Source organism: Pteronotus mesoamericanus, unplaced genomic scaffold (assembly GCF_021234165.1).
Source record: "Pteronotus mesoamericanus isolate MK-2021 breed Mesoamerican mustached bat unplaced genomic scaffold, CSHL_Meso_final contig_202, whole genome shotgun sequence".
In the NCBI taxonomy this organism is placed as follows: Eukaryota; Metazoa; Chordata; class Mammalia; order Chiroptera; family Mormoopidae; genus Pteronotus; species Pteronotus mesoamericanus.
This window is the reverse complement of record NW_026555086.1, coordinates 5023657-5167835: the sequence shown is the minus strand read 5'-3', so window position 1 is coordinate 5167835 and position 144179 is coordinate 5023657. Positions and strand designations below refer to the sequence as shown.

General features: G+C 45.0%; 1 protein-coding gene across 3 annotated transcripts; it reads left to right on the top strand.

Annotated features, from left to right (window-relative positions):
- The first annotated feature begins 29225 nt into the window (after window positions 1-29225).
- TOX3 (TOX high mobility group box family member 3) lies at window positions 29226-128173 on the top strand. 3 transcript variants are annotated; one of them, XM_054570328.1, is made up of 7 exons: window positions 29226-29326; window positions 98184-98249; window positions 102200-102451; window positions 115937-116206; window positions 120798-121025; window positions 122615-122695; window positions 126310-128173. In XM_054570328.1, the coding sequence occupies exons 1-7, from the start codon at window positions 29240-29242 to the stop codon at window positions 127009-127011; spliced, it is 1686 nt and encodes a 561-aa protein (XP_054426303.1). In that variant the 5' UTR covers window positions 29226-29239; the 3' UTR covers window positions 127012-128173. The 3 variants fall into 3 exon arrangements, with proteins under 3 accessions (XP_054426303.1, XP_054426302.1, XP_054426304.1); XM_054570327.1 differs by having other exon boundaries at window positions 102197-102451; XM_054570329.1 differs by lacking the exon at window positions 115937-116206 and having other exon boundaries at window positions 102197-102451.
- Window positions 128174-144179: the final 16006 nt, after the last annotated feature.

Here is a 144179-nt window from a genome sequence, read left to right as displayed (position 1 = left end):
CGGCTCCGAGAGCCTCGCTTGTTTCCTTTCTCTTTCTATATGTTTTTATTCTTCATAGAAAAGTAAACTAGAACTTGACGTATTCACTACCAGCCCAGAAGCGGCACCCCTGAGTTTTACTTTTTATCCCGTTTCCTCCTCGCTTGTTTGAGTAGTGTCTTTTTGTTTTGTTGTTATAACAGACTTCTCTTGGCTGGGTTTACTGTCCTAATTATTATTGTTAGTAACATTTTTTTTTTTACCAGAAAAGGGCATAGAGACTCGTGTTTTTAAACTTTACCTCTGTTTTTTTAAAAAAGGAGCACAACCCTTACCCTGTGGCTCAGTGGGTTGGGCGTCATCCTGCGAAGCAAAAGGTCCCCGACTCCATCCCCTTTCAGGGCGTGTGCCTGGGTTGCCGGCCTGGTCCCCGGTCAGGGCACGTGGTAGAGGCAACTGATTGATGTTTCTCTCACACACTGCTGTCTCTTTCCCTGGATGGGTTTGCTTCCTCTTGTCCAGAGACACTGCATTTAAGCTGAGAAGCCCACAGCAGGTATGTGGTCCCAGCTTAGAGACACCATCCTGGCCTCTTGCATCAGCCCGCCCATGGCTCCCTGCTTCTCGGGATCTTGCTTCAAAAGCCTGTTCCCAAACAGGGATGGAGGGTGGGTGCAGGGGGCGCAGGCGCCTGGCTTTCAGGCGGACAGCAGCTTCCCACCAAGGGGAGCCATGGCCAAGGGCCTATCCTGGCCCTGGGTCCCCGCCATGGGCTCTGGTGCTTGCTGGCTGTACAAACATCATAGCACTTTGGGATGCTCAGCTTGGCACCTCAGTTTGTATCTCTTATAATTTGGTTCCTAAGACAAGCATTCAAGTGCGAGTACCGTATTTTACAGTGTATAATATCCAGCTGCGTTTTTGGCCCAAATTTTCAGGAGAAAAAAAATCGTTCATATTAATTTTTTCATTCAATTGTTTATTTACTTATATTTAGAGGTAAAACCAATTGTCATATTCCAGGGTATTATTTTGCATATGGATATGGTTATCGCTGTCTAGAGTTACACTTTTAACACATAAGCATAAATTAGAGAATTAAAACCATTTCTATAGATATGGAATAAGTACTTCTGTAAAATGCACATCCTTAATTTTCCCTCAAAAATTTGGGCAAAAAAAGTGTGCATTGTACACGGCAAAAATACAGGTAACTTTTCTGGAGGTGAATCCAGTGAACACCAGAGGGGAACGCGGGATTGGGACAAGGCAGAAAGTCAGCCCATAAGGCAGTGCTCACAGGGACTCGGTGGGTCACGTAAGGGACCTCTGCGTCAGCCGTGCCTCTCGGAGTTAACTCGCCAAGGCAGGAGGGAGCTGGGGTGCTTACACAGCAGTCCCCGTCTGTCATCGACCCTCTGGCATTTCCGCCCTGCTGAGCACGCGGGCAGAGCCGGCTCTGGACACCGGAGAGGGGTCCCAGGAGAGAGCACAGGCTGGCAAGGCCCACAAGCCAGAAGCCTGAGCTCGCGAGGAGGCGGGTGGGCCCCAGAGTGCCTGCTACCGCTTCTCTCCGGAAAGCTTCCTGTGTGTCTGTTCTGTCTGAGGTCGTCAGCTTCGTGAGACAAGGGCGCAGCTCACAGCCAGTGCGTGCTGCGGAGTGCTTGCCCGGATCGGAATATTCACCCTGCTGTCAGCTCTCATGGTTTGTTCCAGCCACCCTCCCAGGAGCCCCACGAGGCGGGTGCCGTGAAGAGTCTCCACACTGCAGGTGAGGACAGGGAAGTCGGTAGCCTGCCTAAGCAGCTATCCAGACTCAGGCGGCCTGGTCCTGCGGGGCACTGTGCTGGGCAACCTCTCACAGCTTTTTGCTTAGACTCTGAGCCCAGAAGCGCTAGGGCCCCGGCTCCCCCAGCCATAGCTCCGCTGGGCGACTGCTTCGCATGTGCCTTGGCCTGCAGCAAATGCTTTACAGTCCTGGTCTTGTCTGAGCTTACTCATCAAGGCCCAGGGTGTGCACTGTTACCCCCATTTGAGAGGTGAGGACAGCAGAGTTCAGAGAGGTTAAGTCACATGGCCGGTGAGTGGAGGGGGTCAGCGTTTGGACAGAGGTACCCACCAGACATCAAAGCCATGACCTCAAGATGCTGCGCTTTCTACCTGGTCCTCCTCTGCAGGGAGCGGCCAAGTGGTGAAGGACATCAGGAAAGACAGATGCACCCCCTGGCGCGTTCCGGAGAAAGCGGCTGAGTCAAGAGTCAGGCAAGAAGTGCGGGTCACCGGGGCTCCCACACGCTGCCCTCCCTGCACTCGGCTTCCTGGCAGGATGGGGCATAATCAGAGGAGGTGGTCGCTGGTTTTCAATAACCTCTGATAAGACCCGCCTTACGATCTACTTCCCCTTCCCCTGGCGCAGCGGCAGGGCTCCCCGACGTTGCAGGCCTCGGAGGCCACTCCTCCCTCTGAAAACGCCTCCTCAGTGCTGCAGACCAGCGGCACAGCCCCACAGAGCCCTGCGGCTGGAGCCTGGGGGCTGCATGCATCCTAATCCAAGCATGGGGGGGGGGGACAGGCAAGCCCTGTGCAGGCGCGCCGTCGTTGTGGGGCCCTGGAGCAGGTGAGGAAGAGGGATCTGCCCTTGTGGCTCCCTGAGGCATGCAGGGCACTCCCTGCGAGGTACGGGTCAGGGACCTCCCTCTCTCTTCTCTTTCCATCGCTAGCTCCTTCTCCGTTGGCTTGTTTGTCTCTTGCCTCTTCCGTTTCCTTTCTAGAACAGGAAGGCCAGTGCGCTAGCGCGAGCTCTGCCCAGGAAGTGGGGGGGGCCCGGCTGCGCCAGCCGAGGGTGATGGAGGCTCCATTCATGCCAGGCAGCCCCACTCGGGGCGTCAGCTGCTGACGGGCTTCTGCTCCGTGACACGGGCACATGCCCCCGATGATGGTTCCCAGCCCTTTTGAAAAGACAGTAGATTTTTTTCTTATGCCATTTACAGTTATATGTGTGGCTGTATGGTCGGTTTTACATTTAAAAAATTTTAAGATCATTAGCATTGTTTGAAAAGCCAGAAATGGCCACAATGGACCGACCCTCCCCGCCATGCCAGCTGTCATTTGGCACCGAGTTCTGCTGTCCCTGTGGGTGGGGTGTGCGCCCCCCCACCCCCGCACCCCACACTCACTGACTCTGTCTCCCACCCACCCTGCTTCGGGGTTTGTAAGAGGCTGGGAAAGATACTACCCCAAAGAGACCTCAGATGCTCCTAAAAATGCGTACGGATAAAGAATCTACATGTCTGTGTTTTACTGTGTGAGAAAGACTTTGCTTGTTTAAGCAAAGAGGTAGCCATCACCTGGGAGTGACCTGAGACAGTGGCAGAAATGATACGTCCTATGCACACAATTCTCAAGGGGCCGTCACCCATGGGAGCTCACGGGTCCTCCAACCGGAGAGCCAGGGTCTGTTGAGCTCAGGGCGAGAAGAGGAACCTGTGGCGCCGAAAGGCCTCGTGACTTGCACAACGTCACGGAGCTGCTGCTGGTCGGCGCCAAATTCAAACCAGCTCTGCTCCCGCCTGGTCCAGCGCTGCCTCCCTTCTACCCGGAAGGCTCTCCACCTCAGCGTTTCCCCAGCACCTCAGCCGCTGGGCTCCTCCAACTGCTGGGCAGGTGCGCGAGGCAGCTGTTACTAAACACGCCTCAGCAGGTGAGGGAGCCGAGGGCAACCGGCGGAGAAGCAGAGGGAGGGGGGCACCTCGTCCTCTCTCTCTCTGACAAGCTCACACACCCCTCCCTTTTTAAGAGGAAAAACACGACACAGGGAAAAGAGAGATCCAAGAGCGCCAAACATTAATCTTGTTCACATTGCAAATTTGGAAACATCGGTCCCGAATTCTTCGTTTTCTTCTCCCTCAACATCCTTTCTTTCCACTGTGAAAACAAGAACACTTCAAGTTTTCAGAGAACCCCGTGAACTTCTCAGTTACTCTTCCCAAAACGCAGACAAGGCAGAGTGGGACGAGGAGCCCTGCTTCCAAGGAGGGCCCTGAGTCAGCAGTGGGGCCAGCAAGCCCACCTTCACCCAGGGGCTTGGAACCGCAGCCGAGAGTGGACCCGCGTCGCTCGGGATTCCGGTGCGAGCCACGCTGTGTCTCCCCGAAGAATTGTTGCTTCTGCTTTGGGAGCATCCACAGTGTGCCAGGTACCCCCGGGTCCTTTTGATGCAAAATCTCATAAACCCACAAAATGGTCCTAGGAGGGCATATTGTCATCCGCATTTCACCGCCGAGGAAGCCGATGCGGGTTCAGAGCGCCCAGGAGGCCGCCCCAGGCTGTCCCCCGGCCCGCGCTGACTCCAGGCCCACCTTCCCTCCGGCAGATGGATCCTGCCACAGAAGAAAACGTGCACTGTGCTCCCCCGAGCACCCCTAATCCTGTAAGTGAGGACCGTCTCTTGATCTGTTTATCCTCCTGGGTGTTGGGGGTATCCTGCAGGTCCCCTGGGTTTGTCTGAAAGTTAGATAAAGTTTAGGCCGTTTTTCCATCAAAGAAGATTCGACAGTATAAAAGGAAAGATATCATTCTACACAGAAGCCAGTCATGTGCTGGGGGCAGCTCTTGGTTCTCCACTTGGCTTACGGTTGTCACTGTTAACGTCCCTTTGAAAGGGACTAAACCTGGTTTTAAACAGAGTAACGAACATTGAGGAAGCAGAAAGCCCACGCCGCACCCTTGACATGGTGTCCTGGGGGAGGGAGTGAACATTAACCAGAAGGCAAACAAGGAAACATCGGAGGGGGGCTGGGCGGGGGGACGGGCCCATAGGCTTGGAGATCCGCCAAAGTCGGGGTTCAAATCCCTTCTCTCATGCGTACTAGCTGCGTGTTATTAGGCAAATTACCTAACTGCTTTTAGCCTTAATTTTCTCTGTAAATCTGGGGGGATAATAATATATTTCTGGGTCGTGTTCTATAGATTAAATAATATGTATAGAACATGTTAGGAGAGTGCAGGGCATTATTATGGGCTCAATCAATGATAGCTCTTATTATATACAATTAACCTGCAATGAACCTATTTTCAGGCTCTCTTCTCTCAGATTTCTTTGCTATGCTTCTATTTCAAGAACAAGGTCACAAAGGGGTTTTTATTATGGTATTCTTTTAAATTTCCAGTTCTGTGGCCACTACAGATTCAGGCTACTGCCCCTGCAATGGGACACTGTCATCCCTCGCAGTAAGAATGGCTCCTTTATGATGAACAAGGGACACTGTGGAAGCACCAAAGAGAGAGGCTGGTGTGTTCCCTGGTCTCCACATGTGGAGGGAAGAAGGTAGCCAGGACTCCAACAGGAGTATATTTAGAAATATTTGTCAGATATAGTATTTTTAGAAATATACGCAGAATGGACTTTGGGGAGAACTCCGACCATCCGTCTCCCCCAAATCCCAGTCCTGGGTAGGGACTTCCTGGTCAACTGATGTCGTGCAGAACTGGAAACTGGCAGAGATCAGAAAACAACAGCCACAAAACTGAGAGAAAACAAGCCCCTGGTTCCTAAGAGGCGGCGTGAAAGCGGACACCAGTCCTTCCTGAAGAGAGAAAACGAGAGTGTCCGAGAGAACGGTGTGTCTTTATCTGCCGTGGACGCGGCGACTCGAGCCGGGCACAAAGGTCTACTGTGCCATGTTGGGGACCTTATTATGGAAAGGAGACAGTGCCGTTAGTGACGCTGGGCGATGGCGGGGGAGGGGGAACGTGAGGCCAGGCCGGTGTTCCCCGGGGAAGGGGGGTGTGCGGGGAGGGGTTCTGGGAGAGACAGAGCGTTCTTCCGAAGCAGAACAGAATAAACTCTGAAAAGGCTTTTGGAGTTCATGGGTCTTTCTTGCCTCCTGTCGGCTCCCCCCCCCCGCAACCCAGATGAGGCAGGGAAATGCAAAAGAACTGTATGTTAACAAGGGCATTTCATGTGTGAGCATTAAAAAAAAAAATACTAAACATATACCTGGGAACCAAACAGAGAAAAGAGAACAAAGCATTCCAGAATTAAGGCAATTATTCTGATGATTCTGGAAACACGTCAAATAATAACTGGAGAAAAGGGAAAAAAGAAGCCCAAGGAATGTGGAGTAAGTGATAGGCTTCGGAAATGGCTTTGAAGTCAACCGCCTGGGTTCAACCCTCAACCGTTAACTGTGTGGCTTTGAGCAGGTCCCTAACTTCTCTGAGCTTCAGGAACAAGGCAAGCCCCTATCTTATTGTGTTTTTGTGAAGATTAAAAATAACAATGCATGTTAAAGAGCTAGAATAGGGCCAGCCATGGCATGGGCGCTCATGAAGAGATAGTTACCATCATTGCGGTTACGACCAGCGCTGGCCTCCCCAACACTGCAGGACGATGGTTCATGTTTTACATGTGGGGAGACCAAGGCTCTGAGATGGTCACTCTTTTTCCCAAGGCCACACAGGCAGGAAATGTTGGAGCTTGTGTTTGAACCCTGGTTTGTCTGACACACTTACTCCCCATTCTGCCTCCTGGCAGGTGATAAAAAGCAAGACAAAATCCGGTGTGCTCGCTATGTGTCATCCATGTTTCCTTCAAAGCTACACTTCTCCAGGAACCTAAACAGGTAGCGCATACATGTATGATTTCTACATGTGGGAGGGCTTTGCGGCCCTCAGTAGAACCCTGACTTCTCTTTGGAAACCCCGGGAAGATGAACATGCTCAGAAGTCAAAATAAGTGGGGCACGCGGACTGCATGTATCGCAATCGGGTAAAAGTGGCGCTCAAGGCGGTGGCTTGGAGAAAGGGGGTTCAGTTTTTAGCAAGTGACAGGGAGCAACCTGAAGATTCACAGGCCTTTGTGGGCCTGGATGTGGCCCTGCCTCAGTGAGCTTCCTGTCTCCTGGGGGCATCTGTGCATACAAACTGCTCTTCCTACTCCCCGCGCCCCCTTCTTTCTTGCTTAGAGTTCAGCGTCTGGATTTTGTTCAGGATTTTCATCCAGTCGAGCCCCAAGTGGATCATGTTTGGCCTAACGCAATCTGGACCACCCATTCTCCTTGGCCAGTAATAGGTCAGGGATGGATGTGTGGCCCAGTTCTAGCCAATGAGATGTAAGTAAATGTCTGCAAGAAACTTCAGGCTTCTCTTTCTCTCAAGAGAGATATGCGAGAAGAAAACATTCCCCGTGCCTGCTTTGTTCCTGCTTAGTACGCTGGGGTGAGGATGTGATGCTTGGAACCATAGCAGCTATTTTGCAGCCATGAGGGGAGACATTGCTGCCACATTAAGAGCGGCAGATGGGGAGAGAGAAGGGGTCTCAGTTTTTGGCTGACAATCCTGGAATAACTGACTACCATATACCTTGCTGTGTCAGGTAACGAGATGTTTTTATAGCTTAAACCACTCTCCTTGGTTTCTGTGTCCAGATAGGGCCTGAGTATGTACTGTATGTTTTAAATATTTCCCAAATCACCTTAGTAGGGTTAGGACTGAGAACCATTTTTCTACCCCACAAAAATCTTAAGCATTGTTAGGAGTATTAGAGCTATTTTCAGAAGAGGAAGAGCAGCCATATCTCAGAGAAGGTAGCATTCGCTTTTCCCTGGGTAGAATGGGTGGGATCTGGGGTGGTGAGGTTAAGAGATAATGGGATTCAAGTGAGCAAAGCCCTGAGAAACAGAGACCCCGCACAGGCAAGAACAAGTGGTTCTATTGGGCTGGACCGCAGGTGTGAAAAGTGGGAGATGAGGTTGGAAAAATGGTTTAGGGGCCAGAAAGGGTGTCGGGTCCTGATTTAATGACATGTTAAGGACTTGGTGCCCGGCCCTGAACTAGTGGTCACAGAGGATGAAAGAGGAGGTTAAGCCCCAGCCTGTAGCACCGGGAAGATTCCAAAGCAATGGTGAAGACAAGGAACCCTCAGGGAAGCAAATAAGCTCCATACAGTGAAGCCTCCCGCGGGGTGGGCAGCTCGGGAAAGGGCCGCAGGGTGTGGAGTCAGGAGAGGAAGGCGTGGGGTGGAACCGCATCCTGGGATTATCCGGTGTTAGAAGTGGGAAGATACCAGCTGGCTCTGTGTCTGACTTTCTCAGTGATACTGAAACTTCGTTTATGATGTTCTTGGGAAATGAGTCCCTGTACTCTGTCTAACCTCTTCCAGGACAAGGCTATCACGAGTTCGCCCCTATCATTGGACAGTTTTAATGATCACTTCATTTGTTACGACATTATCCCGAATCGGTTTTCTTGTCACTTTAGCCCATGGGCCCTAGCGTTGCCCTAGTAGTCTGGGTGGGGTCCCTTGATGGTTCTGCTACTCTCCAGCACTGCCGCATCCGGGTCCCTCCCCGACAGCGGGCGGAGTGCGCTTCCCTGCCCCCTGACTCTGGGGTGGCTTGATCTGGGCCATGTGGGTGTTGGTGGCTGTGAGGCTGGCTGAGGTTATGTGTGCGCCCCTTTGGGAAAGTCCTATTGTGCTTCCTCCGCCCCTATGAGAAAAATACTCCCTGGGGCACCTACTGATTCCCAAAGGAAAAAGAAACATTGGGAGCCCTGGCCTGGCGGCTCAGTTCGTTGGAACATCGTCCCCTACACCAAAAATCTTATGGGTTCGATTCCGGGCAGGGCGCCTACCTCGGCTGCGGGTCCCATCCCCTGTCTGGTTGCTTATGGAAGGCAACGGATCCATGTTTCTCTCACATTGATGTTTCTCTCTCTTTCACTCTCTCTCTCTCAAAACAATATACATATCCTTGGGTGAGGACTTGAAGAAAAAGAAAGAAAAGAAAGAAACATAGGGAACAAAACAGAGCCTAGACAACAACCTGGAGCCAAGCCCAGCCAAGCCTACATCAGCTCAGCCAACTCCAGTTCACCTGCAGATACGTAAGAGGTAAGGACATGTGGTTATAAGCCAACACAGCATTAATGTGGCAATTGCTGACTAAAAGGTATAGCAACAAAGAATAGATTTACTCCCTTTTCCACCCGAATGCTCTTCAAATAGATGGCGGTCACCATTATTTCCTGAAAATATTATCATTTTGTTCTCATTTACCTCCAATGCTGATAACCATTCTTGTGTGGCATGAATTCCAAATCCCTTCCGTGCATAATTGCTCACCCTTTCACCCAGAACTGAGCACACAATACTCCTCACAGAACCTCAGATTATCACCGCCCTTGCACTGAAAAGAATACTTATTACTGTGGCTTAAAATTGCTTTAAATAAATAAAAAAAAAAAGCAGCTCCATTGTTGGATCATATGGAGCTTTGGGTCAATGAAAACTCTCTGATCTTTCCTGACTCAGTTGCCACAAGTCCAGCTCCTGCCCCCGCACTTACATAGCTGACGTTTCTGATGTTAAAAACAGGTACTATCACTCTGAAATTGTATGTGGTTGGCTTGGGCCTACGAACCTGGGCCGTCAATTCCAACTGAATCGTTGTTCTGCCACCAAACACAGCAACGATTCCTTCTCTATTTATGCCCCCCATAAATCTGGTGAGTACACTTGCTGTGTCTTCATTGAAATCACCAAAGAGAGACTAGTGTACAAGACAAGGGTAATGCTAGGAGCTTACAGCTTAGCTCTAGAGACTTCCGGGGGCCGGGGGGTGAGCATGGTTGGTTGAAATTGGCAACAAATCCCTTTTGAATTGGCAGTCACCCTCTCTGTGTTCTGGTGTGTTGTCCACAGGAACGTGAGGAGCAGCATGGCTAGAGGCCTTGCTTAGATCGATGTTGACCAGTGAGGGAACCTAATAAAAAAAGGAAAATTTGTTGCTTCCATAGGATCTGCTCTTGGAGAACTCATATTGGGCCTTAGTCATTACCTCTTTCTTTTCTAAATCTTTCCTCTCTTCTTGTATACTCTTTCTGAGTAAGATTTAATGAAAGACCTAAATCAGCAAGGTTGATGTAAAAGTGTATGACCTAGTGTTGCAGCTCGTTATTGGCAACCTTATGTTAGCAGAGCTCGCTTTTTTGTTTTGTTTTTGTCAAAGTGTTATTTCTATGATTTGAATAGTTAATAAATGGGAACATTGTAAAATTATATGTACAAAAGGATAGGTAGTGAAAGTAGGACCCCCATCACAAGTCTGTCATTCTGTTACTAGTTTTTTAAGTATCTTTCCAGAAATAGTCTATGTTCTACGCATTTACAGTCACGCACACAAACACATGCTATCTTCCTACAGCACAGGTAGAACCCTGTACTCTACACACTGTTCTGAAAATTGCTTTCACGCATGGCAGTAAATCTCAGTGACCATTTACATCAGCAAACCTCGACGTGCTTTATTCTTGTAATAGCTGTGCAGTTCTTCACTGTGTGGATCAATTTTGCGTCGATGGCTATTTAGGTAATATCACTTCTTTAACTGAATGTAAACTCTAACATAATCTAGCACCTGGAACGACCACTGTTTTCCTCTGTTCACAATTCTGCCACCTGAATGGGGTCTGACCGAGTGATTTTGCTAGCCTTGCCTGTAGTCGTTCTCACAGATGAATGATTTCCAACCGATGTGCTGCAACAATTTTTAAAACATGCACTACCTGGCTATGTAGTCAGGGGCACGGACCTCTTTTCCCTTAGACCGTTAAATTAAAAAATGGCAAGAGCTAATACAACAATAACCATCCGGTATGAATGAAAATCAAAATTGTACCTATTTTCTTTGTCAGATTGGCAAAAAATATAACATAGTTTTTGGTGTGCTGCAGAATTTTAGTAATTGCTTTATGTGTTAAAAGGGTTAAGAATCGCTGCTGTGGAAGCACTGAGCTGGCAGGTTGATTTGGGGCGGGGCTCAGCTGTCACGCTGGGGTGGCTGGGTCTTGGCTCTCACTTCATGTAGTCTCAGGGCTTCTATCTTTCCTCAGGAGCCCACCGCGGTCTCTGTGTGGCCCCCACCCCACCCACAGCCGGCTAGCTGGACTCCCTGAGCAGCAGCTCAGAACGCTGGAAGTGCCTGGACCTCCGCAGAGCCAAGGCCTTTACCTCGGCTCTAGTCTATTGGTTGGCCCAGGTCCAGGCTCAGCCCAGATTCACATGACTCCCCATGGGCATGGCTATAGGAAGATGTGGGGACTTCAGGGGACACTAACCAGCTAAGGGATCAGGGCTGCCAGTGGATGTCCATCTCTTTCACCATATTTGAGATATTTTGCTTGAAAAGATAATTATATTTTTTATTGGCTGAAAATCACTAAATTACATCGTGGAGTTAAGAGATCTTCCAACTCTTCCCCTTCACTTGACTGATGGAGACCTGAAGCCAGGAAGGCTAATGGTCAGAGGAAGGACCACGTCCCCCTGGCTCATGGTTCCAGGGCCAACGCCCAACTTTACACCCCTTTCCTGCTTCCCACTGAGTCCCATCCGTGGGCTCCAACCCGTTCAGTTGCTGGTTTACCAAGCCCTCACTGAGCGCCTGCTCTGTTCCAGGTGCTGTTCCGGTAGGTGGTCATTGCAGTGACGCAGTGGCTCTGGCCTCACGTTGGGGAAAGGTGTGCCGGAGCTAGCTGGGGACACCTCACGAGTGCGCCTCCAGCTCCACGCTCGGTGACCTCACGCCAGCAACTTGAAGTCGGCCACGGTGCGAGTGTTTACAGCACAGAAATTGAAAACATTAACAATTAAGATTGTTACTTTTTTTTAATCTCCCGAAAAGCTGGTTGTGAAACATTTACCAGCGCACAGTGGACTTAAGACGTAAGTCACATTCTCTTTCAGGCCGAGAGTGGTCCTAGGATCACGTTCCACGCTGCCTAGAGGCCTGTGCATTTCCATCCATTGATTCCCTCATTCAGTAAATATTTATTGATAGACTACCATGTTACGGGCTCTGTCTAAAGGAGGCAGTTCCTGCTCCTTACCATACAACTATTTTCAGGCAGGATGTGGGCCTCGTGTTGCTAGCTCTGATTTTTTGAAGCTGGTGATCCAGATTTTTGTGTGGAATTGCCTGATTTTTTATTTTTTAATTTTTTAACATTTAAAAAAAGATTGTATTTATTTATTGTCAGAGAGGGGAAGGGAGGGAGAAAGAAAGGGAGAGAAACATCAATGTGTGGGTGCCTTTCATGTGCCCCCCACTGGGGTTCTGGCCTGCAACCCAGGCCCGTGCCCTCCCTGGGAATTGAACTGGCAAGTCTGTGGTTTGCAGGCTTGTACTCAACCTACTGAGCCACACCAGCCAGGGAATTGCCCAATTTTTTAATGTGAAGAACAAATTCAAAAACATGTTAAACTACTGTCTGGGCCAATATAAACGCACCTTTAAGTAATGCTTGTCACGGGAGCCACCAGTCCATGACCTCTGTTTAATCCTAACAAGAGCCTGTGATGTCTAGCCCCTGGCCTCTCTGCTCTGTTCCCAGCTGTCTTGCTGCAGTTAAATGACCTGGGAATCCAGAAGCCCACATGGGACCACACCCTGTACCCCATGCCTGTCGTGGTAAGGTTTGGATGTGCGTCTTTTGCTGAGAGGCCTTTTGGGGCTCCCTGGAAGGCCCACCCCCCTGCCTCACATTCCCCTCTCCACGGAGCTGCATGGGCCTCCTGGCGGTTTCTCAAACAGCCTGCGCGGCTGTCTGCCACAGGCCTTGTGTCCGCGCTGCTCCCTCACCCTGCACACGGCGTTAGCTCCACACAAAGGCCGTTTGCTCAGGACGCCTCCACTCTCCTAGACCAGATCAAGTTCTCCTTGTTGATCCTCTGTTGGCCCTGTATCTGGCTCCTTTGTAATATTGCGGTGGCCACAAAAATGCACTTCCTAGCTGTCATACTGAGCAGAGCGTTGCTGACTGTCCTGTGAAGCCGCTGCCACCTCCCTTCTGTGGCCACACCTCCCGTAGCTGGGCGCAGGGGGACCGCTGCGGCAGGCCCACTCTTGAGATCGTGAGGCTCCTCTGTTGGGCAGCTTCGGTAGAACCTCCTGGTCCTGCCCTGCAACTTGTGACCAGCCATCTCTCTCCTTCCCAGAACTGCTCCGCTGTCGGATGTCTCTCCCAGGCTTCTCCCGCCCCCTCCCGATTTTCACTCACAAACAAACCTCTTGCATGCTTCGTCTTGTCTTAGCGTCTGCTTCTTAGAGGACCTGAACAAAAACAAGCACCCATTAGGGTACTAAATTTGTATTTACGTGTGCAATTATTTGACAAACACTTACCTCTCAGACTAGACGCTGAAGGGGGGATCAGTTCAGGGATAGGTTTATCTTTGGCCCACCGTTCGGTCCCCACATCGCCCACAAGGCCTCGCGCACAGTAGGCACTCAGGAAACACCTGCTGATCTGACAGATGAATGGAACAATGGAAAATCAAATGCATTATGAAAATGGAAATGAAGGCGCTGGGTATGCTTGTTCCAACTACAGGCACTGCTCATTTTGAAGTGGAACACAGAGACTGGGGAGTGTCCCCTGGAAAACAGGTAAAGAAACATAAGACAAATTCAGCCAGTCCAAGTGGGCCATGTTGTGATCTGGGGACTTAGGGCTGGATTACATTCCCGTGTACCTGAGGGACCACTGGTTCCTCCTTCCCTCAGCGGCGGTAGTTTGGGAAAGGAGAACATGTCGAATAGTCGATTCAGATACTGCAGTGGGCAATGCAAGCAGCTGACAAAGGAGTTTTGAGACCTGACTTAGCTTGAAGTCTGTGATGACCCAGCACAGCATCTTGGGTGAGTCACTTCCTCTTTTCAGATTTTGATGTTTCTCCGTCTGCACCATGAGGGGGGTGGCCTGGGGACTCCGAGGTACATCTAGCGAGGACAACCCTGGATTCTATAAGGGGTGGACAGGGGTCAAGGGAGGAACGCCATTCTTTCTGTTCCTTCCTGTATTCCCAGCCTCTGCCACAGTGCTGGGGACGCAAGAGGCCCTCCCCAAGTCTTGCCAGAGTGAATTAACAAAAACGTGCATGGGGGATACCCCCTCTTTCCCCTGGGTGCACAGTGTTTCAGGGCCCTAATCTGTGCTGGTAGGGAAACCAGGAAGCAGCTGTTTACCTTCGAGGGAGCGGCTGTGTGATGGGCCTGTGTCAACAACCATTTGCCCAGGTGTCCAGAGGAGCCATTGAGAGAGAGCACACATTGATTCCTTTCCTCGTGGTAATGATCCAGAAATCCCAGTCTGTCTCTCTGCGTTTCTCCAGGCACTGCTGGAGTGGGCACCTGGTTTGGTTTGGTTTTTTTCTTCCTGACCTGCCTGGACAGATATATAGTAAGGGCAGTAGATCAGCTACTTAAAAAGCTAATATGAAGGTTAAAGGAGAAAAGTAGCCAAATCAACTCTAACTCCAGCAAGTAGTTAAGGGAAACACAAAATGAAAAGATCTAAGATATGACGTCAAAAAAACATGAAGCGTGGGAGAGGGGAAGTAAAAATGTAGCACTCTAAGAATGTGTTAGAACTCAAACGCTTACCAGCTTAAAATAGACTGCTATATATATTGATATACATAAACCTCATGATGACCACAAACCAAAAACCTACAAAACGTATACAAAAAAATAAAGAGAAAGGAGCCCAAACATAATTGTAAAGGAAACCAGCAAACCACAAAGGAAGAGACGAAGAGAAGAAGACAGGAACAGAGAAGAACTACAAAATAACCCAAAAGTAATTAACAATATGGCAACACGTATATACTTATTGATAATTACTTTAAATGTAAATGGATTAAATGCTCCAATCAAAAGACATAAGCTGGCCCTGACTGGGTTGCTCAGTTGGTTAGAGCATTGTCCTGATACACCAAGGTTGGGGGCTCAATCCCCAGCCAAGGCACATACAAGAATCAACCAATGAATGCATGAATGAGTGGAACAGCAAATAGATGTTCCACTCACTCTCCCTCTAGAATCAATCAATAAAAATATTTTAAAAAGACCTAGGGTGGCTAAATGGGTAAAAAGCATGACCCATCTCTATAGTGTCTAAAGAAGACTCATTTCAGGTTGAAAGACACACACAGACTAAAAGTGAATGGATGGAAAAAATATTCCATGCAAATAGAAATGAAAAAAAAAAGCTGCAGTAGCAATACTCACATCAGACAAATAGACTCGAAAACAAGAGACAAAGAAGGTTATTACATAATAAGAAAGGAGTCAATTCAAGAAGAAAATATAGTATTTGTTCAATACAGGACCACATATGTATATAAAGCAAATATTAACAGACATAAAGGGAAAATTTGACAGTAACACAATAATAGTAGAAGATTTTAATACCCTACTTACATCAATGAAGAGATCATCCGGATAGGAAATTATTTAGGAAATACTGGCCTAAACTGACAACTTATATCACATGAACTTAGTGGATACATACAGAACATTTAATCTCCAAACTGCAGAATATGCCTTCTTTTCAAGTGCACAAGGGGGAGTCTCCAGAACAGATCACATGTTAGGCCACAAAACAAACCTCAATAAATTCAACGAGGCTGAGATCATATCAAGCATATTTTCCAACAAAAATGATATGAAACTAGAAATCAATTACAAGAAGAAAACTGGACAAAAAATGCAAATGTGTTAGACTAGAAAACATGCTACTAAACAACCAATTTCTTTTAACAAAGAAACCAAAAGGGAAATTTAAAAAATTCTGAGGCAAATGAAAATAGAAATACAACTTCCCAAAATCTGTGGGAGCAGCAGAAGCATTTCCAAGAGGGAGATTCAAGGTAATACACACCTATCTGAAAAAACAAGAGAAGTCCCGGATAAATAATTTAACTTTATACAGAAAGAAACTAGAAAAATGAGCGAACAAAATCCAAAGTAAACAAAATAATAAAGATCAGAGAGAAAGTAAATGGAATAGAGACTAAAAAAAAAAAAAAAAAAAATAGAAAAGATTAATGAAACTAAGAGCTGTTTTTTTTAAAAAAAAGATAAAGTTAATAAACTTTTAGCGAGACTTCAAATCCACCTGACTACAGTGTAAATTTGTCCACATCTCCCACATTCCTGTAGAACTGCTAGGTATTTTGTTCCCATTCAGATCTTTTCCTTGCTGAACTAACTTAGGAACAGACCCTAAGGGCCAGCTCCTAGGTGCCTGACCACATTAGATTGGGCCAAGGATGCAGAAACTGGGCCAACTGAATTTTCTATCTCAAGAATTTAGTAAAGAGTTACTATGAGAGCAGGTCTTAAAATTCCTCATCACAAGAGAAAACATTGTAACTGTGTGAGGTGATGCATGTTAATTACATTTACTGTGGAAATCCTTTTGTGATATATGCATATGTCAAATCATTGCGTTGTACACCTAACACTTAGGCAGTGTTATATGTTAATTATATCTCAATAAATCTGGAAACAAAACAAAAATAGGCACAGAGCCTGAGCCTGTCAGCTGTAGGCAGCCCAAAAGAGGGTTCCATGACTTAGGGGCTGTGACCTTTGTTGTGGGGCCCCCAAGGGGGACCTTGTACGGCGGAAGAACGGGGGCTGATCTGTCGGGAGAAAGACAGACCCGAAGCGCACACGCAGAGAGAAACAGAAAGTGGAGACAGAAAGAGAGGGAAAGATGAAGAGCACGGCTGCCGGTTGGCAGCCTGCTTCCCATGAGGTCTAACTTTGTACCCTGCCCATTGATTTTGTGAGTTTGTCTGTAGTTTTAAAATAAACTCTTTTTGTTTTTTGGCTTGAGCAGCTGTTATAGGCTGAACCTTGTTTCCTGCAAAATTTCTGTGTTGAAACCCTAACCCTCAGAATGTGACGGGATTTGGAGGTAGGGCCTTTAACGAGGTGATTGTTACTGGGTGCCACCCCTTCCTTCTCCCCCTCCCCCAACCAGACTGGTGTCCTTAGGAGAAGGGGAAGCTCAGGGCACACAGAGACACTGAGAGTGTGTGAGCCCGCAGAGAAGGCCATGAGAAGAGGCAGTAAGAAGGTGGCCATGTGCCAGCCAACGAGAGAGGTCTCGGGAGAAACCCTCTGTGCCGGAACCTTGATCCTGGGCTTCCAGCCTCCGAAACTCTGAGAAAATAGATTTCTGTTGTTTAAGCCCCAACCAGCTTGTGGTATTTTGTATGGCGACCTTGGCAAACTAATGTAGCAAATTTAAATGGCTTCAGTGAATGTAGCAGAAAACTTAGACTTAATTGTATGAAAAGATAAGAATATATGTTATTCACATGTTGAAAAATCAGGAGGGACAGAGCTCCAGGGGTGGTTCATTCAATGACTCATGACAATGTCAAGGGTCTATTTCCCCGTGTTTCTGCCCCACTATTCCCATCCCGGTATGTCAGCTTTGACTTCAGGCTAGATCCTTTCATGCGGACAAGGCCGGGCAACAGTTCCAGCGATGACGTCGTCCAGAAGATGACATTATTATTTATTCTTGAGAGTTTATTTTCAAGAACAAGGAAACCCTTCAAGGCCCCCTGCCCTCTTTTGCACATGTCTCAGCAACCAGAGAAACGCATCCCAGGCAAAGAGTCAACTAATCACTGGCCATGGGAATGGGGCCATTGTGATAGGATCTAACCTGCAGAAACGTGGCCCCGTGGAAGGGGGCAGGTGAGGTCCACACAGAGGGAAGATGGCTAAGCAACAGAAGGAGGAATGAGCTCACAGACGGTAACCAACGAACCCTTTTACCGGCGCCTCCTAGACAGCAATCCCAGGGTAAATTTCATAGCAAGTTTATCACGGAAAGTTTTGGCAGGTGGGTTCCTGAAACAGAGAGAGCTTCTTTAATATCATGCCTCTCATCTATGGATCAATGAACATATATGAACACAAGCAAATACTAAATGAGTTTGGATTTTCATAATCCTACCTAATTCACAAGTTTTGTAGGCATTCTGTCCTTTGCTATAGGTAACAATTTTACACACACGAGGAACTGTGGCTCAGAGACTTGAAATGATTTGTTCAAGAGCACAGAGTATTTACTCCTGGATCAGTGGAAAAAGGACTGGAAGGTACATGTCAGTGAGTAGTGGTTGCTTAGATTCGTACTGTAAGGCAGTCACATCAGGAATCTAGGTCAGACTATGAGGACCCTGAATGTCAGAGGGAGGAGTTTGAAACTGAGAAGATGTATAGTAAAGTCTTAATCTGAAGAGTGATATGATGCAATGATATTTTAGGAAGGTTGGTCAACCACTGGTTTCCAAAAACAGTTAGGAGCTGGCTTAATTAAGTAGCATATCGAAACTAGACTCAATTTGGGATTCATCTGTTTTCTTTCACCAATGTATATGGAACATAAAGCCTGTGGGAGGCCCTATATTCAGCAGTGGGGTCCTGGGAATGAGCAGGACAGACAGGGTGCCTACCCTGCGTCAGTTGAAGTCAGGGGATCTAAATGATTAGGCCAAGCTCTACTGCAGTAACAAATAAGTGCTGGTGTCTCAAGGCTCGACATCATAAACATGTTATTGCTCATGTAAATTCCGAGGCACGAGTGGCCCTCCTCCATCTTCTATATGTTATCGGAACACCTGGCTTCCAAGGACACCATAGTAGGGCAAGATATACATATATAAACACACACTCGTATATAGAAAGAGGATGCATACCAGCTCTCAATTGTCTTAGACTGGAAGTGATGCATATCTGCTCACAGTCCATTGGCCAGAACTGGTCACATGACCCCCTCACCGAATGGCAAGAAAGGTTGGGAAACACGTGGTAGAGGGTGGGGCAGCACATGAACATTTGATAGACAGTCACTGTCTCTGCCACAGGATTTTATAATAAATGACCTGAGATAAAGATGTGTTTCTTCTTTATTCACTTATAAAGCTCTACTATGCAAGGATTGGTTCTATCAGCATCATTTTAATGACAACTTCCTCCATAAGGAGAAAAAGTATCATATTAACCTTGCTTTCAGACTGCTGGTATAAAGAGACAATGGAGAATAACTAGTCAATACTAAAGAAAGGTGACATTTTTATTTCTTTGCCTTGCAGTGATGCAGTTGAAGGAAGAGATCTCAATTTACTTCATGGCTCTTTTCTGTGCCGCTTTTGTGTCCTTAAGCAAGTTCTTTAACCTCTGAGAGCCCACTGCTTCAACTTAGGAAAAGGAATACTGTCTACTTCAGACAGGTGTCATGAGGATTGAAATAAAAAATATATATATGCAAACGTTTATATTGCATCGCAACTGGGGCACAGCATAAACTCATTAAATGTTAGATGAGTCTGCTGTGTATGAATCAAAGCACATTTGCGATCCTAACACCCAGCCATGTGCCCCGTGCCATCCTCCACGTCGCCTCTCGCAGCAAATCGAATGCAGCTGCCTGGCCTTCAAAACTCCACTGTGCTTTTCTTCTCACCTGTCTCCTCCCTCCCCCAATCCGAGCTTCTCACCCCACCAGGTTTATCTCTTCAACACTCACTCTCCAGCTCAACACTAGTACCTGCTCTCAGGAATTTTGAAAAGTCTCTAAATTTTGATACGTCTTCCCATGTCCCTGATCTCATTGTTTCAAAATATTGGACTCCCCGCCTTCCCCACCAGACCATTTCCGGCAGACAAATCATCCTTTCTGGCCCATTGACCTCAGGCTTGGCCCTCAGACTTGCTTTGATCAATGAAAAGCGAGCAGAAGTGATATGAGCAGAAGCTTTGAGACCCCTAGCTTGTTGCCTCTCTCTTCTTCCTTTCCCGCAAGGCCAGATGAAAGCTTCTCTTTCAGCTCTGGTCCTGACATGAAAACATGGAATGGAGCAGTACCTGGCTGGAGGCAGACAGGAATGTGCAGGAGAAATAGTCCATTGGAGTGGGAACCCACTAAGATAATCGGGATTATTTGTTACTACAGCATAATCTACCTAAGAGATGGCTGATACAACCCCACATTCCCACACATATGACCTCTTTTTTTAAAATCCTCACCCAAGGATGTGTTTATATTTTACAAAGAGAGCGTGTGTGTGTGTGTGTGTGTGTGTGTGTGTGTGTGTGTGAGAGAGAGAGAGAGAGAGAGAGAGGCAAGAAACATCAATCAGTTGTTTCTTGTACGTGCCCTAATAAGGGATCAAACTCGCAGAGTTTTGGTGTAGGGGATGATGCTCCAACCAACTGAGCCACCTGGCTAGGCCTATGACCTCTTCCCTTTAACAACTGTGCAAAACCTTTATCCCCTAGGACATTTTTTATCCCTCTCACTTCCCCCCCAATGCTTTCTACTTTCAAATGCCTTCTCCATGAACCTTCCTCCGATTATCCTGATCATAAATAACCTCTGCCTTCTCTAAGCAACACACGACATATCTGTAATAATATCCGTAAATCAATGCTTGCTGACTACACTAGGGAGGGCAAGCTTCTCCTATGGCACCGGTTACAATATTTCACTATTATAATACTTTCTCCATGTCTTATAATGTCTAGTGTGGACATGGATCATTTTTTCCCATTTCTGGAACCTTAGCACCACATTCCTAGAAAGACATAGTAAAAATTTGTTGGGCAATAAATCAGTTATCAGTTCTGGATAAGATGGAATAACCATCTTCTACGCTCTCTCTCCCACTGAACGCAGCTATACACTTGGTACTTCAAGCACACAGTGGGGACTCACTTGGAGATATTTCTTGATTAAGAGAGCTCCGTCTTTCAGTAAAACAATAGCTGGTGTGTGTCTTTGGGCTGCAGAATGGGTTTCTTTAAGTCAGTTAAATATAAAAACTTCTGAAGCTCCTCTTGCTGGGCCTGAGAATTGGCCAGGCCCACAGATGTTAACCAGAAAGTTGGACCTTCACGGCTGTCATCTTGGTGTTGCCGTTGGCACCATCAGTGTGTGTCCGACGAGGGTTTGCAGAGCTCCCTGCAGGTGCAGGGCCGGAGCATCCCCAGCGAATGGTGGGGAGAGGAGAGAAACAGACTCACAGATACAGCGGACAGGCTCACAGCTGTCAAGGGGAGGGCGTGCAGGGCTGGGTAACAAAGGTGAAGGGCTTAAGCAAACAAACAAACAAGCAAACAAAAAACCAAAGACAAGAAAACCTCATGGACACAGACAACGGCATGGGACTACCAGAGGGAAAGCGGGGTGGGAGGAGGGAGCAGAGGGCAAAGAGGGATAAACGGTGGTGGAAGGAGACTTGACCTTGGACGGTGAACATGCAATACAGTGTACAGACGATGTGTTGTAGAATCGTACACTTGAAGCCTATATAATTTTATTGACCGCTGTCACCCCAATAAATTCAATGAAAATTCAAAAGAGGGAAATATAAACAAAAAAGTTGAGGAGAGGCACCCGAGGAAGACCCAGGGGTCAGAGGGAAGCGCGGAGGCAGGACGCCCGCCATTCCTGGTGGAGTGCGCGCACGCCGTGGGCGCACCTGGGGAAACGGGCCTCCTTTCACAGTGAGAAAGATACTTTGAGAAACAGTAGAGGGTCCTTCTTTAAAAAACAAGTCAAAACAAAAACAGCTACTTACTCCCGGGGAAAAATAAAAACAGTTCAAGACATAGTAGCACTGCACAGACAGGACAATCCCTGAGTGACCTGAGGGGGGAATCAAATTTGGGCGCTGAGGCCTGTGGACACTCGCGGCCTGGGCTGTGGGCGAACAGCGGAGGGGCCGGAAAGCGGGGAAAGGACGCAGCAGGCGGGGGCCGGGGCCCGCTGTAGGACCTGCGACCCACGTTAGGAGGGTGTCACTTTTTACTAGGTTCCACCTCGTTCCAAGCGGGTGCCGTTCTGAAGAGCCTTCTGCCAAGGCGGCCTTTGTTTCCTGCCCGCTCGGGGCGTACGGGGCGTGTGGGTAGGGTAAGCGGAGGAGGGTAATGGCAGTGCTATTTCACTGCACAACTCTAGGGGGCACTGCCCAGGCTGCATTTACGTAACGGGAGTTGTGTTCTCCTTTCCTACCAGTAGCTGTGACAAAGAGGGAAGGCGGTTTCAGCGAACTACTTAGCAAGACCACCTATCTGATTTCTATGATCTATTCAACCACTCTTCAATTCCCAGAACCCTAGTGCAAAATTTATTTTTATTTATTGATTTTTAGAGAGAGAGGGAGGAAGGAAGAGAAAGAGAGACATCAACCCACCATGTTACCCATTTACACACTCATGTGCCTGACTGAGGACTGGCGTATTGTGGGGGACGTTCTAACCAACTGAGCTACCCAGCCAGGGCTCAACATTTTTAATATTCTTTTCCTCATTGTGGGGTCGACAAAGGACACACTGCACAGATAAAACTAAAGGATTTTACCTGCTGGCCTTAAAAAAGAAAAGCCCTTTTGCTAACCAGCCTCACTTTCTTTTCAGAAAAGCACAAATCCTCTAATCTAACTGGTAAAACATTTAATATTTTGAATATGTGGCTTTCATGACCATCCAAAAGTCAGGCCGCCTGGACAATGGGAACTGCCAGACTATTGTTCATTGGCCACAAAGCCATGAGGTGGCTCTTTCTCTTGGGTCAAGAGGTCAAGCCCCACAGCATTAATTTTGCTGAGTTTCTTTGTTATAAATAACAAACAAGGTCATTTATTTTCATTTTTGTGTTTCTAATTGCACGCATCCACTCCCGAGGAGGATGAACTCCGTAAACAGGTGGCTGGAATGCTAGGGAGAAAGCTTGAAACGGTTCCAGAAAACAGGGCATGTCCCACTCTGGCAAAACAGTTTGATGAGTTAGAGATTTTGTCACCGCAGGATGCGCACCTGGACAATTACCCGAAAAGCAAACACTCATCTGTTTGGCAAGCGCAGATCTATGTAAATTAGGGGAGATTATTTTGCTGCTAGTCCTTGGCTGTTCTGTGATCAAACGCAATTGTTTCCCCTTTCTTAAGAAACGCGATCTTTATTGCACTCCGTTCTTTTTTCTGTTATTTATATGATTTTATTATCCTACGGTTATTAAAAATAGCATGCCGTATAAATTAAGCCTAGAAACACGGGTGCTTCTCAGAGAAAGGACTTCATCAGAGGCTCGTAGGAGAGATGTTCATGTGCAAGGGTACACAGATCTGTCACGGAAGGGTTTAATTAATACCTTCCTAATGATATTCTCTTCTTAATGCCCCTCTAGCTGTCCCTTGGTGAAGCATAAGGAATGAGCGGAGCCCCCCCAGCCTAAGCGAGCCCAGGATCCTCAGCTGTTATGGTTCGGCCAGTGGTCTTTGTGGGCAACCCCGAGGGCCCCGCTTACTAGAAACCCTCTGGGCTTCCTGACTTTCCCTCCAATACAAACTCCTCCCCCATCACTACCTTTGTCTCTTTTTTGGGGAAAAAAATCTTTTCCACTTTAGCCGAATAAAAACTCCCCAGTATTTGTTTCTGGACTGTAATTATAAACTTCATTGTACATTTTTTCCTGGCTTGGATGCTTATCTCGAAGAGTTCAGTGAAAATAAATTGTTTTTATGAAAGCAGAGAAACCATTTGATAAACACGCTGTCTCTGAAAATTGTTCCTGCAAAGAGGTCATTCTTTCCCTGTAAAAGAAATAGAATATATTTCAGAAAACAGGCAGGACCACAGTTGAGGATTTCTGTGAATACAGGATTTTTTTTTTTTAAGGCAAGGTGTAAACACGCTGAAAATTGCACACCTCCTGACAGCGTTGAGTGTATTGGTTTTTAAAACAGCTTTATTCCAGAGTTACTTAGGTCACAAGCGAATACTTGCTGCTTTTCATATCTTTGGGAATTAATTCTCAGCTCAGTACTTTCTTGCGACTATGATTTTGGGGGTTACCGTTCCACAATTACTATATATCTGTCAAAACCGATGGGCGGGACTATTCTTCATAAAAGTCATAGTCAACTGGGAAAATGATTCACTTTTCTAGAGCTTTACCTGTGCTGGTTGCAGAGATCGATATGGCCAACATGAGTAGTACTAATATGCTACATAAGTGAATATATATTTATTATCATGTATGGAAAGTTTGCTTATTTTTTTTTCCCCACTTGCTCCTGTTTTTGCATTTTCTCACCTAAGTAAAGATATCAGGATAGTCCCCATTTCCAGACCAGAAAAGTTTGCATCCATTGAAATGAAAACTAGCAATGACAATGCTTGGGGACCACTGCCCCCCCCCCCCCCCCCGCCAAGCGCCCCCCCCCGCCCCCCACCCCCCCCCCGCCCCCGGCGTAATCGCTGTGTGGAACTCTCTTCTGGTGATTAGTTTTCAAGCCCGCGCAGGAGACTTGTAATGGGGGCCCCAGGTCGGGACGCTTCCTCCATAGCATGTGTATAGTCACTGTTGTGAGAGGCTCCGTAGGTCCTGACTTGATGTTATCTGCCTGCGATTTAGACTCTGAATGTGAAGAGGTGATCCTCTGGCAGGAAACTCTCTAAGTTTCACAGAGATGAGTCGGGCAGATACTAAGAAGCCCCGCTGGAGAGAAGCGCTAGGCTTTATGACATGAAGCCAAAGTCAGATGGAAAACCAAACATAAGACGTTTTACCAACATAATGCATTAGCTGTTACTATGGGAATCGATGAGAAGAAACTTGAGTAGCTCTGGCCTTGTTAATTTCCATTTGGAGTTGCTGTTAATTTGGCTACATTACACATTGCAAACAAGGATCATAATATTTGGATAGGACTTTTCATCACCAAAACTCAAGAAAATTAAACCGTATCTAATGCTTAATAGTATCCTCTCCTCATCCGGGAAAGCAGGGCGCAGAGGAGTTCAATAGACCCCTAGAAGCCCGGGTCCCAGGAAGGCCTTTGGTGATGACTCAGCAGTTTTACTGCAGTTCTCATGGGGACTTTCGTGTTTAATTTGGAGCCAGATAAAGTACAGAAATAAAGTTTTCAGAGTTTTGTCAAAATGTGATATAGTTTCCCCATTACAGTTTGTGTATTTTATTTCTCATTTTTAAGAGATTCTTGGATGACACTGGCTATTCAATGAGAAACACCAAGCTAGTAAGACAGAGTTTTGACCCAAATCATATAAAAACCCTCCAGGGGTTTTCTTATGCCCAGAAGTTGTACTTCGGTGGCAGGACTGATTCTTGTGTGTTCTTCGAAAGCAGTAACTGGTAGCACTGTTCAGCATCAACTATCGGCATGTTCCAGATATGTCCCTGGAGAAGTTTCTTCAAGTTGAAGGCTAGCCTAGTACAAAGGAAACCTCTGTTCATGGCATTTCAGAAACAAAATTACTGATGGACTGAAAAAAGGTGACACCCTTAAGATGACAGATAGCATGACAGTTACAATTGCATTACATTTTTTAAGGCATCATTCTAAAGTTTTTAATGGGTGGTTTTCCAATCCACTGGAACTCTCAAAACGAGATGGCATTCCGAATGCAGTGGGGGGTTTCATCAGATCAGTTCTAAATGAAGCAACACTGGAGTGTGAATGCGAACACAGGACCTAAACCAGCAGACTGCAAAAGGCTCCCCGCACCGCCCCCGCCCCCCCGCCCCATTTTGTTTGTGCACATCCGAATCAGAGGTCCTGGGCTCGCCCTTGTGGGACCTTACCTTAACCAGTTTCCCTGGGAAAGATATTCCACTGTGAAAACACTGTTTCTCCCCTCTCCGTTTCCCTTTCTGCCTTCTCATCTTTCCTTTCTTAAATGAATATTTATTTATTGCAAACCACTTAAGTACCAAACATGGTCCAAGTCTCTTGGGATACAGTGGTGACCTGGGTGGGCTCCGGGACAACGCGTGCTGCCCACCTCCCTGGGGCCTTCCTTCACAAACACCAGGGAGGCATAGAGCCCAGCTTCCTGACCTCTACGGGGATGTGGCTTCGTTGGGATTGTTTCTCTCCCTAGTATGGCTGAGTGAGGACAGGATCTCTGGGTGAGTGTGTGGGACGAGGCACGTGTACGTGTGTGTGTGTGGAGTGTCCAATTCTTAGTCTCCGTTGAGGGTTTTCCTTGTGTATCCTTTCTCCTTCCCAAGTGCCTCAAGCACTGTCTGGCACAGTCACCCCAAAACAGCTGCCGAGTGCCTGGAGACCCACAGGGTGCAAAACCAGGCAGTCGGTGGCCTTCCCAAATGCCCTGCCTCTGTCCTACTAATTTCTGCATTCTAAGGCCCTCAGCATACGTATCTTAAGACGACACGGTTTCTTTCCCCCCCTCTCCTTATTCAAGATCTACAACCTGATTTTTCCTAAATGGTCATCGTCATAAAATATTCACTGATGGAACCGGTTTCTTCCCAAAGGCATTTATTTGCATCTGAACAGGGCAGGGGGATTTGAGGGGTAAGGCTTTCCCCAAACAGTGGCCAAGAGGTGGTATCAGATAGGATCCCCTGGAGTTTCCTGGGGCTCTTGCTCGGGTTTCTAGGCTCCACACAGAGTGTTCAGGGCAACACGTGAGCCTACGCGCAATTCCGGTCTTGCAGCCGGCGGGGTTTCCACTGCACATATTTGTATTACTCATCCTCCAGGCCTGATGACAGCGACAGGTTTAGTCTCTCTGTGACTCTGATTAGCCTTTCCTTCTTCCTCTGTAATCAAGCTCAGATTGCTCCCAACGCAGGACAGGTGGAGCAGGTGAGGAATGTAAGTGTGCCTGGAAAATTCTGCTCCCTAGTCTTTTGGGCTCCTTTTAATAACTCTCTGGGGGGAAAAAAATTCTTTTTTGGTATCTCAGAGCAGCAGGCTGCTCCTCTCCTGTGGCCAGATGCTGCACTCCACACCATTGTTAAATAGTAATAGTGAAACTTAAAAGATGTTCTCTTGCGAGACAACAGGTGGCCACTGCAACCTCCGGCTCTGATTGGTGGAAAGGCCACAGGCGCGCCCAGCGGCCCAGAGAAAGGGCCTCCACTTCTGCGTTTCAAGAACCTGCTCAATGGGGTGTTGTCCTGATAATATCTCAGCTCACTGCCAATTTGTGCAACCTGCTGGGCCATTAGGGAGCGCCGCTGGGTTGTCAGCGTTAAATGGAGGCTTGGGAGGGGAGACCAAAGCTTTTTTGGGGGTGGGGAGGGTCGGTGTCAACCCAGAGACAATGTGAGCAGTTGTTCCGTCCCTGAATACACACTGCTCTCTCCTGCAGTCTCCAGGCACACATTTCTGCTAAGAGAAGAGCAAATACACACACTTTCACCTAACTGAAGTTTATTTTCCTTGCTTGGTTCCAGAAAGATAATATTGGGCCAAGGTACATACACAGGTGACACGGAGCCCCAGTGCCTACTCTGGAGAAAAGAAGCAACAAAAAACCCATGGGACGTCTGTCTGACAAAGTTCAGGCCCTGGGCCAGCGAAGTGCGATCCTGGGGGAAAGTGGTAGCGAGTGTCAGCAAAAGTATTTTGTAAATGTCACCCTTCAGGTACAGGTACCTCCTAAATGACCAAATTGGGGAGGGGTTGTCTGGGCAACCTTCACCCCTTTACCCCTTCAGTCCTTCTGGTTGGTCAAATAGTTGAAATGACACACAGAAGATGAGCGGGAGAAAGTAAAAAATGTTAACACATGTGCATGGGAAATTCACCGAAGCATAAAAAACCCCCAAGGACGGTGAGGTAACATTGGGTACATATGACGTTTTGGACAAAGGAAGGGGAGACAGTCAAACACTTGGTAAGTTCTTGCAGGGCCACCCAGAGACAATGGGACAGACTTTTTGCTTGGATCCTCCCAATCTGCCACCCTTAATTCCTATGTCCCCAGGCCACTGTGCTGTTTCCCTTCCTGAAGCATGTATTTTCCCCCATCTGAACCTCTTTAGGCAGGTAGGGGGTAGGTAAAAACACGCTTCCTGAGTTTGCTGGGCTTTAAGTGTTTTCAGTTCAAAATAGTCTGCACGCTCTGGGGACAGGGCAAATCTCAAAACCTCTCCCGAACGTCCTGAACTAGTGTGCAAGTCCCTTCCTTCGCCAAGGCTGGGGGCCAAACTCTCCAATGAACCCGAAGCCATCAAGGGGGTGGGGGTGGGGGGAGATTAAGTTTACAGAAACAGAGAGGAATGAAGAGGGGGTGGGTAAGCACAGTATGAAGAAGTTAACCACCCGGAACCTTTTAGGAAAATGGGGACATTTTCTCTCAGAGCAGTGAACGATCCGCCTAGATCCAGTTACGCAAATGCCTTCCTAATACAAACAAGAGCAAAGAAAACACGAAGGGAACCGACACGAGGCTTAACCCGGGAAGCCTCAGGTCTGCGTACCTGTGAAAGGTCAGGCCCCGACACCCTACCCACAGGTGTAGGTGGGGTCCCAGCTACGGGGAGATACGCGTGCAGGTTGGCTGCTGCGTTAGGTGCCTCCGAGCAGGGGACGAAAGTGGGGCTGCGCAGGGAGTAGGGGAGGGGAAACCGGGGACGGGCACCCACGAGGAGGAAATGGGGGCGAGGAGAGGAAAACGGTGGGAAAAAAAGGGTGGGACGGAAGCGGACGGCCTGTGGCTGCGGAGGGCAGGAGCTAGGGTCCGAGAGAAGAGGTGGTCGCAAAGGCGGGGGAGGGCCACACGGGGCACGGGGTCGGCGACGGCCGCAGCGGCCGGGGGAAGTAGGGACGGAGGAGCGCTCCGAGGCAGCGGGGACAAAGAGGACCGGAGCGGGAAGAGGGGCGAGGTGGGAAGAGCAGGGGCCCCGAAGAGGGGGAGGCCGAGGCGCGGGCGATGGGGAAGGCGCGGGCTGCGCGGGGCGCGCGGTGAGCGGCGAGGGGCCGCGCGGGGCAGGGCCGGGCGGGGCGGGGCGGGCGCGCCCGGAGGCGGTCCGGGCCGGGGAGCGCACCGGCGGGGCAGGCGGCGCGCCAGCTGCCCGCGGTGGGAGGGGCGGAGCGGCGGCGGCGGCGGAGGCAGGAGGGGGAGAAGGAGGGGAGGGGCCGGGCCCCTTGTCTCCGCGGCTCCTCTCCTCAGTCCGCCCGGGGAGGAGGAGGAGGAGCGGGGCCAGCCGCCGCCGCCGCTGTCCCAGCCTCGCCCGGCGCACCTGAGCTCTCCGCGCCGCCCCGGGCCCGTGCGCCGCGCCCCGCGCCCCCGCGCCGCGCCCCGCGCCCTAGGCGCCCGGCCCGCGCGCAGCGCTGCCTCGGTGTCCCGGCGGGGCGCGTCCCCTGGGCCGCCTCCCGCTCTCCCGCGGCTCGCGTGGCCGCGCCTTTGTGTGCGGCGGCCGCGGCTCCCGCGGCTCCCGGGCTCCTCGGGATCCGATTGCGGCGCTCCTCCGGCCCGGAGTCCTGCGCGCCGCCCCCCGGACAACCCCGACCGGGCGCCCCTGACGGTGGATCTAGCGGCTTCGAGGAGGCGGGCACCCGCCCCGGCGAGCCCCAGCCTCGGCCCCTGGCCCCGGGCCCGGCTCCGGCATGGATATGAGGTTCTACCCCGCGGCGGCGGGGGACCCCGCCGGCCTGGACTTCGCGCAGTGCCTGGGGTACTACGGCTACAGCAAGGTGACCGGCCCGGGCCGGGGGGGCGGCGCGGCGGGGGCCACCTCCCATCCCGGGCGCGCCCCGCGCTCCAGCCTACCGCCCGCTGCACTTTCTTTCCCCTCTCCACTCCTTTCCCTTTGCTTCTTCATGTCTGTCCGACTCTGCCTCTTCCCTTCCTGCCCCCTTCGGCCCCCACCCGCCTTTCCCCCTTTTTGTCTCTCTGCCGGCACTCCCCTCTCTCTGCCCCTCTGTCCTCCGCCTCTCCTCCCACTGTCCCCCTCGCCCCCCCCCCCACCCCGCCACCGACTCTCCTTTCCTGCCCCAAAGAAGCGAGGAGCAGCCCGAGACTGAAGGGGATCTTGCGTGTGATTCTTTGTTGTTGTTATTAGTAAACACGACCTTAGCCCCCCCTTGGGGGGTGCGCAGGAGCCCCGGAGCTAGCGGTCGGCTGACCTCGCCACCCCACTCCCAGCCCCTCTCGCCTCCCCCTACGCTACGAGAGCTGGACCCCGGCCCGCCTACCGAAGGAAAGGAACAAACTTTTGAGCGTGCCCTGGATGGGGGGGGGGGGGCGGTGAGTGGTGGGACCCCCGCAGGTGGCTTTCGCTACCCGCTTGTAGGGCGCCTTGGACCACGGAACAGAGCTGCCCACTCCTCTCTGTTAGCACTAGTGGTTTCTCATCTTTAATTTTTGGGGGGAGGGGTAAGCTTCGCTTTTGGGGGAGATTCAGGTTGGAGACCTGCACGCCACGCCCTGGGGTACCCCACCTTCCCCTGCGCATCTTCGAGGACCGAGCGTTTCTCGTGGCCGAAGGTGGATCTCGGAGGGTGGCCGGCGCAGCTCCGAGGGGCGAGTTGGTGCGGGAGCCGCAGCCCTCCGTCCAGGGCGGCGCAGCCTCGCGGTCACCGTCCTTCCCGACGCCCGCAGGGCCAAGCTTTGGAGGGAGCAGCACCCTGAGAGCGATATTCAGAGAAAGAACTGTGCCCCGGATGGCTAGTGCCTTTTGAACGTGGTTTTCCTTTCCCCTTCCTCCCCCTCCCGTCTCCCACCCCCCTTTTTCTTTCAAATGGTAGTTTGTTTATGATTGCTAGGATAACAGAGGAGGAAATAAAGAGTCTGTCCAAAGAAAGGTGCCACACAACACTAATGAATAAATAGCAGGAAGAGGAGGAATTGTCTGGCGAGTGAGGAGCAGCTTGCTGTGCCCCGTGGCTGTTCGAGCCTCGTGTTCCTGCCTATTTGTTTATACTCCGTGCCCAACTCCAGTGCTGAAGTTTGTGAAAGACCTTTGGGGTCTCTCTTCCTCACCCCGTGTCATCATCGCCCCGTGCCTGGCACCGAAGGGCCTCCCCGCAAATGTAGAAGGAAGGGACATTACTCAAATGTGTTTTAACCCTTTGGGGTTGGGGGCGTTCATGCGCTCCAAATTCCGAGAGTGAGACTTAAGCACAGAAAGAGAAGGCCCTGTAGCCAGAGTTAAGGGTGAGTGTCAGGCCTTTGACTTTGACTTCACTCGGATTATTAAATGTGTTAAAAAGTCCCCCGTGCCTGCTCAGTTAGGGACTGGGCCGCCTAAGTAAGTACGCAGTATTTCTGAGACCCCCCACCTAATTGTTCCAGGGGGGTATTATTTATCTCCCTACAACCCGGCCTGTGCGCAAGCCAGCCTTGTGTAACTGGGCAGGCAGGCTCTTATTTTGGGAAGCCATTACCTTGCCTAATGTAACTCCTCTCTCCGATTTAAGATCAACACTCGAATGACACCAAAATAGAAACCTTTTGTACTAATCCAGTCACTGCGATGCGTGGCCAATCTCTCTGTTCACTAGGACCCCAAGGGTGCTTCAAGGGACCAGAGGAAATTGTGGGTGTTTTGTGTGTGTCTCTTTTCATTTTTTGAGAAAGGCTATTTTGAGTCCATTTAAACTCAGAACATTTATTTCAGGGAGGGTGTAGAAAGCTGAAAGACAGACATTATTTATTGAGATGCATGTTTAACTTCAGGAGTGAGAATGCAAGTTGGTTTACTCTCGTATTTTCTGAATGCAGCTGTTTGCCTGAAATAACTTGGTTTCTTGGTAATTCAGCATTCTGGTCGTCTGAAGTGCTGTGTGTACCCAACTCAGGAAAGGTAGACACAGCGTTCAGTATTGGTAGGAATCAAATTGTACTTATTTTAAGGCTTGTTTGCACGTACTTCCTTGCAAATAAAAAAACAAACCAAAACAAAACAATAACCTTTAAACTGAGCCACAAAACTATATTTTCCTACTCTTCATTTCACGAGTGAAAAACCCAATTTTATTCCTTGTAATTTTTTTTTTATAGGGAGAATGGAGTAGAAGAGGAAGTATTAACTTTATGGGTATAAAACAGCAAGTGCTAATTAAAGGTTTATAGCGTTTGTTTCACAGCTAGCTTGTGCGTCTGAAGTAGAGCTATTCAGCATGGGTTTACACTGAAAATGTAAAAACTGGCTTACAAAGACATGCATTTATTTTATTTGAAAACACCTGTAATCGTTAATCTCCTGAGACTTAAGTCTGACGACATGTATTATCTTTCTGGATGGGAAATGATGGATTTCAAAGACAGTAGGTTTCGGCCCTTTCTTGTTTTAATGACCATCTGGGAAACTTTAGAAGAAATACAGAGCCCTCCGCACCAGGCTTAACATGTGAAAAGTTAGCGCTTACCTTTAAATTTATTTACAAACCGTGAATAATAGGGCTTCATTCATCTCTCTCTTTAACAAATGACCTGACTCCTTTGTATAAATTATTTGCGTGTATATTATCTTTACATTCTGGGAGTATATGGATCCTTTTTAAGTGTCAGCACGCATGAAAGTGTACTCTGTCTATGGAGAATGGATGAAAGAGTTTTGAGGGTTCAAAAGTCCTTGCAAGTAGCAGAATAACTTCAAATAAAATATAGCCAGGATCATTAAAATCAGTTAATAATTCATGAACCAGCCACTGATGTATAAACTTAGTCATTTCTGTTTTCTAAGGGCTAATTTCCATTTTATTTTCAAGTGGAAAAATCTGTTTGAACAGTTCTTTTTCTGAGGTGGCCAACAAATTAAACTAACACACACACACTTATATATATTTTACAAAAAAAAACCCTATGGTACTCAAGTGAATTGCTGACCCATTATCATGTATCTGGAATTTTTCTTTCCCTGGGTTCTTTTTTTTTTTTTTTTTTTTAACCAGCAAGAAGATAATGTACAGCATGTTTATCAATTAGTGTGTAACTGACAGAAGTCTGCCACCCCAAAATAAGCTGTCGTATTTAATGTGTGTGTAAGGTGAAGTTACACAGTGGGTTAGCGGTGAACTTGGACTAAACTCTCGTCTAGCTTTTTCTGCCTATTCTTGGGGTTCCCCCCTTTCAAAATACAGCTATTCTTACCCTATGTCGAATAGTCCTGTGTTGTGTTTACCCTGAGCCCCCAGCCGGGCTTTCTAATTATTATGTGTGTTATTGATTACTCTGCTTAATTAAGATGTTCTGACAGGAGTGCTTTTGCTTTACCTCACTGGGCCTCTCTGTCGTGGTCAGCTTCAAGGGTAAGAGGACCTGAAAGGTCATTTGTCATTTGTCTATCTTCTTGGAGACTGTGGTTCAAATTGAGACCATATTGAGAAGGGGATTTGATCGAAACTCTTCTTAGGTTGGTGCCTTGTGAATTTGACATATGAGAACTAATGATTTCATTTCTAGGGTCTGGAGTGTGGGGGTGTCGAATCTTGAGAGCAGATGAGAGAGAGTTTTCAATATTTTCCCATGTCAGGTCCTCAAAGAAGAGATTGAAGCCACATTGTGAAAGCAAAATAAGATTTTTCTAAGGACCTCAGACCAGGGGTCATAAACTCAACTGTCTATGGGAACAGCCCGTTCCCCTCCAGGGAGACGGGGTTTGTGACCTAGGGACCGCGCGCTCCGTTGACAAGGGTAGCCTTGTCCAGCATTAGTAGAGTCTTGCCATGCAAACATTTGGGATCAGTCTGCACATTTTGTAATTATTTTTTCAAGAGAATGCTAGTTTGGATCTTTAGGTGAAATACTCAGAATTTTAAATGGTGTCAGGAAATTAACAAACTATTAAAACTGTCATATTTGCACCTCAAACATGCTGGGTATGGCTTTTTTTTGCCATTTTGTCTTAGACAAACTCATATGCAGGTGAGGATTCAAAATCATTTTTTCAGTAAGTCATTTGTGGTTTCCGTTCAACTGTTAGGACAGTTCTGCTCCCATGTCCTGCTGTGTGGGCAACCCAGTTAAGTGAGCGGAGGAAGTAGAAGCTGACCATTTCCAATGTCGTTCTCCTCTGGTCATTTGGACTCTATCGTTGGTTAAATGGTCTGGAGTCCATGGGGTCATTCTAGATCAGGGGTTGGCAAACCCTGGACCGTGGGTCACATCTAGCCTGTCACCTGTTCTCGAATGGCCTGTGAATGAAGAACGGTTTTTACATTTGTAAGCGGTTGAAAGTAGCCCAAAGAAGACTCACATTTTATGACTGTGAAACTCACATTTGTGTCCATAAATAAAGTTTTATTGGAACATGGCCCCACTTGTTTGTTTACATGTTTCCGTGGTCACTTCCAGTATATGGGAGCAGAGTCGAGTAGTTGTGACAGGCTGTATGGCCAACAAAGCCTGAAACATTGGCTCTTTTGCCTCTTTACAGGAAAAGTTTGCTGTCTCCTGTTCTAGGTAATGAGAGCACTTGATGGGTCGTCTTTGTTCCAAGCCTCGCAGGAGAAAGAGAATCTAGTTAAAAGATGGAATAACTGGGAAGATGACCGTCTCAGAGAACTGTTTTTCGAAAATGCTTCTAGAACAGTGGGTTCCCAGCGCTGGCTGTTCGTTAGCTGTGGCTGAGTGGGAAAGAGCTTCTTAAAAATACACTCATGCTCGGCCTCACCCTTCCCCAGGCCAGCCGAGTAAGACCCTTGTGGAATGGGACCCAGGCCGCGGTGGTTTTAAAGTTCCCCGCAGGTGGGTGCAGGGGCAGCCATGGCGGGAAAGCTTAACTGAGGCTGAGGATCCTGCTTGGGAGTGATCGGCCTCCAGGAGCTGGCGAATCAGGTAAAGAAGTTGGTGATTTGCTGAGAGGAAGGCAAGATGTATGGCTGGAACGTTGGTTCCCAGTTGACACCTGGCCTTTTTCAGACCTTGGAGGGTTCCAAGCGCTGTGGGTCCGGCCTCCCCTCTGCATCATAAACAGCATTAAAATGCATCCACATTCTGCATTTAATGCGATACGCCACCGTATCTGAGTCACTTAGTTGTATTTTGTAGACATTTAATTAGGCATCTGTTAATTTTAATTTTGTGGTGTGTACTATGTGGCCAATTCATTTTTTTCTTACATTTTAAACATTTTTGTAGGTCCTTGAGAAGCTTGTAGTTCTAAGTGTCTGGTTTATAATGACTAATGGATAAAATAGTCCCGCTCTCACTAACTGCAGGCCTACTGACTCCCCATTTTGCCACGCGGGACAGTAGAATGTTAATGGAAATCCTGTGCTCGGTAGAGGCCAGCCTACAGCTAGCCACAGAGAGGTAATGGTAGGCCTTTTAAATTGTAGCCATTTTATGGGCCCAGTCTCTGCTACCTGTTAAATTGTAGCCATTTTAGATGAGGTCAGTACATGTATGTGGCTACCACATTCAAAGAATGTGTAGGTATTTTAAGAACGAATTACTTCAGGTCACAAACTGTCAGGGGGTGCTGAATCCTCTGGAGGACTTATTTACTCTACCCAGTATTTTAAAATATTCAATTAGTCATCTTTATCTAAAAGTCTTTGCACATAGCTGTGTATTTACAGCTTTTCTTTAGGAAAACTCATAAATTTGGCAATACTGCACCTGCACCCGTACAGGGCAACATCTGCTCGTTGCCCTTCAGCTGGCCACGCCCTTCCTTCCCAGGTCCCTTCCACTCCCTGTGTTCCTTTGGGGTCCCTAGAGGCTTAGGGTTTGAAAACTTTGATTAAGGGGAGATGAGACTAAATGAACAACCAATGATGATGCTCAAACCTAGTGAAATGAGGTCACTGTCATCAGACAGTGTTTCTCACATCAACCAAGTGTTTCTCCTGGAACGCAGGTGAGCTGAGGCAATGGAAAACGGGAACTTGTGACCACGTGACAGAGCAGTGTTTCTCAAACCCTAACATGCACAAGAACCGGCTGGCGAGCTTTCTTTGGCGCCAAGTGTTGGCCTTTACCCCTTGAAGAGACAGTGTCGTCAGTGTGGGGTGGGGCTCCCAGTGACGCTGATGCTGCCCTGTGAGCAGCAAGGTGGGGAGTTTGTCCTCGGGGAGTTTGTCAGAATGCTTTGGGCTGCAGGTAACGCTCAACAAACACTGGCATGAACTCTACGGTAATCTGTTCGCTGACAGAAGTGTTGAAGTAGGCAGTGCCAGGCTGTTTTGGATGGTTCATCATGCCCCCAAGGGCCGTCTTCGTTTTTCTATTTATTCTGCCATGTGTGGGGTTTCTGCTGCCTCCTCACGGTCACGCTTTGGCCGCTGCAGCGGAGGCATCGTCCTCGCATGACGGCATGCCAAAGGGGGAGCAGGGGCCCAGCGGGGATGAGGGTGGCAGCAAAGCACCACTTTCTCCTTCCGTACCTCTCTTACCAAGAAGGACAGGCTTTCCTGGCAAGAGTTCCGCTAGACTCTCTTTTATTAGACTCCTATTGATCAGGAACGAATCATATGTTCGCCCTAGGCCCATCATTGACAAAGTAGAAGGAGGTTGCTGTGACTGGCTTAGGCCAATCCCGTGTCACCTGGGACTGGGCCCAGTGTCCTATGAGCATAATTGATGTTGTGCTCTGTTAACAAGGAAGAAGACTGCTGGAGAGAAAACCAACAGTGTCTACTACCGAGCGCATTTGCAGAACTTGGAGTGGGCCGGTGGTTGGGTTGCAGTTGCGATTTGTGAACGTGAATTGACTGGATTACTGTAGTCAGACGAGGTGGAGGGGCCAGGAAGGATACAAGAGGTGACCAGGGAGGGTGCCATTGCCCTGCTGAACTAAAGGTGTGAGAAGGGTTTGAACTGGGGGGATGTGAGCGTGGACGTGAAGGAGAGAAAGGTGCTGGGCAGGGCACCTTTGTAACATGGGAAGGGAGCACAAGGAGGCAGAGGTGACCCTGGGCGTTGGAGCCTGGGCCCTGCTAGGCCCTGCTAGGGCCTTGAACAGGCAGGGCGGTCAGAGCAGAAGCGGGCTTTGAAGGAAAGATGGAGGTGATTTTGGATATTTTGGTGGAATGTCCCCACAGAAACATCAGGTAGGCACTTGGACCAGAGCACCAGGACCTCAGAGAGCTCAGGGCTGAAGAACCAAAGCTGAGTTTTCCTGTGCAGGGTAAAGTGCTGGAAATGGACGTGACTCCTCCAAGAGGGAGTAGACTGGTTGCAAAGGACGTATATTTGGTCTTGCGGGTTGGTTGGTGTTTGCTGGTTCAACTTCTCAGAGAGGAAGTAATGTGGGGGGCTCAAAAATTATGAAACCCTACTGTGTCATTATAAGAATGATATACAATGGAGGGTGTGTGGGTGTGTGTGTGTGTGTGTGTTGTTTGCATGATGATATATCCTTACTATCTTAATAGTTATTTCCAAAGAAACATTCTTAAGTGGTTGTTACTAAGTGGGGATGATGCATAATTTGCAATAACATAATTTAAACCATATCAGCCATTTATGAATTAAAACTTTGTTTTTTGGTTTATGTAACATGTGCGATTTCTACTTGGATTTTGTGACATGTTAATGATGTCAAGTACTTTGGAGGATCTGTTTTGAGTGTGGTTGACAAAGAAGGCCAGTTTTTACTATGTAGGCTTATAGACATAAAAACAATTGGAGGGTGGAATCAGCTCTTTCTGAAACCGGCAACACGCACGTACATACATGCACCCAACCCTGTTTAAAATATGAGTCGAAGCTTTTATTTAAGGTCTGCATGAGCCTCTGAGAGGCTTAATTTTCTCCCTTTTTAGTGGATCATTTTATTCCTTTGTTTCCTAGGTTTGTACCCTTAATCCCTTCCTCAGGGAGGCCATGTTCTCTTAAATACCTTCTATGCGTGTGTGACACATACCAGCCCTTGGACAACGGTGTGTCTTAATTTAACTTTGTTTATAAAAGAATAATTTGAATGTCTTGATAATCCAGGAGTTAAACGAATTGGCTAGTATCAAGAAGTATTTGGATTTCACTTTAAATACATATTTAAGTGATATAAATTCATTCTTTTGGAGGAGATAGATTTCAAGCTGGGTCTTTCTATTCCAGATGCTGCAAGATTAATATGGTCTTTTCTACACTGACTAAATTGTTTATATAGAAGAATTCTATTAAATACAGTGATAGGAGTGTGGTTTTTAATATTTTGAATTGCTGTAGTGGAAGGCACTGTACCATATCGAGAGATTTTCTCAGCAGTTTCAATAGCTGATTTGTAATGAGCAAGGGATTTTGATGTACTGTAGCATAATCAGTGTTTTACACTTCCTTTTCAAAATCTACACATAGGAAGTAGAAGCCCCAAATGCTGACCTGACTCAAAAACTTTTATGAAATATGTGTAATTGGCTGGAAGTTGGTTTTCTTGAAAAAAGCATCAGTTAAATCGAAAGATATTGAGCACTTGAAACGCATACCTCGTAGATCTGTTTTGCTACTCCTTTATGCCTACGTCATGAATGAGAAAAAAGTCCATTTCAACTGCGAAATGGAGTTTGACAGTATTCAGGTTTCTGAGAAATTGAGTTGTGCATGCTGCTGCTTCTTGGGGGAAACTGGAGGGGGCCTGCGCCGATTTAACACAGATTCTGCAACGATTACTTATTAGGTCCTTATTAGGAGTGCACTTGCTGGGGGCTGAGTTACATGCGGTCTGCCTTCAAGAAATCTCTAGTTTGTTAGGGGAGCGGATGTGTATGTGTAAGTGTCCATGAAATGTGTGTGCACATTTATGTGGATTCGTGTACATAAGGACGATACTCTAGGCTGAAGCCATTGATTGGTGCTGGTGAATGTGCTCCAGGAGCAGATTGGATGAGGGAGAAGGTCCCCAACAGATGGCGCGACCTGGTGAAAGAGCTCGCAGAGGCTCTCAGGCTTGGGATGGGACAAGGAGGACACATGGGATCCTGTGCTGGGAGATGTGGTTGGCTGAGACCTAATCATGGAGGCGCTGGAATGTGTGGTGAAAGGCCTGGGGTTTTATTTAGTAGATACTAGTAGAGTAAATTGTGCGTGTGGAGGGGGGTGCATTGGCGTGCGCAGGAGTAGTTGTGTACGTACGGAGATGTTGGCAGTTTGAACTGGGGGGTGGTTAGCTCATGAGAAGATGTTTTCGAGACAGTACCTGAGAATGTTTGAGGGAGAGATGAAAGAGGCACAAAGAGAGACGGATGGAATAATGGACAAGGCATGTGTTGGTCTTGGGATGTAGCTAAAGGAGAGTTAGCCTGAAATAAAAGCGTGCAAACCCTTCTCTGAGATGACTGGGAAGAAGGAGAACGTGGGGAGAAGGGAGGAAGGAAGCAGGGAGCGAAGGAGGGAGGCAGATGACAGCAGGCATAGAACAGGGGTGGAAGTCGATTGACATTGCCAGGCCCTACCTCTGCCTCCTTCCTCACCGCTGCCCTCCGCCCTGCGTTGGTGTCTTACCCCCCAGCCTTCGCCCCGTCCTTTTGCACGTCTTCTTCCCTCCACGGGCATCCTTTTCGCTAAAGATCTTCTCAGTATTCATGTCGAAGCCTTCAAGTACGACCTGATCACGAAATAATAACTATTTAAAATATCCTTCCCTCCATCCCTCCAGTCACTATCTCCCTACCCTCCCTGTTTTATTTATAGCATGTGTATATTTGAATTGTTTACTCATTCAATCATGTGTTTCTTGCCTACCCCCTTCCATTCACACTGCTCGAGGGGAGGGAGTTTTGATGGTCACTGTATGCAGCATCTGGAAGAGTGCTTGGCACATAAGAGAAAATATGATAAGGGGTGAACTGGAGCTGAATGAAACTATTGTTGAGAACATGTAATTGTTGTTTAATCTTTGAATAAACATGTTGGACCTACTGTGTGCCAGCCACTTCCAGGAAATGCGAATGCGGAGTTGAAGAGACGCTTGTCCTGTTCTGAAGGAGCTGGTCTACAGTCATAATGATCCCTGCTAGAAGTTTTTAAGCTTACATTTTATTATACATTTCCTCTATTAGTATTTCATGTGTCGCTGGGTGGCGGGGAGGGAGCAGTGGATGGTAAGGCGGAGGCGGAGGTGGATCCTGTCTGGGTAGGAATGAGGGAAGAACACAGGTGGAGGGAAACAGGTGAAGGAGGTCATTGAAATGCCCGTTCTTAATCCAAGTGTGCAGGCTGGGGAAGGAAGGGCGAGGCAGGGAGACTCCAATACAGGCAGAGAAGAGTGTGCTAGTTAGGATTCACCGGCTAGAAATAGAAAAAAAAGAAGCAGAAGTAGCTTAAATGAGGTACACGTTTGTCTCTCTCTTGCCTAATGACGTGCAGAGGTAAGTAGTTCAGAGCTGCACGGTGGCTTGGTAGACATCCGGGAGCCAAGTGACCGCCAGCTTCCATGTGACCCTCGTTCTCATAGTTCAAGGCAGAGCACCTGTCATCGTTGAGGGTTGGACTAGGAAGAAGGTGAAAGTGTCAAGGGTAAAGGGAGGTTTCCAGAAGATACCATGTGACGTTGGCGTATTTTTCACCAGCCAGAACAGTGACACCTGGCGACATCAATGACTACAAGCTACGCAGGAAATGTAGTCTGTATTGGGGCTGGCCCCGAGCCCAGGGAAACACTCAGTTCCCATATGAGAAGGGGTGAGTGGGTAGAGGGAGACAACACGTAGTTTCTAGCAGGTGCGTGGGAGTGAGTGATAGGTGCGGTCCAAGAAATCCTTCTTGGGTGTCTGCAGGTTTGCGATTTTGTGTATAAACTATAGTATTACATTTTGATAAACTTCATTCATTCTTTTAGTTTTCATTTGCTCCTTGGAGGGTCCCCCTTGGAGGATACACTGTGATACCTCTTCAATTTGGGTGCTTTATATGGGACATGCTCATAACACTGAATGATTTATGTTCTTTGTAGGAACTATAAAACCTGTTCTCATTTTAATTGATCATACCTGTATTTTAGGCCCACAATTCTCTTCTTTGCAGAATACCTCTTGAATTTTTATGCTACCATTTCTTAAGTTTTAAGCGGGTTAACAAAGTTTTGAGTGCTTGTCAACATTTTCCAAACTAGATTAAAAAAAAAAAGTCAATAGATGCTTTTTCTTTTGGGTCAAACCCAGCTTACCTCTCACACCTCATATCCCTACATCCACTGAATCTTCTTCCCCCAGAATCGGCAGTCCTTTATGACTCTTCATGCAGGCTTGACTACAAAGCCACGTCAGCTGTCCCCTGTCCCTCCCAACCTCCTCTGTCCCATCTGCTTTAGCTGGGTGTTTTGTCAGCATTCCGGTCAGTCTTGTTTCTCAGCGTTAGGACAACTGGAACGGTGTCCACTGGCCTTACTGAAAGTTAGTGCCGCCAGAATGCCCCGGGGCCCTTGCCACACCACCTTTTGTTCATCTGTTTATTTTCCTGGACGTTCTCCACACGTGGCGGTCAAACCAGCCCAACACTCTTTCTTAGGAAGAGAGCTGTGGTCTCTCACTTCGTGAGGAACAGTGACATGATCGGGTGTGACTCACCCATTTGTCATCCTCACTGGCTTTGGATCCAAGTCCCCCTTTCTTCTAGACCCAGGGAGAGAGAGACTTTCCATTCTTTCAGGTAAATCCTTCCAACAAGGCTGATCCTTTCTGATTGCTGACTGTTCCGAGTTCTACAGACAACGCCCATCTTTCCAGCTGGGTTCCTTTCTCCTTTGAATCTGCCCCGATTTTCCAGGCTTCAGCGTGTCGAGTGCCTTCTCACTGTCCCATTGTCATCTCCTCATCCGACCCACATCATAATAGGCTTCGCATTTTTGTTTGACTCACTTTTCCCCCTTTAATAAATTAATGTGTAATTCAGACTACCGCACATGGAAAATTCTATTACTTTTCATACACAGGAGAAAATCCTAAAAATAAACACCGGGGGGTAAAGAGAAAATGGAAAGCTCACAGGAGACCTTGCTCACCCACGCTGTCCTCTCTGTTGAAAAGGGAGGTTTGCAAGCGTTAGGAAGAGTGTTGAAGATGGGCTGGCACCAAACAAACTTTGTGTCAGATTTTATCCGGGGGCTTGAAAGGGATTCGAAGCAGAATGACGTTCTCCCAGTCGCTGCTAACTCAGAGCGTTGCTTCTACAGCTGGGTGGGGCCCGAGGCTCGACAGGGCCGATGTGGCTCAGATGATGCTGGCGCGCTTGGTTCCCGGCTGCTCTTGCAGGCGCTGAGCTTAGACAAAGGGATGTAGCACTTGCGCGCTGTTGTCCGACTCTGCGGACCCTCTCTGACGTGTGTCCGAACAGCTTCTCAAACGAGAAACCTTTACCTAGGGTTCCGTCTCCTCCCCAGCCGGCCCTCCTGGCCACCTTGGGGTCTGTTTCTATGCCTTGTTAGACTCCTGAAAATCTCTCTTCTCTGGGAAGCCCTGCTTTGCCAGATGAGAGACTCATTCTGGAATATGGAATGGCTACTTTTCTAAGCCCCGGGGTTATGCTCTTCTGATGACTCCCTGAAATCTCCTATCTCTGCTCTTACACCGCTTCCCGCCCCCTGACCCCGTCTCTCATGTTGCTGCTTCCCTAACATTGGGCACTTGGAGGCTTCGATGGCTTTTGCTGTGTTGTTGTGTCTGCGTCGTACCTCTTTTTCCCAGCCATTGGGAACATCCTCTCAAATCTTACTCTTACTCCCTTACTCTTGCCTCTTTTTTCACTTTACATATGGATCTTGTTTTCTGCCTTTTGCTCTTCCCACTCTAATACTGTTTGTATCTGTTATCTATTGCTGTGTAACAAATTAGACTTGGTGGCTGGTGGTTCTGCAGGCCAGCAATGGCGGCCAGGCTCGGTGGGGACATTCTCTGTGTGTTCCCAGTCTACTACCGGCTGCCCAGGAGGCTTTGCCCTGGGTCTGGCTGGCTTGCTGTCAGCGGGGTCCCCTCCTTCTCTGGTGTGTGTCTCTCACCTCTCTGTGCCGCAGCGTGCCCACGGCCCCTCAGGGTGGCAGCATTCTGAGTAGGACACCAGACCTATGAAGGGTCATGCTGTTCCCTCCACCGCACTCTGCTGCCCGGAGCAAGCCGCAAGGCCAGCCTGGCTTCACGGGGAGAGGACATGGAGCCTATTTCTTGAAGGGAGAGGCTGCAAAAATTACCTTACACAGGGGCATGGATAACAGGGAGTTAGGAGAATTGTGGCCATTTTTGTAATCTACCCCCAGGCCTCACACTTCCATCTCCAGCTTGATCTGCGTTCTCGTCCCCTACGAGGCAGCTGCCTGCAGGGGGTCCCCACTGTACTGTCCGCCAGCATCTCGAGTCCCACATGTGCCACAGGCTAACGGGCCTCGCTTCTACCCCCGAAGTTCCTCCTCACGTTTTCACCATTTATCTCAGGGCCTCCATCATTTCCAGATGCAAAAAATTAATTTTGATTACTTGGCCTCTTTTATTCCTTTAGGTCAATGAAGTGCAGCCTGGGGAATAGAGTCAATAATATTGTAATAACTGTGTGCGGTGCCGGGGGGATCACTTTGTAAAGTGTATGATTGTCTAACCGCTGTGCTCTACACCTGAAACTCATACAGAATCGTATTGAATGTGAACTGTAATTGAAAAATAATATTTAAAAAACCCCATTTGGGAAGTGTCCAAGATGATAGGACATAAATTCCTCTGTGCCGGTCATGTTGGTTTCAGTATATTCTTAATTCCATTTTTTCTTTGCTTTGATTCTTAGAAGTACTACCCCTCTTGTTAGACTCAAATTTACTTTCAAGAGTCACCCCCAAATTTTATGGAGAAAAGCAGGTTATGAATAAATACTAAAAGTACTTTTAAGTGCAATGAACGTGTTTGTATAGTGTCGAGGATACTTTGCATATCTTTCTGCAAGAGGAATTTCCACACTGGAAGTGTGTGTGTTGTGTCAATATTGTAAAACTGAAAAACAAACTGATTCCTCCCCCTTTTGGCCTTCTTTATAGGGATGAGTACAATTCTCAGTTTAAAGCACTAGCTAGAGTTTGTTACTTAGAGGATATTTCCCCCCAGAATTATGGAATCTAGTGAAATAATTCAAATAGGGAAATCCCTACACTCCCCACTCTTTTAAATATTTGAACTCTTCTGTTTGTTACTAAAAAAGCACAAATTCCTGAAAGTTCACATCATGCCATGATCAGCAGCTGTCTTAATTAGGATGTGGTTTTAGTTTCACCTGAAGACTGTACTGAGGTTAACTTGGCATTGGGGGTCCACTGGCCCGGTTGTCTGGTATGGAGTGGTCCACACATGCGTCCCACCGATCGTGCGGTTGGGAAGAGTCTCTGAGCTCACCCAGGGCCTTTGTCCTTGGAGAAAGCCCTGCTGCCTTGGCGTGGGGAAGCCTGCCCCGTGCCAGTACGAGTCCTGTCCACGTTAAGAGAAGCAGTTCACTGCCTGTCACACCAGCTACCTTCTTAGGTGGCTTTCACGTGACTCGTGGCAATGCCGATGTACTATACGCTTGTCTTGGCGGGGGTCATTGTTTTGTTTTACCAGCTTCCTGAAAAGCAGGAAAATGTTATTTTGGTAACTTTGGAAAGCAGCCTGACCCACTCCAGCTCTGGCGCTTGTGGGTTCTGTTTACCTAAGTTTAGACCGAGGAGGGCTGATGGATTTCAGTGACTGCACGCACCCCGTGGGCCGGCAGGGTGCAAGGACGGAGGGCTGGAGTGAACCCCCTTGCCCTTCTGGGCATGTTCCTGTGCCTCATCTCTGACACAGGGATTCTGTTCTGCTGGCTGCTGGTGAGAGAGCGGTGACCCAAACAGATCAAGCCTTGTTCTCCAGCACTTACATTCCAGGGGCTTATGAACTCAACCACAACATAGGGTTAGTGTGTATAATAAATAAGCTCGCCGTGTAGAGAATAATAACAGGGTTTGTTGTAAATATTGACTGTAACTCTGTCTGTACCAAGCACTTCATTATTGTTGGCTGTTGTGATCATTGTTATTCTAAGATATTTTTATCCTAAGCTCAGGTACATTTCTTAACCTATGGATAATTGCTGCACATAGACAAGGGGAGAAGAATCTCACCTCAGACTATCCGGACACGTTAACAGAACTGTTAGTAGGACTTCACCCCGTGGGCATTGGCGGATGGGTCCTCTGTTCTTAGTGTTTAGCAGCATCCCAGGCTTCTACCCACTAAAGGGCAGTAGCTCCCCAAGTTGTGACAACCAATAACATCTCTAGACATTGCCAAGTAACCCCTGGGGGAACAAATCGCCCCTGGTGGAGAGCCAATGAGATGGAGGAATATTTTGGAAAACTTTCTGGTTTTGTCATTTAAAAAGTGCTAACTGGGATGAGTTACTCCTTTGTCGCAAAGGGCATCTACCTAAATATAGGGAGTTTATTTCTCCAGGGCCCTGTGGTGCTTCAAGGGGCCTCCACTGCTGGAGAGCTAAGAAGGCTGGTGTCTGTCTTGAGCAGGTGGTCGCCAGCAAAGGAGGCTTCTGGGCCAAGAGAGAGGATTACCTGCCTTGTCACCTGCCAACTGTTTTTTCTTCTCTCTCTTTGGCAGTCTCTCTGGGTTAGTAAAACTATCTTTAGACTTTACAAAGCTGTGTGATTTTTGTGGGTTGAGAAGAAAAGGTCTTTGTGTTCACTAGAGGGAATAATTGTCCACGAACTGGGGAATTGGCTTGGTGAGGGCCCACCTGTGTCTCTGGGTGCCTGAACTCAGTCGGTCACAAAGCTACTTGGGATGCATTTTTATCACCACCAGTGACTGGTGCCATGCAAAGACTGTGTTAGCAGACTAGACAGGCCCTGGCTGGTGTGGCTGTGTGGACTGAGTGCCAGCCTGCGAACTAAAGGGTCGCTGGTTCGACTTCCAATGTAGGGCCCAGGCCTAGGTTGCAGGCGAGGTCCCCAGTACGGGACCTACGAGATGCAACCACACATTGGTGTTCTCCTCTTTCTCCCTCCCTTCCCCTCTCTAAAAATAAATAAATAAATAAATAAATAAAATCTTTAAAAGAAAAAAAAAGACTAGACAGCACCTGAATGTCAGGGATATTTACATTTCTTGGTCCATTTTTTCCGAATGCGTGGGATACACTCAAGTTGATTATTTTATGTTTTGGGTTGTTCTCAGTATATCTGCTAGTTTGTTTTTTTAAGTCTTGATTCACGTGAACCCCAAGCTCAGAAGTCTTTTCCTCATTCGCTTGTTCCTCAATGTTTATGGAATGGCTGCTGGACTGTGTGGCACGGGGTGTGAAGAAGTTGACGAAGTAGCTTTGGCTTTTCAGACTCTGAGTTCTGGCAAACGGTGGGCATGTCTGTTTTGCTTGTTGCTCGGAGCCCATCCCTGAGTGGGGAGTGCAGAACCTGTTGTGACTAAAGACCTCGTTGCAAGGTTTTATGCTAATATTCTGTGTCCTTGCTTAAAGATTTTATGGGCTGATTATTTGACAATTTTTTTTTTGAACAGTTGAAAGAGTATCTCAAGGAAACCTGTAACAATATATTTAAAAGAGTAAATTCCAAGAAAATGTATTGCACTGCTCCAGCATTTCCTGAGCAGTAAACCTCGAAGCCTACCTGGTTGCTCTTTCCTGGACCACTTGTCACCGCGTCTCCAGCTCTCGGCCACGCCTGGAGTTCCCCAAGGGAAGGGAGATGCTGCAGACAACAATGGCGCCTCTCTGGCTCTGATCAGGGTTTTATTGTCAGGAAATCCCCCTTTTCAGAGACTTCATTGTCTGCACCCTCTCACCAGACCTCCCTCAGCCCCCCAGCCCCAACCCGCCACCGATTTCAAGGCTTTATGGAAATGAAAAGTTGCTCTTCTTCACAAAAAAAAGATTGGGGGAGATAAAGTGATTAACACTTATTTTGTTCGGGAATCCATCCGAGCTAGCATCCTTGAACACTCATTTGGCTTGTAGGAAGGGTAATCTCTTTCAGAAACATTGGACAGAATTGACCAATTCATTATGTATGTAAGTCTGCTTAAGAATGTTTAATTCAGTGAGCCCTCATCCCCGGCTTCCTAATCTCCCGCCTCGGCTATTCTGTTCTCTTTGAGTTTCTGCAACTCATTTCTCCCCTGATTATTGAATCTTCCCCTGGACGTCCCGGGCTTGGTGGAATCTCAATGAATAGATTTATGGAGAAAAAAAATTCCATAGTCTTTTAGTTGGTTGTCGATGACTGGATCATTCTGGGGTAATTAAACTCGAGGCACTACAAACTTAGAAAAGCTTGAGACAACTTAAGCCAAAGGGAATGTGGGGGAGTCTCTTAGAGGCAGCGGGAAATTCTTGTAAAAAGTAGCTCCTCTGGACGACAGGGTCAGTTCCTGTAGAGCCAGTTCTGGAAGATCTACATGAGAGCAAGTGAGCAGACCAGTATTTTTTCCAATTTAAAGATAGGAACAAGTAATTCAATGGTGGGTATCTTTCAGTGGGATGCTTTGCCCATTTTTTCAGTCTCCCTTGGGTTTTGGAAGAGGGTGCATGTGCGCAGGCGCGTGTGCAGCTGCCCTGTGGGACTCAGATGGCCGTCCCAGCGCTGGGGATCAACGGAGGTATGAGAAAGGCCCTCCTTCACTCACCGCCTTGGTCCTTCATGCCCGCACCACTATCTCTGCTAGCACCGAAGCAGGGAGATAAATTCGTAAGTGCTTGAAAGTAGCCACTAATTCGAAATTCCAGTTTGCCCCTCTAAGAGCTGCTCCAGCTCCCGGGGCAGGGTGCAGGCGCGCGTCTTAGCCGGTGGCCAGGTGCCTCGGCGTAGAGTTTAATTTACTATTTCCTTTCGTATTTGCTCTGTTGTCTTAGTAATTTAGGTGGGTGTTCCAGACTCCAGATAAGTTTCATTTCCATTTCTTTTCCAGTAGGGAGGGCTTCAGGGGAGAGGACAAAAGAAAAAGATAACCATGCAAACTTTCGAGTGGATTTTTTCGTTGTTACAGATACAGGGACAGCGCCCCTCCCCTGGTCTCCACCTTGTCATTCACCAGCAAGAGTCTGGAATTATTTTATTTATTTTATTTACTGCATCTGATTAGGTGTCATGCAATCAGCAGTACAAAGCATGAAACGATCAAGTTCTGCAACTTTATTATTATTTTTTTAAATCCCCAATCCGCTCCCCCACCATGTCTTACCTTTTAGATGTTTGACCAGAATAAAGTCAATTAAAAATTCAAAAAAAAAAAAATAACTCTCTCCCCAACTACAGAAGCTTGTTTGGGAAACGTCCCAGCAACAGAAGCACGAGGCAGCACTGAGGCAGCAGGCGGGGTTCTCGGGGAGGAGACCCGAGAAGGGGCGGCGGGATTGCCGAAGCGCTGGGCCAGCGCCACGTTTGGGGCTTTCGCTTTTGGGCCCTTCCAAGCTTCGGTCTCTGTTTCGCGAGCAGCTGGGACCCGTGTGAGGGTGGGCTGAGGCGAGGCCGTGTTCTTGTCGCGAGAGCTGAGTCCCCTGGAAGGGCAGGGCAGGGCAGCGCTCAGTGCCTTGGCAGCTCGTTCGGCGAAGTCTTCTGAAATCTCATTAAGAGACTCTGTAATCATGCGCACATCCCCGGGGTGACTGGGGACCATTTGCATTTACTGCTCCCTCCATGTAAATCACGGTAATTTTCAGAAGAAAGACTTGCAAACATCTAAAAAATTCATTTGAATTCATTTCTCCAATTCCATCTTTAATATATCCTTTTCTTTCAGGCGATCTAGTGTCTTATCAGAATTATTTTTAAAAACTGAAACAGACCACTTTTAGGCCCTGTTGGATTCAGCGAGTTATTAAATTTCCCATCTTTCAGGGTTTATTTTTTTTCTGATGCTGTAGTTCAAGATAATGTTTTTTTAATACTACATGCAGAATTCCAGAGATTCATAATAGCTTATGACATCTTAATGTCCACAGTGACATTCCACTGGTCATAACCAACTGTGATAAACAGCTCTGTACTCTATAAAGACGACAGCCACTAAGTGAAATGCAGGAACATGCAAATAGTCCCACAATCTTATGAATAATGTTACAGGTCCTGAATGTTAATTTTGAAGAAAACACATGCTTAAATTTAAAGTTTATGCCTTCAATTCCTCGTCCTTTTATTCTTCCAAGGGAAAAAAAAAATCAAGCAGCTCTACTTTAAATGAATTTAATGAACTGCAAAGACTGACATTTTTACTATAAAAGTCACACTTCATTTAATGAGTAGTTAAATATTGATGCTATATTAAAATACAGGCAGAATAAAAATGGCACAATGGGTTTCAAAATAAGAATCCAGAGTTCTTTTATGTTGAAAATTTCATGAACTGAAAAAAAAGTATTGTTCATCAGAGTGTCTTCATAAACACAAATAAATCCAGTGAAATAGCACATTAGCCTGTGGGACATACGTCCCAGTGGATGACCTGAGGCCAGTCAGTCTTTTCACTGTTTGATTTTATGTCAGTCTTTGTTGCCAAAGGACCCAGTGATGTAAAAAGTGGTCCTTGTCTTTATTGGGAAGGGTGCTAAAATTATAGGAATGGAATCTAGTTTCCTTGAACTGACCGATGACTTGGATATGAAGAGCAAAACAGCTGTATGTTGATGACTGTTCTAGAAAAGTCACTGAGCCACGTCCTGTTAGTGCTGTGGCCCCTTTGCTCTACGGTGGCTCTGATTCATTCACAGTGAAAGTCGAGTCCTGCACAGCCTCAGCCTGGTGGCCGCCATGATGTCCTTGACCTTGTCTCCTGGGCCTGGCTCTCTCCGCTCTGACCACATGCCTTTGTCCTTGTTACTACTAGGAACTCCAAGGCATACGCCCTCCTCGGGGCCTTAGGTTTGCTTCTCTGCCCCAGACGCTTTCCTCAGATATTTTCATGTCTCACTTCCTCATTTCCTGAAGGTCTTTCCTCCACAATGTCCTTTTCTCAGGAAGGCACTTTATGACCCTCCCCCCCATCTAAAATGGAACCCCTTTCCCTTGTATTCTTCATCACCTTTCCCTGCTCCCTTATTCTCCAGGCGCGAGGTCTTCAGACATACTCTACACTTATTTCACTGATCACCCGTCTCCGCCGTGCGAGAGTGCTCCTTGTGAGGGTGGAGACTTTTGTCTCTCTTCTTCATTGCTTTGTCCTTGCCTCCTAGAACTGTGCTGGCTAGTTCCATATGTATTTACAGAATGCACAAAGGAATGGAGGAAAATGTTTTTGGAGACAAAAGTGGGATTTTTCAAGAGAAATTTTCCCTGTAGTAGTTGGGAATGGAGAACAGAATATGAAGAGAGACACGTAGAATGGGGATTTGGGAGCCACCTGAACAGATAGGGTGACCAACTCATCCCAGGTTTCCTGGGACTCTCCCAGGGTTAACATGAAAGACGTGTGTCCTGAGAACCCCCTCAGTCTCAGCAAACTCGATGTGTGGGTGCCCTCTTCACAGAAACAGACTTGCAGCGCTTGGAGTTGGCAGGAGGACAGAGCTCACAAACCCATGTTCATGGACACCAGGAAGATGGTGCAGTACTGCCCCTGACCTGCTGGGGGCCATGGTGAGCTTCACTTGGGCCCCTCTAAAGGGTCGTTGCCACTCCACGCTGGCCAATTGTAGCCCTAGGGAATTGTAGGCCAGTGTTGTCTGAGCTCCAAAGTTTTCAAGGGGAACCAGACACTTTGATTCTGTAATGTTTTCCATTTTTTCAGTGTTGGCAACTAATTGGCAATTGTCTAAGGATTGTGTCTGGCCCTTGGGCTGTCAGTTGGCTGCATCTGCTGAAGAGGACCTGGGCTTTCAGCTCATTAGGAAACAAGGCCTGTGAACCCTTAATTTTAAGTCCTAAATGAAGAACATAGTTATTAAATGTCTTTATTGCTTGGAGGAACGAAATATCATTGTTAGCTGTAGGTAAAGGTTTTATGTAACTTACACGGGATAATATTAATACTTGTGGAATATTGCCAAGAACTATTCTAAGCTCTTGACTGATATTAATAAATTTAATCGCCAGCAACTCTATAAGGTGGGTGCTGTTTGTGTTCCAATTTACAGATGACGTAATAGAGGCATGGCCAGATGAAATAACTCATTTGAGGTCACGCAGGCCGGGCGGTGGTAGAATTGGGATTCAAATCCAGCAGGCTGGTTCCAGGCCTGTGCCCCTTACCCTCCTTCTGCGCAGATTTTAACGAGCACCAGACACCTGGAGGACTTGTTAGACTTGAGATTGCTGGGCCCCACGCCCCGAGTTTCTGATTGGGTTGATCTTAGGGGTGGGGTGCAAGAATTTACATTTCTCACAAACTCCCAGGCGATGCTAGTGACGCTGTGTAGGAATCTCTGTTTGAGCACCACCATCCCAAGGCCTCTGCGAGGGACCTGGACCTGTCGTCTTGGACGACTTAAGGCCTCTGTATTTCCAAATGTCTGACAGAGAAACGTGGTCTGGCCAGAGACGCCAATGGACACCAGGGCGGGTTGAACCCTATTCAATGACATAGAAAGTATTTCATGTCTCTCTGCCTTTTAGTGCTTATTACAGTAGTGAGGGGTATCTCAGTTTGGTGCTAGTATGTTTCTAGCGCCTAATGCTTACTTATCTCTTTTTTTCTACAGAGAGATTGAGAGAGGGAGAGGGAAAGGAGGAGGCAGGGAGAAGGAGGGGAGAGAATTCAGGGCTCAGTTACAAACCCTTCTATAGCTAGTAGTTTGCTGGAATTAGGTTGTTTTGCTCTGACTGTATTTCTTTAGGTGGTTATGTTCTATTTATGTCAAGGAATGTTGGTTTTTCACTTATGATATAAAGTTTGGTTGATAAAAAGCACAGTTGTTTTTATTCAAATGACTGAATTAAAAAATAAAAGCTAACAATACCTTGTCCATAATTCCCAAATTCTAAAAGTTCTGAAAAACAAAGTTAAAACAATAAGTTAATGACGACATACTTGCGGCAAAACCTGAACGGGACTCCGTGAGAGGCAGCTGTAGTCCCGTCGGTCTCTCCCTTCGTGTGATATTCAGACATTTTACTGTACAAACATTCGCCTATTGGATGATGAGGTGCTGCCCCCGATCACTGGCGGTATCATGGAAGAGGCGGAACGTGCATTGTATAACTTCTAAATCTTAAAAAACCTCAACCGTAAAACACATCTGGCCCCAAGATTTTGGCTAAGAAAGAATGTCGACTGGCCTCAAATGGCACCTGTCGTCAGTGGCCACACAAATCATTGAAATCCAGAAGGCACTGGTCTAGGGGAAGGGTTGTAATTTGAGGTGAGTCAAGGAACAGGAACAGAACATATGTAACGTGTCATGAAGTTGCTCCGCTTTGGCTTTCTGTCAGCCTTCGGTAGTGGTTGCATCTCTGTTTGTTATAACTATGTTTTACGTAAGATAAGGGGTTGGTCCTGCTGCTAAGGCTGATCTTTTAAAATAAAAGCTTTTCAGGAAAGTTTCAGCATAAGAAATGGCACTACTTTTCCTGGAAAACTGAAGATATTCAACCAAGAACCTGTTTGACAATGGACTTTGAAATACTATTTCAGGACTGTAAAAAATATACTGATTACTCTTATGGATCTGCTTTTTATGTTTGGATTTTATATACCAGCACCTCATAATACTGAGCCTACCTGGCCCGCAGTGCCTGCATTAAATCCCAGTTTCTATTGGCTGTGGGGACATTGAATTTGTAGCTTGTCTTACTAGTGATGGCTGGTGTTTAAGCCTGTCTTCTCAATGTGGAATAATAGCACATTGTCCAACTATCATATCCCTTTCTTCGCTGAGCTAGGGTTTACCTCTTTCACCCACTGCAGCCCAGCAGCACAGAGGGGCAGGAGGGACAGAAGAGGTAGAGAAAAAAAGACTCCCATGCTCACAGGAGACACAGTGAGGGGCCAACCCACGCCGTGCGCAGCCCCGTTGGTGAGAGCGTGGGTCCCGCGCTGACCGCCTCTCTGGCGGTCACAGCCCTCGGGGAAGGTTGGCGGATGGACCTCAGCCGGCTGGCTGGCGCTGTGTTTTATCGGTTTCTATGATGAATGAGCTAGCTCCCACCTTTCCAGTTTCAGTAAGACGAAAGTGGTTGGGAATAAGGAGATGCAGGTTCCAATACCACACGCAGGAGCTATTGAAGAGTTCATGGCTTTAAGCAATTTGTCGCCTCCGAGATGTCCATAGACAACTCTAGGTAGTCTGGCCCATCCATCTGCCCGGGACATTTGCTGCTAGAAAAGGTTGGTTGGACGTGCCTTCGGTGATACTATTGCTCTCTGATCTCCTTGACAATAGTTGTCCCAAAACTGTTGTCCTCACTGCGAGGGCGAATTGCCTGATAGCTGACATTGTGCCCTTTGGTGTTTTCTTCCAGCTTTTAAATCCAGGCTTGTTCGTCATTGCTCTTTGTGTTTACACTCAAGTGTAAATTTTGGTAGAAAACTGAAATGACTCTTCACTCCAGAATATTAATGCTCATGGAAATACAATTCAAATCAGAAACATCCCATCGTGGACGAGAATGTCTGGGAAGGCAACTCCTTGTTCATCATGCTGGAAATCTGTGAGAAAGATGTGAAGTAAAGTAGTGGCTTGTTAAATTTATGTTATTCAGAGGGACGTGAAGACCCCAGTTCTAAATTACTATATGCTACTCTTCGTTTCTGTGCCATATAGTGTTGCTAGTATTGCATTTTATCAAAGTCAGTGTAAATATTTAAGAAATATGTTGCTGCCAATTCTTGTAAATATTAGAATTCTGTGTGGGAATATTGATATTAAAGCTGTGTTAGGACTGATACCATTAGCAGCAATATAGAGAAGATGTTTTATTAAATACTAATTTCATATGTTATTTAACAAGTAGCCAGCTTTGAACACATTAATCTCTCTTTTTAATTCAAGGTTGATGGCCTGGGTCTTACATATTGTATCCCTGAATAGGCCATTCAATAACTATGCAAAATATCTATTTCTCCCATGGGTATTTGTGCTTTGATATATTCTGATCCTTATTAAATTTAAACAGGATCAAATTTATACAGCTCTGGCAGAGATTTATTAAAACACACTGAACGGACAGCTTCTGGGAGTGCAGGGCACTGTAATAACAGATGCCTTTTACCAGAGAATAGTAATTATTGAGACTCAAATAAATCTGTAGGAGGTTAAGTATATGTGGAAAAGATATCAACTACGGTTCTTCAAAACCAGCCTGAAATATTATTTGAAGATGTGTTACTGTGCAAAGTAACAAACCCCATCCTTTTAGACTATTCAATATTTAGCAATATTTGAAATGTAGGTTTGTAGGGATGTTTTAAATTCTGAAAGGGGGGTGGGATGTCCGCCTATCAGAAATGTCACATGTGTTCAAGCCCACTCCATCTGTAGAGGCACCTGTTTTTTACTTTGCCCTACTTTTTATTAAATAAAATGGAAAGCACATGTATTACACAGTTTGCAAAAACATTTTTTTTTTGGAAGCAGGAATTTGTGTCTCCTTTGCTTGGGGGTTTGAGAGACGGATTGCAGATGGACTAAATAGAAACCTTTTTCATATTCGTAATAGTTTATGTTTTTCAAATATTGTTTTTGTTTTCCTTATATGTTTCCAAAGCGATCTTGGTGTGTGTAATCTGACTGAAAGGTTGCAGGGTTCCCAGTTTATCAATTTTCTTGGCGCGTTGGCCTCGTGGGGGAAGAGTTAGGGTTTCAACTACTGAACTTGCAGGTAAGACGCATAGGGCCTGTCTGTCCTCTCAGAGCTCCTGTGGGTCAAATGTTTTATCCCTCATAAACTATTTACTGTGTCATGTTTATCATTATTAGGGCTTTTGTCTTTTCTCTATAGACACTCCTGGGGGCGGGCCCAGCCACACCGAGGACAAGAGGCTATTGGAATGGCAGGAGATGATTTTGCCACAACAAAACCATCCTGGCTTCGCTCCTCCTCCTCCTTCTGGAACTTGAATTTCTCTCTCTGTGAACTTCCTGCAGAGAAGCAGGGGTATAGGTGCGGGTGGGCTGCCCTCCAGTCCTGGTCAGAACCTTGAAGTGTCAGGTGAGGCCAGACGGAAGGGTCTGGAACCAAAGGAGTCTTTGAGTGGTGGCATCCGGACAGAGTTAAGATACTTCCTGAAATGTCCCAATTCTGCCCTAAATTAAACCGAGCATTGGTAAGGGATAGTTAGGGCAGGGGGGAGGAAATCTGTTTTTTTGCTTTGTGTCAGGATGTCTAACTTAATTTTTGTACCTATTATTTTGTACCTATTAACACATTGTGTGTGCACACACTCTGATGTGTGAGTGCTATTTTATAAGAGAGTTACTCTTTGCTTTATTCATTCTTTGGAGTCTTAGGTTGGCTCATAAGTAGTAGTTGTGTGTACGTGGTGCTCTAGGTGGGCATGCTGTAGAAGTCTTTAGGTGCCATGGTAGTCAGGGTTGTGTGTGTATGTCTGTGTGTGAGAGGGAGTGTGGTCAGATTTGCTCTATATTATTTACTTATAATAAAACTTGCCGATTTTAAGTTCTGGCAAGTATGTACAGTTGTGACAGCCACACCGTGACACAGAACCTTTTCATCACCTCAAGACATTCTTATGGGCCCAGCTTACCCCCAGCCGCGGATCTGCTGTTTGTCTACGTGATGTTCATGCATTTATGTTTAAGGCAACTAAATGAAACCAATAACTAGGTAAATGTTTATGTGTATCATTAGGCAGACCTTTATGACTAGCATATATGTTTTATTTTTTTCAGTCTTCTGCTAAATTTTCATAATAAGTCATTATTAGACAGAGGAAATGTCAGATATTTGAGTAAAAAGTTTATATCAATTATAGTGAAAAAAATTGTGTCCTGAATTATTTGTTACTTAGAAAGTAAGTCTAATTGACTTTATTCTCCTTCATTGTTTCTTGTGAATGAAAAAGATTATTCTAATAGTTTTTAAGTAATACATTTAGGTCCCTTTCTCTTGCAAATAAAATTTTTATTTATATATCTATTTTTATGTGGATGAAATAGTATAATCTGTCTTCTGTAGTGTTGGTTATATCCATAGGGTTATATAGACCTAGTTTCTGAAATTTGAAAACAGATAAAAATCCAGGCTCATTTGTCATTGTTCTTCATGTTTACACTCAAGTATAAACTTCAGGTGGAGATTAAATGATCTCCTGGGATTAAATGATACTATTTTTTTAAATCTAAATGTGTTAATGTTAATCTTTAATTGATTTTCTTAAGTGTTAAATCTGTGATCATGTTAGATATCTGTGTACATTTTGAAAGTTATTTTACATTTGAGACCATTTGCAATACCAGGACTTTGGACTAGGTGAGCTAAAATGTCCTTTCAGTTTTAAAATGTATAAACCTTTGAGGTTTTGTTTTTTTTAACAAATGTATTGTGTACTTGATTTGTGTGTATGTGTGTTTATATGTAGGTGTGTGTATAGATTCACACACATGAAATATCAATGGGAAAGAAAGGAAGAAATCCAACATGAGTATGCTGTTGATATCATAAGAGTTATTGGATCAGAATATTGATTGTAAAGATAACTAAAATAAAAAATATTCTAGAGGTTTATTATTCTGGTTGAAACAGTGAAGAAGAGGAAAGCTAAGTAACATTTTTTGCTACAGGTATCCTGAATACCGAGAAAAATACCAAAAAAAGGACAAAAGGAAAAAGAATCAGCCTATTCTGCTCTTCTCTTCTCCCTCCTTCTAATTTATAGAGTAATCTGAGGCACCAGCTTCATAAATGCCAAGCTCTTAAATCCTTTGCAGTAACAAGGGCATTTTTCAGTGTTGTCAGAACTTTTGTTTGCACCTGGTGTTCCACTTGATCACTGAATAATTGAGTGATAATGACTGTTATTTTTAAACTAAAGTATAACATCAGGGGAGGGTGAGGAACATGTAACGCCCAACTTCCCCAAGGGAGTAGGGAAAAATAAAGTGTCAGGCATGATAGTACTGTCGAAAGTATGTGCAGTCAGCTCTGCAAACTCAGAACAGAAGTCACAGAATGACTTGTTCTGTGGCTCGAAAAAAATCAGACTCGTTTTATTTGATAAAGATGAAGATTCCAAGAAAAGCCAGTAGCAGCTGGGATTAAGAAACCATCGTAATTGGACAAACACAATTATTCAGGACCAAGGACAGGGGCACAGGCAACTCTCTCTCCTCACTTTTTTTTTTTTTTTGGTCATAAACTCTCCATAGCTATGCTTTTAAGTTCTCCATTTGCTTCATTTATTAATTCAACAGTTACCTGTTGAGTATCTACTATGGGGCAAAACCAGACAGACCAGAGCTCTGCTCTCCTGAGACTTGTATTCTCTTGGGTTCTTTGATAAAGTAAGCTTTTTTATCAAGCTATATATGTTCTTTCTCTTTTTCCAGGGCTTGCCTCCTCCTCCGAGGTCATTATATCTCATATAAATACCTCGTAGATTCCCACCCTACTCGCCTTCTTCCAATATACTCATCCTGCCACGCTCTTCACAAGCCTCCTGTTATCTGACTCTATTGTTAGAACTGTTCTTACCTTGTCGTTTACAGCCATATTGAGAAAACAATACCTGTTTTCCTTGTTTTTACATGGCTGCTGGAGAGATGAATGAAGTGAGCTATGAGTAGGTTACTGGTTAAGTCCCAGAGGGGTTCTTGCTCAAAACCAGTCACGTGGAGTTAAATTTGTAATTGTTGCCTCTTGATTTATCACTGAGATGGCACCCAGAAACACAAGGGAGGACATAACAATGCTTAATGAAAAAAGGTATCTGTTTAGGCCCCAATGATGTGAAATTTGTTAAACATGTATATCAGAGAGGCGGTTTGATAAGGAAAGACATGGATTTGGAACCCAGGAACCATCAGTTTGACTCCTGTAACTGCCATTTATTAGCTTTGTGCCTTTGTTTATATTATTTAATATCTCTGAACTATGATTTCTTTAGAAGGAGATAACAATACCTACCTCAGGTTCATTATAAGGTTTGATATATGTAAACCATCTAGAAAAAAGTATGTGTAAATTCCCTGTCCTCCTCCTAAGTATTTTTAATGAGTCAGCGTATAGGAGTGATAAATGGTGATGGAAGGAGACTTGACTTGGGGTGGTGAGCACACAATACAATATACAGGTGATGTGTTACAGAACTGAAACCTTTATAATTTTTATTAACCACCATCACCCCAATAAATTCAATAATTTTTTTTAAAAGATAGAAATAAATATTCAACTAAAGGTAAAGAATCTGTGAAATTCTCCATTTTTTTTCAAAGTTCTATGATTTAGCTTTTTTTGATTTTTGATTGGCTTTTCCATCGCAATGCTAGGTCACTCTGCTTTTGCTCAGTAGAGTTAGTTCTAGAACTGGAATAGAAGCAACACAGAAAAATCATATCATTTTTATTTCGGTAAAGAGCTTGCATTTCCTGAGCCCTTATAGGGTCCTAGGTCCTGTGCTAGGGACTTTGCATATATTATCCCATCTTAACTACCAGAGCCATAGTTTCCATGTATTTTCAACTTCTGTCTCATCCGTAATTTTCAGTCGTGCCTTTACCCCTGCGACGGTTTTAGTTTGTGGAAGTTTGGGACGCGTGGGCCTGGTCCTCGATAGTTCTGTCCATTGACTTTCCCAAAGAAGAAACGCTTTATTTGTCATCTTTGTGATGAATGCACCGCACATCTTCAGTTCCTGCGACACAAGAGGTTCCTAGAACACAGAGGTAGCATTTGTTTTCGGGTGTCTGGACGGTGGTGCTGCTGCCTGAGTGGGAAAGGAGACCCAGCTGCCTCTTGTACGGCGCGTGTCCTTGCCCGTGCCCTTCGGGCGAGGCCATGGTTGACGCAGACTTTCGCGTCGGCGCCTCCCCCTCTTTTAACGGAAGCCCCTCAAGGAGTCAGTTGCTGCCTGTGTGCATGTTCGCCCTTCTTTCTTTGCGATCCGCGGCTGTGGTGCACGAGGTGCTGTTACGAACATACTGGAATTGCAAAAAGAAGATGGATCGACTTTAGGAAGGTAGGTGGTAGTATTTATTCTTTTTGCCTACCTTGCTCACGCCCTGTTCTCTCGCCCCTTCCTCTCCACGCCTTTCGTCATACTTCCTGGCACTCGTGTTCTCAAGCCATCAGAGCTTTCCTGTCTTTCTCTCTTTGACATGCCAGGCACATGCCTAACTCAAGGCTTTCCCATGTGTTCTTCCTTTGGCAGGGAATGCTTTCCCCAGCTCCTGGGACGGCCGCTCCTTCTCATCAGTTATATCTCAGCTCAGAATGTCCCCTCCTGGGAAGCCTATTTCTCACCCCCAAAATATCCCTCCCACCCAGTTATTTTAAGTAACATAGTCTTATTTTATTTTCTTCACCCGAAGTTTTAATTTATTGTCATCTATCTTTGTCCCCACTTGTCAGGGGCAGGGACTTTGGTCTTTTTTGTTGCCAGCTGCCTCTTAAGCACATAGAATAGTACCAGACGCACCATAAGAAATGTAGCATTTGTAACTGTGCTCCAGGTAAATAGGAAAACAGAGGCTCATGTTGGTTGGACTATCCCTGGAGTAAAGTTCTGGGTTGCAACTGGATTGCAGAACATTTGGGGGCTGGAATCATTTTGAAGGGGTTGAACATAATCCATCAGCTTTGTAGTTTTTCCTGAAAAAACCTTCCTGGCACTTGGACAACTATTTCTGAGACACATTTTTGTCCCTTTTGAATAACTTTGAGCCAGTATTTCTGTGCTTTGTTTTTTTCTAGAATGTGTCCTGATTTCTGGGGTATGGTAATTTAAAAAAAAATCTTATTTTTATGGTAAAACTATCTTAAAAAATGAATCACCAAATACAGTCAAAGAAATAGGACCCACAGGATTGTCTGTTTGTCACATTTGGCCCTCACATTTTCTCGGGGAGGGAGCTATGAAGGCATTCACGTTTTTGAAATGTTTGACATTAGCTCTATTCTTTGGTTTTAAGTATTCTCTGAAATTGTAAAGTGAAACACAATCTTACCCTGAATTGTTGTAAGCATACTACAGTTTTTAAGTCATCAGAGGATGGACTGATGGATAGTCTGCAGACTTCTTAAGGCATTGAGACCCAGTCTTCCAGCTGTTGCGGGGACCCTTCATGCTTCCTCTGAATAGTAGTTCTTGCTCTCCTGCACCGTATGGGGCTGCTCAGAGTTCCGGTGTCCGTTCTTTCCTACAGACACCCACGGTGGAAAACGCAGGTCTTACAGAGAAGCTCATGCGTTGGGGAGAAACACGACATCCAAATGTGTGAACGCTTCACTGATTCAGATTTACCTTAACACATCTTCTTGTACTCACAGTTCCTTTGTAGTATAAATATCTTTGTTTCGGTACACTTTGCATTAACTTTGCTACTTCAGTGTCCTGAACGTAGAGCCTTTTATAGGACGCACTTGTTCTGTTGAATTATAATTCCTGTCCTCCTGTTGATGCTCACATGGTCACAGCGTGACCTCTGGGGGTCTCCTTAAATTTCCTCCTTGGGTGGCCCTCTTGGCTACAGTCCCCAGACATTCCTGAAAACAGTTTCCTGAGAGCCACAGAGGTTCCAGTCCCTCTTGATGGTCTCCTGTCCTGACACACACAGTCAGCTGTTCACCAGGGGGTCCTGATTGCTTTAGTGGACAAAAGTGTTAAATACCAAACTTTGGCTGCTGTTCCATTCATGTGTCTCTGGAGAGAAGAAACCACTCCTGTTAGGTCAGTTTAGGGAGGGCGCTGAAAAGATCCTTTTTTGTGAAGGTCACGAGTTCAGATAGCTATTTCCGATTTCAGTCCAGCATTGCTAAATCCATTTTTATTTTCTAATATAAAATTTTTATATATATTTCTACTCAACATACCGACTATAAATTTTTAAGGCCCTTGTCTGAACAATTACTTTTATTTCTTCTTCTTCTTTAATATTTGATTTTTTTTTTTTTTTTTAACTGAACTTACTTATCTACCGTTTTATTGTAGTCACTTTATGGACACATCTATTTTTTTTTAAATCCTCACCTGAGGATATATTTATTGATTTTAGAGAGAAAGGAAGGAAGAGGGGAAGGAGGTGGGGGGGCGGAGAGAGCGAAATCGATTGCAGATCAAACCTACAACCTAGGTATATGCCTTGACCAGGAATTGAACCCGCAACCTCTTGACCTTTTGGTGCACTGGATGACCCTCCAACAAACTGAGCCACCTGTTGAGGACTGGACACAAATATTTTTTTAAAAGATATTTATTTATTTTTAGAGAGAGGGGAAAGGAGGGTGAAAAAGAGGGAGAGAAACATCAATGCATGGTTGCCTATTATGCACCCTCAACTGGGGACCTGGCCCACAACCCAGGCTTGTGCCCTGACTGGGAGTCGAACCGGCCACTCTTTGGTTCACAGGGCAGCACTCAATCCACTGAGCTGCACCAGTCAGGGCTGGACACAAATATTTTGAAATTATCTGTGCTTGTTAGAAGAGAAGAGGGAAAGATGTAAAAAAGAATCTTGGGTTTTAACTTGCTAAGTGACATCATTTTTAGCAAGGCTTATATCTGTTGGAAGTGCAACAGACATTTTTTGAGGTACAGGGGAAGCGGATGGGTTTCGAGGTACAGGGGACGGGGAAGACAGTTGATTTTGTAGTTGGAAGCTCCATCCTCATCCTTACCAGCAGCGACTGGCTCTGGTCTCCTGGGGGATGGGGTGGGGGCGCTTGGAGAATCCATCTCCAAGCCTCTGCCTGAACACCATGCCTCTGCCTGATAGCGCTGGCTGAGAGCCAGCGCTAAGGATCTTAGACTCAGGTCTTACCGATGCAAATTTAAAGGCGAATTACATGAGGAGAACGGCTCATGTCAGTCACTGTGGTCAGTGCTGAATAAGATGGTGTGCTCAGTCTGTTTTAAACAATAGCTAGCGGTGTGTTGGTACGTACTTGGGTATCCTGCACGCTCGCGTGTGCACATTTACACACATGCACATGAGGCCACATTGCATTATCTGGAGGAATTGTGAGTGGGTGGGTGTGATTGGCAAGTGTGAAATTGAATTTAATATGAGCTGCTCTGTCTTAGGTAAAATATTTGGAAGAACGTTGATAGTGAAAAGCTGTGTAGCTTGGGGAAAAATGGCTTATGTGTTTTGGGAGCAAGAGGTTTGAATATTACCATTTCATGCGAATGGCAAAACACTTTTAGAACTAGACCGGAGAATTTGGTATTAGTGGGAAAACTTTAATTTGCTTGTAACATGAGGTACAAGTTATTAATTGCGCCAAAGATAACATACTAATTAAAAGGTTCATGTAGAGCTGTCAGAGGTTAACAGTGTGCACTGACAGACTTGGAATAGAAACTAATTATATTATGTTCTCTAAAAGGAGTATTTTTACCCACTAATCTAAGATACCTTATTATAGTACTGTTTTTTTTTTCCTTAGCTTGGAAAGAAATCTTTTAGATGTTCTTTGTAATAAAACTGCAATGATAAGCATTCAAACCCCATGATAAGGCTATATAAATAGCTTTACTTGCAACATCAGCTTCAAGCAGAGCTATAGAGATAATTCCCAGTAAACATTTATTCATATTTGCTGCTCAGAAGAAGGATACACAAAGTGGAACTTTCCTAAACTGTATTATCCTGGGTTGAAAGAACATTGCAACGACCAGGAATTCTGGAACCTACTCTAATGTGCTTTTTTAAAAATTACTTATCAATAACAATCATTTTTGGATTGTTAGTATCCCAGAAATTTGGCCTTACTCACTCTTTTATTGCATTTTAAACCTCTTCATTGCTATATATGTAAATATCCATGTATATAGAGCTGTACATGTGTTTAAATTATGAAATATCATTTATATACAAGAGTGTAACTGATGAGTACATTTAAAGACTAATGATAAAACAATCACCTATTTACCCAACACTCCACTGAAAGTCACGCCCTTCTCAGTTGTAACTTCCTCCATCCTTATGCCCAGAAGTAGTCACTTGCCTGAATTTCATATATATCGTCCCCTTGTATTTTTTAAAAATAGTTTTACCATACATCTAGTTACCCCTCAACAATAGGTTGTTCAACTTTGCATTTATCTGATCTCTGTCATAGATGGACTAAATACTGTACATTTTCCTTTCTGACTCGCTTTCCCCCCTCAGTGTTATTTTTGCGATCGTCACCTGAGGTGATGCTTGGGGCTGTACTTGGCTTTCAGTGCGTTAGACTCTTCCATCGTATGACTGTATCATTTCTGCCTAGCACATTTGCGTTGGTTACAATATCTTGCTGTTACGAGCAGTATCCCAGTGGCCATCCTGTATCCGTGTCCCCATGCCAGAGGGGTGTAGGGTCAGGCACGTGCTTGACTAGGTGATGCTGAACTTTTTCCCAGAATGCTTGTGCCAGTTTATGCTCCTGCCCACAATATATCCGTGTTGGGCATCGCCTCCAAATCAGCCTTCATTGTGCCTCCAGCTATTTGTACGGTTAATTAATTCTCTAATTAAATCAAAGGGAAACTTTTCTTACATTCATAGGCGTTCTGCTATGGTAACATATGTCTTAGTTTACAGTGCTTAGTCAAAAGCACTCAATATTTTTGATCAAATATTAAACATGTGCAGTGAGAAACTTGCATCTCATTGATCATATTGTTATAGTTACACAGACTCTAGAGCTTCTCTGTGACATAGCTGAGTCATCTGACTTACGTTCGCTCCTGCTTGAGCGTCACCTAATATGATTGGAAATCACTGTTTTCAAGTAATGTTAAAAAAATAGTAGTCACCCTAGTAAATGTAGTTCAGATGGTAGGCACACTGTAAAAGGGATCTAATGTATTTCATTTCTCCATTCATGACTTCTGGACTGCGTACCAGTTCTGGCCTAGCTGATGTTTTGGGTTAGTCGTAACATTTCCTTTGCTCTATTAATATGGAGATAATTGAGTTCATGTCATTTTCCTTAAGAAGAGTTTTTGACATAATATTTTCCTAAACATATCTTTCCTTGTTTGTGGCTTATTTTGCTTCGTGAAATACGTGCAAACAAGCATCGGTGTTGAGAAGAAGGCTTCAGCGGCTCTGATAGCGGTCACCTTCCTCGGCTCTCACAGAAGCACCCCGATGGCGGAGAAGGCAGAAAACTCCGCTGCAGAGCCACTTAGCTTGCAGCAGATACTCAAGCCTCTTGTTTTATTTTCAAATGCCGATTTTACATTCTTTAAATAATATCTCCATGTCTGCAATAGTACACAAGCCATGTTTCTCTCTCCTCCCCCATTCTTTGAGTAAAATCGATCTTCTGGGAAACTACCCACTTCATTCTGTAACTTTGCAATTTTTAAAGATATTTCTTAGTTGGCTGGACCCCAGCCAGAAGAGCGGGGTGCCACACCTGAACTATACGGGTCTTATCACCTTGAAAGTCCGTGACTGCTTTGTGGCGAGCTTTGAACAGTCAGAGCAGAACTCAGATCTCTGTGGGTGCCTCTGATCAAGGTTTCCAGCTACCGAAATCCATTAGCCTCCACGATAACCTCCTTGGAGAATTTGACACAAACAATACCACATTATAAATGGTCGCTCTTCTTAGATGAAGTCAATTTAGAAGGACATTCTAAGGAGAGTCAGAGTTCTAAGGAGGAGAATGTTAATGTGTGATTTAATCATGTTTTTGAATCTTTCAAATGATTATAAGTGGTATCTCATTGTTGGAGGTCTCCCCCAACCCGCCCTCCCCTGTAAGAGTCCGTTCACCGGCACCTTGCCTGCAGCCTGTAAAGTGTCCTGATTATGTTTTTTTGAATTTATTTATTGACTTGAGAGGCGGAGGGGGAAGAGAGAGAAACATCAATTTGTTGTTCCACTTACTTATGCTCTCATTGGTTGATTCTTGTATGTTCCCTGACTGAGGACTAAACCCGCAGCCTTGGCGTATGGGGTTGATGCTCTAACCAACTGAGCTACCCAGCCAGGGCCATCTGACTACTTTATGCCCCTGACCAATGCGCGTGTGGCGATGAGCATCTTGTGGGATGGCGCTGGCCACCATCACCCTATGGTTGGTTATACCACTGCCCAGAAACCCCCACATTTTAAGAGAAGGGCCAAGGACCCACGAAGCCCTTGAGTTGAGCGCTGCAGCCCGCCTGTAATGCCCCTTCTCCGTCTGCAGTCCAGCCTGGTGCGGTACTTGGTGGGTCGGGTTGCAGTGAAGGCAATGATGACTCTGTATTTTGAACTCTGACCTTGTTGTCTCTTTTTTCTTCACCTTGGACATGGCTTGTGTTCCAAGCATGTGCCTAGTGAGACCTGCAACCGAGAGGCGCGTTGTGTCTTGGTTTTGGCTTGAGACGAGTGTTCAGTGCATTGTTTTCAAACTCTTGGATGTAGATCACATAGGCTTAGTGGTTCATATTGAGTCTCTCCTTCTACAATGATTGGAATTTTGACTAGGAGTATCGATTTAAGGCTAAGTTACTAAAATCCATCATTGAGATTTCAAATGTGTTTAGATAAAAATAGAGATTTTCCCAGAGATTCTTAACTCCTGTGATATAAAATAATTTGCTCATTGAATGTAATTTGGGCTGTTTTGCATTCTCTAAAAGGACCTTGGGCGTATCCAGGAGACCATTCTCTGGACGCCAAAACAGTTAGTGATTTTTGTGGCAACATCCAGTCATCAGCTTTATGAAAACCCAGTCTTAGTTATATTTCCAGCATATCTGGAGCTATTCCTGTGCTTCCAAATTATCAATCTTCTTGTTTCCTGCATCGTTTGGAGGCCTTGGCACTCAGAGTTTCTTATAACTAAAGAAACAGGCAAACAAGCAATCCCTCTGAAGAAATGGATTAGCCAGATGATTATTGTTCTTCAAACAAGAGGTTAATAAAATCAGAACTGTTGGTGGCATAAATTAATCATTTGATCTTAACCGCTTTGATGACCAAAGGAGAATAAGAAGATACAGGGACTCCTACACAGGCTGTGTCTTTCCCACACCTTGTTCTTACCTGATCTTCACTATGTTGCTTCTTAGGAGCTTCCCTCCTTTTCATACATCACCAGGGACTCCTGCTCCATGGGACCCCTTGCATCTCCACTCCCCGTTTCTGTAGATTGAGTACCACGCCTCCTCTTTCTGTCTCTCATGCTTGATCCTTTCCTGGTCCAGCCCTGGAGGTCTTTGAGAGCCCCCTTTATCCCACCTGCGAAGCAAACCACATCTGTGCCACCCTTTGAACCTCACCTGTGCTTTGAAATGTCGTGGGAGCAGGAGAGAACGTAGACCTGGCTGTGCTCTTCGACTCGTGTGTGGGCGCGCGGGGCCTGGGTGTGTAGACGTGTCTCATTTCTCCTCATTTTAGAGTCTGAGCTGCTTCGTACCAGGCTGTTTCATTCTGCCCCAGCAACGAACAGTGTTGCGCAGTCAGCAGTGGCTAGCGTATGTGGCTCTCATTGTCAGCCTGGCTGCAAGACACTACTTAATCCCTGGATTTCCATGACCTCTTATTTATCAAATATCTCGTCTCATGCTGTAGTGACTGTGAAAGTGGTGATTCTTTTGGAGAACAAACACCAGCGTACGACTACTTGATTTTAAAAACAACAAGAAAGCAGGCTTTGGAGCGGCATGTAATTATCTGACACATTTGTTCTTGGGCTATTGTTTTATGCCTTGGAATTGGGTAATTGACAATATGTGGTTCTCCAGTTCCCAGAAGCACATCCTTTGGATCAAGTAGCATAAAAGGACAGCTCTTTTAATTGGTCTTTTATTTTTTATTCTTCGGGAGTTGGAGAAAAACAAACTGTGTACAATTTTGTTGAGAAAACCTATTCATACAATTTAAATATTCACTATTACTTTCCATTGCCTTTCTTTTTGATAAAACCTTGGAAGATTCAGGCTGTACTATAATTTGGAAACACAGGTAGAATTTCGCCATTTCCGTCCCTCCTCTCATTTCTTTCATTTGCTCACTCATTTCATAGGGGCATCATCATGTTGCCATGGTGCTGGGCTATCACTGGCGATCAGGCAGAGGGTGGGAGGGTAGTAGGGTGATCCTTTCTGCCCCTTCGCTTGTCTGGACCTCACAAAGAATGGGCCCTCTGAGGCCAACACTGCTGTCATCTCCATTTTAGAGGTGACCCATCTGACCCCTAGAAATGGCAGGTCACTTGCCCAGAATCCCACGGTCATGCTGGAACTCAGCCCTGTTTGATGTCATAGCTCAAGGTTCTTTCTTCATTCTGCCTTTTCGAATATACGGAATCTCTTCCATGAACAAATGTAATTGTTATGGTGGAAAGGCTGCAATAAACAACAATCATAAAAAAATAAAATAGATACAAATATTAATTTAAGTCAGGGGTCATAAATTATGGTCCATGGGTCAGTTGCCTGTTTTTGTAAATAGTTTCTTTTAAAGAGTTTATTTATTTATTTACTTACAGATAGAGGGGAAGTGAGAGAGAGAACCATCGATGTGCAAGAGATACATTGATTGGTCGCCTCTTGCGTAGCCCCAACTGGGGACCTGGCCCACAACCCAGGCATGTACTCTGATTGGGAATTGAACCAGCGACCTTTGGGTTCACAGGCTGGCACTCAGTTCACTGAGCCACACCAGCCAGGACTGTAAATAAAGTTTTATTGGAATGAGCCATGCTCATTCATTTTTGTACTGACTACCTTTTCCATGGTTGCTTCTTGCTACAGCAGACAGTGCTGAGGAGCGGCAGTGGGGACCATCTGGCCCACAGAGCCGAATATGTTAACTGTCTGGTCCTTAAGAAAGAGTTTGCTAACTCCCAATTTAAAGTAACATGGGAAAATGCATGATTACTATGATTTGTATTAGTATTAAATTACCAACAAGCCAATGGTATGTTATACGTAATGCAAGAAGCAATATTATTGGACAGTTGGAAATTTCCAGAAATCACGTTAATGAAGTTCACTCTTCATGAGGACATCATGGAATTCTTACGTTCGTCTCTCAGTTTTTTGTAATTGTAAAATACTTCCTCTGCTCTTAGCTTTGTTAGAAGATACATTTGAGAAATCTGCCTGGAATTCTTCATTCTGCCTACAATGTAATTAATTTATTTGGTTGAACTTCAACACTAAAGATTTTCTTAAAAACCATACTGCTTTTCATGAGACATGGCGGCCTGAATCAATGGCGATTTTCCTTCTTTGCTATTGGAATAGTTCCTCAACCTGTGTTTTTCTGTCAAAAGTAGACTTTTACATGTGACTGATCATTCTTTCCTTGAAGACCATGTAAGTTTGACTTGCATAAAATTTATTGCTGTTTGTCCTGTTGGAAACTGGCTTTCTAGCTAACATCTAAGGGAAGACATTTTAGAAACGAGAATTAAAACCCAAGCATGAGTGGTGTTTTTCCACCCGTGTCCGATTTCCCTTTTCTTTTTGACTTTGGAATCTTGTTCCTGAATGGCTGTAGCTTTTATTTTTGTGCTCCCGGTACTACACACAGGCTGGCAACCAGTAGGCCTTCCGGAAGTGCTAACTTGGTCTGTGTGTAGGGCTGGAAGGAACTTTCGGGAAAAAGAGGAGCTTCAGTGTCCCAGAAAACCAGGCACTGATAAGCCTCCAGGGAAGGTGCGGCCGCGCTCTCCCTTATTGACACAGCCACGTGCTGGATATTCAGACCACAGGAAACTGTAATATCCTCCTTCCCTTTTCTGTCTCTTTCTTCTCTCAAGCAATCGCAGCGTGGGAGAAGAGTCCCTGTCACCCCAGGAGGGAAGGCGGAGGGGACCGTAGCTGGTGGCATGGCTGTCTTTTACGGATCCTTCTAGAAAAGGGAGGGTGGTGGAAGGAACTTGTTTCGATGAGTGGCTTAGGGCAGTGATTTTTCCCCAGCGTGGTCCGTGTGGCTTTAGGATTGAAGAAGAAAATAGTAGTTATTCTATATTTTCTGTCATACCTGGCAGTATAATTTTTGGTATATTTTTGAAGTACCAGGATGGGGGTCATTGTGAATATACTTTGTAAATAAATAGGCACAGTCGCATAGACAGGAGGTGTTTTTAGAGAGACGCCTCGAGAGTGTGGACTCAGGAGCTCACCCGTTGGCATCATCTGTGTCCTTGGCCAAGGTCGTGTGTGGAATTGGGGTCGTGATGGTACCTGTCTTGTAGGTTGTTGTGAGGAATTAATGACTTAGTGTGGGAAGGAGTTTTGAACTGCTTGACATCACAGTAAGTAATACGAGAGTGTTAACTTTTATTTATATGAACATCTTTACTAGAGACATGTAGCACAAATAATCGGAGACTGCTTATATAGAATTTCTGATGTCAAAATCAAACTGCTCTTGGCTTGAGTCTAGGTGTTCTTGCTGCGTGATGGTGGTCAAGTTAGTTCACCTCTCTGAGCTGTTTCCCTAGCAGTAAGTGGAGGCTGCAGTAATAAGAATACTACCATATTTCACTGACTGAAGCACACATTTTCTCATATTTGAACACATAGTTGGATCGTATCTTACAATCCGCGGGATCTTAGATTTTATGAAATGTGATAGTTTCTACTTTATCAGGTTGCTGTAAAGAATACATGAGATAATTAATAGGAAGTGATTTGCATAAAGCCTAGCATACAGAAGGTGCTCAGTGAATAGTGCCTGTTATTATTAAGACATACTGACCCGGGGACTCTGCTAAAAAGGAAGTGAGGAAGCAAAATGCCGCGACAGGAATTGTGGGGCTCTGGGGATGGGCCCTGGATCTGGCAGGAGCGGGGCTTTCAGCCTTCACAGCTCTTGGGGACACCCTGTGGGACCCAGCTGGAGGAACAGCACTTCAGTGTTCTCCAAAAAACCTTTTGAAACATCCCTCTCATGGATGTTTATTGTTGTGGGGTTTGTTTGTTTTTTTTAATCTGAAAACCTTGCGGGATCGCTTCTCGACCTTCTGGCTTAGATCAAGTGTAGAAAACCTTGTGTTCATACTAGACGCGCACACGGCTTGAGTTACCATGATGAGTATTCGGAACACATGCTATGAGGAAAAAAGAAAGGAATACCTCTGAAATCACTGACAGGGACTGGGTTTTGCGTGTCGTTCCCAAGTACAGGCCGCCTGGCTCCCCAGGAGCAGCTGCCTGGGCCGCTCGGCCGGGTGTGGCAGCACCTCGCTCGCGTCTTGTCCGCTGGCTTTCCAGGGCGCCCCCTACAATCAGAGTTGTAAAGCCTCATTTCCAGGGGGTCTTGTGAGTCCTATTAGTGGCCTTGTGTTATAATAGCAATTTTATATGGCATTGGTATTCATTTTCACTGTTACGGAATAATCAAATCAGCACCTCGTATTATGCTGTTGAAATAGAAAATAATGGGACCGTAATGTACAACGACTAATGTGATGATGAACCTCGCTCATTGTGCGAGGCTAAGAATGTCCTCCTTTCTTGTTCCAGCTCACTGGAAGCTGTGATTGAGGAAGGAAATGGAAAGCATTTCTACATCTGTGATAAGGCCGCCGTCTCTCCTTCATTTGAATGCGTAATTGTCTTTGTATGGCTCAGGGGGCGCTGGTTCGCACTCCCAGAGCCCGTCCCAGCCTCCGAGGCCCTGAGCCCGGGAGCAGGAGGCTGCCCGGACCGCCTTCCTCCCGCGGCTTCCCTGGCGATCGTGAAAAACAGTGGATGTCCCTTTGCTTCCGGAGGAATTGTTTGCACCCTCTTTCAAGCTCATCAAGGCCCTCTTCTGGCTTTTCTAAAAAAAATAAAATAAAAAATAGCAACATAAAGAGCCCATTTAGGCTACATTGTTAGGAAGTACAAGCCCCCCAAAGGTTCTGATTTGACAGGGATGCTGGGAGGCAGGTCAAGTGACCGCCTAATGAAGATGAATGAAGAAAATTGTTGGTGCCGGGATCACGAGGGGCTCCCAGTCCAGGTTGTTGAAAGTGTGATGGAATCTCATCGCTTCATTTATCAGTGTCATATTTGGGCTAAAAGTGAGCAGTATTGTTCTCGTTTCTCCCAGATGGATAGGTCAACTTTAATATTTATTGCTCTTGTAGAACATTTGTTTGATGTATTTCCATTAGCTAGGCAATAATAGAAAAGCAGTGGAGAGAAACATAAAACAGTTCCCTTCCTATTCCGTTGAAATACAGCGCACACTAATGTATAACTACGGCTCGAAGTGCCATTGATTTCCCCCCTTTTGGTTGATGACATGATTGTATATATTAAAGATTCCCATGAAAATAATGGGGAGGCAGCATGAATAGAATAGATATTGAGAGCAGCTGGCAGGGTAGAAATTGTGTTGTCTTTTGATTTTCATGATTTGGTCATATAATTGGCGAATTTCTCTTGGCTAGATATGAAATTCTTAGCCCGCTGTCATATTTTAGAATTGGGAATAATGGGCAGTAGATTGCATCATCCTCTGGACAGTGAATCTCAATAAAGCGAGGATTTTTTGTACACGCTAGAGCCGGTTGTTTTCAGTCGCCAAATAATGTTGATTTTTTTCTTTATATCTTTGTGGGAGAAAAATAACCCTTGCTGTAAAAAGGGTTTCCTCGCGCGTCTTGAATGTATTAAAGATAAGACCCCAAACGTGCAAAAAGATCGGCTCGGCAAGGACAGCCGGCTCCCGATTTCCTGGCCGATGCCCACAGTTTTCAGAACCCAGAGCAGGGGACGTGGTTTGTGCTGTGGAACAAACCTCGGTCTCTGTGAGGTAGGTGTTGTCTTAAGTGCAACGCAAACATCCTAGCCATATGTTTCTATAATTTAAATTAATTTGGTACAGTCATACTGTTAATCTTTAGTGACTTGTTGATTGGCATTTTGCAGACATATTTCTGGAAAGCTCCCAATACCATTTTCTGCAGCCTTTCTGGCAGTAGCAAAGAGCAACATTTCCACAAATTGGAATCTTGTACAGCCCTGGGAAGCGAGCCAAGATTTAAATTAGACAATAACCTCTGCTCTGTATATAGCTTCTATTCTTCAGCTGTAGGCAGGGTGATTTGTTTAATACAGTCAGCCCTGTAGCATATAATAGACTGATATATGAGTCACTCCTTGGCAATGTGTGTTTCTTAAATTTATATAGATTGAACAACTGGTTGGTAATGTACTTAGTTACAGTTGTACAAACAGTAACTATTAGCAGGGCTGAAACAGGCCTGGCAAAGCTGCACTGGCCCGGTGTCTGTGGGGGCCCCAAAGTACTGCCGAATTTCAGAAAAATTCCCCTTTTGAAGCTAAGGGAGACTCTATTTCATGAACCTGGGCGCGCTTTTCTTCTCTCTCTTTCTCTCTCTCTCTCTCTCTCTTTTTTTTTTTTTAGCAAAGTAGCAATAAAAGTTTTTTATGTTATAGTTTTCTGTTTCTCGTTTTCTATTTGCTTAAAATTGAGTTGGGAAACCTAATTTGCTTCAAAAATTAAACTTACTATTGGTCTGCATTTGGGGCAGGATCGTTTGGTCGTAAGGTTGTTTATGTGGGGTGTGTTTTAAAACATTGGCTGTGTCTTTTAAAAGAACTTTGGTATCAATATGTATTTTTCCTTTCTTTTTCCAGGTTAGACTGTCAGTGGTATGGACTGTTCATAGGTTGAAAGGGATCTCTCGGAACAACAAAGATCTTTTCTTCAGGGGCAAAAGCTTGTGCTCCAAGTTCGGTTCATGTTTATTTAAAAGATTAAGATCGTTAGACCAGATCTTACATTTTTTTTGTCCAAAAGAAAATTGATTTTGCTCCCCATGAAAGCGGGATCTGAAAGAGGATATTCAGGAGGACGCAGACAGAGGCGATGTGGGAATCTGTCTGTGCGGCCGGACAAGGTGGTTCTGTTTTCACCGCCGCACGGGGACCTAGCCTTGGTGCGAACATTTCTGAACACAATCGTCACCTGTCTTTAGAAAGCACTTCTCTTGGGGGGCAGAGGGGATCATTTTGATCTGAAATGTTTTAATGCCTTAAAAAAAAAAATCTTCTGCCTACTCGAACATTTATAAAGTGGCACACCCTGTAAATATTGAACAATACAAAGACATCTTTCATAACAGTTCATAGTGCGTCGCGTGTGCTCCGGGGAAGCCAAGCAGTAGTTAGTGGCAAATGATATGCCAATCAAAATTATTATTGTGCGTATAACCTGGTATAATGCAGTATCTTATCTGGAAGTGTCAACTTGATATAAGCCAACTCTTTGTCTTCTAAAGTTAAGCTCTTGTTTGCCCTCAGTTAATTCTGTCTCCCAAAGGCTCATTTGAATTGCATAAAGGATAAGCTACTTGACAGTTTTATACATTTAAACAATCTTGATTATATGGTATTTTGCATGTGTTTTTAAGCTCCCAGTTTCTATTTTATGTAGGCTTTTAAGTCTTTGGTAGAAAAGAATGGGAGAAAGTCATAGGTAGAATTTGATACTCTTTTGTGAGCAGCATTTAGGAAAACTAGGTGGAGCGCCTCTTTTCATCGGCCTGGGGTCCATGATGGTAAAATATTTGCTCATTGTCGAGGATGAGGGGTGGGGGCTGTTTTCAAAGTTTCTAGTGAGAGTCAGAAGAAAATAGAATATTCAAGTTGCACTATACCGAACTAGAGATCTATAAATACTCTTTTGCCCTCCCCCCATGATAATGTGGAGAATTTCTAGATGAATTTTGAGGGGAATTTGAGGCCCAGCTGCATTGCTGCAAGACTTTGGAGATTTTGTATGTGCCAGCTGTGCCCTGAAGGGTCAGAGAGTGTCTGAGCACCGTGGTGGTGGCATCAGACAGGTTGGCTTCAGACCCCCTGCCCCTCCACATGTGCATGTGCCTGTGTGACTTTTGAACAAGATGCTAAACTTTTCTGAGAACCTGCTTCTGCACCTGCAGCCTGGGAAAAAAGTAGTACTTCCCTTATAGCTTATGATCAAGGGGCAAGGTACCAAAATAGCAATAAATGTTAGTATTAAAATGGCCTGCTAGCTGCTTTAGATCTAGTGAGATTTGGGAAAGCTGGTCCAGAGTGGTAACTTTCGTATATACTTTCCTCTCATCAGCACGTTATTTGATAATCGTTAGTGGAAGACCACATGGCTGTTCTCCAGAGCGTCTGAAAAAATGAATTTTGAAAAGAAAACAAGGCATTAGGGAATTGTATTTTGAGGAGAAAGGAAGATCTTCTCTGTTTCCAAATGTATTTTCAGAGCTCCTGAGGCATTATGATGTCTTAAAGGTAAAAGGGTTTTCTTCACATCTCCTATGCGCTGATGGACAGTAGTCCTTCAAAGTTAGCATCAGCATTATCTCTATTCTCTAAATGGGGAAACGGGAGCTTAATGAATTTAAAGACTTTATAAAGAGCTTACATAACCCCAGCTGGTGGATGGGATTTGAACCCACGTCCCCCAGACTGCAAACCTGTGCCCTTTTCAACTGCAGCAGGCAGTATTCCTGTTTTTAGGGGAGTAACTTCTTCACCTAAAGTCTTCGGGAAGATGTTGTCACAAGTGGGCTAATTAAACCCTGTTGGCCATTGGACATAAACTCTTGTACCCCTGGCATGCGGATGACACACGTGGATGGTTTGCCACAGGGCAGCAAGTAAACTAAGAAAACCCCTTTCCTCTAGTATCATAAAATCGAGTTGGCCAAATGACCTTGCATTTGATGTAAGAGAGCCGAATAAATATTTATCAGTGGAGGGATTAGAAGAGTCATGTAACCAGATGTAAGTGAATGTAATATAAACAATATGTAAGTGTTGAGAGGGTGAGTTTGATGGAAGTTTGTATCAGAAGGATGGATTCGATCAGACAGTTGAGGACAGAAGGACATGGAATGATCTCGGTCATGTAGGTCCATGGAGACGTCCTCAAAAGCTACGAGAAGTAGAAATGAGCAAATGGGAGACAGTGGCCTGGTCAGAACAGCCTATCAAGCTGTAACAAAGAGACCCAAAATGTGGAATAAGGTAAACACAACGGAGGCGTATTTCTTGTTTACCTGTACAGCTCAGGGTTGGTCTTACTGTTAGGGAACCTCGGCTGGTGGAGGTTCTGCTGTTGTCGTTTAAGTGCCAACAACCAGCTCGGGTAGAAAGTGGGGAGGGAGGGAGGAACAGAAGGTGGAGAAGCCACATTGGCATCTCAACCGCTTCGGCCCCAGAGTGACTCGCATCCCTGCTGCTCACGTCGCATTGGTGGGAGCTGGTCACAGGGCCCCACCGAAAGGCCCGGGGGTCAGGAACGGCCAGTCGTTCTCTGCCATGGAAAGAGGAGTGTGGCTTTTAGAAAATAATTAGCTGAGGCTGCCACAAAAGACAAGCAGATTTTGTTTGCCAACACTCGAGGATTCTTTTGGGAGTTGGAAGAAGGGATTATCAAATTATTCTTAGAAATTGTGGGTGGAAGGGTTAGAGGGAATCTTGGATCATCAGTCAGAACATATCTGCTCTCCGAAGATAGAAAATTCCAGCCTTTCAATCCTGGTGAAGATAAGTGTTTAAAGAGCACGTGTCCGCAGGGAGAGGTACAAACACGACTGAGCCTCTGAAGTATTGACACTGAGTGACGGAGTGAGCGTGGCCGTGGCTGCGGAGGTGTCTGGGTAATTATGCGCTTAAACAGATTGGAGTTTGAGAAATAATTGCCACCTTTCTTCCAAATGAAGGCAGAGGTTTTTATGGGAAGGGCAGGCTTCCAAGAGGTGGAAGCAAAGGCCGTGGTGTTGAGATGAGTAAGTCACGTCACGTTCTCTGAAGGCGGAGTTTCTACGACTCTGAGGGAAGCGAGGTGAAAATAAAGGAGACACCGAGGACATTTTCTTGTAAGCAAAAGAGGGGTTGGGAAGGACAACAGAGTGCTTAGGGTTGTCAAACATTTATAACTGATTGCCTGTCTTTATTCTTGCTGGTCAGGAATTCTCTTCAGATGATATTTGGTCTAAAATGTGCTTTTTTGCTTTTCATCACCCTGGAGTTTATTTATACATACATTTTTAACCTGTCCTGGGAACTCACCATTACTACTTTTATTTTATGGTCCCATTTATGGATAGATTGCACTTCAATACCAAGTGTTACTTCCGCTTTTCCAAAGTGCTCGTTTCAGGGAGGAAGAGGGGCAGGAGGATGGATGAGTGTCTGTCCCAGGCTGAATACCTCTTCCCACCGCCTTCCCTGGGATTCTCCCTTGCACGTCCTCCCGCGCGTGTTGTTAGACTGCTGCTCCCAAGGTCCTGTTCCCTTTGCCCCCATTATCGGTCGCGGGTTTCAGCCGCCTGTCCCCTTTGCAGGTGTGAGGACTGAGAAAGCGGAGGGAAGCTCTGTTCTGACCGCCTGCTCTGTGTTCGGTGGAAGTACAAAGTACATGTTTGTTCCACTTGCGAGTAGAAAAGGGAAAAACCCACCTGTTTTGCCTTCAGAAAAATCCTTTTGATCTGACTGTTCTCAGAACGAAAGCCGGGGTGGACTTTTCTGTTTGTGGTTGGGTTGTCTGATCTACCTTGTGGCCCCCCTGAAAACAAAATTGGGAGTTGAAAGAGCCTACTCTTGGGGGGAAAAAAAGCGAAGATGCTTTTCATCATCCTGCAAATCAGAAGCATAGATAAGGCCTTTTATTTTTCTTGTCATATCCGACAACACCTGCTAACATTTGGAGCTCTGACTCAATTGGGAAGGGGAAGAGTGACTTAATTTTGATTGGCCATCTGTCTTAGGTCCCAGATAACAGTCCGGGAACAGTCAGTTTCTCATGAACATGCTACATTCTAATGTTAAGGATTTTTGTTTTGTGTAGTTTAACAAGTGACGGACGACAATAGCCCCATTGAAAAGTTTCCCAAATATTGCCAAAGTCATTTGATACCTAAATTCATTGGACGGATCCATTTGGAGAAATAAATCTAATTTATAAAGCTAGGAACGGCTGAGGGAGTAATGTTTCAAAGTCAGCCTTTGTGATGTCAAGGGGGCCTAGCAGAGCTGTTCAGATGTTGGGACAAAATCCTTCAAACGCCAAAATTCCTGCCGCTCCTGGCAACGTGGCCCCTGGCCCCGAGCCTGGTTTGACATGTGGCTGTGGCGCTTTCTTTCATGAGCAACAAGAAACCTTCAGAACAATTGTCACAGGGCACTGAAAAATACTGACAGGGTCATCTTCCGATTTCCAACGTGAACCCACGACCAAAGTGCCCGTCTTCACTCTCAGGATGGAGGGAATGCTGGGCCCCACCTCACCGGGCCTCCCATCCGTTCATGCGGGAAATATTTATTTAGCACCGCCCCCCACCCCCGGCCCCAAAGGGTGCGTGCAGTGCTCAGAACGAAGTGGTGAGCGAAGAGAGATGCAGTCCCATCGTGACATTGACAGTTGGCGGGCGGGGGCGGGGGGGCGACCTGGTCGGTCAGGTGGTTCCCCCAGGACATTAGCATTGCGGCCGAAGCGCAGACATCATGCCTGACGCACACTTAGCCCTGAATAAAGGTGAGGCCCTGTTTACACGTGTTATGCAGTAAGTCCTGATCTGGTGACACGCCCACGTGGGAAGCCGCCGTTGTCGTTTATTTCACATACATTTGAGGGGCTGCTCTGAATCTATTTTTTAAATGTTATTTTCAATTACAGCCGCCATTCGGTATTATTCTGTATTGGTTTCAGGTGTACCGCAAAGGGGTTCGGCAATCCTATCCTCTACACAGTGTTCCCCTGGTAGTTCCGGTGCCCGCCTGGCGCCGTACCTAGTTATTACAGCATCATTGACTACATTCCCTGTGCGGCGCCTTACATCCCCGTGACTGTTTCGTAGCTGCCAATCGTACGTCTCCATCCCGTCACCACCTTCACCCAGTTAGCCAGCCCCTCCCCTCGGACGACCATCCGTCTGTTCTCTGTGTCTGTGGGTCTGTTTCGATCTGGTTTGTTAGCTTATTTTGTTCTTTGGATCCCACATATAAGTGAGGTCACACTGTATTTGTCTTTCTCTGACGGCCTTATTTCACTTAGCGTTAAGACCCTCCAGGTCCCTCCACGTTGCCACAGGTGGTCAGAGTTCACTCCCTTTTACGGCCAAGTGCACTAAAATGGTGTGTCTCCTGGTGGGGAGCTCATGGACCAATCAGGGAGACGGAGGAAGAGACCAGTCGTGTTTGGTGTGAAGGACAGTCCGGGTGCCTCAGTGGCAAGGCCTGCCACCGCTGGACAGACAGAACCAACAAGGGAGGGGTCGTGGGAGCAGGAGGGGCGACCTTGACAGCCGAAGAGGAAGGGGAAGGGATGGAAGCTGGACAGGGAAGGGGTGCCCACTTGTGAATGGCCTTTTTCCCTCCTGAGGAAAGGCCTTGTAATCCTTAGGCTGAGGGGGTCTTTGAAGGATGTGAAGCCCGGTGAGGACAGACACAATCAGATTTCCATGGTGGAAGGCCCACCCTGCTGAGAACCGATGGATTCTCGCTCTCGCCGCGCCTTGGCCTACAGCACAGCTTAAAGATCACGCCTGAGAAGGTGATGGCTGAGGAAAGTGGTTGCAGAATGTCTTTGTGTTGAGAACGTGCATTAAATGTACAAACGTTGATCCCAATTTCGTTTTTAAGATTATATACACTACAGAAAAGAAAAACAGAAACGATGGGAAAGATTATGCCAAATTAGTGAATGATCCTATTGGGAGAGGGTTGTGAAATGCTTTTTCTATTAGTCGTACATTCCAGTGTTTTCCACGGCTTTAAACAATGTAATAGAAACATGATTTAGCAGATAAATGGAAAGAATGATAACTCCAGGCACATTGGGGAGGATGGGTCAGAGGGAAGAAACTGGAATCTGAGGATCGGCAGTGCTTTTATAAGTGACGAGAAAGGTGTGTAGTCGGCAAACCTAAACGACCCTCTGGAGGATGAGAGAGGATCAAAGGGGATGGGTGGGGACCTTAAAGGATACTAGTGGGTTGCTCGATGGGAACACGTTGGAGATTCATCAAGATAGCTGTGCGGCAGGATTTGTTGAAGTCAAGTTGTTGGCGGAACACCCGCAGCCATATGCAGAAGGCGCTGGGACTGTAGCGCGCGGCTTGACAGGTATGTAGATGGCAGAGGGCTGGTGGTGGTTGACGTGTCCGGCGTGGTGAATTATCGGAGCACATGTTTAGAAGGAACGGAGACATCTTCTGGGGGATAAGAACACTGGCTGAGAGGAACTGTTTCCAAATGAAAATACTCTTTCAAAAAGGGAATGGTTGGAGGTGCCAGAGGAGAGAAAGGGGTCGCATGAAATGGCGACACTGTGGGGAAGTGTCTGTGGGGTTTGAAAACTAAGAGTCTACAGTAGACATAGTAACTGCAGATCGTTAAATAAAGGAAGGCAGGTAGCAGGAGGGCGAGGAGTGAGTGAGAGGCCAGGGTGCAGAGATGGAAACTGGGTCAGTGGGTCAGGGCTGAGACTAATTTGGGAGGGGCTCCACGATCTTGCCCCCCCCCCCCGGGATGAACAGGATTTGACCATTTTTATAAGTGGAGGGAGGAAGCAGTAGAGTGGGAAAAGCCAGTGCGTCTGATGAGAGGTCAATGGGTATACAGCCAAGTCTAGATGGGAATAGAATTTAGAGTAGATGGTGAGGACATGTTCTCCTTGGCAGAGGAAGGAAAGGGGTGACCTAAGGTGCTGGTTTTGGGGTGACAGCTGAAGACTTCCATGTCCCATGGCCGAGGGACAAGTTTGTTTAGTGGGGGGAGGGGAGGATGAGGGGGGAGGGGTTCAGTAGAGCTGCCATGGGAAATGGGTAGGAAGAGTTACAAGGCATCTCTGGGATCTGAAACCTAGTAAGAAAGTGATTGTGCCTGTCGGTGGAGGGCGGGCGAGGCAGGGAAGGGGATGTAACAGCGTGGGGAATAGTGTCAATAATAATAACAACTTTGTATGGGGACGGATGGGAACTCGACTTACTGTGGTGATCATTTTATAATGTAAATATCCAATCACTATGACCCTGCACCTGAAATTAATAGGCTATTGTTTGCCAATTGTGCTTCAGTTAAAAAATATATCATGCATATGGGAGATACGTATTTTTGGTGCTCATGTATCCAAGGCTCATTAGTCGTGCGTGTGTGTGTGTGTGTGTGTGTTCCATAATGAAGGCTCATACACATCTGTTGAATAAATGTGTCAGTTGTAGAATTTTGCAGGGTTGATTTTTCTGGGACCCACGTAATATAATGTCAAGATTTGAATCCCTTTTCCTTGTGTCATACTTTTGTGACCTTTTTTTTTTTCCTCTTCCATGGGTATTTTCCACTAACAAAAAAAGTTAATGTGAGAATGAAACATTAAATTCAAGTAATTACTGTGTTTCTTCCATGAATAAAGCATTGGATGTGGCTAGTCCTCCAAAAGAGTCACACGGGACGGGTGGTCCTGGCCCCCGAAGGAAGCTCCCCATGTGGTCGGGGGCTGGGGAGCTGGGATAATGCACAGGAAGGACTCATTATTGTCAGCACAGGCTGACTGCCGTGGAACAAACGGGAAGGGAGGGCTTTGACAGTCCCGATGAAGGAGACAGCCGCTTCTTCATGCTGATGGATTCATCGAACACCTGCACCCACGAGTCTTACAAAAAAAGTCTCCCTATTCCAGACCTTCCCTGCAAACTATAGACATCCCTTGGTGCCTCTACCCCAACACGTTTAAAATGCACCCGTGATTCCGTGTCCTGAGCTGAGGTGGCTGCAGGAGGGGAGGTGGTGGCCCTGTCTTGTTGAATGAATGTAACCGGGGTTGGGAGGCTCGCGATGCAGGTGGGAAGAAGCAGCGGCGTTTCCAGTGGAGGAGGGGCCCGAAGTGGGAAGATGCGGGATGTGTTGCAGAAAGAAAATATCTACCAGAAGTCTATCCAGAAAGTACTGTCCGTCAGTTACTTTTTCTCAAGTTGGGAGACCTGGAAGTATGTCTTTTGCTTGCTTTATAGAGCTGACAGGACCTCAGATGAAACGGTAGAGTCAACGTGGGTGTGTGTTCCATTCTTTATACATGTCAGAATTGGGGGGAAATGCACTTTTCCTGATTAGTCATTAAATTTTTGATTCCAGAAATTGCAGACTTGTAGGAATTCACACTGCTCCTAGACAAATCTGCCCATTTAAAAGTGCCCCAACATCAGCATTTATCAAAACCCAATTGCTTTGTGAGAAATGGTTTCTAAGTTTATTAGAAATTGGCTGTTAATATTTCATGCGTTAACTTGAAGTATAAAATGTAGTCAGAATCTCTTGTTTTTAAAACAATATCAAGAGGACACATGACCGTGGTAGTTTCAGGCTTATAAATTTGTTGTCCTGGAGACCAAAGCGGGCCTTTTTAATCCTGTTTCTTCTAGTAGATTCCATTTTCTTCTGAACACACCTGGATAATTTCTCATCCTCACAGGGTGTGGGTGAATAAAGTTGGAGACAGGAGGTATTTCTTGCTCAATAAATGTATGTTTATTTTTCAACTCTCCCTATGTTAAAATTAAGTCTTGAGGTGAAGTCAATCTATAATACCTTTAAATATATGACATTTCCTACCAGTGAAAGGGCATTGGGAAAGCTCATTTTTTCCCCCTTTGTCACACACATGATGAAGGGGATGTCTTTTTCCTTTTTTGTCGCCTATGACTCCACGGTTTTGGTGACCTTTGGGCATGGGCATGACACAGCCTGGTGCTTCCAGTTCTCCATGGGACGCCCAGTTCTCACACTTCACAGGCAAACGAGGCTTTGTTCACTAATCCCAAATAACGCATCTTCTGCTTTATTATAAGAAAATCTTTTTTTGTCCATTTGTCTTAAGGGGTTTTCCTTTACAGGCAGTTTTGGACTCTGCTTATCTATTGGGGGATAATAGACGCGCTTGCTGTTCTTTCTCCCACACAAATCAAGATCACCTGGTGGGTGCGCCCCACGTTTTCTTTCAATGCAGGATTCTTCCTTAGCTGCTGCCTTCTCTCTTTCTCCTCCTCTTCTCTCATCCTCCCACTGAAGCTGGAGTTGAGTGCTTGAGTCATTGCCTGTCTGTCTGTCTGTCCCATCTTCACGACTCCTTGAGGGAGCTGGTACTCTCCCCGCCTCGTCTTTCGAGTCTATGTCTTAGTGAAAGTCCAAGTGTCTTGGCATCACGAACTCCCATAGAAAGATTGCAGCTTCCGAGCTTTCGCCGTGTGTAACAGGGCTGATCCCTCTCTCTGTTGGGGGTTCCCTCTCCAAGCCAGGAATGTCCCTCTTTCTAGCCTGCCCTTCTGAAACACTTTGCCAGTCTCTCGCAGGTTTGGCTGGATCAGCGTCCCTGTCACTAAATGTTGGAGTTTCTCGAGGTCCTGCTGTAGGTCCTCCTCTGTCGGTTCTCCTTTCTCTGATCGCCTTCATGTTGATAGCTTTATCGAACATCTGCACCCATGAGTCTTACAAAAAAAGTCTCCCTATTCCCGACCTTCCCTGAAAACTATAGACATCCCTTGGTGCCTCTACCCCAACATGACTAAAATGCACCTGTGATTCAACCCTCCACACATCCCGAAGCCCGATTCTGTTTAGCTTCCCTCGTTTGAACGAATGGCATTGGGACCCATCCAGTCACACGAGCCCCCGCCTAGCTGCCCTCCTGGGCGGCCCCTGCTTGCTCACCTCTGAACTCATCATCACCCTGGAATCCAGCCACTTCTCAGCTTTCCCCTTCTTCACTCCCCTAACCCCCATCACCACCTCAGTGCGTGCTGCCATCATCTCCCATCTGGTCGGCTGCAATGCTGTCCTTCTGGTCTACCAGCACCTAGTCTAATGTACCCTGTATCCTTCTTCGTGGCATAGTTTGCAGGTGAAGTTTCACCATAAAGTTCTATAATCATTTGATTACCGTCTGACTTCTGTTCTGGGCTATATGCTCCGTGAAGGTAGGAAATCATCTTTTTGGCTCATGGTGTATTCTCAGTGTTTTAGCAAACTGCCTAGCATATAGATGCTATCAGGATGTATTTGTTGTAAGAAGACTAAGCAGTGAACATGGATTACTGCTGGTTTTTACTTTCAGGGTTTTTATTTACTTACATGCTGGTAGAGATGAAGGAAATATTTCTTGAGACACGTTCCACTCTAAATATTGTTTTCCTCGATTATAGAACTGGTAGGGGCTAATTTTAAGAAAGCATAGGACATTTAAAAATTATGTCTTACTGTATGTGTTTTTGAATTATGGTTTTCTATCATACCATGACCATTTTCCTATGTCATTAAAACCACTTCAGATTTGTTTAAAATAAAATCAAGTCATTTGAAACACACAACCTTTCTAGAATGTGTATAGTTGACGCAATAAAACTCTTGGGAAAACCTTGTTTAGTTAATGAAGTTTCTTTAGCCTATTGGAGTCCATAAGGTTTGGTGAACTTTAGGATGTGTTTAAAATACATTACATTGTGTTGGGTGTCAGATGTTTTCTGCTTTTGTGCTGCTACTTGGTAAAACTCGACGTTGTCATCTGGACCCTCATTGCGCATGCACATTTCCCACGGGCGGGGCGAGGATTCCTTGGTCAGTATCTGTGACAAAGCCACATTTGACCGCATAAGGCATCAACTTCAGGTTCTGCCATCAGAGATTTAAGTCGTGTCTCTCTTTGGTCAGGTTACTTTTCTTCTATTAAAAAGAGCCCCGAGTAGTAAAGGAGACAACCTCAAAATTTTTGGCCCAACGGTGGGTGGGTAGGCACCTGAGGGCTCCCTCTGAACTCTTGTTTGCAGAAGGGGAGTTTATACTTGTCAGTGCGGGGATGAGGCGAGCACCTGGTGTTTTCTCAGCTCTTCTGGTCAGTGCTAGGGTCAAGCACTCTCACAACAGACTTCCTGTTATCTCTGAAGGGCTGCTTTTCTCTTGGAGAAACCTGATCTTTTCATGTCAAGAGTCTTCCTTCTCTGTGAATCTTTTCTTTTCAGTCGTGCATTAGGATTTTCAGCTTCACATTGTTATAATCATACGAACGTCATTCAACATGAAAGGGGTAGTTTGGGCGACGTGTAGTTTTGGAGGGCGCGGGCTCCAGTGAGCACTTATTTTTGGTATGGAGTGTGCAGAGAGAAGAGTGAGGGAGGGGGCAGCAGCTTATGGCTGATGCCAGGTTCCACGTCCCCCGTGGAATCTCTTCCTCATCCCAGGAGCCCTCGTATACTGGGGTTATTTTCAATATTAATCTTGATATGAAAGCAGCTGCAGTTCTTTAAAAAAAATCATACCTCTTATTTTTATTATGGCCAAAGTAATTTATAGATAGGCTTTATGATGGATCTTACCTTCTCCCTCAGTTATTAACCAGCACTGGGGAATGTGGAGTAATTTTTTCTGTGTGCCATATATATTCTTCCACCGGTAGCAATGAGAAAAAAATTCTCTTTGCAGGAATAGATGGAGTCAGTATAGATTGGTAACATGTGCATTGTGTATGAGTCCCTGTAAATAAGGTGCGAACATTTTACTTTAAAGCCAGGTAGTTTGCCTTTTGTTTTTTAAGGTTCTAAGCAAAAAATCTGGTCTCCCCCGGCCCCACCCCCATAGGTTGCATTTTGATTGGCAGGTTGAGAAGGTAAGCTTTTTGGATTGTATTCACATGCTGTCTTTAGCTTAAAATCCAGCCCCACTAATATCCCGTTGTGATTGTTTTAAGATTTTTTACATCTGTTTTATCTCCTTTTTGGCTACTTTTGCATTTACAACTTGATATAATTTGCCTTTGTATAGTTGAGTCACTCTTCTGGAATAGAATTTGGATTTTGCTGAAGCGTGTGAAATTTGATATATGATTTAAGAAGAGCTGCTTACAAATTGCTGTATAATCACATCTCTTTAAATTCATGCAAGGAAATGTTAAGGTAATCTTGAATGTATTAGTATACAATGGCTGTTTTAGATTCTAAGAATAAAATGCCTCTTTTATTTAGGAATACTTAAATTCATGGTTATTTTATGTAAAATGCTATGATAAGTTTGAGTTATATACCAGATTAACATTGACATCTTGACCGAATTCTGCTATTTGCCATCAAGAGGGAAGCCAAAGGCCCTCACTCTGAAGGGATTTTACTTTATGATTCTGTTTAGGAATCCATTAGCCTCATACTCAAACAAATTAAAAAATAGGCCTGGGGGGAAAACCCTCTTTGTAAATAAATATATAAAATCTTAAGTTACAAATTTCAGAATACTGGGTTGAGAGGCATGCGCTTTCTTTCCCTCTTTCCCCAAAACCTTATCAGAAGTAAGATTTAGTCTCCTGTGAGTCTTTCCTAGTAACAGACTTGAGATAAACAAAGGAGCACGGAACCGGTCGGTCACAGAGAACTAAGAAAAGCTGTGCAATCACCCGCCCGGTAAAAAGCCCCCACAGAATTCAGGCGATCCTAACCGCACAGGGAAATGCAGGTAATCGAGATACCCTTGCGGCGTGAGCTAAAGCCTTCTGCCGCCGGCCCCACGACACGGCCCTGGCGCGTTTCAGCGCCCGGACCAGTCAGTGCCAGTGGTTTCGGGTCTGAGTCTTACTGTTTCTCATCAGGCAGCTGAGACTTGTTCGTAAACTTTTGGAATTGATAGATACGAGTTAGTAGACCCACACAGAACTCCTGTGTAGTCCCGTTGGATGCAAATGATTACATAGTCTATATGCTGAGGAACTTCCTCCTGTTGAGGATTTTTGAGTGACGTGGGATTCCAGTCGTGGGTTTACGAAAAATGATTGAAGTTGATAGGGTATAGAGTCAATCATACGGTAGTAACTATGTGTGGCATCAGGTAGGTACTAGCCTTATCAGGGGATCACTTCGTAAGTTATATAAATGCCTAACCACCATGTTGTACATCTGAAACTAATATAAGAAGATAGTGAATATCAACTATAATTAGAAAATAAATAAATAAATGATTGAGGATTGAAAATAAACACATTAAGTCACGTAATTCTCCAGGGAGACTCTATAGTTTATTGATCTTTTTTTAAATGTTAGCCTTAGAGAAACATGTTAATCTGTTTCTATTTCTTGACTTATTCACAGCGGGGGGGGAAAAAAGAGCAACTGAGTATTTACATAAATGGAAAGCTTCATAGCTGACAACCAACTAATTGATACCTATTTGAAACACATCTAAATTAATCCTCGCTTGCAGTCCATAATCTTATGAAAAGCTATATCCAAAGCTGGCTTGATGCCTCTTGAAGAAAAAGGCCAACTGCATTTGGGTTGTGTAGAAGCAATAATCCTGCAATATTTATTTTAAAATACTTTATCGTTCGTTTGTGCTTAATGTATGGATTGCTATACTACAGAGTTTCTCAGGCTCGGCGCTCTTGACATTTTGGACGGGACAATTCTTTGTTGTGGGAGCGGCCCTGGGCCTTGAAGGATGTTTAGCAACATCCCTGGCCTTTGCTCACTAGATTCCAGAAGCACCCACTAGTCATGACAATGAAATCTCTCTGGGCATTTTTAAACGTTCCCTGGGGAAACAAAATTGCCCCTAATTGAGAATTGCCCATCTATATACGTACATATTTATATATAGGTATTTAGACATGATGTGGTTTAACAGCATTAAATGTTATACTTTAGAGAACAAAGAGTGGAAGACAATATAAGAAGTCGTTGATGTTTTGATGGGATTCATATTAAGTCATGATTAGAGGGATTGAAATTGGAGAACATGTTTTATCACTGGTTAATAGAGTTTAGTTACTGAACTAAATGTTGTAATTAGTTAAGACATTTTTATTTTAAAATACTGAGGAAGATGCTTCTTAATTTGCTGTTCCCTTAAGTCTCTAAGGTCCCCAGTCATTTGGTGGCAACATGAGCTATAAATCTGGCAGTACCGGGAAGGTAACTCAGGCTTTATCTTCTATGGCTTTCCATTCCTCTTTTGTTTTAAGGCGTGGCATGCTTTGGCAGACCATCTCAGTGGTTGGCCTGAATGTGATGTGGTCAGTGGCAAGTGCACAGAAAAATAAATGGTTTTATCCCATTTAACCACCATGAAGCTGCCAGTTGCAGGTACCCCTGAGATTGATCCTCAGGCAGTTGCCATACCAGTTGAGTACCTAGTATGTGTCGGGCCATGAAGCTGCAACAGCCAATGAGGTACAAACAGCTTCTGCCCTCAAGGGCACAGTGTACAGTGATGTACAGGCTGCCTTGAACTTGGAGGAGGAGAATCCAATCCAGCCAGGGGTGGTCAAGGGGGTGCTAAGGAAGGCTTGTTCGAAGAGTTTTCTGAGCATCCTTGAAGATGGTCCCTCCTATGCTGCTCAGTGGATCTGCTTCTTACAAATGAATTCACACTGAAGTGCCCGTGACTCATGAGAGCTAAGCAGTTCTTCCTTCCAGGGATATTAGAATTTATCACGAGGCACGGCTCTTTCAAAACCTACGTGATGTACTGCTAGTAACAGAAATTTGCCTGTTCATGTCATCTTTGGGGGCCATAGGAAGGCGTCCTTCTGGTTCTTAGAGTGACGACCAAAAAAGGAGCCACCTTTTCCATCCATACCAAATGGCTGCTCTTAGCTGTCACCTCAGTGACCTTCAGGAAACCAGAACAGACCAAGCACTCTCTGTTTGGTCTCTGTTACCAGTTGTTGTCAGTATATAAAAGATGCCCACACTTAGCCACATGCAATAGAAGACACACAGATTGGACATTATTCTTACCTCCTGGAAGTTACTATACTCTAGATCTTCCGCTTCTTGTTGGCTGATCTTCCTTGTCCTTTGCGTTTAGTCTCTCCTCCACCTACAAATGTACCTTTTCTCCATACAGCATGTTTGAGGTAAACCTCTCCAAAGTGTAGTCTGTAATTTCTGGCTCCTGTTTCCACCCTCCCTGTGTTCTCGCTGCCAAGAAAGTATGCATTCTCATTTTTTGGTCTGCCCAGCCCACTTTTCTGACAATTGCCTTTTGCCCACGTAGTTTTCTCTACCAGAGTGCCCTTGTTTTGTAGACAAGCTCCTACCCATCCTTCAAGACCCCACTCAAATGGCCCCTCTTATTTGAAACCACCTGCAGACTTTCCAGAGAGAATGCAGTTGCATATATCCCGGTATAGCGCCTGCCGTGGGGAGTCATGGGTACCTTTTTCATTAGAGCTTTTCTTGGGGAGGGGCTGAGTCTTACTCACATATTTTTTACCCCATATCTACCATTGACTCTTTTATATTGTAGGCACTTAATATATATCCCATGAAATGTTTTAATTACCCAGTTATTTTTCCCAGATTATCACATTCCTACCTTTCCAGGCTCCTCATTCTTAACTTTTTTACATTTATCAAGTGCCCCTTCCCTATGACCCTCTTTACTGGGGACTTGGTGTTGCCTCACTTCTCCCGACACGAAGTTCTGTCCTTTCCTCCTTAGAATGGAGGAAGTGGAAGTTCAGAGAGGGGACACAAAGCAGCCTACGTGGTGGTACCCAGCTTGTAAGTGGTGGAGTTGGGATTTGAACTTAGGTCTCTCCGGCTCATTCATTCACTCGCTCATCCAACTGGTTTATACTGAGCACCTGCCTGCCGCTGTGGGTCAGCCATGGCCTGGGGCCAGAGGAAGCCACATTGAAGTGGACGAATTCCCCATCCTCATGGACTCTCCATTCTAGTGAAATGAGAGACAGTCGATAGACAGACAGACAGCTGAACGCAGTGAAGTCAGGCAGGGACAAGCCCTCTGGAGGCATGCAAAGCGGGGGGATGGGCAAAAGCCTGAGGATGGGCGTGCGTGTCGGGTTAGCCAGGCTGATCTGGGAAGGTCGTCCTGAGGCGGGGCCGTTAAGCAGAGTCCTGCACAAACTCAGGCTGGAGCGGAGAGTGGTCCCGGCCGGAGGACCGTGGTGTGACGGCCCAGCGGGGGAGCGAGGAGCAGCCGGAGCAGTGAGCCTGGGGCCTCGTGGGCGAGAGTGGCCTTCTTCGGGGGGCGATGGATGAGGAACCAGCAGCCAGATCACGTGGGGACTTGTAGCCCATGGACACAAGTTTATGTTTTATTCTAAATACCGTTGGGAAGCCATTGGAGTTCTTTAAGTAGTAAAACTGTCCTGTGCTGTTACAGAAACCATAGCAGCTTGTAAAATGTATGTGCTCGGTCTGTTTTGCTTTCTACGAGGCTCACTGAAATGTTACCTTGGCCATAAGTGCAGATGGAAAAGGTGGCCCTCTGTGTACTCGCACCCATTTAGTCCTCAAAATGCCCAGGATGAGGCAAATGCTGTTGTTATCCCCGTGTTCTTGGTGGGAGCCTGAAGTGCCACAGGCTCAATAGCTTGTGCCCAATTACCTGGCCTACAAGGACCGCAGCTGGGCTTTGAACTTGTCTTTAAGACAAGATGGGTAACTTGCCTACCACCCGCAACTCGTTTGACGAGATTGGGGTTCAAAGGCAGTTAGTTGACCTTGAGGTGAAGGGCTCCCTGTTTCATTGTCCCTCTGTTACCTCCGCCCAGTCTGGACACCTGCACCATCATGCCGGCCTTGACGTGGTCTTCACTGGTCTTTTTGCTTCCCATCTTCCCAATACCGATCTTCCCAATCTCTTTCTCTGCCTCCTCCCTCCAACACAGCCCTTCAGGGACCACGCTACTGAGTGTGCGTGAGACATCCCGATAGGCCTTCAGGGCCCTCCGAGCTGGGCTGCCAACGATCTCTCCCGGCTCGTCCCCCTTCTCTCAGTCCCTGGCACCTTCCCTGCTCTGTGCTCTGCGCCACGCCCGCACACACTCGCCTGCTGGGATGCCCCCCGTCCGCCCTTCTTCCTTGGGTCAAGACTTGTTACTCAGAATGGCCATCGCGTCCCCTAACCTTCCCGGCCATTTGGCAGCGCCGCTCAATGACAGGGCCCTGAGGTTGACAAATATTTGTGTCCCATCACCCTGACTGAGTTGTCATCTCTTAAAAGCAACGATCATATCTTCTGCTGCTGCTTTTTGACATCTTCAGAAGGTAGATATATTCCCCCAATATGTCCTGGTCATTAGCATCTAGTAAGTACTCACTCAGGGGTTAGTGAGGCTTTTAGGAGGAGATGGGGAGACGGACCAGAAAGACGAGGAAAGTTGGCCCCGTGTGTCCGTTGCCATGGGCCTCTTCCGTGTGTGTGGCTGAGGAAAACCTGGACCTCTTCTTCCCGCTCTCTGAGCGTGGGTCATGCTTGGTTGCTGGGCCCATCCCAAGGACTGTTCCATTTTTACTAAAAGAAAATGTGATGTGGGAGTCGGGGGCGGGCTGGGCAGAGGAGGGGAAAGGGGGAAAAATTGGGACAACTGTAATAGAATAACAATAAATTTTTTTTTTAAATCACAGGAAAAAAATAAAAGAAAATGTGATTTGGGAAGCTTAATATCCTCTCCTCTACTTAACATTTGTTTCTCATATTAAACAAGTGCAGTTGGTTTTTATTTTTTTTATCCCTTGCCACTTCTAACTAGGCCAGATGGCTCTGCAATTCACAGACTCAAATGTGTCCAGATCATGGAAACCCAAAGGCCTCCCTGTTTGGGTAGAGGCCATATGTTTAGGCATTGTTGTTCCTTCTGTGGGTCCACAGAACTTGTTGAAAAATCTGACAGTGGAACCTGCCTTTCCTACGTGGTCCAGCTTAGGATGCTCCTGTCTTTCCTCCTGGCGGATGGTAGCCTCACAAGTGGCTACATTTGCCTGTAGCAGCTGCTGCTACATCAGCATTTCAGCAAGATCCTCACCAGGTAGATGGAGAGGCATATGTACAGAAGGAAATTTCCACCACATTAGTCTGAAATGAACCAGGCTACTAGTACTTTCTGAATAGTAGCGTGTTTTAGAATTCCCGAGAAGCTGGCTAAAAATACAGTGTTTAGGGCCCCGCTGCCTGGAGATTGTGCTACAGTACAGCCAGGGCGGGGCCGAGCAATGGGCGCTTTGAGCAGGCATCAGCTGTCCTGCGTGCCTCTCGCGCCACGCTGGGGAACGGACTAGACGGTAAAGCAATTAAAAAAAACAAAACAGATTTTACTCAACAACAACAAAAAAGAAAACCAGCTGTCAAATTCAGTACTCAAATTCTAGCTCCATTTTTGGCTTCCTCTTCGCTCAGCTCTCGCCGGCAGGCCAGGACCTGTGCTGTTCACGGAAGCTTGTTCTCAGCCACCTAAGGCCCCGTCCTGAGTGCTCCAGCCCCGTCTGCCTAGGTCTCCAGGTGCTTTCTAGAAAAGGGTTAGTGCATTTTCTAGAATGAAACTTGTTTTTCAGGCTAGGTATCTCTAGCATTAAAAATACTCATTTTATATAACTCGTCCTGTTACTACTTCTTCCCCGTCGGGTACAGTCTGGGGAGCGACCTGGGGCGACCATGCCTGGTTTCTCCTTTCACTTGGATTTCAGGTGCTGAGACCATGCCCTGCTTGGCGTGGAGAACAATCCTACGTATCATCTAGATTTCAAGTCTAGAAATTAATTCGGTTGAGACTTAGGGACTGTCTGCTGTCTTTCAAACATTCTCTCGTGGCCCTGGGACATCCGTGTAAACAATAAGCAGCCGATTCTCATCATTATATTTACATTCTAGTGGGGCAGGCAATCAATATGTTGAAAAGTGGGAGGGACAAACACTGAGTAGGGGAAGAGGAAGAGAAAGTGCTAGAGGTGGAATAGAAATGCTGCAAAAAATTTTACAGAGTTGTCAGAAGGTGACAGTTGGGCAAAGACCCGACAGGAAGGGGAGCGAGCAAGCTGTGGGGACACCGCGGGGGTCACGCTCCGGTCGAGGCGGCAGCCGGTCCCGGAGGCGGGCTTGTGTGGCCTGAGGTCTTGACGGAACAGCAAGGAGCCAGCAGGCTGGAGTGCCGTGGTCAGGAGGGAGAAACCAGGGCCAGGGAGGGGTTTGGACTTCTTCCCTGGGTGAGCGGGCAGGCCCTGGAAAGCCTTGAGCACAGGGGTGCGATCTGGCTCCGATAATCAGAGGATGTCCTTGGCTGTGCGCTGAGAACACACGTGGTGGGGCTAGAGCGGTGACCCGGGAGGCAGTGGGCGGCGAGGACCTGCTGGGCCCGCGGAGGCGGCGACACGTGGTCAGCGTTGGGTACGATCGGAGGGGGAGCCCGCGGAAACTGCGGATGGGAGACCATGTGGACTCCAGCATGATTTTTGGCCTGAGTCGCCAGGACAGAGCCAGTTCCCATCAAAGGAGATGGGGAGGCTGTGGGGGGGCAGGTGTGGGGGAGAAGCGGAGTTCGGTGTTGCTGGCATCATCGACTGAGATGCTGTTGACACCCAAGTGGAAGTGCGGGGGCAGTTGTGTGTAGGACTCTGGTGCTCAGGAGAAAATGCCCCAGGGTTTTCAGCGTGCGGAAACGCCAGTAGTACTTTGGCAGTACAGGCTTCCCCCACTAGGTGAGTGTTCTAGGAACCCATCTGTATCAGTGCACCAGTTAGTGTTGTTGTGAGAGGCTGTGTTCTGCTTCGGTGGATTTTTTTGGAAGACTTTCAGTGCATTTGCCCGTTTCGGGATGGGTGATTTATGAGCGCGCCTGCCCACACTGCGCTGAGTGGTCAGCAGTTTTCGACCAAAAAAATGGCGTGACCCTTGTGCCCCACCCTCCCTATTCACCCGACCTCGCCCCAAGCAACTTTTTGTTTGTTTCCCCGGATGAAAGAAGTCCTCAAAGGGGAAATGTGTTGCTGATGTGGAAGAGATGAAACAAAAAAATGGCAGAAGCACTAAAAGGCATCAAAACTGACAAGTTCGGAAACTGTCCTGAGCAGTGGAAGAAACATCTCGCTAGGTGTATTGCATCAAATGGAGGGTACTTTGAAGGTGACTGAAATTTAAACGTGTAAGAATAAATACACAATTTTTTATAAGTAAATTCCAATTTTTGGGGCCCCCCCTCATATGTGGGTGTATATGTAGAATTATATATGTGTGCATAATTGTCTCTATATAATTATATATACACAATTAGCAGAACTGTGGGTGTCTGTGTATTCTCCTGCTGGTTATACCCGAGTCCATTGTTGGCCAGTTTTTGTTCCCGGACCGTGTGAACCCCTAACCTTTGGGCAGACTATCTTTATTCACTAAGTCCTTCTTTGCTTCCTGACGAGGGGCTCCATGTCCACCCCTGAGAATTGTGGGTATTTTCATTGGCCATATTGGGCTCCTTTGGGTTCGGTATCTTGGAACAGCTCACCACTGCTGAGCATGGTTAAAACTCGGTCATCTGCGGTGAGTTCTTTCCCACGGGGTCGTTAGCAGAGCCTGGGAGAGTGCGAACTGTGCAGCCCGCCTCCCCGCCACGTGACCGGGCTTGGCACACTTGATCCACGATGGCACAGTTCATCTGTGTAAGCAATGACAGATGTCCTCACTGAGGCATCAAATTGGATGGTGTCTGCTAACCAATCTAATGGGAAAACAGAAAAGAGAGTTCGAAAGATTATCTTTTTTTTTTTTTAAAGGATTAAATTTATGCCATTTAGCTGTGCGATACCCTGCTTTCAGGCTACTTTATTAGAAGCCTGTACGATTCTTCACACGGGTGTCAAAATAATTTCAGTGGGAATGGGGTTGTGTGGGCTCATCAGGCCGAGTAGCCATCTTGGGACTACAGATGGGCGCTTGTCTGTGCTGCCCCGCGGTCTCCCCAGCCTTTGGCCGCATGGGCTGGACGTAACAACCACCATTCATTTACTTTGGCACCTCACACAGTTCAACGGCCCGCAAACACGATGGTCTTTAATAATTTTTTTTTTAAATCCTGCAATACTTCTTTTTAATTGATGTCCTTCATAAATTGTATTCACTGAAGCTGTAATTACTCATCAAGCAGCAAAAGTAAATCTACTTCCAAGAGCAATGAAGATGTTCTTTTGTGAAATTATGAAGATACAGGCGTACGCAGAGTAATTTTGTTCTGCCTTATAATTAGATTTTGGGGATCATCTATTAGAGCCTATCAAAGTGGAAAAGACCTCATAAATGCTCCGGCCTCTCAGTGACCATTTCCATATATAAATGACTATTTCTTTCATAATGTTTTTATATACTCTTTAGAGTAGTTAATGCTCTTTCACATGAGGTTCGTTCATTTAAGAGTATTTGAAATATTTTGTTTTGACTCTTAAAACCTAGAACCTCATATGGTTGCATAGGAGATCTTTGAAGGATCAGTAATGAAGAATTACCATCTAGAAAGTCTGGAAATAGGCCCAATTAAGGTGACATACAATACATGATTGAACAAGTCTTATTTGGGTGATTTGCAAAATGCATATACTTTACCATTGTACAGAATTAGGTTAATACCTTTTATAAGGATTCAGGGAAAATAAAGGAATACTATCAGTAAAGAGTTTGCAACAAGGTTTCCCAAAGCATGTTCCTACAAGGCATTGCGGGGGAAAGGAAAGGGAGTGTTCCACAGAAAAAATATAGTGGGGGGTTTCTTAGTATCTCACCCTTAAGAAAGATGTAAGCTCCATCCAAGGAGGAGCCTCATCATCATCTTCCCCATTTGGTCTCCAGTTCCTACCACAGTGCCTCATGGGACCTTGAAGAATTCACCGGAGGACTTGTCAGAGCCTTTGATTTTGTAGCTGGTGTTGAGACTCGCCAGAGAGGCCGGGGTCTGCGGCCTTGCCCAGGCTACGGGGCCGCATGACCCTTTTCTTGGGAACATTTTACTGGTGCTGGGAACCTTAAAATGCCCTCTGGGAAGTTACAGCTTTGAGTAAGATAGACAAGATTGATAACTTTTAGAATGGAACTGATTGGTCAACTATTCAAGTTTTCGTGGGTATTGGATCATAAGTGATACAGATCGCAAAGCAGGATGAAGGTGAGACTTCCATGTTTGTATCTGATTTGGGGCAAGAAGCTTGACCCTTAGAAGCCTCAGTTTGTAAATTTAGAAATGGGGGCAGTAATTATGTTTATCTGGTGGTTGGGAAAACAAAGTACACCTAGTTGCGCTTAGGAAAGTTAAATAATGTAGATAGAAGGCTTTCCTGGGCAAACACATCATTACCGTCATCTTCTTCACCATCATCATTGTCGTCATCACCACTCTCGACATAAAAACGGAAGTGATACAATTACTCCAGGTTGGTGGGTGGTGATGAGACACTGAGGTTTAAATGGGGTTCCTCCTTTCCTCCCTCTCCTCGACAGACCTTGGGGTGCTTACAATGTGCCAGGCATTGTCGTTGGTTCCAGGGGCACCAGGGGGCGAACACGGTCAAGGCCCCTTCCCACGTGGACCTAGGATTTCTTGGAACAGAATGTGTTTGTTAAGGTCACTGTCTCTTGGAACATGAATTTAATTGTATACAACTTAGCTGAAGTTAACTGTTCAGAAGTCATCGTATCACAGATCTGTCCCCGCAGAGTCACTTTTTCTCTAAAAATCCAACCCATTTCTAAGACAAGCAAGCAAAGCAGGTTCCTAGGTCACATTTAACATAAGCGAAATTACGCTAGCATTCCTCAGTGAGGTAAGTCACCAGGAAACCGGCACCCCTTCCAACCTGGGCAGGGCAACCACCCCAGGAGGCAGGTCAGGTTTAGCCAATAAGAATGTGCCCTGGCTGGTGTGGCTCAGTGGATTGAGCGCTGGCCTGTGAACCAAAAGGTTGCTGGTTTGATTCCCAGTCAGGGCACATGCCTGGGTTGCAGGCTAGATACTTGGTTGGGGCAGGTGAGGGCCAACTGACTGATATATCTCTTGCACATTGATGTTTGTCTCCCTCTCTTCCTCCCTCCCCTTCCCTCTCTCTAAAATTAAATAAATACAATCTCTAAAATAAAATACACAACACCCAGCTAAATTTGAATCACAGATAAGGGACACTTTTTTGTTTAAGTATAGCCCAAATAATGTATGGCCCATACTTACCCTTTTTTTTTAAGTTGTTAATTCAAAAGTCAAGCTGACCTGGGGCCCCTGTCTTGTGTTTCATCTGACCACCCTAAACCTGGGGCCCAGCCGCCCGGGTGGGAAGAAGACGCATGTTTGGAACACGCCAGCCTCTGAAGCCATCTTTGCAGAGGGCATGTTTTACCCCTAACAAAATGGAGACCTTTGCTTCTATTTTAAAGGACTGATGGCTGTTCCAGCCCAGTGGCCAAGTGTGTCCAAATAAAAGCCATTATTTAAGGCCTTCCATAGACACAGAAGATATGCAGGGGGAGCTTTCTGATGCCAGCTCAGTCCTTCAGGTGAGAGCTTTTCAAACGACCTGGACCCCACCGGAACCCCCTGCTTGACTGCCCGCAGCGCCACCATCCTGTGGCTCACTTGCGGTTGCCTGCGTCGTTCCTGGTTCTTCTCATTTCTCCAGGGCAAATACTAATTAATGGATACAATTCACAGCTGATTAGCTGTAGTTTCTTCAGTAATTACATTCGCATACTAACTGTTCAGAAGAGGATTTCTAACCCAGTTCTTATTTCACTCTCAGCTTAATTTGTTTTTTGAATTGTTTAGGCCCTTAGTTTAATAGCCATTTTATTTTTCTTTGTTTTAGGTGCTATTAGATAATAAGTGAGTTCAATCTTAAAAAAAAACAAACAAACTCTGTGATAATGAGCTGTTTGCCTTCAATGGATTTCTAACTCCCCAACAAAACCTACATTTAAATAACGTTAAAGTTGAGATCCAGGCTGTCGGTGGTTTGGGGAGCCAGGATTGGTGTATGAAATACACATGGTGACCTAGTTCTCATAAATATTTATAAAGAACATGAGGAATGGAAGCCCGAGATCTTAATTCTAAGATCATTAATGCATCAAGAGTTCCAAGACAGAATCTACTTTTTTCTTGCATGTTTTTAACATTATAGAAACATGGGGAAAATGTGTGTGTGTGTGTGTATGTGTGTGTGTGGTGTGCATGCATGTGCACACATACCTGCTCGTGTGGTGTTTTCCCTAAATTTTTAAATCATGTTTAAACCATTTTATTGAGGCATGATGGACATACAGAAAAACTCTGGACATTTAATGTATACAACTCGATAACCTGGAGATAAGTCTACGTTTGTTTTTGATATCACATGCCTTCCAGGAAACCAGATAAAGGCCTTTCTGAAGCACGAACAAACACATCTTTCAGAAACCCTTATAAAGATATTTATCCAAATGAATCTGAGGGCTCACTGTGTAAGTGGGTATTGAGGTGTCGCTTTGCAGGGTGGGATTTTGCTTCCGCGGACCGCACCAGCGCTCTGGAACTGTTCGAGTCTCTGCGTAAATCCCGCTTAGTTCTCGGATCCCTGACGTGGTCAAGTGCAGCATGTCAATCCTGCTTCTGCGAAAGAGTCTTAGGGGTTCAGTTCAGGGGCTGAGAGCCCCCTGGAAAGAAGCGTGGGTGGGTTTATTGAGACGGTTTATGTCTATGTTCTATTTAGTCTCCCTTTCTCTCCCTCCCCACTGCGCCCCCCCCCCACGCCGGCCTTGGGAAAATTGTGCCTTCTACTTTAAATAATTACTAGCTCTATTTATATTAAAGAATGGATATATACATTTCACCCTTTGGAGACCAAACCTCTGTGTTATTTAGTGCATTAAAGGGAGGAAATCATACACTTTGTAGAAAGGAGGGCGTCCTTTTTCTATTGAAAAATCATGAACATAATATAACTCCAGCTAATTTTGCTCACAGAGCCTTTCCATCTTGCCAGACTGATAACAGAATGTTTAAAGCAACCAAACGTGCCTGCTTCTACCATCCAAACCCGAAAACACATTTCTGCCCAAATCCAAGTTTAACATTTTGATAACAGGTCTCTAGAAGTAAAGAGCTTACGCCTGAAATGCTGATACAGTCTTATTTGTGATGGTATGAATGGACTATTGTGTTAGGGAATTAAATAAAAATTGCTGTGTTCATGGGATCCCGCTTATTTTTTAAACCTCTTTGCACTTAATGTTACATTGAGAGATTAAATATCACTATTTTCAGCAGCTCTGATGGATAGAGATACCGTTTTAAACTCTGGAGATTTAAAAAAATATTCTTTAGTCTGATCATTTATTTATATTCACGCCACACCCCATTCACTAGAAAATAGAATTTGAGTCCTGGGAATTGAATTCTCTTCCCTTTAATTCACATCTTAACCTACCCACACTTGCAACATCTGTTCTGGAAAAGTAAGCTATGAAATCGCAACATGCTTTAAAAATGTGTCAAGGTGATTTGGGGGTGGGGGGGTACTCTTTCCCTTCTAACCTCTGAGAAATGCCAGTTCCATAAGCAACACATGCGAGTGACCAGTTGGGCAAATGTTTGCAGTTGCCTCGGCTTTGTCTCGATGAGAAACAACACTGTTTTCTGGAATGATCAAGGTAGCCTAACTCCATGCTGGATTTTTCAGAGGGAACCAGCCAGGAGGATAGAATAGTGGCAGGATAGAAACCGCCACGGTTCCCCTTTGCTCTGGGTAAAATCACTCTTTCACCTCCTAACACCAGCATTCTTTCCAAATCTCATCAAGCATTAGGTAAGCCAGCACAGTCCTTTATTAATTTGCATATTAACCTGAAACAATCTGTTTTCTTCCAGTTTGGAACTAACAATAACTATATGAACATGGCAGAGGCAAACAACGCTTTCTTTGCAGCCAGCGAGGTAGGTGTTTCCCTTAATGTGTCTGTTCATGTTTTTGTGTGGTATTTAGATCATTTAAAAGGCTTGAAGGGGAAAAGCAAAGTACCGAATTTATCTTTCTCGTGTGTGGCGCAAGGTAATGACTTAGGAGGAGAAAGGAGAAAAACGTATTGGAAAGGAAAATAACCTGACACGTCTGTGTCGCTTGTCCAAGTCTGTTGAGAATGTTAGCAACTCACACACGTCTTGATGAGAAGAGATACACATGCAAACAAAAGTAAATAGATGAGAAAGTATATAAAATCCACCTATCTCTACAAGCTATGTAGGTACCTAAGCATATAAGTGGTTGTGAAATGGAATGGAAGTAATTTTTGATGAAAATATTTTAACTTCGCATAGCTCTGGGGATAGTTTCATTAAGTTGCCATGATTTGGGAAACAATGTGGCGGAACAGGATTACTGTTTCCTGGGTCTTCGATGTAAAATAAAATGCTTTGGATTTTGTTAGCTCCCCACAGCCTAGTATAGTGCCTTGCACATAGTAGGTGCTCAATAAATGCTGAATGAGTGAATGAGCATAGTCATAGCCAGGAAAGCTGACAGAAGGTAAAGGTGGCACCATGGTGGCTCTGCGTTTGTCTACAGTTTACTGGTGCAAATGGAACACAAACCTTCCCGTTTTTACTGAATTCCTTACTTACTGGCTTAGGGCTATTGTCTGGTCTCATTGGCTTACCCCGCCAGAAAATCCTGGATCTCGATTAGATAAAGGGAGTGGTTTCTGGAAAATGGTGGACTCTGAGACTGAAGATTTTAAAGCAAGATCCAACAGCGGCATCGGCCCAAACGAACCTCTCGGCAGTTCCTGTAATAAAGTCTTCCTTTTCCCAATACATTCAAATACAGGACACTGAACTAGCTTGACCCCAGAGAATGTCACAATGGCTTCCTCAGCGACTGTGGTCCAAGGAAGCAAGCGGTGTGAAAGAAATTAACCTTGGGAAATTATTAGAAAATAGGGGAGATCCAGAATTCAGTGGACGCATAGATTAATTCATTTTTACAGTGACCATCAACTCTCTAACCAAGAAGACAGCCCAGAGAAGGAATATTGCTGGCGCCGGCTGCTGTGTTGTTTGTGATAATGAATACAAACCCCATCTGTAAGGACAACATGATGTTTCATTCTGTAGGATTTTTTTCCCTACATTTGAATCAAACATTGATGAAAGCTCCGCTGCCAGCAGCTGCTCAGAGACAATTTAATTCCAGCTGTGATAATTCACCGTGTCAGACGTTGGCTGTTATATGTTGATACAACAGTTCTCCAGATTTGCATTTTTATCAAAAGGAACAAATGTTTTGAACATTTCGGTACAGATGGTATTTAACCATGTACACACTACTTTAACATGTTCAAGGTAAACACTGAAAAGTCAATATCTGTAAGAAGTAATCATAGAAACTCTACATGATGAATCTGATGTTGGTCAGGAGGCATTGTGTGCAGAGGTCCGTAACTTTGGTTTTTGTTGGTGAGGCCGTACGTGGTTATTTTTATAATCTCAGATGACCAGTGTTTTTGTTACGTTTTTCTCTAAGGAATGCTTAACAAACATTGATTTGATATATTACCTCTCTTTAAAAGTGGTTAAAGATTTTAGCATTTTCTTGATTATGTACTGTAGCATAATTTTACAGCGTGATTTTATTAGGTTATGATATAATAGTATACTAAATCCTAACTTAAAATTATTTTGTCTTTTAAAAAAATTGTACTCTAAGGGCATATTATATAAGATCTCTCTTTCTAGTCCTTAACAAAAATAAAAATGAAAAGCTCCCAATTTTGACTGCCTCGCATAAGAAATGTTTATGGTAGAGTTTAAAGGCAATCTTATGTAACAACTTCCCTACACATCATTTTTGAACAAAAAGTAAAGCCCAAGTAAATGTTAATGCTCTGCATTAGAGCATGTGCCTAATTTCCCAATCACGGCATTAAAAGTAAATTTATTTGGTTTTTTCACACTTTAATGAGTGCAAACTAATTCAGGAAGACTTTAGGTTTGATGCAGTAAAGTCGAAATTGTGCCTGAAACCAATCCCCTTCGCATAGACATTGCCCTGTACAGATCCCTGTGGGGACCACGACCGTCTGAGTTTGAAATTCACACATTCGCTTCGTGTTTTCTCTCTGTGTCATGCTCACCCTGACCATTTTTAAAGTACTTTAAATATTTATTGAAATAATATTTCAAGTGTTAATTACAGTGGTAATGAAAACAGCCAAATGCCACATATCAAGAATGAGTGTTTATCCGTATTGTTAATGTGATATGTTAGATTTCATTAAGCAGTAATGGGGTAGCAAATGAGTCACAAATTACAGTTGCATCTGTTACTAGACCGCATTAGTGCCAAAATAACAGCAAACGCAGCCATAGGGTTACGTTCATTCGCCAACCACGCTTGCAGCCAATTCATCCCTTTGTGTTTGAGAACTTGGGGTACCGTCGTGAGGAATGGACACCTTTTGCGGGTCAGTATTAGAATAAATATGCCAAAAAATCTAATATTTCTTTCTAGCTTTCAAATGTGTTCCTCCGTTATAACGTTTTGCATATACTGAATCTGCTAAGGACCTGAAGATGTTCCGTTGTCAATCATGGCTTATGACCTTTTTATTTCCAGTGAGATAAAGCGTAACAGTTGACAGGGTCTACACGTAGAACTGTGTTCTTTCCCTTCAGTTTGTTTCTACTTTCTCTCACATGGTTGTTAAATTACATCATCAATTCATAGTTTGAATGATGAGAATTTTCAGCTCTCAATTAGTTCTCTTAACCAATTACAGCAGATTCAAATTATCTCGCACCAATTCATTCTTCAAAAATGTTATTAATAATAAATGAACTGTAAATTTGCCCCTCTGAGCTGAGAATAAAAAATATCTGAGTCCTCTCCCTTCCCAACCTCTTCCCTCTACCAAAAATTGTATTGTACACCCTGACCACCTCCAGTCCCCAAATCTGAGCTTCTAGCCTAAAAAAGTGGGGTTGAGCATAAAGTCCCGATTTATATCATAGCCGTATTTTATAACACTATCTTTAAGAATCTAGGTAGCAATGAAGGAAGCGGTGCATTATTTGTTCTTAGGTCTTGAGAAATAATACTTGTCCAAGTGAGCAACCTCAGTGGAATTAAAATGTGCCTCTCAACATATCTCTGTTCCTCCTACAGATCATATTTAGAAGTTTAAGACTGGCAGCAAATGTTCTGATAAATACATATCAAAATCTTCATGTAAAAGGAAATAACTCTCCTTATAGTTTACATAAAAGCACTGGAACCTTTTAATAGATGCTCTGATGATAGTCCTTGTATAAGATGCTGTATTGCAGACAGTAATATTTCCATAGAAGCACTCCTTGCACTTGGGAATATGTCAATAAGGCAATGTAAAAAGCACACCACAAATTGAATATGACTTGTTTTATATGTTGTGACAGAAAGTAAATATGTGTAATGTTCACTTCTGGATGAATGTTGTGTGCGTGCACTGCCGAATCGTCAGCGTTTTATGAAGCATGTGGATAATGTGAGTGGTTTGAGCTGTTTCACTAACATATCAATAAAGTGGCAATTTGTTATATAGCCAAATCTAATGTCGCTGCTGCTCCAACTAACAACAAAGACAGATGTTGCTAATTAAGTCCGCATTAAAAAACTATTAATACTGATACGCCTTTAAAACCATATGATAATGAGACTTAAATCTTTAATCAGAATGATCGGCAAAACTTTATATATGACACTCTGTGTTTAAGATGTTTTCATTTGAGAAATAAATATTTGGCCTCGCCATGTAGTGTTTTCATGCAAAATCTTTCTTTTTCTCTCCAGGGAGAAACACGATATAGGAACAGAGGATGAAAATAATCTGTATTTTGTTGCCTTTCAGCAGACGTTCCATACGCCCAGCCTCGGGGACGAGGAGTTCGAAATCCCTCCGATTACGCCTCCTCCGGAGTCGGACCCCGCTCTGGGCATTCCAGACGTGCTCCTACCCTTTCAAGGCCTCAGCGACCCCTTGCCCTCTCAGGGCAGTGAATTCACACCTCAGTTTCCCCCTCAGAGCCTGGATCTCCCGTCCATTACAATCTCAAGAAATCTCGTGGAACAAGATGGCGTGCTCCATAGCAGTGGGTTGCACATGGTAGGCAGCAAGTTGATTTGCTTGAAAGTGTTTTTCTCCTTTGTACTCCTCCTGGTGAAGATCTGGGAGTTCCTTTCTGAAACAGGCTCGCGCCTGTCTGCTGGGGCCCCCGTGGATTGTTCTTCCTGGTGCCATGTTTGGACGCCAGATCGGTCCCTGGTATTTGACAAGAGGGCATTGGGTTGGTAGACAGTCCTATGAAAGAGGATGGCCCAATAAGATCTTTCTGATTTGCAGTGATTTTTTAAGAAAGTCAGATTCATTGGTTTGGAAGCAGCCAATCGTCCCTTGCCTTGTGACAAAGCGGCGTGCTTGAGCTGAAAGTTGGCCCAGGCGAGGGTTTGGAAGCGGTTGTCCCGTTCAGGTGCCTCGCTCTATTGCATTAGTTGGATTATAACATTATGTTTATGACACATGATATGCTCTTACCTCGAATGAAATATCAAACTGTGATACAGAGAAAGGGCAAAGAATAATCGCTTATAACCAGCAGAGGAAAATATAGATTCCGTTATTGTGTGAAATATACCTAATTGTGTTATTTATTGTCATAAACATCGAATAGGGCACTCCAGAGAATGGAGATTACTAATGCAATCGTTTTGGTTCTATTTTTCTTAGTGAGCAATTATAGTCAGCAACCACCAGAGTAAATCTGCTTAAGTGTTTTAACTCTTCTGCTGGGATTTTGTTGTTTTTCGCCACAGTATTTGAAGCATTTGTGTCTATTTAGGTGAGGTACTAAGCAGACATTTTAAAACAAGATCAATAGTTTGTAAGGCTTTTTTTTTTTTAACCCTGATAAAATGAAACAGATGTGTTGGTATAACAAAAAAACAAATCCTATTGCTTGTTTACATATTTCTCTGCACATTAGGAACACACTAGTGGTGTCTACTGGTTTCATTGTTAATTCCCCAGATAACAACAGACAGTTGCAAAATATGTAGTGGATTAGCGTGCAGAGATTCAGCGTGCTCTCTGAAATATAAGATTACTTCCCCAAATAGGATTGCAGCAACATAATTTTCCTTCCCTGTGATCTTTTGTGTTTGAGCTGAACATCAGGGTTTTTATTTTTACTTTTTTTGTTGGAAAAGAATGTAGCCAACAGCCGAGAAAGGGCCATTAAGTATTCATAAACGTCCCCCGCCATCGCAAATAATTGTTTCCCATGGACTCTCCTACATTTTTGTCCTTTTGACACTAGAAAGAAGGATTCTGTCTCTGTTCTTCTACAATCAGGCTTGCAGTGTTGTGCCTGAAAAATAATAAAAATGAAAAGGGTGTTTAGTCACCAAGAGAGAGACAGGGTTCACCATTGTTCGTAGAGGCTCAGCCAGGCTCATTAAAGTTGCAGAAATAGTTAAAAGACCTTATAATGCATGCTAAAATGTGTACTTTATTAAATTGGTAAATATTTATTAATAATATAATAATCTGCCTTTAAATTAAACATCTGATGAATTACTTTCCCTTAAAGCTATAAAACTGTTATTGCTGCTATAAAAAAGTGTAAAGGAGGCATTTTGACTATGAAATTTCATTTCATGGTCAATTGAATTTACTATATTGGAAAGAACCGAAGATGGAATCATAAAATAATTATGATATTCACATACACTTAAAGAACAATGCTTTCACGGACTGGCGTTGGGAGAGAGGACTCAATTTTTAATGCTGCTTTTGTAATGTATTGCTAATCACTAAAGCAGTTGAATTATTTCATTGATTTTTAAAAGCATAAGTACATTAGCTAAGGGCAGGCTATCGTCAGGGTACTTACCTGGACCTCATCACATTTATCGGTGCCTTTCTAAAGTTTTGCTGAACCTGAATGATATTTATTTTGGCTTGCAACAAACTAATCTTGTTGAAAATTCTAGTAGAATTTCACCTTGAAGAAATGTCATGGGGTTTTAAATCACAAATGTTGGGAAAAATAAAATGTACTAGGACAGAATGATGATGAATACAATGTGTCGTTGGCTTTGTTCTATGGACTACTTGACATGTTCACCTATAAACTTGAATTCAGAATCGCCAGAGGCCTGGTTAAAAATAGGCTGTGTCAAGGTTCCCGTCCGCTCCCTCCGGGTCCCGCGTCGTCTGGCTCCATCCTCACGCTCCCCGGCCGCTCCGCCGAGATTTCCCTCAGGAAGGTCACCAGAAAAATAATAAATAATAGTTTATACCTCGTGCATTCAGCTTCCCTGTGTGCATGGATATTTCATACCTCATGCAAGTAAGGAGTTGTATTATCCAAATGAATATGGCTGTCTGTGAAGGATTGCTATGGTGAATTAGGACTATCGTAGAAGAAGAAAAGCCAGCGTGTTGGTATTGTATTAAACCAGCTTTTCTTCAGAGCTTCCTTGGTTTTCCTTTAGGAAGAGTGACAGCTTGTCACATTGCTGATTAGCTGCATTTTTGTCGGCAACAAGCACAACATGTTTATCTTCCTTAAATGTATGCTATTATATTTAAAAACAGAGCGGGAGCAAAAAGCAGGGATTAAAATGAGTCCAATGAAACAGACTCACAGCTACAGAGAGCAGACTGACAGCTGCCAGAGGGGAGGGGCTTGGAGGGCTGGGGAAAAAGGTGGAGGGATTAAGCAGAAAAAACACAAAGCTCCTGGACACAGACACCAGTATGGCGATTTTCAGAGGGGGCGGGGGTGGAGGTGGGAGGAGGTAGAAGAGGGTAAAGAGGGAACAAATGGTGATGGAAGGAGACTTGATTTGGGGCGGCGAACACACAATGCAATAATACACAGATGAGGCGGTGTGCACTTGTACCCCTGAAACCTATAAAATTTTATAAACCAATGTCAGCCTAAAAATTCAATAAAAAGTTAAATAATACAATACAATGAAATAAGACTATGAAGAGAAAACTTTAAAAAAAAAAGAGTCCAAAAATGATTAGCACTCACATTTCGAAATATGCAAATAATACTCTGGTGTTCAAAAGCGACTGGTTGAAAAACTGCGAGTTGACGCATTTGTGACTTAAAAGAAAAACCTCGATTTGCTTGTTGTGGATATGTAAATTTTCAAGCAGTGTGCAGTTGGCAAGTAGAAATCAACACTATATCTTGGTTAAAAAATTCCTTACCTCTGTGCATTAGTGTCAGTTCAGTTGATCACTGGGAAATTATTGTAATCTCCACAAGATTGCAATCCAAAAAATCTACAACGAGCACACCAAAGGTTTTTTTTTTTTTCCTTTTTTTTTTAACACCTCTCTATAATCTGCCCAGCCTGCTGAGTAGCATTGACATCAGTAGTACATCAATTTCAGAAAGTGGATTATTTTTACTAGACAGCTATTGTGACATATTGGGTCAGTCATAAATGAAAGATATTCATGCAAGCATGCAATACTTGTAATGAAGTCTCACTCTGACCTTCTGTATGATTGATTCTGTAATTTAGTTTTCTCAGGCAGTGCCTGAAATGAAATGAAATCATGTTGAACAAGTTTTGAATACCCACAGTGCACCAGGAGAAGAAAAATCTACAGCCCTAGAGGCTTGAGAGAGAGCAGCTGAACGATTTATCTCTATGCTATTATAGCCTTTGCCAGCATTCAACATTCTTTTTTTTTTTCCCCCTTATTTGGCTTAAGTACTTAATTCTGCAGGTAGCTGTAAATGGGAAAATAAAATGCTGTTCAGATTTAAAATGACAGGACAGGAGTATGTGCAGGGGACTGATAAAATATCTTGAATAGAACTGACCTTTCATGTAGCTGAAAGTTACTGGGGGATTCATCCTCATAATTACCATATAGATTATTTTTATTTCTTTCCTGCAATGAAACATTTCAGAGAGCAGTAGTGCTGATTGAATGAAAATTGAACTTGTTAACATTCTTTTCAGCTTAGCCTGTTGTACATAACAGAAGGTTAGCTTTGATGAATTTCAAAATTTTCTTTGATAGCCAAGAAACAGACAGTAAAATAATTGTTTCTAGTCTGATATTTTGTGTGCCCCCCCAAAAGTGAATTTATAAGACACACTGATAATTCACGTACTCTTTCTTCGTACATTGCGGTTTGTGTTTAGAAGACTGGCGTTTTCTGTTTGATATCGCTTTGGGTTTAATTGTGATCGCACACATTCATAGAAAATGCCACCCTGGTGCTCTCGTAACATCAAACGTGGTATTAGAAAATGGAAAGGGGTGGAAGTGAGGCAGGTACATTTGAGTGTGGTCGTCTTTGTACCTGTTAAGTAAAGAGAAAAGGAGAGAGAAAAGTCCCGCAGAAGATAAGTATGCAGAGAGGAAAACTCTAAGCTTTTAAAATATTCATAAGACACTTAAGTCGTAATCTAAACAGGCATCATTTTTGACGATCAGGGGAAAATCGAAAGATATCAGAATAAGACATCTAAAATGATCAGGCTTCCATTAGAAATGTTTGTTTTTCATCAGATCATTTGGTGTGGCTCTAATTGTGAAGTCAAATTATTTTTGTTTTTACAAAATGACTAGCATGCCATTTTTACACTAAAAATGTTACTTTAAGAGAAATAGCAGACTTTCAATTAATACCTTGTTTTAGCAATGTTGCTTAATGTGTTACAGATAAAACAGTTATTTCATGGGTCATTAATGCGTTTAATGCGTGGAACGTTCTATTAAAACAAGCCCTTATTATTATGAACATGTTCACTGCCATCGTCAATAGAGTCTGCAGAACTAAATCCCGTAGGATGACTACTTAGCCATTGGGGGGGCCAACAATTTCTCATATGGACTGAATGATTACTTCAGTAATGTTTATTTTTGGTCAAGCTATGGTCAAAATATTTTTACTGTAAGTGAACAGTAGAAAAGGCATGACTTAACGTAAGCAAAAAACTCAACTTGAATGGACTAGGACCTATTTTTCAAAGTCTAAATTATAAAATTGAAGAACTGTATTAACTTTCAGCAAATATTTACTAAGTACCCACTAAGTGCTATATATTGTTTTAAATAGAGCAATTATACTATGTATAAATTTTTTTAAAAATATTTTTGAAATTTATGTATTGATTTTAGAGAGAGGAAGGGGGAGGGGAGAGAAAGAGAGAGACAGGCAGACAGACAGACAGACAGACACATCGACATGTTGTTCCACTTATTTATGTATTCATTGGAGAGTCTCGTATGTGCCATGACTGGGGATTGAACCCACAACCTTGGCATATCAAGATGATGCTCTAACCAACTGAGCTCTTCGGCCTGGGCCTAAAATTGTTTTCTTAATCACCAGTGTCTCTTTCACATACTACAAAAAGTCACAGAATCTGATGACTACTTTAAAGATACTTATCATCAAAAGTCAACTTGAACATAACTATTACTATATCTCAATATGCCCAAGAAGCCCAGGCCACAGACATTTCTACATGCTACTTAAAACAAAACAAAACAAAACAGAACAAACCTTACCCAAGGATATGTTTATTGATTTGAGAGAAAGGGGAGGGAGGGGAGAGAGAGAGACATCCAGTAGTTGCCTCCCCGAGGCCCCCCAACAGCCTCGGTGTGTGCCCTGTCTGGGAAGGAAACCTGTACCATGTTGGTCTACAGAATGATGCTCCAGCCAACAGAGCCACCTGGGCAGGGCACAAGCTACCCTTCTTCTTTTATTGTAGAGCAAATAACCTACCATACCTAGCTTAAAATAAATACTCTTCATTCTTGGCCTAACTGGTCCCTGAGTGCTGTCTTTAAGGCTGAGTTCAGTTTAGGGCCATCTGTTAAAGAGGGAGCGTGCTCCAGAGTTCTCCTCAGCCCAGCTCGCTGTTGTGAAGTGACACATGATTACTTGCTTGATGTACAACATTCAAGGACAAGTGCTGTCAGAAAGTTATGCTGTGATTTATTTCCCTGTATCTTGTTTTTAATGTGTAACCTACAGTTATCTACCATAGTATAGCATTGCCAGTTCTTCTTGGTTCAGGGACAAGAGGGACACCATTCGACGTCACTCAGATTCCCGAATAAAACTGGCGTGGTGGTTCAAACGTTTCTTCAGAGGGAGGAGAGGCACTCTCCATGCCTTTGCCCCATTTTCTTTTGTGCACGGCACTTGTCACCCTTTGAAATGGTCCCCTTTGCCTGTCCTGCCCCTCGCCGTACTCCCTGGCTGCTGTAATCCTCAGGCCTGGAAGAGTGTCTGGGCTGGAAAACACTGGCCTCGCAATAAATATTTTATTTGTTGAATATATGAATGAATGGAAGGACAATGAAAAGAATATTTAATTTGTTAGTTAGAGCGTACCTTGACTACTAAATTAAACTGGATGGGCAGGGGTTTCTAGTATAAACCGCTGTAAAAATGGAATTCCTCTTTATAAAATTTTAATTTAGAACCAAATAAAATAATAAGCATGAAGCTGGCTTCCTGTTAAAACAAAGGAGTTACAGGGTATATGAGTAAAATACCATTAAGTGTTTTATGATAAACTCGTGAAATTTTATTTTGCTAAGAAACTATTAATTAACTTTTGGGAAGGCTGTTTTTCGTAAAACGTCCGTGTGTAGGTATGTTTGATTATAACCCTGAGAGTAGTTATTAAGTAAAAATTATCTATTTCAGTGCAGATATTTTGATGAAGTTATACTTTGTGGTGTGTAGGTCTGTAATTATCATTGGTATGCATTTGGCATAGCTGTTTTTTTCAAGGTCTGTTGGGGTCCGGGATGCAGTACGTTTGCATAGCTGTTGATTGTTGTTAATTTGGAAATAAAATTTTAACATCGCTATTGGACAGAAGTAAATAATTGAGCATAAAATTACTGGCTTGACTTTCATATTTGTCATCCTCTGGTATTTATTAATGTAAAGCATTTTCTTTTTACTGATAATTGTCTAATTACTTCATTTCTCAAGAAGTATTGATTTAAAAAACTAGCACAGTGAAAATGTATTTAGTCACACTCTAATATGTTTGGGTTATTTGGTTCTTAATTAGATATTATCTTCTATTATGAAAATCTAACATTGGATCATTATTTGTAAAAGTAGATGGAACGTACATTAAACACATTTGTATATTAGATTTTAAACATCTTTTGTGATAAAATCAAGCCAGATGGAAAAGTAAGCACCGTTGGAGTGAGTAAAAACAGATAACATACAACAGTAATGAGTAATATTTAAAATTTAAAAAATTTTCGAAAGAGTTTTAAAAATAAAATTTAAAAAATAAAAACAGATAGCATAGAACCATAGTAATGGGTAATATTTAAAATTTAAAAAATAAATTTTTAAAAAAATATTTAAAAACTGTATCTTGCAGGAAGTACAGGGGGATGCCAGTGGTGGGAGGGAGGACTGCATGGAGGCGGTGGCCTGAAGGAATGAGGGGAAATACGGACAGGAGGCTGGATTTTCTTGGTTTAGGAAATAAGAGCAAATGGTATCCATTCCCTCCGCCCCCCGGCGCCCACATATGTCACCTGAAGTATGGACACAGTAGTGTCACAGCGAGTGGCTCAGTAAGGGCTGTTTTCATCTTTCAGTTCTCTTTCAGCCTGGATGAAGTAATGGAGGAAGTCTCAGTGTGGAGCTGATAGGCCTTCTCACCTCTCTTTTGTTCATTTTAAACAAGACAAAGCACAACTCCAGCCCAGAGCCTAGGGCAGGGCCTCGTATTTAACAGTATTATTTTTTTCCCCTTGATATTTATTTGGCCTTCCATTGATCACCGGTGACCCCAGTTTGTTTTATTTATGCTAGTGATCTAAAGTTCCCCTTTTAATATAAAATGATTCAGAATTTAACAGTTCGCTGACATGAATGATGCTCAGTGATAGACTGGGTTTCGGGCAATTTAAGAAAGCGAAGGACCACTTTCTTAAATTGAAGTATCCATTCTTTGGTTTTTTTTTTTTTTTTAAAAGAGAAAAACAGACTGAGCGGCTCTTTCATTGGGCGGAGAGAGAAGCAAACTCCAGCTGAACACTCCCCCACCAAGCAATCCACAAGCATTAAGGCCTTATTGAATTGCACTTACGGGCAAAGAGAAGAAGTGCGTGGCCTTCCACTCGGATGACCTTCTCTGATTGCGAATATTAATCCTTGGGCACTCTTCAAAGCCTAGGTTGAGGTGTTAGGCTATGTATTTATGTTTAAATTTGCATTTATATTATTCGTATATAACTCAAACGGTGTACCGTTGATTTAGATGGGTTGCTCATGAGTTATGGTCAATGTTTTTGGAATGGTCTCGTCCCCACTGGGCAGAGACCAAGCCTCCCAGCCTTCAGGGGCGTCCTCAACACTGAACAAAACCCAGGCTTCCTGGGACGGGCTGCAGAACCCGTCACTGGATGGTCATTACTTGTCTCTCCGGCTCTGCAGCCACTCTTGCTTTTCGGGGCCCGTAGCACTGGCCTCTGCTTTAGTATCCATGGCCGCTTCCTTATCCCTGGGCACATGTTCTCCTCTGCCTGGGAGGCTCTTCCCTCTTTTCTGGCTTTGTTGGCTTCTACTCTCCCTTTACGCCTTAGCTCAGTGGGTCACCTCCTCGGGGAAGCCCTCCCCGACTTCCCTACCGTGGGTGATCTGGCCCGTTCCCACCGCTCCGACCCCGCTGCGTTTTGCTTCTCCCCTCCCTGCCTGCTCCCAGCAGTACTGGCCTCCTTCCGTTTGTTCCCCCTCAGACTTTGCACATGCTCCTCGCTGGGCCTGGAACTCACTCCTCCTCCTCGCACGGTTGGCCCCTCGTCACCCTTTAGATAGTAGCTCAGATGTCATCGCGGAGAGACCTTTGCCTCGGACCTTCCCCCACACCTACCTATTTTTTGCATAACCTATTTGTTTTCTCCACAGTATCTGTCACAGTCTGACTCATGTTCATGCACACGTTTCCTATTGATGCAGGCAAGATGTAGACTTTAGGCGTGTCCTCCCCCGCGTCCTCCCCCTTAACCCCCTCAGATGGTTTCCTTTACGTTCACCCGGTGAAGTAGTTCGTGAGGGAGGGAAAGTGTCTCCTCCCAGGAGTCACTGGCCACCGTGGTCGTCCCAGCCGGTGTAGGAGGGGAGGGGGCCCCCGGCATCCAGCAGGTAGAGGCCCGAGGGGCTCGCCGAGCCCCTCCCCCAACAGAGGATTCTCCAGGCCAAGATGTCAAGGCTGTGAAATGGAAGAAACGCTTATCTGAGATGGTCAGTTAGAGGGCGGAGTGAGACAAAGAACCAGAGGATGAGGCTTTCCCAAGTGATGAGCGATTGAGAAAATGATGCAGCTGAACCCTGCATACAAAATGCAATTGTGAAGGGAGTCAAAAACGCTACGAGCGGTCAACCCTGGTCGCGTGGGATAGTGGCAGGCTCTTAATAATTCCCTGGCTGCTTTGCCTTTCAGTGAGATCATTGGTAATGTTTTCAAGATGTAATTTTAATAACTGAGAGGCAATGATTTACAAAAAGGCATTATATTTCTTAGGTTGTATCTTAAGATTGAATGAGAAATGTGTTCCTGTGGTTATAGTATATATTTTCTTATCGTGTCATTCCTAGCAGAAAAAATCGTGAGCTACTTCGGAGTGTGTATGAATTATTCTTGCCCACACATTGTCATGGTAAATGTATTAGTCCATTCTAAATTATATTTAATTAGGGTAATGTTAAAAGAATGACAAGGTAGTTTTCAAAGATAAGAGCATCGGTGCATTGGGTCCTGTCGCCTGGCACATAGTAGGTGCACCAGAAATGTCCTTAAACTGAGCTGACGTCTTTCTCTTTTTAACTGCAAGTCCTAAGATCGAAGGAGACGTCCCTTAAAGGTTCCTTTTTAATGGAAGATGATAGGCGCCGTTAAGGCCTCCCAAATTCCCCAAGGCCACTGGGAATAATCCGTTGTCCTAAAGGAACTTGAATCTTTGAAGAGACATTTTCACCCATTAATCTTCTTCTACTGTAATCTTCAGACATAGGGAGTTACTATCAGGTGACCATGATAAACACTAGCCAATTTTTATGCGTTTGAGGCATGGATTCTGTGGTCCGGAGGTCCCTTGAAAATCTTTTACAGGCTCTTGGTGACTCTAGGGGACGAGAAAGAGAGGGCTGGCATTTGTTTCGCATTTGGAAACTATGGGTGGCTCTCCGTTTGGGCAGGGCCCTGGCCCCTCCTCCGTGGTTGTCCAGGGTGACTTTCGCTCTCCTCTCCGTAGGAGACACCCTATTTTTTTTTTTCAGTGAAATGTCATGAGGAATCTCCGTTTATAAAACAAATGAAAATGGAGTTACTTTCATTGAGGCAGATTGTGGCGATGGAAGCCCGCAGATCCCTCGCCTCTCGCTTTGCCTCTGCCCCTGAGGCTGTGTGGGCGGCCCCCCGAGCAGCCTCCCCGCCGAGCATCCCTCTTCAGCGCTGTGGCCCGGAGGATCGCTCTCATCTCCGAACGGGTCCGGCAGCGTCTCATTCGGGAGGCTTTATAGAGGGTTCACTTGGAACGCGCATGTCAGGCTGTGCACAGACCCTGGCACATAGTAACACCCAGTAAAGGCTTCTTTTTGGAACAGTGGCCTCTGGCTGTGTGTCATCGGCAGCTCACAGGAAACCAGGGCCTCAGAAAAGACATAAGTCACAGGGGAAATTCAGGAAGCGCTGGTGACGCTGAGGATGCTCACTTCTTGGCCTTCTCTTTGACTGTGGGATCCATCCGAAGCGCTCTGGGTATGGGATGAGTTCATCCAGTACGTGTACATGCTGGGTCTCGTAGGCAGTAGGGTCAAGAGAACACGATGACTCCTCTATTAATGAGAGAGCTGTGTAATTCATGGTATCATATTGTATGGCCAGGCCAGTTAACCGATTCATTGCTATAGACAGAACTAAAATACTTCATTTGAATGTACTCTGGAAATTGCAGATATTTTAAAAACGTTTGGATTTTTGAAAAGTCTGGGAGAGCTTTTAAAAAGCATTCTGCAAGGTGTATATGGAGAGTAAAAGTAAGAATGAGATAGCTTAATTCCCAGTAATTGGGCGGTGGAAGTGACGTAAGCAAGCGAAGGCGGAACTTGAAAACAACGTGGAGGAGTGGATAGCTCACAATATTTGAAGAGAAATAGCTAAGTGTGTGGTAGCATGCTAACAGAAAACTAGGGCACCCTGAGAATGTAAAATCCACTTTTGTGATACGAGTCTGCGGTGGGATGCACGCCAATGGAATGTAACATTTTAAGAACAGCGGACGAGAGCATTGTCAGCGAGGCAAGGAGAGTGGGGTTGCTCTGGTATGGGTGGCACATTTCTCTAGGATTCCACAGGACACCGAAAACTCAGACATTACTAAGCAATGGAAAATTTCTATTTTTACGATTCAACCCTAGCAATCAGCTGCAGACTGTTTTAACTACGTGTAGGTTTCTCTTTTAGATTTTTCCAGGCTAACGTCTTTTAGTTTATTTATTTTGCTTTGTGTTTTTGTCAATGGAAAAATGTAAGATGCTGCCCCTTCTTTCTCCTCCAGTCACACTCCTTATGATGTAGCCATTGTTAGGAGTTCGGATACACACTTTTTCCCTTTTTAAACAAAGAGAGGCTGTGCTCTAAATGTTTTGTGGCTTGCTTTTTCTCTTACTACCTCTGCGGTATCACTCTAGGTCAGTGGTTCTCTGCTAAGAGCAGTTTTGCTCCACCCTGCGTGGGGGTAGCACTATTTGGAGACAGTTTCGATGCTCATGGCTGGAGAGGAGGGGGACGGAGGTGGCTATCAGGAAGGTGGCCAGGGTTCCTAAGGAACACACATGAAGGCCTCATGGACAAGGCCCAAGTGGGGAAGGGCTGAGGGTGGGAGGTGGGGGTGGGTGGGGCAGGGGAAAGTGGTGGCGGGAAAATGGAGACAAATGTATTTGAACAATAAAAAAGCTAAAAAAAAAAAAAAGTCCTATGATGCAAAAGACAGTCCCCATGACAAAGACTTCTCTGGTCCAATATGTTAAGAGTCAAGATTGAGAAACCCTGCTCTAGGTCAATACGTGTAAATCTAATTCATTATTTTAAAAAGCTTCATGGTACTTTGCAGTGTGGTAGATCATAATTACTCAACTAGTTTCCTATTGACAGTTATGGTTTCTTATTTAGTGGCATTTATATACTGAAGATTACAAAACCAAGTGTTCCAACTTAGTTATTTATAATTCAACTGTTTCTTTAAAGAGCAAAATCCAGCCTTTTCAGAAAGACTCACAAGAGGAACGGTTAAGAATCCATAGGCTTGTGTATAAAATTAGATTCTGGGTCACTGTGAGTCAAGAGAATTTGGTTTCAATACAATCACAGACTCACTTTAAATGACAAGCCTTAAAGTAAGTCCTTTGGAAAGCATGTCTTCATTTTTTGATGCTCTGGAATTTAAAAAAAAAAAAAAAGAAAAATTAGAAGAAGGAACCCTAAAGCTTTTCATGTGACTGCCAAAAACAGAAGGCAGTGACTTTCCGAGAAGCAAATTCTGATGATTGGACCTCCTCTTTATACATATTTCTAAAAATCCATTAGTGCATTACATCATGATGAGTTGAACAAAAAAAAAAAAAAGACAAAGCAGGTTTAAGATGAAAAGCAGGGCTCTCCGATCCTGAAGACGTTGAACGACTTCCAGATGCCATGGACGTTGTAATGCAGAATGGGAGGGAGCCTCTGGGTCCCCGCAGAGGGGATTGCAGAGAGGGTGCCCCGAAGCCCGCCGGGCATGCCCTGTGTCTGCCCCGCCCACGGCAGAGGCCTGCTGGGAGGGGTGAGATGGAGTCCGAGTCTCCTGCCCACGGAGCTGGCTCAGGGGCAGCGGCCGCAGCCTCGCATGAGGACAGCAGGCCGGCCGGTGAGCCTGCGGGGTGGGCACCTGCTTGCTTCACCCCTTCCCTTGTCAGTTTCCTCCATGAGAGGCAAGAGTGAGGAGTTTATCTTTCCTTTGCTAATAGTCTTTTTAAGTTATTTTCTCAAAGTCATCCAGGGATACTTCTGTAGTGAAATAGATGAGGCTGGCTAATTTGGGCTTTGTGCTTTTGATGTCAACTTTTTGGCATGAGTCCTTGTAGTTAATAAATTAATGGAGAGCAGGATCCTGGGATAGGCCAGACCTATCAAAATCGCAACAGGTTAAATGTCTCTGAGGAACCGTGAACATTGTAAGTTCATTGATTTTTTTTTTATTGAGGCATAATTGACATATCCTTATGAATAGTGTCAGGTGTACCACATAATGATTCAATATCTGTATATAGTATAAAATGATCGCCACAGCGAGGCTAGTTAACCATAGTTACACATTGTGTTTCTGTGATGAAGTACTTTTCAGATCTACTCTCAGCGCCTTTCAAATATAGTCCCCTTGCCGCACATCACATCCCAGTGACTTCATTTTATAATCGGACGCTGCTGGTACCTTTTGCTCCCCTTCACCCATCGCATTCACTGACATTTGGGGAGTCTAAAGGAGTGGCCTCTGTTGCTTTTGCCTTTTTAGGACCAGAGCCACACGCAGGTGTCCCAGTACCGTCAGGACCCCTCCTTGATCGTGAGGTCCATCGCGCACATGACCGATGCCGCCCGCTCCGGGGTCATGCCTCCGGCCCAGCTCACCACCATCAACCAGTCCCAGCTCAGCGCCCAGCTGGGGCTGAGCTTGGGCGGAGCCAGTTTGCCCCACACGTCTCCTTCACCTCCAGCCAGCAAATCGGCAACGCCTTCCCCGTCCAGCTCCATCAACGAAGAGGACGGTGATGAGTCTGGCAGGGTAAGGTCGCGGCTAAGGATGGAACCGGCCGGAGAATTCATGGCCACCCCATGCTCGCTCGTGTCTTTGGCCTTCATTCATGGTTTCATCTTCTTTCTCTTCATGGATTTGGAGTGGCCTTGAAATGTATGATGATTGAATGTCTTTCTTCACTCTTTAACTAATTTTCTGTGTAATGGGTATTCGGCCAGAAGTTGGGAGAGCTGGCTTCTCCTACCAGGTGTAGAGCAAGTCATTTAACTCTGGGAGGCCTGATGTTCTGAATGTGCCGAAGGGAGGGCTTGCAATAGACCTGAATTCTAAACGTGCTCTGGGTCTAAGTTATTGGCCATGTGGGTGAGTTTCATCCAGTTAGTTGGCTGAACTGCTGCCCCATTTGGCAGCCCTGTACCTTTGATGATGTTTATCACCGATTAAGTTCTAACTGTTTTACATCTTTGCTTTTGTCATGGAAAAGTGTATATCATTTAAATATACATAGTTTGAAATCAAAACTTAGTTGCCCGAGTGACTCTCCTGCCTGCCTCGGAAGATGTGCTTTATTCAAGTCACTTATTCGAGGTCCACAATTACGCATTCCTTATTTGTTAATCATGTGTTGTACACCTACTGTTGTGCTTGACATTTTACTTGGCTCTGGTGGTATACAGACTTAGAGGAGAGTTTCTACACAAGGGACTCCCCACTGAAGACGAAGGGTGCGTTGACAAGGAGCTGCGGTTGTGATGAGTGGCATAACCAGTGTAGCTGGTCTCCTGACATTCTGCTTGGGAGTGTGATCGGCACACGACTTTATTGGGGAGGTGATATTTGAATTAGGTCTAAGGGGTTACATAAAAGTTTGTGAGGCAGAAGAGAGAGTCCAGCATCCTGGTAGACGGAGTCCTGGAAGTACAACTGAATTTATGAGTATCATGAACAATTTGATACTGGGGAGGAAAGACAGCAGTTGCAGAAAGAGATGGCTGGTATGTGCTGGCCTTTCTCCCATTGGTAGTTGAGAGCTGATTCATTGCTTGCATAATGGGATGGTCAGAGCAAATCTATGCTTTAGAAAGACAACTCTGGCCACGTACAGAATGCACTGTGGGAGGAGGGGCCTGAGAAAAGGAAACCAATGAGAAGACCCTTTTTATGAAGTGTTTCATTTTAGCAACGGAAGGAGTGGACAGGAGGTGCTGGATTAGTGTGATGTTTAAGAGGGAGAATCATCCAAGTTTGGTGATCCACTGGAGTTGGCAGGAAGTAGAAGGTAAATTGGGTTTTAGTTCGCGAGCCATCATGAACATCAGCAACTGAGAGGATCACCCCAGAAAGAGAAGAATGACGTTATTTTTTCCCCCATGGGGAAGATGAGAGTTTGGCTCGGGTTGGATTTGAGACGCTTACATTTGAGCCAAGAACTCAGTTTCAGTTCATTGTAAGTGGAACTATAGACTTGGAACCATCAGCACATAAATGTGAAGACGTGGAAATAATCAGAACTTCTCAGAGCATCCAAGGAGTGAGTCAAGGCCAGAACGCTGAGCATCATTTAGTTCTAAGTAGTAACTGGAGGAAGAGAAGGTGGCGACGTCTGAGAGGATGAAAGGAGGAGGTGAGGGGAGAGTCAGGTTGTAGGGATTTCAAGGAGGGCTTGCTGGGTCGCACCCGTTAGTACCCCATTGGGCCCAGGACAGGCAGGCACCCGAACAGCCCTCGCTCACTCGAGGACTTGAGGGAAGCAAGTCAAAAAGGGTGACTGAGGAAACTCAAGGGGTGTCAAGGAACAGCTAAGTTACAAATGGTCATAACACAGTTCCAACGGACACCTTTCATTTCCCTCACATTTCCACAGACTTGAATACTTACCTCCGTGCCAGGCTGAGATAGTCCTGTCTCCAGGGAAATTTTTCCGTGACGCCGAAGCTTGCTCCACTTTAAGGAGGGTCTAGGGCTTATGTAAAGACAAGGAATCCAGTTTGTCTTTTCAGCAACTTAGCTCAGAAAGGAAGGTTAACTTCATCGTTGATTATGTCTCTTTGGGGGAAAGCGATTTCTTCACCTTTCCCGACCCTTTTGAGTCAACTACAGAAAAGTTTCTTCAGGAGAATTAATTTTGAGCTTTTAGTTAAACTGTGAGATTCTTCATTTCTGGTTTGTTCCTAAAAGGCAGTGACAATTAGGGCAAGTCAAGTGTATCCAAGAATGACGCTAAAACTTGTCGATATTTGAATGTCGTTTTACAGAGAATGAAATCGAACTCATCTTATTTAGAAAGAGCCACCCTGGACATGACTGTCATCTTGCCATTGGTCAGGGTATTATTATTGTTGGCGCAAAGAGTGCCACATTTTTTTTTACAGGAAAAGAATATAGTTGTTTGACTCAATCAGAAAAATCTGTGTATTTGTATTTTTATCTTGTGGCTCAGGTAATACTTTTTCTTTGAAGGAAAACTTGGCTTCAACTGAAGCTCTGTCTAAAAGATGTCTGACTCTTCTACAAGTTCAGATTCATTAACTAGAGTCAAACAAGTCTCACGTATTCTGAGAACTCAAATTAAAAAGACTCTGAGGGCTATACAATTTTATTGAATTAATTGTGTGAGTTATCAATGTTGGCATTTTGGAGGAGAGGTGAGATATGGCTTAACCCCATTGGAAGTCTATGAAGTAATTATATATGAGGGGAACCCCCCAAAAAATCTGGAATTTATTTATAAAGAATTGTGCATTCTTGCATATTTAAACTTCAGTAACCTTCAAAGTACCCTCCATTTGATGCAACACACCTATCAAGACATTTTTTTCCCACTGCTCAAAACAGTTTTTGAATTCATCGATTTTGATGCCTTTTAGTACTTCTGCCATTTGTTGTTTTACCTCTTTCACATCAGAAAAATATTTCACTTTGAGAACTTTTTTCATCTGAGGAATCAAAAAAAAGTGGCTGGAGGAGACTAGGGAACATGGGACACAGAGGTCATGCCGTTTTTGGTCAAAAGCTGCTGAACACTCAGCACTGTGTGGGCAGGTATGCTCGTAAATCACCCATCATGCAATGGGCAAACACATGGAAAGAGTCTTCAAAAAATAATTCACTGAAGCCGAATGCAGCCTCTCACAACAACGCCAGCTGGTGCGCTGATACAGGTGGGTTCCTAGAACACTCACCTAGCAGGGGAAGCCTGTACTATGCAGAAGATAATTCCGAGGGTTTTCAGGCCCCCCCCCTTATAAGGCGTGGATGTTGTTACCTCTCAGAGGTGCAAACAGTAAGTCCACCTAGAAGCAGATCTAGCAATGTCCCAGAATCTTGAGGCTTCCATGCTCTCAAAGACACAATTTCTTACCCATTCCCTCCCCAAGAATTTTAGTTATTGGATTAAGTTCCAAATGATCCTCATTCGGAAAGTAATGATACTATTGGAAAATTTGAATTAGGTTTTAAGACACAAGGCCATTAAAAACCAATCTGTGAGTAGCTTGAATCTATCTCTATTGATCTTGCTCAAGGCTGACTCTTAAGACTGATTTTGTCAAACTCTCAGTGTTCTTGATGAAATTAGCTGCAAAATTATCGCCACTATAGTCATAATCTAGAGGGATGAAACAAGGCTGATAAATTATCTCGGCTGCTTCTCTGATAAGTACATAGTCTTTGAAACCAGGTGGTGGTAGCAAGTGCATGTGCAGGTCAGCGGTTTATAGGGTCGGAGGGCTGTACCCACGTCATTTCTGTGGTTTTGACCTCCCAGAGCTCGTGTTGTGAACGTGGGGGCATCTACATGGCAGTATTACCCTGGACAGGCTTAGCTACCATATATAATAAACATCTTCTTGGTCTTCATTTTAGTCCCGGTGAGTTTGAGACCAGCTATTGTCCCATTACAGGTCTTCAATGTTATGGAGAGTACCATTTTTTTTCTACCTCCAGGAAAAAGTTTTGGCATTTTTACATTTCCTGATGTCCTATTCTTTAGAAAGTTATTATTTTAGAAGATAAAGATAACCTTGCCCTGCGGTGCAAGCATAGGGATTGTAGCTAATTCCCATGTGAGTTTCTGGAGACCCAAAGTAACGTTCTGGTAAAATAAAAAATCAGACTCAAAAAAATCCTTTCAGACCTTTTATACACATGGCATGTATCTACGGCAAGGGATCATATCTGAATATGATCAACATCCTGAGTATTACTTAGGTTTACTTCTAAAACCCCTAAAAATGTAAACTATTTTGTTTATGTATACATGTGTAGCCTAGTACACACACACACACACACACACACACACACACACACACTCAACACACACGTAAAAAGCATCGCCTGGTATGGTGTCTTCTGCTTTTCATTACTCATAACTGCTATTTAGAGCATATGTTGTAAATGTATTGAAGATACTTCTGGATCTCATTAATCAATGTTCTAAATGCTAATCTCTGCTGTCCAGTCAACTCTAAGCAAATTCACCCCTCCCCCGCCCTGGGTGGTGATTCATCTGTTGATGATGCTTCACAAAACCTTAAAAGAATAATTATGGACCTGAGGAAGTCTTGCTGCCTTCCCTGCAAATACATTCCAGGCAGTGAATTTTTTTCGTGCTTTGCAGGCCATTGGAGAGAAAAGAGCCGCTCCAGATTCTGGCAAGAAGCCCAAGACTCCAAAGAAAAAGAAAAAGAAAGACCCCAACGAGCCCCAGAAGCCAGTGTCAGCGTACGCCCTGTTTTTCAGAGACACGCAGGCTGCAATTAAAGGTCAAAACCCCAATGCAACCTTTGGAGAGGTCTCAAAAATCGTAGCGTCTATGTGGGACAGCCTTGGAGAGGAACAAAAGCAGGTGAGGCAAAGCTCCCTCGTGGCCACAATACTAAAAAGTGGCCAGAGTGGTCCTTACATCTTTCCCAAGTGAATCCATTCACTTGATACGATCGCTTCCCACGAAAGCCTTTCTAAGCTAGAGAATTCAAAACACACTCACGCGCACACAAACGAATGAACCCTCCACTCTCCGGTTATGCGGATTTCTCAGTTCCCCTGAGGGTGCACATTCCACACCCATTCCGAGGAGAGCTGGACGAAATCCAGGCAGCACCCTGCACGCCTGAACTTCTGACGGCCATCTCTTCATTTGAAATAACGTGGAATATTTTCCCCCTTTGTTCACAAAGGGCACTGCAAAGCGACGAGGTCCATCCCACCTGCCTGTCCTTTGATCATCTTTCTGAACTCTTGTGCCGCCCTGGTGGGTTTCCAAACTTTGAAGCTGCCTCTGCGTGTCTCATTATTTTCCCCGGGCATTTGAAATTGTATTCCAGGTTCATTTGAAAGCTCGGCACTATGAGAGGTATTGAGAGATTAGCCGTGCCGGTGGGAGATACCTTAGGGCACCGTCTCTTCTCCTTCCCCGGGCAACTCCTCCGTGTACTGCAGAGAAAATGACTCCCTTGGGGGTCCGTCCCCCGCCCACCCCCGCCTTGCTCCTGGCATGAAACTCCAATGACCAATAATAGGAGTTCCCTTTACGTAGCCTCAGAAGAATAGACGCCTATTAGTGAGGACCTAGAATACTGGTTTCAGGATCGGAGAGTGGAAAACCCTTAATTTTTTTTTTCCTCTCCAAATCGTGAAATCAGTTTTACCAGCTGGTTTCGTTGGGATGGTGCAACTGTAGAATTGGCCTGTTTGTGTGCAGGGAGTGGAGGCACTGTGTGTAGCAGAGTGATTTTTCTACCCCAGATGTGTAATCCTAAGGCTCTGACTAACTGCTGCAGCTAATTTTAAACTCCAGAGAGAAAGACAGTTGTGCTTCGGTCCAATACCCAGCCATCAGGTCATTGTTTGAAAAAGAAGCCTCTTTGTATAACATACTGGGAGGCGTTTATGTAACTCATGGTCTCACCGATGGAAAGATCCCGTGTTTTACTATTTATGACTGTTTCTCTGCGAAAGAAAACCAAGGTCCAGAAGGCCTCCATGTTTTCTGTCTTCACATGCTCTACCTGTTGTTGATATTTTAATTCCCTGATTGGGTGCAGTTTAGAAATGTGTGGGAGGGAAAGAAGACATTGATGGAGAAGCTTATTACTTTCTACCATTTTAACCACTTGAAGCAGATTTTATTCTTCTTGCTCCCTGAATTTACTGCTGTTGTACAAAGAATCTGTTACTTTCAGCTGTTACTCTGAAGGAATCTATGCTACAACTGAAATCTTTATCTCATTTGCCCAAGTAAACATCAAATTTATGTTCTAGTGAGAGTGGCTAGGATTCGTTGGGTGGGGGGTTGTATGTGTGTGTGTATTTACATTTATCAAAGTCAAAAAGACCAGCTTTGTCTGTGAATTCCGTGAGTCACGAGTTGACATAAATCATGCAACAGTTATTTTATGGTTCGTAGTTTGTGTTGCTAATTGTGGCCTTTTACAGGTATATAAAAGGAAAACAGAAGCGGCCAAAAAGGAATACCTGAAGGCCCTGGCTGCCTACAGGGCCAGTCTCGTCTCTAAGGTAAACCTGCACAGGGGCAGCCAGTCTGTGAGGGTGACTCTTGAAAACGCTGACCCTAGCCCTGGCCCTAACCCTAGCCCTAGCCCTAGCCCTAACCTTAACTCTAACCCTAGCCCTAACCCTAACCCTAGTCCTAGCCCTAACCCTATCCCTCGCCCTAGCCTTAACTCTAGCCCTGACTCTAGCACTGAAGCATTGAAAACATAAATGCGACTCCCTTCAGACCTCACCAAAAAGCTGCTTGAATAACTCATACATTTATTTGTTTCCATTATAAATTACTAGCATGTTGGCGTGAAAAATGTGATAAATTGAACTCATTTAAGCTGCTAAATGAAAATTGTTTCCAAAGGATTCACTGATCTCTCTCGATGTGTGTTGAAGCTATTTAGACACATTTTAAATCACCTCTTATTCTTTCCGTCAGAGACAGAGATATGTGTTAATGTCTCCTTTTTAAACTGGGAGGCATGTTTGTCAGGAATTTCTGGACGTCCTATCGTAAATCCTCCAGCGGTTACATTATTGCAATAGGGGAGGTTGCATTTTTTGACCAAACTGTTCCACATCATATAAATAAATAAACCTCATGATTATTTAAAATAAAATTATGCTTCCAGTTCTGGAAAAAAGACATGTGTATGTATTATACATAGAGTATACAATGGACCCTGATGTATTATAAAATGTACCAAGATCCCAAAGCAAATGTCAGTCTAGATTATTATTACCTTGATCCAAAAGGAGCCTGAGCTTTACATTGTATTATTTTAACATTTAATTAACTTTGTCTTTAGCCTTCCTAGAATTTAGAGAGGCTTTGGGGAGGATAAATTGAGCTAAGGGTTTTTATCTTGATGTATGTCCTCTGGCAAGCAGATTCCACTCCGTTGTCATTGTTTTGACCTATGGGGCGTGGTAGGCTTGGTGGCAGAGCCATCTGACAGGGTTTAGTTGGTGTTTCTCTTCTTCTCCTGGATTGTTTCTCCTTTATGTTGAGATCTACCACAGGCAGCTGCTCAGAATCAGGTCAAGAGAGGGTCTCCTGCCTTTGACAGCTGGTGGGACACTTTCTCCTTCTTTAGAAAGAGAAAACAGCCTTCAGGTCAATAGCCAAACCTCTTTCTGCGACTCTGGAAGATGTGCATAGAAAGACATGATACCAGTTCTGGCCTCTGATTTGCCATTGGCAGAAAACAACCGAATGTGGGCTATCAATATTCAGAATTGAGGTGTAGTCGATGGCTAATTAGGTAGAGTGAAGTGAATAGAGAAACGATGGGCCTGTCCTTCTTCAATGGATTATTTATTCATCCATTTACCCACAAGCACTAGAGGTGATCTTTGTGCATTAGAGCATGAGTAATTGACCATACGTGGATTTCAGCCAAGAGTCAGTAACTCGCAAGGCACGAAAGGAATTGGGACCATGATTGGCTCATCGGCTCTGGGACTGCCTTAGCAGGGAAATGTGACAAGGTACACGTTGGCTGCTAGAAACCGGATTCAGAAATAGTTTTGAATAGAATCCAGGAAGTCAATAGGATGAGATGTTAAAAGAATAAGTCTAAAATCTTGTTTGTTTATCGCTCCCTGAGGTAGGTGCAGTTTAAGGGTGCCCTAAATTTATATTCAGAGACCTGGTAGGAGCTAATATAGTCCATGGGGTATAAGTGTAGAATAATTTCAACAGGTGTGAAACAGCTGCTGGTACGCAGACCTCACAGGAGGAAGTGGTTCTGGTTTGGGACCCCACAGTTTAAAGAGGGATGGCGACCAGCTGAAGGCCCTCCAGAGGATGTCCCCCATGACGGTGAGGACAGAAAACCAAATCGCACTCAAGCAACTGAGAGAATCAGGGACACGATGACTTGTTGGGAGCATGTGATGTTAGGCCTCAAGCGTGAGGGGGGCCTGCGTGTCATCTCTGAGCCTTAGCTAGAAGCGCTCCCCCAAGGAGCGAGGGGACAGGGAGCGAGAGTCCAGCCTTCACGTTGGAACTGACAAGTCGACTTGCACCCTGTGCGCGGGTAACGTGCGCTTCTGCGGTCGGCGCCGAGGGCTCACTCTCTCAGGCTGTGACTCCCCGTCAGCTCCTGGCCTCACAACCACCAGAAACGGGTGGGAGCTTACTCTTCAGTGGTGCCGTGTGCTCCATCGGCTGTGGCTTTTCCCACACCGAGTGGCATCCGGACGTATCAAGTCACTTCTCAGGTTCCTTCTCAGAGTAGGTTTTATAAATCCAAGTAATAAAAATCTAGACATAAACATTCCAAATCATTGAACGGGAGTGGCTGCCAGCGTGATGTCTCCACAGTGCCCCATGGCGCCTCCCCCAAAGGCCCCTAGTTTTGTGAAGAATAAGAAGAAAAAAAATATTCTTTAAGAAGAATCATTCCAATCACTGTCGCATTAGTAAAAATATGTCTTTGAGGAGGAAATTCTGTGTTTTTAGTACAAAATGTAATAGGTAGTTTCCCTCCATGTTGACTCCCAGGTTCTTTATAACAGGTTATTCAGTCACGTGAGTTTTGAACATTCTTCCCTCACCTGTGGCTGCTTTGATACATTCTGGAAATCTTTGCAAATAGTTGATATACTAAACCATTTCTAACATTGTAAAGTACTTGAATTTAGTACCTCTAAGGAATCCAACTATGTTGTTCTTATATTCAAGTGAGCACGGTTACAAAATCATCATGCAAATACAGGGCTTTGATTTGGTTTTCTGGTAGCAGTAGTTGTTAATAAAAATTGCTAATATTTACTAAATGCTTCCCATGGGCCAGGTGCTGTTCTACATGCCTCACACATATGCATTAATTCTCACAACCTCAACACAAGGTGAATACCATACAACCCTGTTTTATAGATAAGGAAACTGAGGAACAACTGGATGAATGAACTTGCCCAAAGTCAGAGTTGTTGAGTCTTAGAGGTGGATTTGTGCTCTGGCAGTCAGCACTCTCGTGCCACTATCTGGTGGAGAGGTTAGTGTAGACTTAAATGGTGAAGAGTTGTTGCTCTTAAATACGTGTATCAGTCATCTGCTGCTACAGTTTTGCTGTGTAACAAGTAGCTGCAAAGCCAGTGACTCAAAAAGATAAGGATCAATCTCAGAGAGTGCCAGTTGGCTGGCTGGTTCTTCAGATCGAGGGCACAGTAGGATCAGCTCGCTCTGCCCATCTGCCTACAGTCAGCGTGGAAGTGCGGGGTCAGGGGTGGGGAACTGGCTGATCCCCCGCTGGACGTACGTGATCCGGAGTGATTCACGTACATGGCAGTTGGCTGGTTCTTGAGTAGCGTAACTGGGCCGGCCATGTGTCGGTCATCACGCACATGGCGCTGGTAGGTTTGGGAGAGAGTGTGTGTGGAAGTGGGCAAGGTCACTTGAGATCTCACTTCTACCACATTCTGTTGAGCAGAGCAAAGGCACAAGGCAGCCCCAGTCAAGAGGTGGGGACTTTGATTCTATTTCTGGGACAAGTTAAAAAGTCACATGACAAAGGGCTTGTGTACAGAGAAGCATGGATAATGGTGGCCATACTGAAAAATACTTCAATGTTTTAACCAAGTGTGTGTTAATATTTTGGACTTTTCTTCCCCAAATGCAGGCAGCTGCTGAATCAGCGGAAGCCCAGACCATTCGTTCTGTCCAGCAAACCCTGGCGTCCACCAATCTGACATCCTCCCTCCTACTCAACCCTCCACTGTCTCAACATGGGGCCGTGTCGGCAGCACCTCAGACTCTGCAGCAGTCGCTCCCGCGGTCAATTGCTCCCAAGCCCTTGACCATGAGACTGCCCATGAACCAGATTGTCACATCGGTCACCATTGCGGCCAACATGCCATCGAACATTGGGGCCCCACTGATCAGCTCCCTGGGCACGACCCTGGTGGGCTCGGCGTCCTCCACCCAGGTGAGCCCTTCCGTGCAGACCCAGCAACAGCAACTGCAGCAGATGCAGCAGCAGCAGCTGCAGCAGCACCAGATGCATCAGCAGATCCAGCAGCAGATGCAGCAGCAGCATTTTCAGCACCACATGCAGCAGCACCTGCAGCAGCAGCAACAGCTGCAGCAGCAGATCAGCCAACAGCAGCTGCAGCAGCAGCTCCAACAGCAGCTCCAGCTGCAGCAGCTGCAACACATGCCGCACCCGTCTCAGCCTTCGCCTCGACAGCACTCGCCCGTCGCCTCTCAGATGACGTCCCCCGTCCCCGCCATCGGGAGCCCCCAGCCGGCCTCTCAGCAGCACCAGTCACAAATACAGCCCCAGACGCAGACTCAAGTATTACCACAGGTCAGTATTTTCTGAAGACACGTGTGGCGGACGGATGGGCACGTGGAGGCAAGCGGAGGGGAAACCATCTGTGGCTGAGACTCGTAAGTCGGTGTTGGTTCTGCAGAAACGTGGAACAGATCACATGGTCCTCTGAAGTGTCTATTAGATAGGCAATAAGAACTACAGTGTAGCTGAACATCCTCTCGAGCTGACGCTCTACCACTTTGTTTTTAAACAAGAGAAGCTGTGCTCTTTTATGTGATGCCTTTTTTATTTATTCAGGCTATACCTACAATATGTGAATCGAACTGTTCCATGAATCCTGAGACACACCGAGGACTATAAACTGGCCTCTCTGAGTCACAGAACATGGCCTTATTTCTCCCGGAGTGAATAAACCGCACTTCCAGGCTGTGGGAACTCACGAAACCCTAACAATCAAAAGCACAGTTGTAACTACCTGAATAGGAAGATTCCCGTTTCATACAAACATTTGTATGACATGAATAGTTGATGGCATTTTTTGTCATGAAAAAAATAATGTAAATCACAGACTTTGCCAAAGGTCTTATTTTTTTTTCCTAAATATCTCCAGAAAAAAAAATGCAAGTGATTAGATTCAATTATTGACTCCCTTCCACTCTGTACCCATGACTTCTCCAAATCGAACCGCCATACCTGTCCTAACAATATCTCTGACCGCCGTTAACCCATATATTCATTCCAATTAGAGGAAAAGAATGTGAATATTATATTCTGTGTTTTGAGTGACAAGTTTCAAAAAATGAAAACACTGTATTTTTAAAAGGGAAAGGAACTTAAATGAAAACAGTTATTACAAAAGTGAAGATTTAAAAAAAAAGCAAGAGTTTTTATTATGACGTAATACTGGTAGAATATTTAAAAGGTGCACCACAAGGAATAATCAATGTAAATATTTTCTTTCAAAGTTGTAAGTTTTCATATCATGTGTTGTAAAGTTTTCATAAACAAGGCTTTAACGTAAACACTGGTGACACGAACCATTCATTGCTACGTTGCTTATTGTGTTTTTATGCTGTTTTATACTTTTTTATGAGTTACGATAGCAGCAATTAAGTTGTTTGTATTTTGCTTAACTAAAACAAAAATGCTTTTATCTTGCTATAGAATAAACACATTTCAGTAAAACCCGTGGACTGTATTTTGATGCAACAAACAGGAGGCTGTTCACTTTTCAAATAAAATGATATGTCACATTTCACTTTTGGTTCCTTGAATACGTATCAGATTGGGAAATATGACAGTGTACCAACTTGTATTCAGGCTCAAGCTCATTCTTCCATTTTCGATTGGAAATATGATACTCATGGCTAAGAATTTGCATGGCGTGACCCCGAGCCAGGGCCCTTGGAAAAAAAAATTGGGAAATATTTTTGTAAAGTATCTTTTTGTTAAAGTGCAAGTGGAAAGTACGTACAGAGGAAAAAGAAATCGTCTTCTCATATTAGGGGCTAGAGCTAGCTGGCATTAAAACTGACGGTGAATGCTAATTCTTAAGCCAAAATAATTATTTCGGTGCCCATTTCTTCCCCCCTTTTTCTTGCTCTTTACTGGCTCCTCTTCGAGAACAGTGTGACCGCTATCCCCAGTTGTCTTGCATGATTAATTACAGCATCTGTCGTGTCAGAAGCTATAATGAAGAGGTCTTGATAAAAATTGCAAATTACCACTGGCAACAGTCTTAAACTGCTTATGATAAAATGAAAATTAAAAACAGCAAGTGTCAACCCTGACCAGAATCCTAATCTGGAAAAAAAAAAAAAACCACACCAAGAGGGTGCATGGAGTAGTGTCCATAGTTACCGTGTGCAAGGCATTCAGAAATAATGGAATCTGGATGCCTCGAATTTGTTGTATATTTCAAAGAATATTTACTGTATGTTGTGGGCTATGAATAATGAATCCAGCTTTCAATATTTCATAATCCTCTCCTACTCTGTATTATGTACAAATATTGAACAGCAAGAGATCCTAATTATAAATTTATAGATTTCTTGCTGTAGAAAAATTTATGTCTAAATTGAAGCTTTTCATAAGATGCATTAGTTGACAGGTATCAGTGTTCAAACAGCCTTCGAATGATGCCTAATCACATCTACAAGGGAGGAGATGTATTCCACAAAGAACCGATCCGCTTGCATCAGACCCATCAGAAGCAGAGCTGACGGTAAAAGATTTTCAGTGAATGGAAACTAACATTACATAACAATAAGAGCCATTTTATATTCTGTTGTGAAACCTTTAGACAAATGTCTTCAAAATTAATTGCTAAACTACATGTGACAGTAATTGTGTATTAGGCCTGTAATTGTCATTTTGAAAAACCCATGAAGTATTGCTTGGAAAAAAAAATGTCACTAGTGATAAGACTTAATTGCAAGTGAAGTCTGTTTTCAACTGTTTGCAGTTAGAAGCAGGTGTTGTATCATTTATTAAGTGATTTTATAAATCTTGGGTTTTATCACATTTGATGAAATGTTGCTAAGCCACTGATGGTCAATTTCAAGGGAAAAAAAATAGTTCAATTCCTACAGTTTCAAAAATTAACCATTGGGCAAAACTATATGTTTCAACCATCGAAAGGCTTGAACCGTGAAAAGAATTCCCCCAAACTTGGTACCCAAATCATTGTCCTCAGGATTCGCTACACGTATTATGCATCAACTTGTGTTTCAGCATATACGTGTGATTCTGGCGTCTTTTCCAGAGACGTGGGAAGTCCTTGGTGTACTTTTCTTTTTGGTTCTAGGTCTGAGATAAATCAGGGTGATGAAGAGTAGGCCTGAGAAATGTGCCCTCTGGCTAGTGGGGGCCTCGTGGCTGTCATGCCTCCCTCTCAATGGCCAGCAGTCACTAACGGGGCGGCCCCACGCCCTCCACCCCACCACACACCCTTCCTTTTCCATGCCCCTGCCGTGTGTGCATTATTTTATCACTCTGGCTAAACATGTTCTCCTCCTTCCATTAACCTGTATGCCATCCAATGAAGAACACACGGAGTTTTCATTTTTAGCTGACACGGGGTCATCAGTTCCTGACTCCAAGAACAAAAGCTTGAATGCCTTCGTGCGGCATGATTTGTGCACTCTATTACCACCTGACGGAGGTTTGCAGGCTTGCTAGGCAAACGGATCCTGAGCTCAAGTTTAAGTAGACGTCCTCCGCCGCATGCACTCAGCAGGTCTGAATGGTCTGTCCCCTTTCTTACTTCATGGAGCATTTTTCAGCACCGGACTTCAATCTAACCTTTCCTTCTCCTCCCTCCCCCCCCACCCCCTTTGTTTGGCTTTTGTTTTGCAACAGCTGTTATTATCGTTTTTGGTCAGCTGTGATTGCTGGAGGCAAAATAGGACCAGATGGTGTTTTGCTATGCATGAATGGGGAGTTAGAGGAGTTGGGATTGAATAGGCCAAGTTTGAATGGTGTCTATGCACCACCTGCCTGCCCGGGCTGCAGCAGACACATCGCAGTGGCACGATCTGCCTCAGACCTCCTAGCGTCGGATGGGAAAGTGGGGAGCTGGGTGGGTTTTCCCCGTATTTATTGATCTTCCATGCACTAACCGAATAATGCAGTGTGCAGTCAATTCGAGTTAATTAGATATGACACAGCTTGGGCATGCACTCTCTGACTCTAGAATTCTGGTTTGCCTTAAGGACTTCATCTTTCGCCAAAGTAGGCGTGCGCGCGCACACACACACACACACACAGCCCCCCAACCCCGCGCACACTACACACACATTAATAGCAAAAAATCACTAGGCTAATTAGGCCCATGTTTAAAAAGTGTTAAATAGAGCAGACTTTCTAAGAGCCTGGGGTGGAAGTGTTAAGAAGGTGAGGGAATCTCAGTGATACTTGTATCAGTTAATAATAGAAGGTAAAGAAAAATTAATCCTGAGATGTGGACAGAGTCCTCATTATTTGCAGATTTTACCCGTCAAATACCGCACATTTATAATAAATGCGTCTTAGTGGGAATACCGCACAAATACACAACCAGATGAGAATTCTCATAGGAAATATTCTTAACTGTGTGCACTTTTCTCCTCATTCTCTCAAACGTAGTTAGCGTCGCCGACTACCTGAGGTGACCTCGAGAGCGCACGCTCCCCTGGGCTTGAAAGCTGCTGAGCGGGTGGGAGCCGTGTTGATTGTGATCCTACAGGTGTGAGTTGTGTGGCCCCCACGCGCTGCCGCGGACAGGCGCAACCGCCCAGGAAGCGTGGCGTTAGGCAGGCAGGCAGCCCCATTTGCCTGTGGCCCTCATTACTTAAATTTACTTCTGTTACATGCAAAACACCGTGCTAGGTCCCAAAGGAGATGCAAAAATAAGCACAGCCTTCTGTTTACTTGGTATATGTTTGAAATTTTCCATCATGGAAGCTCAAAAAATAATAAGCCCTCCTTAACTTATGGAGCCTTAATTTTTTTTTTTTTAATTGCGGTGGGGGATGTACCCAGCAGACAGAGGGATTGTGTCCCAACAAAAGACATAAAACAAGTGGGGTTGGTTGTGCTTTTTTTGTATAACCTGAGAAAATGAACATTTCTTTGGAAAGGGAAGAGATTGCAATTGGGTAGGGCCATTAGGGGAAGCTCCATGGAGTTCCCGACATTGAAATGTGCCTTGAAGGCAGGGTAGGGTTCCAGCAGGCCAAGGCAGAAGTCATATATCTTGGAAGAAGTAAGAATTCTCTCCAGACCGGGCAGAGTAGGAGAAAAAACATTCATGTTAAAAATACAGGCACCATCCAAACAAAAGTGGAGAACATAGCAAGGTGGACACCGTGCTTGAGGGGAGGCGAGGGGAAGAAAGTGCTAGAAAGGAAGTTTGGGGCCTTGTCTGCCTGGTCGGAACTTGGGCTTAACAAAAAAACACTGAGGTGTCTGAGTAAGGAAGAGATGACCAAGGCTGATCGAATGCGGGGAGGATTTTAACTTACTTTCAAGAAGGGTGGCTGCAGTTTGGCACTGAAAGCTGAAAGAAAAATGGAACAAGATTCCCCTTTGAAAAATGTATCTATTTTAATTATTCACATGCATAAATAAAGCTTTCGCTTCCTGCTCCCTCTCACCGCTCCCGTCTTCCTGGTGCAAGAAAACACCACCAACAAAGCCAAATCGAGGCATTTTTGGTGCCAGCTATAGAGTAAGCCTTATCCTTTACATTAGCATCAAGAGGGAGCTCATTTTCTGTGTTTCTGCTGTGAAAAGAAAGCTATTTTCACCACTGGTAAAAAGTACCTCTTGGTGCTTGAACTCAAATGTGATGAATGATGAAAAGAAGCCCTTGCTTTGTTGCTGAGCAAAACCTCAGGCAGCCCTGGGAGGGATGTTGGTTATGGTCTCAATTTAATTTCAAAGAAGAACCTTCACAGATAGAAAACATGAATGCGGATGCACACTTAGCAAAGGAATAATGCTCTTTTGTAAAACACCTCATTATCCCTGGCACGTGTGTGGTGCTCGGGACTTCTCAAAGTGGTTTTCTGTGGATTACCTCACTCAGCTCCCTCTCTAGACCGGGCAGCAGTTAACCTCCTGGAACAAATTAGGAAACTGAGGCATGGAGAGAGTTGTGACTTGTTCTGATAGCTCTTTGCCTGTGAGCGACAGAGAACTGGAATGGGAAATTTTCCACTCTAGGTCTCATGTCGTCGACCTCAAATTTGTATATGTGTGACATCCATATCTGAAGTATTTACATCTGTCGTATATTCGTATACAGGATGTATGAACAAATGTGTGGGTGAATAGGTAGGTGACAGATATAAACATATGACGGAGGTCCATCAGTAGCACAGAGAATAATTAATGCGTGTTTTCCTCATGGCTAGCTGGGCAGTGAACCAGAGTGAACTCCACCGAGCCCATGTTTTCAATGGGGCGTCATGCCACGTGGCCCTTTTTTCCCATGTGAACTCTTCCCCGCCCAATTGTTTCTCTAACAAGTTCTCTCTAATTATTTTGTATTCAGGCAAACAGCTTTGACTTGTGTTCGACTCTTAGGTGTGGAGCTGATGCCACAAAGGTGCCAAAGCCTAATATTGCTCTACATGTTTAAAAAGAAAAAGCGGGCTTTCAGGAAGATTGAGACGGGTGAACGTCAGGTAGGTGTGCCTTGTTTACATTATTTAAGGAGTCCGGCGAGTCAGTATTGACTACAGGAAATCAATGGCTGCTTAGGGGGTGCAACTCCCCTGGGATTACGCAGTAGCCGCCCTGATACTGCTTCCTGAGTCTCCTCTCCGTCTCCAAGACCACACCCCTTCCCTTGCTGAGTGGGCTGTGCTCTACCGCAAGCCGCCCCTTGTCAAAGGACATGCAGGGGTGGGGACCTCTAATCCTTCATCCCCTGTCCACAAGACTTTATTATTGTCTTAACTTTAAATGAACAGAACTCTGAAGCTGCCTTGCAGAGAGTCACTTGCAAAGATTGAATAGCAATGAATAACGATTCTAACATATTCATCCAGAACACCAGGGGTAAGCATTCTGGTGAATGGATTCTTGCAGGCTTTCATTTTCACAGCGTTTGAGGGACTTATCCAGAGTTAAACAGAGTTGTGGTTATTTTGAGATCCGGGTCTTAGGTTTATTTTCAGATTTTTGGCCTACTTTTTCTTTCTGGCCAGTTTGCCTTGCATCCAAGGATATGTTACCAAGTAGGATTCTTTTGGTAGCGTTCCTCACTATATGTCATCCCTGGGACATGTAGAGACAGCCTTAATTTTCAGTTTGTCACGATGAGCGAAAATGATGCCATGTTCTAAACCTGCCTTAATTGGTCATTTGCAAAGATGATACAAGATCTTAGTCCAAGTCATTTAGGCCTGCTGGTCTACCCTCGCCCTGTCAGCCCATTTGTAATGCTTTCCTGTATAATTGGAATTGAGTATGTGGTGTCCCAGGGGACAAATAATAGCATCTGAGGAAATTACCTACATATAGTCTGACCTCTTGTGTGTTTTTTTGGATGCCAAATTAAGTAATTCCTCTTTGGCTGCTTGGACAGTTACCTGGAAGGAATGACACCATTTTCTCTATAATAATATTTTTATAAATTGTGTCTGAAAGCTGGCATTCCTAGATTGTGACTCCTTAATGATCAGAATATTTTGGCCAACAAAGGCAAGTACAGCTATAGTTCTTTGCAAAGAATTCCATGGAGGAAATGCATGGTCCTTTTGTATGTAGAAAATAAATCATTGTTGCTTATGCTATTTGCTGGTAGAAATTTCTAACCAAAAAAAAGAAAAAAGTGTCTTATCACAGTTTATATCCTAAAATCTTGGTTAGCAAAGGGATTGGGATTATTCTCAGAGAAGATTTTCAAGATCTGAATATGCTAAAAGGGTGGCAATGATCCTTGCTTCTAGGTCCACAAAAGCCTGAAAATATGCTACTTGAACTCAACCAGTTACTAGACACACACAACCAGCTGAAACAGAATGACTTTTTAGAATGGGCACAAATTATCTTTTTTGGATTGGGTTTAGTTCCTGTGAAGAGATTTGTGTTCATTTGTAGGTTGTGGCTGACGTTTGTTCATTGCCAAAGAATAATTTATTTGTCTGTTAAGGATAAGATACGTACCGTGTTCATAGTTTGAATAAGGTCAAACTCTTGAATAGGTTAGGTAATTGTGTATAGAGATTTAAACTCTTGAACCCAAACCTCCAGAGATCAGTGACCTTTTTTGAAGTCGTTCTTGTCATTCATTGTTAAAACCTTTTGCGTAGTGAGAGGCCTCGACAGTAGGGGCACTTCATTTGGGGATTTCTGGAGGCAAAGGCTGCCACCCAGACACCCCATGGCACATCGCAGGGGAGGTTCAGGAAGCGTCTCTCTTGGCCAACATCAAGTGCTGAAATCATCACTGTGCATATAGGAAATGAACAGAACTGGGCAGAGCAATTACATGTTCTCAGTGCTAAACAAAAACTCTGCAGAAGCGTTTCTGCAGTCTGGGCATGTGGGCCTTGCCTCCTGCAAAGAACTTGAGCACACAGGGAACTAACTAGGCCTTAAGTCAAAGGAGCAGAACGCAGCCAGAGGAGGAGGAGAGCGCTGGATTCATGTGGTTGGGGGCCCAGCAACAGCCGTGAAACTGCTCGGCCCCAGAACTAATATGCTCCATTTTGTAAGTCCGTGTTCTGAGAACAACTAAGAGTTTTATGTTTGATACAGATGGTGTTTATATAGAGTATATGAGCTCAGCGTGCGAAGTAGTCATAAAACAGACTGGGGTTTGGTGTAATTATTCACAATTACTATTGTATAATTGGATGCCGCAACTATTATATAAAAAATATTTTAAGAAGTAGACTCTGCTCCTACTTTCACAATAGTCCTTAACAATAAGAGACATATGCTGTAAACACCGTAACATATTTTATGGTGTTTACAAACTTACACAAGGTTTGGCAAAGTTGCAAATATAACACACGAGGTTCTGCTCCTTGCCTCCTTAGGTAGACCAGATGCCCTTACTCAGCTGCAGCAGCAAGCGCATCTTCTAGTCACCCATCAGCCTACAGGAGCCAACTGCGTGAGGCCACCCAAGTGTGGATGTGGATAACAATATTTTAGCAGTTAAAAAAAGAAAGAGAAATAGGTCTATTCTGTGGAAAGTACCCATTTTTTCAACTTTCTCCAAGCCAGCAAGGTTCTGTTGGGTCAGACTGTGGCAATGGACACATGGAAGCAATGCTTATTTTAACGTTTCTGGGTAGAATGAGTGAACCTGCAGACATCCGAGACATTCCACCATTGTACGCATATACATAAACTCTCAGGTCTTCTAACAGGAGGAAAAGATGAGCTTATTTTCTATCACCCCTGCCCCTGCTCCCCAGCTATGAAATAACCTGAAAGAAAATGCATTAAAGTTTTAAGCGAAACCTCACTTCCTTTGAATTGCATTTATGAAGCAGGTCTGTGTTCATGAGCAGGGCAGCGCTTCTTGCAGCGACCAGAGCAAAGGGAGTAAATTTCCAAACAAATGACTTGGGTGAGAGTCTTGTTTTCTTTTTCTTTTTTTTTTTTTTTTTTTGGTTTATCGATTTTTAGAGAGAGGGGGGATGGAAGAGTGAGAGAGAGCAAGACACAGAGAGAGAGAGAGAGAGAGAGAGAGAGAGAGGAAAGAGAGAAACATTGATATGTTATTCCACATATTGATACATTAATTGGTTGCTTCTTGTACGTCCCTGACTGGGGTGGAACTGGCAGCCTTGGAGTATCTGGACAGCGCTCTATTCAAGGGGCATGGACTGAATGGGGTCCCCCCAGCGTCCCTTGCTCCTCTCCATGGGCGGCAGCCATGATTGAATTTCATCAGTAATTTCCAAGGGCCATTGCTACACTTGGGTGACTGTAATCTTTATCACAGTGGCGGGGAGGGGGGCAGGCTTACCATATGTGCTGTATTATCACGGAGAAGCGAGAAGCATCCTAACTGTCTGAGCTCCCCTCTGATTTCCGTGGTTCGTGCTGTGGAGGAGACGGCGGCAGGCTGGAGACCGTGACTCCTGCAGGCCCACCACTGCGGCCAGAATGTTCGCGCCCCGGAATGTTTCTGTGCCAGGTAGCAACAAGCATGATGCCCGTGCCTCAGCAGCCAGGGGGAGTGAGAGTCGGCTCCCCGGCTGGGTCGAAGGCCACGGCTTAATGTTCCGGGGCTGGATTGAAACAACCTTTCTAGGTATGGTTTCTAAAGGACCTGTTTCCCATCGTCCCCCTTGGCCCGGGAGGAGGAAGGCAGTGACGTGCGGCTTTCGTGCGCTACTGTATCACGTCCCAGAGTGCAGCTCCGGCCTTTCAGACTCTCCACCGCCCTGCTCCTCCCCACGCCTGGAAGGGGGCCAAAGACGCTCCTGACTCAACGAGCACCGCCACACGTTCCCCCGACGCCAGGGTCCGGGTCTCCTGCCCCAGAGAAGGCGAATGCTTGCCAGCAAAGCTGCTTGGGGTTCGCCGACTTGGACCTGGGCTGTCGCACTCTTATTTTTTTCTGTGTAAAACATGCAAACGTGTATGCATATATAAAAGTATATATATAAATATATGTATATATACTGCTATGCTTGACCACTATATTGTGACTGTTTATGACCGGTACCCCTTTCAACCAGCCTGACTTAATTCCATGGTACGAGCAGTTCAAGGGACTGTTAATAAAAGAGAACAGTTGTCCTTTCTGCTATGGAGAACTTAGGATTTTACTTTCAGCATCCTAGCTGTTATTAATAGCTCCCTGTGACTGTATTACTTATTAATCATTCCCACTTTTTCATGTTTACAAATTTTCTGGTTTTTCTCTAAGCCTTATGAAATCGAGTGTCTATTTATTTGACTTCCTTTGCTTTATCACCTCATTGGCTCCCACATAGGGATAATATTAATAATATTAATATCGAGTCAATCCCTCATGCATGGATTCAGCAAGTATTTTTTGTGGTGCCTTATCTTTACTTGGAGAGTTATATTCTGATGGGGACATAGTTTTACTAAGTCAGTAAGTACCTGGGAACCTACTAAAAGGAAATGGATAAAAAGGAGCGGGAAAGGGGATGGGGAAGGTCGGAGAGGTGGGTAGACGAGGAACTGCAAGTCTGAATACAGCAGTCAAGGAAGGCCTCGCGGAGAGGGACCGTGGGCGAGGAAGGAGCTGCGTCCTTCTGGGCACCCCGCCAGAGAGAGCGGTGTGTGCAAAGGCCCAGCCAGGCAGCCCGTGCGGCTGGCGGGAAAGTGAGTGGGAGACAGCAGGTGGGGTCCAAGTAAAAAGCGAGGGCACAGGCCGTGTCGTGGGGCGGTTCTTCATCTCACAGTGGGTCGCAATGGTAGTTCGTTTCCTCCCTTAGGGGTGGGGACAATATTGTGCTTATGTTGAACGATGGAAGAGTCCTTCACTTTGCGAGCTACACGCTGAAATATTTGTGGGTAGAAAGAGGGGACGTCTGGGATTTGCTCCATGACAGTACATGATGGGGGGGCAGTGGATGCGGGTGTGGAGTGAGCAGTGTTGGCCATGGGTTGAGAGACGTGGGGGCCGGGTTCTGGGTCCATGGAGGTCAATGTGCTGTTTTGTCTAATTTTGTGTATATTCAAAATTTGCCATAATGATAGCATAAAAAAGAATCACCTAGGGAACCTTCAAAAAATCAACAGCAGCTCCAGTGATCGGTGTCAGTGGTTGGGGGTGCAGCGTAGACATTGCATTTGTCTGTTTTAAGCCTCCGTAGCTGTTTTCTGTATTTCCTTTCTTGTGAGAATCGTCGGTATAAGATCTTCTCGGCCATTAGCAGGCTTTGGGTTTTTGCTTTGAGTGAGACAGGGAATAAAAATAGTGGGCGGCAGAATGACGTCATCTCACTTCTATTTGACGCAAGTCATCCTGGCTGCTGGGTCGAGAATAAACTACAGGGTGGCGAGGGCAGAAGCAACGAGATCGAGGCAAATATAGACAAAAGGCAAGGCAAAGCAGGCAAGGGCTGTGACAGACTGTCGGGCACATAGAAAGGTAGACTAACGTACACAGTCTCCCTGCAGCCAACCACTCCCGGGCAAAGAGGGGCCTCCTGCAGCCCGCGGGGGTGATGCGCTGTGAACGGGGGTGGCGTTTCAGGGCTTGGGTGGAATGTAGGGGTGAGAGAGTAGGAAGACCCCGCAGAGCAGGAGAAAGCCGCTTGCCCTTTAAGACTTTGGACTTCATTTACCTGAAACAAAGACATTGCAGTTGCTCATCCAATCTTCGCCCTGCTTTCTGAGGCCAGGCCAGAAGATTAGAGAGAGGAAATGCATTCAGGGCCCAACATGCAGGAACTCTGCGTCCCATGCACCGTCTTCTACTCACTTGTGAATGTACACAAGGGTTTGGCAGTCTGGCCAAATGTGTCAAACCCACCTTTGATGACAGTTCTGGCATGCTGTCCCATAGGATGGGGTCTTACAAGTGGAGGCGGACCATCCCCCATCCTCCATACCTGTGTCTTCCAAATACCACTCCCTGGCACCTGCACGTCCTTCTCTAAACCTTGTTTAGTCCATGGCTGTACATTGCGTGTACCTCTGTAAGGCCCTGGATTGGACTTTGCGGGAACAAACTGCCCAGGGTGGAAACCTGGCCTTTAGAATTGCCTTACCTTCTAATCCCCCTCTTCTGCAACCAATCATTGCACTTCAGCGGAATGATACACAAAGAAGCACGTAATGATTATCTAATATGTTGTGCAGGCCACCACTGACTTTAAAGCCCATGAATTACAGGGTCCATGACTTGTATGTGAACGTTCAAAATCTCTGATGCTTAAAGATGTTGGTTGACTGATTTCTAGGTGTTTCATGTGAAATTGACAAGACATTTAGGTTAACAATAGTGCATATTCTAGCGATTATCACAGCGAGGATGGCCATGCCGTGGCTGATCTGGCCTCTGCAGCATCGGAATAATTCCCCAAATCCAGCTGAGTTGGAAAGGCCAAACTGGTTCGATTTCCCAGTGACACCAAAGAAGACCTCAAAGTTGACCAAGATTCTTAGTGCCGTCGTTATGACATAATGCCCTTTGGCCTAGGCGCATTATGCTAAGGGGAAGACACACCCAGTTCGACCCTGACTCAGCTGATCTTACCAGCCAGAAAACCCTACTCTGCCTTCTGCTCTGATTTTTCTCTTTGCCCATGTCAACCCGTTGGTATGTCATTTCGTAGACAGAAGTTAGCCTTGCTATTGCTTTAAGTAGAAGTGAGTCTGTATTGGGTGCATGTATGAACATTGTCTCTTCCTTTAGCAACTGAGTGACTCATGGTAGAAGGACAATGCTTTCTTCAGCAGCCCACAGCAGGTGCTCAAATGGTAGCTTATTAAGAAATAGAATGAACAACATGCATCATTCTGTTCATTTCTCTTTTAATTAGAACTCCCAATTGCAGGAGATAGAAAACCCAAATCAAATGGGCTTAGGGAAAATAAGGGAATGTACTTGCTCCTACAACTGAAAAGTCCCGGGACAGGACGGGCTGCAATCACAGCTGGTGCCAAGAGCACAAACATGGCACTGGGGCTCATTTTCTCTGGCTTTGCTCTGCTGTCTACTGTGTTCTGTGCATCCTCAGCCTCCGCTCATTGACTCTTGGAAGCACCAGCTCACACTGTGTTGACTGCTGGTACTCCTCTCTCCCCATCCCAGAAATCTCACCCTGTTAAGTTGCTTCTGATGTAGTCTTGGATAAGCCAATCACTGTAGACTAGCATAATGTCCTGCTCGGATTGGCTAGGCTCAAGTCACCTGTTCGCGCCTGGAGAGGGTGGATCCACCTCCTCTAGAAGTACATGGCCTGAGAACGGGAGAGATGGGTCCCCTATGGAAAACCTGAGTACTGTTGCCAAAAGAACAGGGAGAGGATGCTGGGTGGAATAAGAGTGCATGTAAAATACTTTCTGCTGAGGAAATTCTCAAAGAGTTGGCTGCCATAAAGCATCTAGCAGGAGTCTGGAGGAGGATGAACTCACTTTGGGTGTGTGCCAACATAATTAGTTTTGTGGCTTTGGGAACGTGCTCTCTCTTGCTCCCAGCTTGCCTTTTAAGTGAGTACATTGCCTCGAGTCAAAGTCAATGCCTAGCCCTCAAAGCGAGCCACACGACCTGTCTATTGCTCAGAGTGCCCTTGGTTTTATGTGTAAGAAAAAGAGAGAAATTCTCCTCTACGGCACCCACAAAAGCACCCAGACCTCACTTGCCTCCTGTTACTAGGTTTCCCATGTGGCTGTTGAATATATGATTGAATAGGGGACAGCTTGTTATCTTCTTAACAAGAGCCCTCCAAACATCCAGCGCTGTCAGGAGCTTTGCTGGCATTTGAAACTATGCCTGCAGCAAAACCACCTAGTGAATGCTCACTGTGACTCAGACCTCGTGGGCAAAGAAGACCGTCTGTAACGCTGCCATCGTTTGGCAAAATCAGTCACTGTGGGGCCTCCTAGGGAAAGAGCAGAGGTCATGGAAGGTAACCCTCCAAATCTAGCCAAGAGCAAGGTGCTGGGGCTTTCCCAAGCTTGTGCATTCACTTGACGCTTTGCACAGAACAGAGAAGGGGAGGGCTCCCATTTGGGGACATTTCAGGGTAGAAGCCTGACAGTTGAGAAAGGGGGGTTGGGCCGCCATATAGCATAAGTGGTGGCCCAGATGTTGCATTTGTGACTGTAAGGCTCTGTGTCTTGACTTCTTCCTACCTGTTCTGGGCAAAGTGCTGACCTAGGTTGGGTCTGCCAGTGGGACAGTTTCTCTAATTATCTGGCACAGCTACATTTCATAATTTTTTAAAAAGCGGTTGATATATGTCAGAATTCTACATGAATTGTGAAGGCCTGATAGGGAATTGTGTACAGCTCATTTTATTGGTAATAGGCATGACAGTGGTTTCCCTGTTCTTCACCATTTCTGTTTCTCCACCACTGCCTCCTAACACACTGGATGGGGCTCCCTGATGCAGCCCTTTTGGCTGTAGCTGATGGACCAGGGGCACTTGTCCCTGGGTGACCCATCATATTATCTTTCCCTGGAACTTCCCAGTTGGAGCTGAACCTGCGGGCCAGTGGAGTATAGTTAATGCTCGTACCTTGTAGTATTTTTTGGTCTTTCCTGTTAAGGATGCAGAGTCAAGGCTACCCCATGAAAAATTGTGATTGGACCCCACAGGCAGAGGGTTAACAAGCACTCCTAGGTTGTTCTTATCACCAGGCTAATTTGGAAAACACGTGTTAGAGAAGGTCTAGGCATTTCCACTATGGGATCTCCATAGTAGGCTTGGCTCTTCCTCACCAAGTTCTTGTGCGTATGCAACTTTCTATTCCATAGATAAGCCTAATATGTTCTCTTTTGTCTGTTCACTGACCAGAGTTAGTTTTTGTAGCTTATAATGAAAGACTACTAATTTGGAAATACACCATGTCTTGAGGAACCAGCCAAAGGGTATTACTGCGGAAATCAACAGAGGGAAAGATATATAGATGAATATGGAAGTAGATGAGTTAATGGAATAAGCCCATTAGCTGATGGAGATTCAATAGTATAGTATGCCCTATATCCATTTGCACTGGAAAGTAGAAAAGTACAATAAATGAAGAACTCTGATTTCTTAAGCGTATGAACAAACTGTAGCTTTTGCTGTTGCAGATCTATGTGACCTGTTGTTATATGTCTGATACCTTATTTTGCTTTCTATAATTTTATTTTCAGAAAGTAACTGATGCCCTAGACTTTCTTGGTGACTAGCTCCTTTGTATGAGAATAAGAGTCCATCTTTGGGTGTAACATGCATATTTGAGGTCAACGTGTGGCTAAATTGGAAAAGCGCCATGATCCCCTGTTTGTGAGCCAGGTCAAGAAAGGCCAGTAGGTCCAATGCTTTTTCCTTGGACACATAGTCAGTGAGTTGTTTTGATTTTATCCAAAGTCTCTTAATTCCTAGGCATTGGTAGGTAGCTGCCGCCCACTCGCATGTGGTGAGTCTGCTAAATGCCCATGCAGGTTCTTACCAAAGGGTCAAACTCTGGAGGTCGTGTTACTTGGCTAGTTTTTTACTTAACTAGAAATCTCCAGCTAAACTTCAGTCTTCAGCATGAGAAGTTTTGTAACTGAGTGCTTTCCAAACTAATAGCAATGCAACAAGCATGGGTTTCCAAAATGTACCTTCTCTGTAAGAAGGAATCTGTACGGGGGGTTGGGGGGGTGTATGTGTGCCTGTTTTAGGATCCCAGGGTTAAGAGATATCTGCAAAAAGACACTTGTTTCTTGAATGGAGTTCTATGGCACTAGTATCCTTTCTCTTTTCTCTGTTTCTGGGACCTAAACCTTACAATAACTCTTACCACACCCTCCCCAGTATTTGGTATGTGGGTGGGATCCTAAGTCACTTTAGATGTCCCTAAAAATACCAGTTTGGATTTGCCTGACAGTGAGACTCCAGGCAGCCCAAGATAATGTGACAGCGAATAACAGCATCCACTGCAATACATCAAATCTTTCTTCTTATTCCTCCACCCTGAAGTGTCTCTTTGTCCCTTCTCATATTGACAGCCTGCCATAAGTCCAGCCAGGACACAGCCTGGATCATTGGCAGGTAATTAGTGGGCTATGTATCAGCAAGAGTTGGTCATTTTATTAAGTATGTTCATTCTGGTTAGCAGTTCCTCACCAGGACGCATCAGCATTGTGGCAGCTTTAGTCTGTTGATCTGCTATTGAGTCCCCTGGGTAATGAGGAATTGAGAAAGAACATTCAGATGGGGCAGTGGTAGGTGCCCCTATGTTTTGCAGGGCACCTCAATATCCGGTATCGGCTCTAGGAACCCACGGTCAGGAAGCGCAGCCATCTTGGCCTGCCTTTATCCCGACCTGTTCCCCATCCCAGTGTCATCAATTAAAGCTGTTCACAAAACACAGAGTGGAATTAACCCCACGAATTCTGAAAAGCCTCAAACCTCGAAGCCTTGTCTCCTGTTGCAAAACTGCTTGTAGATCTGTGCTTATGGATTTCACCGCCCCTCCTCCAAGTTTGTTGCTGGTCTGAGAAGGTTGAGGTGTACTTTAGAATTAATCAAGACTTTTCTATTTATTATGTGCTAAATAATGATTTCACTTACGAACAAGCAAATCTAGCCTGAGATTTGGGGTCATTGGCCTCAGGATCAAGTTTAGCATCATCCCATCTTTTCCTCTTTCCTGCATTCACAGTGCAGTAGCATCTGGAGGGGTTTTGCTCGCCTACTAGTCATCCCTCCTCTCTTGGTAACCACACCCTGGTTCTAGCTTGTCTGTGTGGCACAGGTGCTGCGGACGCCATTTTGGCCCAAGGATGGACATGCTAACCAGGCCTGGTCAGTCAGAGCATCACATGTTAAGAGCCTCAGGTAAGATTTAGACATGGGCACGTGGCTTAGTCACAGTCTCATGACTCTAGAGAAGGAAAAAATCTCTCTTTGTTACCAAGATTGCTCAGTTAGAGCAAAGAATTCAAGGAGAGACAGACGCTCCATGGGCCAAAACAGCATCCAGCCGGAGAAAGTGAAGCTGACAGATTCGAGAGTAACCCTGATCCAGGCCTCTGGGTCTGGCTGTGCCTGCAGCATAAATTGGCCTTCCCGGTTATTCATGCC

Coding starts and splice junctions, on each gene's coding strand:
- TOX3 (XM_054570327.1), top strand. CDS start 29,240: ATGGATATGAGGTTCTACCCCGCGGCGGCGGGGGACCCCGCCGGCCTG. Junction 121,026..122,614: donor TTGGAGAGGAACAAAAGCAG/GTGAGGCAAAGC, acceptor GGCCTTTTACAG/GTATATAAAAGGAAAACAGA. Junction 122,696..126,309: donor GGGCCAGTCTCGTCTCTAAG/GTAAACCTGCAC, acceptor CCCCAAATGCAG/GCAGCTGCTGAATCAGCGGA.